Genomic DNA, 144,179 nt, shown 5'->3' on the forward strand with positions numbered 1-144,179 from the left:
TTCTGAAAATGTAGTGAACCCCTTTGTAAACCATGTCTGCGTGATAGCTACCACCATTCCCCCTTTTGAGACATGATCTTGACCATTTGTCAACTTAGCAAAATGTGGGAAGAAGTGTTTTGGGAGACATGGTTTAGCCCTAGCCAGATGCCAGTGTTAAAGGTGCACCCTACTGTTTTGTTGTTTTTCTTGTGGTGTAGCATGTATCTGCATAGCAGTTACAGACTCTGGGAGTGAGAAGTGATCCTCTGCAGTGTGAGCTAAGGTGTCAAGTGTGTCTACATACTGCAGCAGACTTGAACCTGGGTTCGGTGTGAAGCTCTCTAGGCTGTCGCGCAGTGCGTCATTGTAGATGGTCGGAGATTCAGTGTATCCCTGACAAAGGCGTGTGAAAGTGTATGGTTTTCCATCAAACAGGAAAGCGAACCAGAACTCACTGTCTTTGTCCACCGGGACACTGAAAAAAGCATTAGACAAATCAACAACAAAGAACCATTTAGCATTACTTTTAATTCCCTGTAGGATTGTGTATGGATTTGGCACATTTGGTGCTCGAGCATGAACAGCTGCATTGACAGCTTTCAAGTCCTGGACAAAACGCCATTCCGTCGGAATGCCTTTTGGCCATATTTTCGGTGTTCTTACAGGAGAATCTGGACACGGAATTATAACTCCTGTAGCCAATAAGGAGTTAAAAACTGGTCAGATTCCATCAATAGCTTCCTGATTTAACGGATATTGATGTTTCTGTGGTCTGTAGTCCGAACATGGTATTATGACGACAGGTTGACAGTTTTTAATCAACCCCACGTCGTATTTATGTGTCGCCCAAAGGTGTGTTGGCACTTTGGCTAAAAGTGGTGATACATCAGTAGGTAAAATGTCTTTTTTACCATGCAAAAATTTGTCAGTTGTAGGCACAGCTTCACTCAATATATAGATACTTCGGATACAAGGCACGCGCCATGATAAAAGTTTTCTATAATTTCCTGTTGAGGGAGAATATGAAATACAGTCATCAGCCGTGTCAGTCCAGTCAGTCAGTTCCTCACCGGTCATGACAAAGTGTCCTGGGTCTGTCCCTTGGTCTGTGGGAGACAAAGATAGAAGAATATGAGCTACAGAGTTAGGAATTCTGAAAAACTGTTTCTGTTTATCAGTCAAGGCTACCGTCACTGCGCATGTGTGCGTGTGCCAGTAGACGTAAGACAACTCAAGCTCGTCCTTGGACTGGTCAAGGAATGTTTCAACATATTCTTTCGTCTGGAGTTGGAGAGACAAGAGAGATACAATGCATTTGTTGTGGTGTTCTTAGCACTGCTAAAGGGGACACTAGTTGTTGTGCTTCTGTCAGGAGGTCGATAGCCTGACAAATGTTAATGTCCTATAGAAATGTGAAAGAGTGTGTGCTTTTCGATTTCAACAAACAACATGTCAAGAAAAAGATGATTTTTATCAAAATGCACAACCCTGAGGCCAGTGGGGGTAGGAATTAACCCTATACCAAAAACACACATCAAATCTCTGCCTAATAAATTTACAGGGCACACAGGTGAGAGCAAAAATGAGCATTTTGCTCTTCTATCTGGGTCTGGATCTGTAGGATCTGTGTGCACACAAGTCATTGGAGCAGTACATTTTTCTGGCAATACCATACCACTCACACTTCTAGAAAGAACTACTCTACCAGAAAGTTTTTGTTTAGGAAACAATGATTTTTTCAAAACCGAATTTGTAGCCCCTGAATCAACCAAGAATTCTATTTCCCTCCCCTGTATTGTCAACACTGTTGTAGGCAGTTTTTTATACACATCTGATGAATACATAGCATAAGTAGGCATTTTCTCTGCTAATTCCTTCTGTTCTAAATGCTGTATTGCATCTAATATGTTTTGCCTATTCTTTGGGGGAGGTGTAGGTGTTTGTGGTATGCAGGAAAGCATGTCTTCATTGCAAGCATGTGTATATGTGTGTGTGTGCATGTTACCCTCCTTAACAGACGCAATCGTGTCATCCTGTCTGCCCATTCCACACCCAGCTCCCCACCGCCTGTCAATCTTTAAACTGCTGAGGGTCGTTGCGCTGTCCCTTAGACGAGTCCTTCTTGGGGTGGGGACATTCGTAGGCCCAATGCCCTTTCTCGCCACAGTTGTAGCAAGTGTCTTTGTCCACTACTGGAATGTTGCCACGGCCTCTGCCTCTGTTTCCTCTGCCTTTTCCTCTGCCTCTGTCTTTGCCTTTTCCTCTGTCTGCACCCTTCCTTTCTTGAGACATTGCTGCCACAGTTTTTATGAGGGTTAACTGTGCAGCATCACTGTTCTGTTGTCTTTTCTTCTCCGTCTTGTCTCTTGTGCTGGTCAGGATTTTCTCAGCATGTCTAGCATGTCTAACAATCTCCATCAGAGCTGAATCGGGCAGTCCAATGCAGGTCTTGTCCACTTCAGCTCGAATGTCAGGGAGCAGCCCACTCAAAAACACGTTTTTGAAATGAGCTTCCCACAGTTCAACCACTGCTGTGTCTATCAAAAGTCTCAGACAGCCGGTGCTGGAAGTCCTCCACCGTCTCGTCTTTATTCCATTTGGTGTTTGCCACACGTGACATGTCGATTCTGTCTGGAAACACGGTCTCTATGCCGGAGGAGAGATCCTCCAGTAGGTCATTGTCATCATTTGCTCTATTTGCGAGATTTGGATGGTGGAGGACTGGATCATCGGTCGGGTCTTCGGGGAGAAGGTGTCGGATCTTTGCATACTCCATAGGCCCCAGGTTTACCATCAGAAGACGTCGTATTTCTGGAACAGTGGGCAGAAAAGTCTCAATGAATGCCTGAAGGGCCATGGTAAATTGTGCACCAGAGTTTTTGCACAGGGGAAGGTGGCTTGTGGCTTTTCTGATGTCTAATTCAGTCCAGGCCCTATACACCAGGCCTATTCCCCCTGCTTGTGTAGGGACTTGAATCATCGGGAATGCATCAGCTTCATCTTCGTCCTCCTCAGTTTCCTCTGTGAGGCCTTGGAATACTGGCAATCCAACGGTCGCGGTTGCATCAGTGCGGCGGAGGAGTGAGATGAGCTGTTCCCGTGCCCGATCGCCTCTCGTCTGTCGTGTCATCGGTACCGTGGCACCTGGTACCTTTCGTGCGGCGGGGGTAGGGTACGGGGGTGGAATGTCCAGAATTGAATCCACGGTTTTCAAACTCGGATGGAGAGGAGAAAGTGTGTCAGTGACATTGTTCATCTCTTTCTCTTTTTTGTTAGTATCAGTCATGCTCAGCAGTGTCATCTGTTTCTGCAACTGCTTTCTCTCTCTGTTATCAGCTTCTCTCATCCACACATTAAAACATGCCTTATTATCTTCAATTTGTTCTAAAACATCTGTTTTAATTGTTTTCTTCCCCTTTCTTCAATTTTTTCTCTTCTTGCTCTTAATCTAATTTTAGTATTCTCAGCTTCGCTACACTCAGGGAACCATTTGGCGGAAAGCCAAATCTTTTTATGACACACATCGCAAACAATCCGGTCCATATTTATGAGTCATTTCACCCACTATGGGTCCAGTTGCATCACTGGAACGGGAAATTTCATTTCCCATAATTGATTCTTGGACCTTATAGTATACTATGTCTTAGTCGATGTGATCGTCACCACACCGCGAGGTTTATTATTCGGGAAACTTACGTGAAAACCCGCGTACAGCCTTGCGGACGAAATCAACTTAATAGTCAAATAACTCGACCTATTTAGTATGTTTTGCCTTGTTGCAGTCCGTCTCTAAATAATCAAGAGGCTCTCTTTAGAGTATCGTTACAACCCGGACCGTCCTGCAGGTTGTCCTTAAAGGGTCCAGAACTTGTTTAGAGTATCGTTACAACCCAGACCGTCCTGCAGGTTGTCCTTAAAGGGTCCAGAACTTGTTTAGAGTATCGTTACAACCCAGACCGTCCTGCAGGTTGTCCTTAAAGGGTCCAGAACTCGTTTAGAGTATAGACTATTTGTTTTTGTTTGGAAAACTTATACTGAAATTATAAATATACAATATACCGTTTACTTGTGAATTTCCTATTCGTTTTACGGGGTGGAAAAACAGCTTGGAGTCCTTGGCGGTCCTGGCCTCCTTCTCTCTGAAAAATGTTTTTATTTCGAGGTATAGAGGCAGGCTGATCGTTGATCTCCTGGTTTGCAAGACTCCAGGCCCACGGAGTCCTCCGTGTTGCTGTTCGCAACCGTCCTGCTCGCACAACGCCAAAATGTCTTGGAAGTTTTCTAAGAAGCAGCAGAGTTTAGTAAATATCAATGATAAAAATGAAAACGAATAAAAACTGTTTGAGAATTAAACCAAAGTCTGGTCTTTGAGCATTTATTATATTTTGCAAAATAGAGAAAGTACAGATTCACAGGTACAACTGAATGAGCATTTCTAACCTAAAATCTAAATATCAAAACATCATATAGTCAAAACCTCTGTTAAGCCTCCCCTCTAACTTTATCTTTTAGCCTAGCCTTAGTTGAAAAGAGGACATCACCAAAAGTCAAACCATCCTCACCTTCCCCTCTGCTCCCTGTTCCCAACATTAGCCTAAACAATAGTTTATCTCAGGAGACAGAAGGAGACATGGTTTGTGGCCTTCTCGACTTTGTCTGCTAAAAGTTAAACAAATGAGAAGCTAGAGTTTCTTAAAAAGAAACCACTAGGCTAAGAGTTCATGGCTGCAGCTTTCCCTCTCTGGTCTTTAAGAGTCTAAGAGGAAGGAACAGCATTTTGCGGAGGTTTAAAACAATCTAAAAGACAAATGATTAAAATCATTAATCAATAATGGTTAAAATAAAATGTTGCCACCACAAAGTCTCATATAATCCAAGAAGGTCTTTTTCAGTCATCGGTACCTGACATTAATATATACTGGTGTTGTCCGGCAAACAGAAACTGGATTCTGGACCTGTTTGACTTCTTGGAAAGTTTTTTATCAGATTGTTTCAACCTCCATGGATCTCATTAAACCCTCCAGTGAAAAAAGCTGCTACCGTGTAAACAACTTGATCAAACTCTGGAGGCCTTTAGTGGCATAGTCTATGAGGTATGTTGTGAATCGAGAAATAAGACACGTCTCCATCCTTCAGCTCTCTGTCTACCATGCCAAATTCACCAGCCCTGAATAGATGTTGTTAAACTTTGATTGCTTAGGCGTTATGAGTCTGTTATATTTTTCTGTGCCCTGTAAACAATAAAAGACAAAATAAAACATGAAAACAGACTTTTGAATGAGGAAGGGAATTTGGACCAGAAACGGGAAGACAGGAGCCTGAGATCTAAATTTCAGTAGCGAGGCTATGACAGAAGTACACATATGAATGATGAGGTGTATGAAGCACTTGAGACAATAACATTTGAGACATTGACCTATTGACTCAATATAGTTTACCCAATTTAAAACAAAATAATAAGTTGTGCACGCAAAAGCTCCAAAAAAAGGTCAAAATGTGGACCCCATGTGTGTATGATAGTTCGTCCTACCACAACGGGAAGCGAGGAAGGGACTTCAGTTGGTATGGTCCCCAGTACAAGGTTTTGTAGCTGGGCTTGCCATCCAGATGGTTTGAATGTCTTCACTCTTCAGCAGATGCTCTCCTTGGCATTGGAATTGGATTTTCCATAATCAAAAACAGACTACACCCTTTTATTAAAGAAATAGACATAAATTGAAACATTTTCATTGTGCCCCTAAAATTCTTTAAATGCTCTTAAATGCTTTTACTAAGGACCACACATGTTCCTTAGGAAAGAAACCTACCGTCAAGCATATACATTATAAATTAAGTTTGTGTTGATGTTAAATTGAGCCTATACTTACTGTCATAATTACCAAACAAACATTTTATCTCTGTTGTAGATGTAGAGATGGATACTTTATTCATCCCGAGGGAAATTTTAGGCATCCAGTAGCTTAGACAACCAGAACACAACAAACACACATACACACATATGTCTCACATACATAAAAAAATCACTCACAGAACTGTAAAGAGTTAACAATTTATGAAGTGATTACAAAGGCCTAGTATGGACTGACCATGTGATGCAATGACCATAATAATGTGCTATGGTAGAGTGTGTGCAATGGTGATAGGGCAAAAGTGAACAAGGCAGGGGTTGAACAATGCAATTGGTTATTATTAAATATTAACTATGACTATGAAAAGACAAGAATGTAAACATAATAGAATTGTGAAATGCCATTGTTTGATGTGTATGAAGTCAAACAAGAATACAGGAACTAATGAGTATGTATGCAAAACAAACACATCAGAACAAGAATCTTCTGCTCTGTGACATCAAGACAATTATTTCCCAACTTTTATTATATATCCCTCCGGACTACCATGATCTCATGGTCATGGAGGGAACCCCGAAAAAACACATTTGGTGATGGAAAATTTAGCTCCAACAAAAGTAAATGCACACGCAAATAAAGTTTAATCTTGTTGCAATTTTCTATTTAAATGTTGCAGAAAAATATGACAGAGTCAAATAACCTGAGCATAAAAGTCTAACAACAACCATGAGGTCAGAGGTCTCAGGATCTCAGGAGTTTAAAGTTGTTTACATGTTAGTAGCTTTTTCTTTGGAGAGGTTAATGAGATCCATGGAGGTTGAAGCAGTCTGTTAAAAACTTCCCACGAACTCAAACAGGTCACAGATCCAATTCTGTGTTTGCCAGACCACACCAGTATCAAGGCCAGGTACTGATGACTGAATAAGAGAACCTCAGGTGATATGATACTACTTCTAATTGTATTGTAAGGGCACAATATTGATATCTTCCTTTGTATTTTTGTAGTATGTATGTGTGCGTGGATGTCATATGTCTGTGTGCCTTGTGTATGTATGATGTGTATGAGTCACTGACACCTTAATTTACTTCTGGATGAATAAAGTATCTCTATATAGCTATCTACATCTAATATACCTGTTTCATTTATTAACATTTTGTTTTAGACAATCGTAATGGATATTGAATTAAATGGAACATATATAACTTTTGATGGGCATGTGGAGGTGCAGAAATACAGATATCTTTATTTTATGATTATGTTTACAGCATATATTCTAATAATTTGCAGTAACTCCACTATTGTGGGCATCATAGTGATTAACAAAGCCCTCCATGAGCCTATGTACATTTTCATTGCAGCTTTGTTAATCAACTCTGTTCTTTTCAGCACTGCTATCTATCCAAAGCTTTTGATTGACTTTTTATCTGAAAAACAGATCATATCTTATTCAGCCTGTCTCTTTCAGTGGTTTATATATTACACTCTAGCCTCTTCAGAATTCTTCCTGTTGTCAGCCATGGCCTATGACAGATATGTGTCTATATGTAAACCTCTGCAATATCCAACTATAATGAGAAAAACAACTGTTAAAATGTTCCTGATTTTAGCTTGGATTCTGAATGCTTGTCAGTTTTCAGTTGGACCGTTGCTGATTGCTAACGAAAAACTCTGTTACTTTGTTCTAAAAGGAATAATTTGCAACAGCACAGTTCAAAAACTTCACTGTGTGACTTCAACAGTGCTGAATATATATGGCTTGATTCTTTTTGTAGGATCCGTACCTCTCACTGTACTCTTCATACTTTTTACATACACCAGAATATTTATAATAACCTATCGGAGTAGTAGAGAAGTCAGGAGAAAAGCTGCACAGACCTGTTTACCCCACCTGTTGGTTCTAATCAACTTTTCCTGTTTGAGTACATATGATGTACTTCTGGCTCGACTGGAAACAAATGTTCCCAAAACTGTACGTTTAATAATGTCTTTACAAATGATTTTGTATCATCCTCTCTTTAATCCGATCATATATGGATTGAAAATGAAAGAAATTCATAAACACCTCAAGAGATTGTTCTGTCCAGACAAATTAAACTAAGATTATTGAAAGGTATTTAATTTAATGATTTGTTTTTAATACACTTAATATACAATTTAAACATAATTAAAAAGCACTGTTAGCTTAAACAATTTGATGTAAAATATCTTCACTTTGCATTTTGTGATTACATTTTCAGATAAAACATACTGAATTTTTAAGTTTGTTTCTGTAATAAAATAGAACTTTGTTACCAGTATTGAACATTTTATCTATATCATTTTTTTTCTGTCTCCTGATAAAGTTCCAAGACATTTAAATCAACAGCTTTAAATGGAAGATTGCATACCTTTGTGAGTTTTCTGTTTAACTTTTGTGTAGTGTTTAAGTTGGCTATATATTGTATGTAAAGAGTTAGTAGTATAAAATGTTTTTTAGTTTAATTGTGGAAAAATTAAGACATAAAAAATAAACCATATTATTGTTGCTGTCATGTTTTGTTATTAGCACTATGTGTCTATGCCTCAGGACAAACAAGAAAACTAGCACTGTGAGGTTTCCAACAGCCTTAGTTGGGTAGATCATGGACTGCAGAACTGATTTTGGATTAGAAAAGATAACTATAAGATAAATGAGATTTCTTACGGTGGTGTTGGGGACCAGGGCAACGCCATCCAGAGTAGCTATAACATTAGATAACAGGATGGAGGTGATTGGGGCCAAGCACAATAACTTCAGTTTAAATTAATTGTACACACCATGGTACACACCATGACTAACTTTAACATGCATGGAGGATTCCTTGTTAACAAGAGAAACTGAGATAATAAACAACAAAGTCAGAAGAACAACTTCCCAACTCAGGAAGGAGTACCATCAGAGGAGCATGTGAATTAGGACTTTGACTCTGAACTTCGTTTTTTCGAATATCATTAGAATATTTAAAAAAATATTGATATTCGAACCTGTTATGGGCATTGTTTTTTGTAAATGTGTTTGCTTGTAAACGTTTTCAATTCAGATTCCGAGGCTTTTTCACACATTTCAAAATGTAACTCTCGCTCGGTCGTAGCGTGGTAGCGTTACATCTCCCCCCCCCCGACTCATTTCCTGGTTCTTCTTCTCCATAAACAACGTGAAATCAAGGAGAGGGTTAACTTCTCCTGCTACAGATGTCTCACCATGGTCAGAAAGAACAGGGGAGACACTTGGTTCCTCTCACTAGGACTCTAGAGTCGCTACTCGCTCTGAAGCTACCGGTAATCACCGTCACTCTCTCACTCTACACACACTCCCCCCCCCACACACACACACACACACACACATCCCCCATCTCTCTCCCATCTTTCCTGTTTATCGACTGTCACTCTGAAATAAAGGGAAAAAAGCCCCCCAAAAATAATGTTCTTAAAAAAAAGAAAGTATAAAAATCAGACCACTTAAGTTGGCTACGGTGAAAGCATACTGTTTGTGTTTAATCCAGGGTCTGACTTTTAATAAAAAAACAGTTGTGGCAGTGTGTTTTTGTTCTGAAAACATCATTGCCTGCCTGTTGACTGATACACTGCCCTCTGGTGGACAGAACATATACGAAGTTTGATGATGATGGTGTAGCTGCAACTCAGTTGGTCAAGTCTCCATAGGCTGGTTTTAGAATGTAACGGACGTCAATTCGCCCGTGAGCACAGTATACGGTAATGGTAGCTAGAGAGTGACTTAAGAGAGCCAGCGGCGTTAGAACACAGCAGTGAATTAGAGAAATAAAACGTTTTCTCCATTTTATCACTAGAAATGCAGCTGTAGTAAGGATCTCATTACCACTAACGTTATCCACATTCATATTAAGATGCAACAAATGATATATCCAACCAGAGATGGCAAAAGTACTCACTTCCTGTACTCAAGAAGAAGTACAGATATTTGTGTTAAAAAATACTCTGGTAAAAGTAGAAGTACTGATTTAACTTCTTTACTCAAGTAAAAGTAACAAAGTACAGGCTTGGAAATTTACTTCAAGTATAAAAGTAAAAGCAGACTTGCGAATGACAACCATTTTTTATGAAAAGCTGCCTGGACCACACAAATGTTACTAGAGTGGTAGCTGAGAAACTTCAGTGGACTCTTTTTATGTCATTGCCTACATTTTAAATTGATGTCTGCCAGTAGGCCTAAAACATGGCATACAGTATCTCACAAAAGTGAGTACACCCCTCACATTTTAGTAAATATTTCATTATATCTTTTAATGGGACAACACTGAAGAAATGACACTTTGCTACAATGTAAAGTATTAAGTGTCCAGCTTGTATAAAAGTGTAAATGTGCAGTCCCCTCAAAATAACTCAACACACAGCCATTAATGTCTAAACCGCTGGCAACTAAAGTCAGTCCACCCCTATGTTAGATTCCCATAGAGGCAGGCAGATGTTTATTTTGAAAGGCCAGTTATTTCATGGATCCAGGATACTATGCATCCTGATAAAGTTCCCTTGGCCCCCCCCACATCATCACATACCCTTCACCATACCCCCACATCATCACATACCCTTCACCATACCCCCCCATCATCACATACCCTTCACCATACCCCCATCATCACATACCCTTCACCATACCCCCCATCATCACATACCCTTCACCATACCCCCACATCATCACATACCCTTCACCATACCCCCACATCATCACATACCCTTCACCATACCCCCCCCATCATCACATACCCTTCACCATACCCCCACATCATCACATACCCTTCACCATACCCCCACATCATCACATACCCTTCACCATACCCCCCATCATCACATACCCTTCACCATACCCCCACATCATCACATACCCTTCACCATACCCCCACATCATCACATACCCTTCACCATACCCCCACATCATCACATACCCTTCACCATACCCCACATCATCACATACCCTTCACCATACCCCCACATCATCACATACCCTTCACCATACCCCCCATCATCACATACCCTTCACCATACCCCCCATCATCACATACCCTTCACCATACCCCCACATCATCACATACCCTTCACCATACCCCCACATCATCACATACCCTTCACCATACCCCCACATCATCACATACCCTTCACCATACCCCACATCATCACATACCCTTCACCATACCCCCACATGATCACATACCCTTCACCATACCCCCATCATCACATACCCTTCACCATACCCCCACATCATCACATACCCTTCACCATACCCCCACATCATCACATACCCTTCACCATACCTAGAGATTGGCATGGGGTACTTTCCATAAAATCATCTCTCAATGCAAATCAAACTAGCTATTAGGCTAACTGACATAAAACCATGCCAATCTCTTGGTATGGTGAAGGGTATGTGATGATGTGGGGGTATGGTGAAGGGTATGTGATCATGTGGGGCTATTTTAATTCCAAAGACCAAGGGAACTTTATCAGGATGCATAGTATCCTGGACTATGCATCCTGATAAAGGATAAAGGATTCTATCTGCTTGTCAGATGTCAGTTGGACCGTTGCTGATTGCTAATGAAAAACTCTGTTTCTTTATCTTGAAAGGAATAATTTGCAACAGCACAATTAACACACTTCAGTGTGTGAGTTCAGCAGTGGTGAATATATATGGCTTGATTCTTTTTGTAGGATCCGTACCTCTCCCTGTACTCTTCATACTTTTTACATACACCAGGATACTTATAATAACCTATCGAAGTAGTAGAGAAGTCAGGAGAAAAGCTGCACAGACCTGTTTACCCCACCTGTTGGTTCTAATCAACTTTTCCAGTTTGGGTACATATGATGTACTTCTGGCTCGACTGGAAACAAATGTTCCCAAAACTGTACGTTTAATAATGTCTTTACAAATGATTTTGTATCATCCTCTCTTTAATCCGATCATTTATGGATTGAAAATGAAAGAAATTTATAAACACCTCAAGAGATTGTTCTGTCCAGACAAATTAAACTAAGATTATTGAAAGGTATTTAATTTAATGATTTGTTTTTAATAGACTTAATATACATTTTAAACATAATTAAAAAACATTTTTAGCTTAAACAATTTGATGTCAAATATTTTCACTTTGCATTTTGTGATTACATTTTCAGATAAAAACATACTGAATTTTTAAGTTTGTTTCCGTAGTAAAATAGAACTTTGCTATCAGTATTGAACATTTTATCTATATCATTTTTTTCTGTCTCCTGATAAAGTTCCAAGACATTTAAATCAACAGCTTTAAATGGAAGATTGAATACCTTTGTGAGTTTTCTGTTTAACTTTTGTGTAGTGTCGTAGTAAGTTGGCATTATATTGTATGTAAAGAGTTAGTAGTATAAAATGTTTTTTAGTTTAATTGTGGAAAAATGAAGACATAAAAAATAAACCATATTATTGTTGCTGTCATGTTTTTTGTTATTAGCACTATGTGTAGACTATGCCTCAGGACAAACAAGAAAACAAGCACTGTGAGGTTTCCAACAGCCTTAGTTGGGTAGATCATAGACTGCAGAACTGATTTTGGATTAGAAAATATAACTGAGATTTCTTACGGTGGTGTTGGGGACCAGGGCAACGCCATCCAGAGTAGCTATAACATTAGATAACAGGAAGGAAGTGATTGACCAACTTTAACATGCTATCCATTCTATACCAACATATATGAGTGACTTGAATATGAATCTGTTTGAATAGATATTATTAAAGGCTTCTTCCTTAAAGAAAAAAGTTTTAAGTTATATTTACTCTAAAATGTTTGTCAACATCCCTATGATTAATAGTCAAACTTCCTGGGGTGAAGATTTTGGATCCCAACTGGATGAAGGGATGTGGAAAAGGATCTTGTTGAATGCAAAGAAAATTCCATGTTCTAATAAATCCTATGAGACTCAATATAAGATTATCCACAGACTGCATGTTACCCCTGCTATTCAATGTAAATATGACCGTATGTGTTAGGCTGGGCTGCCTGGATTCAAGCGCAGACACGGAAAAGGTCAGAACAGGTATTGAGGTTTATTGAACAAAAAACAAATGAGTGATGCAGGTGCTGGATATCCCCTGGGGATGAGAGCGGGCAGACAGGTGAGAGGCAGGATCGGGAAAAGAACAAGGCTCAGATAGGCAGACTGGGCTTCCAGGGCGGTAGTGGAAATCTGGACACAAAAACACAAAAAAAGTCAAAACTAGGCTTGCAACAGGTATACAAAAAAAGCAGTCTTTCAAAAACAGTGAGGCTGGCCGCAGCGAGTGTTACCACTTGGGTGAACGGACGATCTGGCAGAGACTGGTTGGAAGGCTGGGGTTTTATAACAGGAGTGGTGATTGCTGGATGTGAATCAGGTGAACAGGAAGCCACAGGTGTCTTGACGAGGAGGGAGAGAGAGCCAGGAGCACCACACCCACTCAGCATATGACAGAAAGCAAAAAAAAAGGGAGAGGGGAGAGGGAAACAGACAGCACCATGACAGTATGTCCTCATCATTATGTGTGAAGTGTAAAAATAGCTGTGGCACTTATAGACATCTAATGTGGTCATGTCCAAAAATCTCAAGTTTCTGGCTATCTGTTCATAACGAGATTCAGAACATTTTTTAGGTTTTTTATTCCACTAAATCCATACCATTTTGTACTGGGACTGGATGCCAGTTGTGATCGTAGGTACAGATACATTCTCCGAGTTGCTTTGTATGCTGCACGCCTCACAATACTACATAAATGGTTAGATGAAGATCCTCCTAATATTACAATGTGGTATGAAAAATGTATGTCCATCTTGCCATTGGAGAGATTATCACATGTACTAAGAAATAAGCTTGATGTTTTTGTAAGGGAATGGTCCCCATTAGAATTATACCTGAAAGAAAAATGGTCTAGAGTAATATGTATAGGGGTAGGAATTTGAATTTGAAAAGTGACTGAATAAGCACATGAAATATTTAATTTTGCACTGCAACTGCTAGTTTTTTTTTACTTTACTCTTTTTATTTTATCTTTCTTTTCTTTATGTGACTGTCTGTTTATGTGTTGTATCAATTGTGATTCCTTGTATTGTCTCACATTAAATAAAATCTGAATAAAAAGAAAAACATCAGGAAAAGTACACATTATGGTACACACCATGACTAACTTTAACATGCATGGGGGATTCCTTGTTAACAAGAATAAACTGAGATCATGAAAACACCAAAGTCAGAAGAACGACTTCCCAACTCAGGAAAGGGCAAGGGCGTAAATCCCAGGGGGGTCGGGGTGGTCAGGACCCCCCCCCCATCTAAGGTTTGTTCCCGCCCCCCCTAGAAATACCATTAAAGCAATGCTGTGTATTGTTAATAACATAATGATGTATACTTAAAATATATGTGTAAGTAGTAAAAGAATACAAACCCCAAAAAATGCTTTTTAAGTTTAGAAACATGAGTTCCACCTCCCTTGCCTCACAGTGGTTTGGTCCACTGCCTGCTGTACGTTAGGATCTGCACTAGACTCACAGTCTCATCAGGTAGTAACAGGAATGTAGTAAGTAGGCGGTTCAATGCTGTTTTATTCACATTAAACATTAGATGAAGTTTTTCTTTTCTCAAAGAGAAATGTTGCTGAGTAATTAATGAATTAGTCATGACAAAAAAGTTCGCTATGTTAGTGTAATATAATGTAACGTTACCTAGCTTGTTTAATAACTTGTTGGATAAAAATGCACCCACTACAACTAACGTTACCACGGCGATAAGCCTAACGTTATGTGTGTGTACTGATATTAGGGTTAATATGGAAGATCTACAGTTGTGTTTTGCTCAATATGAAGTTAAGTGGCTGATCAGTTAAATATATATCCTCTGTCCCAGACGAAACCTAATATTTATGTGGAGGATGCAAGATCATTTTAGAATTATAATATGACCGCGTGGTGAACCTATGAACCTAACTTATATTTAGACATCTGACGTTAAAGATTTGTTGTTGTTGCCCAGATAAAATGACAGAGAAAAGAAAACAGCCATAAGATCCTTTTTCAGTAGCCTACACCAGAACGCCATGAAAGTACAATAAGTCCTCATATCAAGACAATTTGGTAACATCTTTATAAGAATGGGTGCTTATGGAAATACTAAGGTCACTATGTCACAGGCAAAGGAGACAGAAAGAACTGAGGAACAGGGAGACCAGGGACAGTCAGGTGTAGAGTCTCAGGGAGACCAGGGACAGTCAGGTGGAGAGTCTCAGGGAGACCAGGGACAGTCAGGTGGAGAGTCTCAGGGAGACCAGGGACAGTCAGGTGGAGAGTCTCAGGGAGACCAGGGACAGTCAGGTGGAGAGTCTCAGGGAGACCAGGGACAGTCAGGTGGAGAGTCTCAGGAGACCAGGGACAGTCAGGTGGAGAGTCTCAGGGAGACCAGGGACAGTCAGGTGGAGAGTCTCAGGGAGACCAGGGACAGTCAGGTGGAGAGTCTCAGGTAAGTGTGTTGAGCTTAGTTCATATTTTTGGAGGTGTGTGGCTGTCAGGGTTAGCAGATGAGCTTTACTAGTGGCTCACTAATTTACATTATGATCAGCTAATTTAACAAGTGTACAAAAGCATTGTATTTCATTTATGTGGGGACACTTTTTCAAAATAAGTCATCATGTTTTAAGGTATTTTTGTGGCTTGATTGTAAACAACTTAAAAATAAATACATGGTTTTAAAGAAGAATATTTTGGTCAATTTAGTCAGCTTTTTATTGAATCAAGAGAAACACTGAAAAGAAGGATAATGGTACAGTCTCCATGCTACACTAATGATAGTAATAAGGCTTTCCTCTGTGTACACATGTCCTCTACGAGTATAATTGTGGCTGTATTATTTGGGTCCCCTTAAAAATTGCTCTTCAGAAATGTTATGTTTATTGTCCCCCTACTGTTAGATCAGATTTATGCCCATGGGAAAGGGTTCCATCAGAGGTGCATGTGAATGCACCATTGGCCTTGCCAGAGGTCTTTGCTTTAAAACCCAGTTCAGACCAAAGATTCGTGACAAGACAAAACCATATTGGAACATTGCAGTGGTCTGAACTGGCCCGTCTCAGCTCAACTCAAGCCAGCTGATGGTGTCGCTGCAACTCAGCTGATCAAGTCTCCAGAGGCTGGTTTTAGAAAGTAAGGGATGTCAATTGTTTCAACGAGCGCCTGCGAGCACAGTATTTCAATCAGGAGAGTCTTTGTTGCAGATATGCAAAATGTATTTGTACATATGCAAAATATGAAATGTACAGAGTCTTTGGAGATTAGACTCCATCATTATGAAATGATTTTAAAGGGGTAGAAAGACAAAAATTATTGTATTATGTTTAGACACTAGTGGTGGTGTGAGGGAGACCGAAGACCGGACGAGGAGCTGGAGGAGGACCCAGGGAGCTGTGTGTGATGAAGACTGGAGGTGGAAGGGGAGGACGAGGGTTGTGCTCTGTGCCTGAAATGACAACTGAGCAGCAGAGAGAAGACAGGTTTAAAACAGGGATGTCATGCTAGATTGGCTCGTGAAATTCATGGCCGCTTCTGATTGGTTAAAAGAAAAGTGAACGCCTCTAACAGCTGTTTAAGTTTAAGAAGAGAGAGAAAAGTGATACATTTAGAAGTCTTCCTGAAGGAATTTACGCTGTGCTTGATTTCAATCAGGAGGGACATTGTTGCTGATATGCAAAATGTATTTGTACATATGCAAAATATGAAATGTATAGAGTCTTTGGAGATTAGACTCCATTGTTATGAAATGATTTTTAAAGGGGTTGAAAGACAAAAGATATTCCCCCAAAAAGTGACGAGAACTGGTGAAAAGAACATATGTAGTGTAACCCCCCCCCCAAAACAAAAGGCAAAATAAAATCTCAGCAATTGAGGCCAGTATTGGCAATGCTGGCCAAAAATAAAATCCTAACCATTTTTATTACCCTCGGCACAGCGTCCGGGTTTGCTATTCTGGCCAGCAAATGAAAGGCAAAATAAAATATATGTATATAAGATGATAACATGTCATTGAGCAAAATCAACTCATTAGAATGTGAGAGTATAATATCAGTGATATTGCCAAATGCACCACCACTAGTTATATGCATGCTTACCAGAAAATTATGGCTTTAGAGATCTCTGGTTTACCAAGTTGTTGTAGAGACATACATGAGATACCTTGATTTGCCGCAATATTAGCAGCCTCTATCTGAATGTATGACCCGATAATGCTAAGGGGAAATGTTAGCTTTGATGAGAACTAGCGTTAATGATAGCTAACCAAAATTTAGACAAGGAAAACTCCCAGGAGTAAGTAATACAGTGTGAGGAAGCTACTATGAGCCTAAGCAATGAGTAGACAACCTTAGATTTAAAAGAGCAGAAGAGTGCGTCTGCGCACAAATGAAAAGAAGCAGCGCCTCCGCGTTTAGAATGTTAGTGGTTTAGAATGTTAGTGTTAAAAGCAGTACGACTTGGTTGAAGGCCAGACGTCATGAGTTAGCTGCGTTTCAAATGTCAGTGATAACATCACTTTAATAATGCTGCAATAGATGAAGAGTTACCAATAAGAGGTCATTTAACCATGCTGCAAGAAAAGGACAGGTTAAACATGCTGCAAAGAAGAGGACAAGTTGAACGTGGTGAATAATGAGGTCTAGTTGACCATGCTGCAATGACATCATGTAGAACATGCTCATGATGAGGATGTGGAACATGATGAGTGCAGCAAATATGAGAATCCCTGCTGCAAAGATGAAATACTATTAAACGTAATGCAGAGATAAAACCTGTTTGACCTGCTGCAAAAGAAAAGAGTTTGCATTGGCATTTTATTATAACAATTATCGACCACCGATTTCCCCGCTACGATGGATCTACCGCCACCATACTTAGGATAGGGATTCCCCCAAAAACTAAAATTAAGCCAGAGAAAAACAAGTGCACGCGTGTCAAGTATTTATCAAATATAGCACCTTAGTAGTACTCAGGTACCAGCTTACGCTAGCACGTTAAGACAGAAAGCAATCCGCACCTAACAAGCATGCAAAGCAAGTGAATACCAACCACAATCAACAGAAGATGAATTGTGCTAATACAGGCTGAATGTGTCTGGGTAAATACAACAAAATACTCACCTTTGGCGGGCATCGGCAGAATCAAGGTAAAAGTTAAATAAAAATCAGACATAGATACTGCAAGTAAGATCGAAAGTGATGGAGTAAGAGGTCGCTACGACCATGATATAGGTAAGAGGTCACACGACCCAGATGCGCCATGCTGAGGCGGGCGCGCCTATGAGTGAGTCTAGACACGGTTAATGATGCATGACCAGCTGCCGAGGTCAGCCATGACCAAAAATGAATAAACGGCGTAGTGATTAGAAACCCGGGCCCACCACTGGTTCCATGCGACTCTACTGCCGGGATTAGCCAAATATGTGATTTGTGGAACGCACCAATATAATGCACCGTAGGAGGCTTTTTAGCGGAAAATGAACAACACTGCAGTGTTGAGCACAGTGTTGAGTGTTGAGTGAGCGGCAGCCAACGGGGGGTGCATTATGTTGGCAGGATAATTTAAAAGGCAACCGCAACTACATTTTTTGTACAGCCCTATTTTTGATACTGTGGTGGCAGAAATTTTGCCATGGTGGGCCGCCACTACGAAATCAACATAGAGGAAACACTGCCCCATGAATAACGTGACGAGGATGAAGTAGTTAGCAATTCAAATTGTCAATAAGCCGGCAACGATGATGTGTCATTGTATAAAATAAACAAATATTGCGGCTGAGAATGCTGTGCTGTGATAGACCACCTGTAAATACAATGAATATGGCACTACCCGCCAATGAAGTGAGCACAAGGCACGAAACAATAGTATGCAGGCAGCAAATGACGATGAACTATATATAATGTAATGTAAACAGAAGCAGGATAAAAAATGCCTCATGCATGCTGCTTGACGTTGGCAATGAACTATCCCTATCTTGCACTCAGCGCACAACGGACTTTTCCCTCCACAGACGCACGTCGTAAATTAGCAACCTGATCTCACAGAATTCCGTGAAATGAACACGGGCCTTTAACTCAAAATCCGTGGCAGTTTCACGGAATTGCAACAAAATCTGTTAAATTGCCACGGAATAATTCCTTTAAATGAACACGGATCGCCAACGGATCGCCAAATTCCGTGATGGGCCCACGGAAGAATTCCGTGAAATGAACACGGATCGCCGAAAAAGAAACAGGCTTACGTTACACGCGAGAAGAACGGAGCGGTTGGGTTCAGGAAAAGGTCGTGGGTGGGCTTACGGTTCAGTGACATGCGACTAGAACGGAGGGGGCGGTTGGGTTCAGGGAAAGGTCGTGGGTGGGCTTATGGTTCCGTGCCATACGCGGGACATGCTTAAAAAAAAATAAAAAAAAAATAACACAACTCACAAACGCACGCCACACGCGGGACACGAACTCCGCTCTCTTGGGTGAAAGTCCTGTGTTTTACCCATCCACCACCTCAACCAACCTCCTTACGCGGAATTACGGCTTTACATACTGCTCACTACCGTGCTACGTCATCTTCTCATTGACTTTACATTGGTATTGTTTTCCGTGGTGGCCACACGGAATTTTCACACATTCCGTAACACCACCACGGAATGAGCTGTTACCAGTCCGTGCCCATTTTACGGAATTCAGTGAGACCAGGCTGTAAATTAGGGAATGAATTTGCGCTCCTGGGGGCGGTTCAGCGAAAAGAGGAGGCGTGTTCATGCGCAAATGTTCCCTGGTGCTATTTTGCAGTTTCAGAAAACAATTCCGCCACTCACCAGGAAAAAAAAAGTGACGCTAGTCTAAAGTCAGTGGCGCGTTATTCAGATGCTATTTTAGGTGCGCATGCTTGGCCATAATGTAGCATGTGCACAACGCGCATACACTTTGCTTCTCTCATCTACACGGACGCAGCAGCTCCCATTTTTGCAAACCATACATAATTACGGAGGAAAAATTGGATAGGTCAGGAGGCACTTTACAGTAGAGTCCTCAAAAAGTCGCAGCATTCTTTGTGGCTTTTTGTGTTTTACACAACATTTCCATGAATCATGGATGTGTTGATGACATAAATGAGGAAATATTAGAGGACTGAAGGAGCCGTGATGTTGAACTACAGCGGGATTGGACACTCCGGCGGGATCTGGTCTGGGTGTGGCAATGCATGATGCGTTCCTGGTGGAGCGCTGCAGCAATCCTCTCCAGAATTGAGGAAATGCGCCCGAGAGGCCGCAGCAACATCGCCACCCGGTCAAGACAGGCATTTATTACTTTGCTGCATCCTGGACAGCTCCCACTGGCGTGCGCCAGGCAAATCCGCCGTCATAATAGCAATCCGCCATGGAACAAGCGCGCCTGCTCTTAAAGGGAATGTGAGATGACGTTCTGATTGGTTTATTGCACGTTATGCCCAAACCACACCTAGCTACTTCAGACCAACCCATTTTAGATTTGCATCGGGCGCAAGAGTCATTTATCCCGCCGGTATAGTAGCAACAGTGCCCGAGATCCGCCCACAAAGCGTTTCACGTTTGATACTTGCGTTGCAGATCGTTAAAATAGGGCCCTGCGTGTCTTTTCCCTATCGAGAAAATAATCTTTACCTGCCCCAAGTATTAGAGCAGTGATTTAACCCAGAACATGTCACAAGTAAGTGACAACATGCATGGAAGCCACTCCAGCACATATCAACATATAATATAATATAAAACTTAGCATGGTTGAAGAGACTGAAATTTATACCAGTACTGGATAACACAGTATTTGTGCATGATAAAAGAGCTGCTTCCTAGCAAGTCCCCCAAAGCATAGATGGAGTGAACTGCTAGAGCGCTTTAGTACAGAAACAGCAAGAATCATATACCACTGCAAATGCACAGGTGAATTTCAAGACGTCAGCTGAAATGTTTGGGAGAATTCTAAATATAGCAAATGTCAGAAAAGATAGAACCAGCTTGCCTAAAATGCCTCTAAAGAAAATAAATGTGATACATTTATTAAAAGAATAGAATTTACGTTAATAAAACCCAGCGACACAGAAAGCCGCGACTTAAAACCAGAGTTTAGACAGCGCCTGGAACACATTTCACGGCAATCCGATCCACATCAACGGTGGTCGAAACATGAATTACCAAAACACAGCCCGATGAGACAACTAAACTTTGAAAGGGAGGGATGTTCCAGCTGATTTGAACACGGGGGTTCCCCCGCCGTGATGGAACCGACTGAAGGCACGTTCAGCGCTGGCAGCTCGAGTGTCGGGCGGCCAGAGGCCCGAGCCTGCAGGTCAGAGCAGGCCATGCGTCGATTCAGGCAGGCAACATCCTCAGGAACTGCAGTGAGTAACTTGCTGAAAGAAAATAGCGCAGCCAGGTTGCTAACTTTGTACTAACGTGTATTGGCCTGTGCAACAAGCTTGACAGGAATAAGTGTGAGAGAGAGTTTGTCCTCCAAAGAGAGATATCAGATGCTACCACCACAAGACAAGGCCGAGAAAAGGTGAAGTGGACGTGTGCCAGTTGTGCTCTCTGCCTGAAATGAAAACTGAGCAGCAGAGAGAAGACAGGTTTAAAACAGGGATGTCATGCTAGATTGGCTTGTGAAATTCATGGCTGCTTCTGATTGGTCAAAAGAAAAGTGAACGCCTCAAACAGCTGTTCAGTTTTAGAAGAGAGAGAAAAGTGATGAATTTAGAAGTCTTCCTGAAGGAATTCACGCTGTGCTTCATATGGTGATGCTAGCTAGAGAGTGACTTAAGAGAGCCAGCGGCATTAGAACACAGCAGTGAGTTAGAGAAATAAAAACTTTTCTCCATTTTATCACTGGAAATGCAGTTGTAGTTAGCATCTCACTATTACTAACGTTATGCCCATTCATAATAAGATGCAACAAATAATATCCAGCTACATAAAAGCCTAAAAGTTGGAAGTTAAAACAAACGTACGAAGAGTCATTGCTATGAAGATGATACACTGTCTCGTCATGTAGTATTGGTGTAAACTGGCAGGTTTGAGAACATTGCAGACCGGTGCATTGCAAGTAGTTTCAGGTTTCAACTCATCACGTTGAAAATCTTTGATCCGAACAGGGCTTAGGAGTGCAATTCTTAATATGACAGAGTCATGTAATCTGAGCAAACAAAGTTTAACAACACGAGTTCAGGCCTCCAGAGTTTGATCAAGTTGTTTACATGTTAGTAGCTTTCCCTTTGGAGTGGTTAATGAGATCTGTGGAGGTTGAAGCAGTCTGACAAAAAACTCAAACAGGTCACAGATCCAATTCTTTGTTTGCCGGGCCAAACCAGTGCGTATCAAGGTCAGGTACTGATTCCTAAATAAGACAATCTCAGATTATGTGAGACTTCTAGTAATTTACCTGTTTTATTCATTAACATTTTATTTTAGAAAATCGTAATGGAGAGTGAATTAAATGTAACATATATAACTTTTGATGGGCATGTGGAAGTGCACAAATACAGATATCTTTATTTTGTTATCATGTGTACAGCATATATTCTAATAATATGCAGTAATTCCACTATTGTGGGCATCATAGTGATTAACAAAGCCCTCCATGAGCCTATGTACATTTTCATTGCAGCTTTGTTAATCAACTCTGTTCTTTTCAGCACTGCTATCTATCCAAAGCTTTTGATTGACTTTTTATCTGAAAAACAGATCATATCTTATTCAGCCTGTCTCTTTCAATGGTATATATATTACACTCTAGCCATTTCAGAATTCTTCCTGTTGTCAGTCATGTCTTATGACAGATATGTGTCTATATGTAAACCTCTGCAATATCCAACTATCATGAGAAAAACAACTGTTCAAATGTTCCTGATTTTAGCTTGGATTCTGCCTGCTTGTCAGTTTTCAGTTGCACCGTTACTAATTGCAAATAAAAAGCTCTGTTACTTTATTTTAAAAGGAATAATTTGCAACAGCACTATTCAGAAACTTCAATGTGTGAGTTCAACAGTGCTGAATATATACGGCTTGATTGTGTTTGCAAGTGCTGTACCTCTCCCTCTTCTCTTTATACTTTTTACATACACCAGGATACTTATAATAACCTATCGAAGTAGTAGAGAAGTCAGGAGAAAAGCTGCACAGACCTGTTTACCCCACCTGTTGGTTCTAATCAACTTTTCCTGTTTGGGTACATATGATGTACTTCTAGGTCGACTGGAAACAAATGTTTCCAAAACTGTACGTTTAATAATGTTTTTACAAATGATTTTGTATCATCCTCTCTTTAATCCGATCATATATGGATTGAAAATGAAAGAAATTTATAAACACCTCAAGAGATTTTTCCGTCAAGACAAATTAAGCTAATATATTCAAAGATTTACCTGTGTACACTAATTACAATTTAATAATAATGCAAAGATTATTGAAAGGTATTTAATTCAATGATTTAGTTTTAATAGACTTAATATACATTTGAAACATAATTAAAAAGTAGGGGTGTGCAAAAAAATCGATTCACAGAAGAATCTAGATTCTCATTTGCAACGATTCAGAATCGATCTGAAATGTCCAAGAATCGATTTAATAAATAAATAAAATCAGCTGGCTGTTCGCCTCCATTTTTGTAACTAGCCTATACGGGACGTCCGGACGTCACCACGCAGACAGTTTTTGAACGTGAGCGGCAAATCACTAAAACAAAGAGGAAGCAAATATGGATGAGAGGGAGATCCAACCAGCCCATATGTCAATGAACCAGCCCTGTCTTCACTTAAAGCTAAAGTTTGGCGTCATTTCGGTTTTTACCGAATGCCTGGAAGCACTGCGCTGGACATGACACACACAGTGTGCAAGCTTTGCAAAACGAAGACCAAGTACTTCGGCAGCACAACAAATGCGCGGGCTCATGTTACTAGGCATCACCCGGAGCTCAGCGACACGGAGCAGAGTCAGCCGCCAGCTGCAGACCAACGCACACTGCACTGCTTCACGAAACTTCCTGCCAACTCCGAAAGGGGAAAAAAAATAACTCGGTCTATCGCCTGCTTCATCGCCAAAGACCTAAGGCCTTACAGTGTGGTGGAGAACGAGGGGTTCGTCTGCATGTTACAGACAGCGGAGCCGAGGTACGCGATACCGTCCCGCAAGTTTTTCACTGAGACAGCTGTGCCACAGCTTTACAATGAGACTAAAAGAAAGGTCGCCAGTGCCCTAACCGAAACGACCAAAGTGGCACTAACATGTGATGCATGGACATCAAGAGCAACCTTTTGTGACATTCACCGCTCACTACATAACTGATACGTGGGTGCTCGAATCCTGTGTTTTGCAAACTCGTGTGATGCACGAGAGTCATAACTGTTAATTGTAAAATTGTTATTCTTTAAGTTACTGAGTCTGACTGAGAAATATAGATGTTTTTTTGTCTTCACCGGTTGTGTTCTACATGATATTTGTGGTAAACTGCAACCTTCCTGGGAAATGCATCTATTTAACCAGACAATGTTTTTGATAAAAGTCACTTCCCTGAGAATTGAACTTAAAATGTGAAAAAGACACTTTAATGTCTCCGTTTGTCATTCTGTATAGCAAAGCAGATGAGAGTAGATCATGATCGGAAACCCGATTAGAAATCATTATGGATAAAATCAAATCGTTTTGAATCGAAAATCTTTTTGAATCGAAAATCGATTTTGAATCGAATCGTGGCCTCATGAATCGGAATCGAATTGAATCGTGAGATGGTAAAAGATTCCCACCCCTAATAAAAAGCATTGTTAGCTTTAACAATGTGATATGAAATATTTTCACTTTGCATTTTGTGATTACATTTTCAGATAAAAACATACTGAATTTTTAAGTTTGTTTCCATGGTAAAATAGAACTTTGTTACCAGTATTGAAAATTGTATCTATATCATTTATCCTCCTGATAAAGTTCCAAGACATTTAAATCCAGAGCTTTAAATGCGAGAGTGCATACCTTTGTGAGTTTTCTGTTTAACGTTTGTTTAGCGTCTAAGTTGGCAATATATTGTATGTAAAGGGTTAGTAGTATAAAAAGATTTTTAGTTTTATTGTGGAAAAATAAAAACATGAAAAAGAAACCATATTATTTTTGCTGTAATTTTTTTCATTATTATTAGCATTATGTAGACTATGCCTCATGACAAACAAGAACACTAGCACTGCAAGGTTTCTAACAGCCTTAGTTGGGTAGATCATGAACTGCAGAACTGATGTTGGATTTATGGAACTGTTTATATTCTACACCAGCTGCATTTGTGACAAAGATATAAATGCTATATTTATATATAAGTCTTTGTTAGCATTCTGCCTGTACATTTTGGTAATGTGTTTGGATTGTAAGAATGTTCTGAGGATGTTTAGCAATGCAGAGTAGAGAATATTTTAAACCTGCAGTCATGATCAAGGTGCGACCACAATCAAAGACAATCTGCAAGGTGAGAAAGGACAAAGACTTTGGAGAAGAAGCTAAGTTATTAACATGTGTTAATGGGACATGAATGCACACAGATGGAGTAAGAGAGGAGCACAGTGTGTCATAGGAAGTCCCCTTGCAGTCAAAACCTATAGCAGCATAAATAAGGGCTGGTCCAAGGCAAACCTGAGCCAGCACTAACTACTGATACGCTTTATCAAAGAAGAGAATTTACAATAGACCTTTTTCACAGCAGACATGTTGACATGTCATAGTAAGAAAAGCACAGGTGTATTCAAAACCATGAATGATGGCTGCATTCCACTTAGGAGAGGTCCTGGTATTGTTCATGCTGACTCACTGAAATATCTCACTGGGACACTTGATGGAATTGAGACATAGTTAAGGTTATCCATTTCAGCTGTGCTTTTCCTACTATGACAGATCAAAGGTCTGCTGTGAGAAAAGGTCCATTAAATGTGGAGACAGTGTCTGCCTCACGAACCAAATCTGGGAGCAGGTTCCACTGAAGAGGAGCTTGGTAGCTGAAGGCTCTGGCTTGCATAATACTTTTTGAGACTTTAAGAACCAAAAGTAACTCTGCATTCTGGGAGTGAAGTCTTCTAGTAGGGAAATAGTGAGCTCTTTAAGACATGATGGTGACTGACCATTAAGAGCTTTGTCGGTGAGGAAAAAGATTTGAAATTGAATTGTGGATTTTACAGGGAGCCAGCCAACTGGAGAGTCCTACGGGACTTATTGGAGCAACCTGATAATAAGGAATTACAATAGTCCAGCCTCAAACTAACAAATACATGGACTAGTTTTCTGCATCTTTTTGAGACAGGATGAGTCTTTTTGCAATGTTACGCAGGTGAAAAAGGTGTTTGTCAGCTTCAACAATCTGTTTGTTTTAAATAAATGTTGGTAAAATATAGAAATACATTAGCAGAAATGCAATTCATTTTACTTTTATTTTGTCTTTGTGCATAGAGGAAGTGTGTTATTGTTCCTTGAAGATCACTTTTCAACCCCCCTGGCCAACAGTAAAACCATCCATCTGAGGGCATCCCTGTTCATTACAACAAATTATCTTTCAGATATAATAATAATTTAATAATTCATACTTTTATTACAATTAATTACAAATTTGTTTCCCCTGTTGTTAGATCACACTAATATACACAGGCCTTAAATACACACACAGGCTCAGGTCCGATACATGCACAAATGGAGAGATGTCAGAGTGGGGGGGTTGCAACTGCTGGACAGGCATCCTGAGCAGCTGGGGATTCAGTGCCTTGCTCAAGAGCACATTGGCAGTGCCCAGAAGGTGATAGATAGTTAGATAGATAGCTTTTATTTCCATTCAACTGTACATACAGAGTGCACATATGAACTAAATGTAATTCCATTGACTCATAAATACTGTATTTTCACTAAAAAAGTTTAAAAATGAATAAATACAAATGATAAAGAGTGTTATATTTAAAAATGACATTAAAAAGAATAAAAAAGGAGTTTGAAAGCAGCATTAATGTTGTGAACTGGCACCTGTCCAGCTACCAGTCCACACTCCGCACTTTGGTCCATATAGGCATTGGAACCAGCAACACTCCTGTTCCCAACCCAACTCCCCACGCACTGAGCTATTACCCCCCAACTATATGAAGATATGCACTTTGTTATATAACTGTGAAGTCAAATATAGGTCTAATTTGTAAGTATTTTATCAGAGATTTGAAAAGGGCAAAAGGGCAATCAGTGCGAGTACCTCCAATTCACCAGAGAACAATCGAAATAGCACCACTTACAGAATGGTGATGAATATGACATTATTTAGCAGAATACGATGGATATGAGCAAATGGAAGAATCAATGAAAATGTTGTAATTAGCCAAAAACTATGACTATGAAGCAATTATCACAACACAAAGAATAAATAGCAAGTAGTGGATAAGGATGAAAATGACAGCATATTAAAATTCTATTGATATTAACAACTTATCTGAATGAAATGAATATGAGCAATTGTCACAAATCAGCTATTGAACTGTTACTTTGTCCAGTTTATTTTTGCGAGGCGAATAGAATGGGCAGCTACGTGCGGGGTCTGACCATGCTGTATTTGTAAAATGCTTTTAAAAATGAACTAGTTCTGTTATATCTGTTGACCATGCACACAGCCATCTTGGAAATATTGTCATGGAAACACAAATTGACAAACTGTCACATGACCGCTACCAGTATGTTCCATCAGTGTCACTTAGGGGCTTCACGAGTCAAAATCAAGGATAAAGCTGAATGAGGAACTTCTCAGAACATTTAAGCCATGCAGTTGGAGCAGAGAGAGGGAGGTCTATTACCGTCTCTATATTCAATTTCAGGGTACAGGATATTCATTTATTATTGTTAGTTTATTCTGTAAAGTGTAGGTATGTAGAGATCTTTTAAAAGACATGTTATTGTTGAAATAAATAAACCAACACATGTAGTTATGTGTATTTTGTCTGTTTGTCATCTTATGGACAAATTGTAATTTCCCCACTGGGGCTCAAAAAACAGTATAAATTATATTAATTATAAATGAATGTGCAAAAATACTTATTCCAATCTTTCGAAACTGTTATTTAGAAGGAGCATTCACATGTCTTTTGGCCAGTTTTGACAGCTATGTGTTTGTTGGATTGATCAGATGAGATGAAAAATGTGAAGAGCCTTCTGTGTGCGCTCACAGTCATTTGTTTTGCTCACTACCGTTTTCAAGCTGAAAGCCAATCCGATGGATTGCCGGTTCAGCGGTGGCTGACGCCAATGTTGAATCAGCCAAAAGAAAGCCCACGAAAGCCGACGCATGGCGACAGTCCGGACACACCGCACAAACTAAGGTGGGCGGCTGCTCACCGTTGGACCAACGTTGACAGACGGACGACGGTCGCCTGGGTGTGTCAGGGCCTTAGGGCTGTTGATTTGAAATGTTGACACGTTCACTTTATGAACATTGTGTTATGACCCCGTTGATGGATTCGGGATCAACAACAAGACAATCAAGAAATTGTGACAGAGTCAATGTAAAAGTGAAAATTATGGTGTTTATTCATAACAAGGAAATAGGTCAGAAAAGGGTGGTGGAAGATGGGACCTAGAGTGCCAAACAAATGAAATGTATCCAACAAAACTAGGCCAAGCTCACTTCTAGCTCTTTAAACAAAACAAGTTTAAACAAAATACCTAGCCTGCTTCTCTAAAAAGGTGCTTAATACAACATTACACGGGTGGCAACAACCACTAAATCTGGTGTATATGTACAAAGTTCAACTGCATGTAAAATGTATAGGGTACCCCAACTTACCTACGGTCCTCAACGCTGTGGAGATAGGTCTGCCAACATGAGAATAGGTCCGGATCGGGACCTGTGTTGCACAATGACAATGAATGAACCTTAAACCATATGCAGTTTAAATTAGTTTAATGTAAAAACAATTACATAATTGATATATAAATATAGTTTGAATCAGAAATACTTAAAAATCTACAATACTTTTTGTATTAAAACAAATTAAATTGCTTTGCTTGTAAATGTCTCCTCGCACCCTTTTATTAAAGAAATAGACATAAATTGAAACATTTTCATTGTGCCCCTAAAATTCTTCATGTGCTCTTAAATGGTTTTACTAAGGACCACACATGTTCCTTGAGAAAGAAACCTACCGTTAAGCATGTACATTGTAAATTAAGTTTGTGTTGATGTTAAATTGAGCCTATACTTTCTGTCGTAATTACCAAACAAACATTTTATCTCTGTTGTAGATGTAGAGATAGATACTTTATTCATCCCAAGGGAACTTTTAGGCATCCAGTAGCTTAGACAACCATAACACAACAAACACACATACACACATATGTCTCACATACATAAAAAAATCACTCACAGAACTGTAAAGAGTTAACAATTTATGAAGTGATTACAAAGGCCTAGTATGGACTGACCATGTGATGCAATGACCATAATAATGTGCTATGGTAGAGTGTGTGCAATGGTGATAGGGCAAAAGTGAACAGTGCAGGGATTGAACAGTGCAATAGCTTATTATTAAATATTAACTATGACTATGAAAAGACAAGAATGTAAACATAATAGAATTGTGAAATGCCATTGTTTGATGTGTATGAAGTCAAACAAGAATACAGGAACTAATGAGTATGTATGCAAAACAAACACATCAGAACAAGAATCTTCTGCTGTGTGACATCTAGACAATTATTTTACACACAACTTTTATTATATATCCCTCTGGACTACCATGACCTCATGATAGGCACGGTCATGGAGGTAACCCCGAAGAAACACAACAAAACTAAATGCACACGCAAATACAGTTTAATCATGTTGCAATTTTCTATTTAAATGTTGCAGAAAAATATGACCGATTCAAATAACCTGAGCATAAAAAGTCTAACAACATCAATGAGGTCGGAGGTCTCAGGGTCTCAGGAGTTTAAAGTTGTTTACATGTTAGAAGGTTTTCCTTTGGACAGGTTAATGAGATCCATGGAGGTTGAAGCAGTCTGTTAAAAACTTCCCACGAACTCAAACAGGTCACAGATCCAATTTCTGTGTTTGCCAGACCACACCAGTGTGTATCAAGTCCAGGTACTGATGACTGAATAAGAGAATCTCAGGTGATATGATACTACTTCTAATTGTATTGTAAGGACACAATATTGATATCTTCCTTTGTATTTTTGTAGTATGTATGTGTGCGTGGATGTCATATGTCTGTGTGCCTATGTGTATGTATGATGTGTATGAGCCATTGGACAGCTTAATTTACTTCTGGATATAAAAGTATCTATCTATCAACTTCTAACATACCTGTTTCATTCATTAACATTTTGTTTTACACAATCTTAATGGATAATGAATTAAATGTAACATATATAACTTTTGATGGGCATGTGGAGGTGCAGAAATACAGATATCTTTATTTTATGATCATGTTTACAGCATATATTCTAATAATTTGTAGTAATTGCACTATTGTGGGCATCATAGTGATTAACAAATCCCTCCATGAGCCTATGTACATTTTCATTGCAGCTTTGTTAATCAACTCTGTTCTTTTCAGCACTGCTATCTATCCAAAGCTTTTGATTGACTTTTTATCTGAAAAACAGATCATATCTTATTCAGCCTGTCTCTTTCAGTGGTTTATATATTACACTCTAGCCTCTTCAGAATTCTTCCTGTTGGCAGTCATGGCCTATGACAGATATGTGTCTATATGTAAACCTCTGCAATATCCAACTATCATGAGAAAAAAAACTGTTAATATTTTCCTGGTTTTAGCTTGGATTCTTCCTGCTTCTCAGATGTCAGTTGGACCATTGCTGATTGCTAATGAAAAACTCTGTTACTTTATCTTGAAAGGAATAATTTGCAACAGCACAATTAACACACTTCACTGTGTGAGTTCAGCAGTGCTGAATATATTGGGCTTGATTGTGTTTGTAATTGCTGTACCTCTCCCTGTACTCTTCATACTTTTTACATACACCAGGATATTTATAATAACCTATCAAAGTAGTAGAGAAGTCAGGAGAAAAGCTGCACAGACCTGTTTACCCCACCTGTTGGTTCTGATTAACTTTTCCTGTTTGCTTGCATATGATGTACTTCTTTTTCGACTGAAAATTGATTTTCACAAAACTGTACGTTTGATAATGTCTTTACAACTAGTAATATATCATCCTCTCTTTAATCCGATCATGTATGGACTGAAAATGAAAGAAATTTATAAACACCTGAAGAGGTTGCTGTGCAAAATGGTCTGATGTATTAACACTTTTGTACAGTCATTGTTTTGTAATACTGCAGAGATTTGATTACTCTGAACATTTAAAGACTTTAAAGACATGATCAATGTCCTTAAAATATACATAGGATAATAAATGTTAAGCACTTATTGATCCCCAGGGGGTTTCAGGAGTTGCAGCAGCACAAAGACAGAAATAAGTATAGATAGGCTAAATAGAGAAATAAAAATGTATATCTATAGTACAGTAGTGTGTGTATACAGTATATAGAATGGGATAGTGTAGTAGTAGTAGTAGTAGTAGTAGTAGTAGTAGTAGTAGAAGAAGATAAGATTTGTTTTAAGTTTCTCGAGTCACTGTTGTCCCCTAGACCACTCCAAAACATTTCCAACTGACCACATTGGGCTGAATGCAGTTACTCACGTCTTTGAGTCTGTAAAAAAACACATACTTTACTGAAGCACTTAGATGATTATAAAACTTTTTAGATTAATTTTGTGATGGCCCTGAGCCATTTGACTATGTTTTGGCCTGTATCTGTCTCTTGTCAGTTGGTACATGATTGTCTGTCTCCCCCCACCTCGTTGGGGATTGGCCTCACCTGCTGGGAGTCTATACAGCTGGGTGATTTCATGAGGTCTGGTCTCACTCTCCCTGCAGGCAGTCTGTTGCCATGCTGGCACCCAATTTGGTTTTTTGTTTGGTTTAATTGTGTCTAGTTGAACCGTTGTTTATGTTAAAGGTTAGTTGAGCATTTACCCTTCCATAGCATCCAACACCCATCTTACACTACTGATTACTAACATCCCACACAATAGTTTACTTTAGTTTTGTTCTCTTTAATAAAGGTACTTGTTTATTTAACTCGTTGTGCAGGCCTCCCTAATTTGTTAGTCTCCTAATCCCAATTTAAATGTTAAATGTCAAACCATTTTTCACTTTCATTCATTTGATAGCTGGCTCAGCTTTGTTTCACACTCATCTCCCATGCAACACAACCCATGCTTTATGTCAGAAACATGGAAGGTGGCAGGCGTGTCGTTATGTAACAAATATATTGTCAATATTTGAAAATAACAGCCTTGAAAACAAAAGCATGTGCACATTTCCGGTATGTGAAATTGTAGTTGTGTGCCCCAAGAGACAAAGCAGTTATTTTCATTGTATCATTGTATTGTAATAATAAACAACTTGACTAACTTATTTCTGTCAAATAATTTTGTCATAATTATTACATCAAGTTACCTGCCCTTTATGGTCTTTAACAGCCATTTCAAAGCTGCATGATCAGTGTGGATGAGAAAATGAACCCCACGCAAGTGGTGTTGTAATTGATGGGTGGCGCCCACTACTGCTAATTTGGTTAACATTTTTTATTAGGATAAACCCCTTGAGATGTATCATCTCGTTTTCGAAGGGGTCCAAACATAAAATACAATAATTATATTAAGTGAAAAATCTAAACAAAACAAAAAACAAAAACAAACATCACCAATACCTATTATTATAACACCGACACACTAATATCTCTCCAGTAGCTCTTTGTATCAAATACTAGTAAAGTGCCCATTCACAATGTGTCCGTACGGAATGAGTGGATTGCTAAGCTTCTGGTATTTCTGCTTGAAGCTTTCTGCTTGAAGCTTTTTAAGACGCGCTTATCCAAACAACTTCACATTAGACACACATTGGACACAACCTCGGGTTCTGAATAAATGTTAGTTTACAGTACATGCACCATTTGCTTAAAACTAGTTATTTGGGACCAGGTATTTCCGAGAACAAAAGCATTAATTCCAAAAGTTACATTGCTGATGCTTGAAATGTTTGAGTTTACAACAATATAACATCTCCAGTCTCTCTTTAATAATTTGTTCTTCAATGTACTGTAGCGAGCGACAGAGTGAGCTGTACCCAGAATGCTGTTAGACTAACTGACCCAGATAGAGCCCATGCCATTGCTAAGATGTGGCCTCAATTGGTTTTGTATCAAGTTCTGATTGCCAGTTTGTTGAGTCAGTGGAATCCTGACTGTCATTACATGCTTTATGTGGGTCAAAGAACTGGGAGATATGGGTGACAACTTGGCCACACTGTAAAAAAAAAAAGTTATTTCACTTTTTTTACAGTTAAACCTTACATTTAATGTAAAGAAACGTTAAAAAACAATCATTAAAAAACGGTAAAAAGTCTGGCAGCAAAAGTTGCCAAACATTTACCGTGAAATGACAGTAAAAAACCTTATGTTATTCTACAAAGAATTTCATTTTAAAATACAGATATTTACTGTACATTTTCTGTATTTTCACAGTCCAACTACTGTAGAATTAAAACGAATTTTAATCAAAAAACATATTTAGAATGTCAAACAAATGTATAAGTCTGTACAAACTACAAAATACCTTAAAATTACATAATTTAAATGAAAACTTTTCATACGGTTTTCTTTGGTAAATTCACAAGATTATCCAATCCATCCACAAGAACTCCCTGTTAAAGTACAGATTTCTGGATGTAAAACACACACAAATCATGTCAAATTAATGTAAAATTACCCTATTTGACAGCCCATTAATAGTATCTTAAAAGCTTTAGGCATTTATTTTACATGATTATCCAATCAATTTACAGTAAATTCCTGTGTAATACTGGTTTTCTACTGTACAAAAAACAATATGTGATAATAACTTGCAGAAACATTATTTTATAGTCATTACTTTATATAAATTATTTATCAGTAATTACAATCAACTCTTCAATATGTCTACAGGCTTTCCCCCGTAAATGTATAAGGGTTTACTTTATATAAACAATATTGTATAGTGTTAAAAAGAAACTATCTAATATACTGTACTTTAATCATTAATATATTAGGTTTACTTTATACAAACAATACTTTATAGTGATTAAAAGTAACTATTCAATATATCTACAGACTTATCCCATTAATTTACTGTATGTATATATATATATATATATATATATATATATATATATATATATATATATATATATATATATATATAATATTTACGATTAACTATCCAATATATGCATCAGAGACTCTGCAGAGGGTAAATATTGGTATAATGTAGAGTCCATTTTAGCTTATTCAATGTGGTCTCATACATACTGTGTGTTAGTGTTTTAATCGCTGTCAAACATCATCATGTCCAGTATCTCTTAATGCAAGTCTACTAAATTCTAGCCATAGAAGAGGACTTGTATTTAGCTTTGCAGTTATTTGAAGAGTGGTTAACAGAGGTACTGAGACAGGTAGGACCAGCCATACCCGTTTAATGCATTGAATGAGACTGACATGAACCCTCACTGCATGGCCTCAACAACTCCACAGCAAAAACCTACAAGCAATTGTTTAATCTTGTTGCGATTTTCTATTTAAATGTTGCAGAAAAATATGACAGACGCAAATAACCTGAGCATAAAAAGTCTAACAACAACCATGGTCTCAGGGTCTCAGGAGTTTAAAGTTGTTTATATGTAAGAAGGTTTTCCTTTGGACAGGTTAATGAGATCCAGAGGTTGAAGCAGTCTGATAAAAACTTCCCATGGACTCAAACAGGTCACAGATCCAATATCTGTGATTCCAGGACCACACCAGTGTGTGTCAAGGCCAGGTACTGATGACTGAATAAGAGAATCTCAGGTGATATGATACTTCTAATATACCTGTTTCATTCATTAACATTTCGTTTCAGACAATTGTAATGGATAATGAATTAAATGTAACATATATAACTTTTGATGGGCATGTAGAACTGCACAAATACAGATGTCTTTATTTTGTGATCATGTTTACAGCATACATTCTAATAATTTGCAGTAATTCCACTATTGTGGGCATCATAGTGATTAACAAATCCCTCCATGAACCTATGTACATTTTCATTGCAGCTTTGTTAATCAACTCTGTTCTTTTCAGCACTGCGATCTATCCAAAGCTTTTGATTGACTTTTTATCTGAAAAACAGATCATATCTTATGCAGCCTGCATTTTTCAGTGGTTTATATATTACACTCTAGGCTCTTCAGAATTCTTCCTGTTGTCCGTCATGTCTTATGACAGATATGTGTCTATATGTAAACCTCTGCAATATCCAACTATAATGAGAAAAACAACTGTTAATATGTTCCTTATTTTAGCTTGGATTCTGAATGCTTGTCAGATGTCAGTGGGCCCATTGCTGATTGCTAATGAAAAACTCTGTTACTTTGTTCTAAAAGGAATAATTTGCAACAGCACAATTCAGAAACTTCACTGTGTGATTTCAACAGTCCAGAATATATATAGCTTGATTCTTTTTGTAATTGCTGTACCTCTCCTGTACTCTTCATACTTTTTACATACACCAGGATACTTATAATAACCTATCAAAGTAGTAGAGAAGTCAGGAGAAAAGCTGCACAGACCTGTTTACCCCATCTGTTGGTTCTAATCAACTTTTCCTGTTTGAGTGCATATGATGTACTTCTATCTCGACTGGAAACAAATGTTCCCAAAACTGTACGTTTAATAATGTCCTTACAAATAATTTTGTATCATCCTCTTTTTAATCCGATCATATATGGACTGAAAATGAAAGAAATTTATAAACACATAAAGAAATTGTTTCGTCCAAGAAATTAAACTAATACATTCACTTTTTAACAATGTATTAATAATGCAAATTTGTGATTTATCTCATTCATGGAAGGCATTTAATTCAAGGATTTGTTTCTAATTGATGTAACCATAATGAAAAATATTGTTAGCTTCATATTTTTCCTGCTGATCTTTAAAAATGCTTTTATCTTATCATGTAATCAAAAAATGCTTTCTGAAGTTTCAAGTTTGTTTTTGTAGTAAAGTTAAACTTCATTACCAGTATTGAAATGTATATGAATACCATGTTTTCTCTGTCTTCTGATTGAAAATTGAAAATTCCAAGATGTTTAAATGAACAGTCTTGATTGCAAGAGTGCATACCTGTGTGAGGTTTCTGTTAAACTTAGATTTTTCAGTGTCTGATTTTGCAAATACTGCATGCAAAAAGTGGTTTTTAATTTCATTCTGGAAAAATAAAGAGTATCAGGGACCGTATTTTGGTTCCTGTTATATATTTTTTGTTATTAACACTGTTTGTGGACTATACCTTATTTGCAATTAGCAGCTGTTACACACGCGCACATATCCATGAAACCCCCATAAGAAACAAGAAAACCTGCCCTGTGCAGGGAACTCACAGCCTCAGTTTGGTAAATCATGAACTACAGAACTGAGTCTGTATTTGTATTCATGAAAAGAGCAACATTTCAAAGTGGCTTGTTTGGTGCATATTTTTCCATGTAGCTCTCAGTCTCTGCCCCCCATCAGCACCATAGCAGATGGGTCTGATCGCATACGTGGAGCAGGGGGAGCACTGCCCTACTGAGGTGGCTGAAACGGGTAATTGCGTTGTTTAAAAAATTAGTGGAATAATGACGTTTGGCATGACCAGATATTTTATAAATATTTTAAATAACACAAAACAACTAAATGGTGGTAGGTAATACATCTGATTTCATATACTGCTTTAGTAAAAAAAAATATTACCTGGATGACGATGGGAGCAGCAGGACACAAAAAAATGAAAATTACTGTTGCACTATCTGGACATGTTGCCGTGCCAACGTTGCAATAAAGGTTGCCTAAATGCCATGTATTTAAATTTGATGTCAGCTTGATTGCACGTTTTGTGTAGATTTGGACTTTTATACGTTTATTCCACTTTGTTAAACGGCGAAGTGGAGAGGCCTCGTTCACCTGTTTGGACCTGGCTGGTGAATGTGACACGCGTAGGCCTTGCTGGATACACCGTGACCCTTTTTGTGGATCTACTGATCGCTGTGGATTACTTTTTTTTGTGTCATTGGATTACGTCGAAATACAAATCTTTTTCTTAACGTGTCTTAACGTTTTATGGTTTTTTGATTGTGCTGCGAACTAAATATCTACATTTCTTCAAAAAAAAGTCCAGACGCTTTTGCCCTCATGACATTATGCCAATACTTAAAATAATAATGTCATATTTATTGATATCACACACACAGCAACTCTTATTTTTTTAAGATTCTTTTTGGGGCTTTTTTAGGCCTTTATTGACAGAACAGCTGAAGAAATGAAAGGGGGGAGAGAGGGGGGAATGACATGCAGCAAAGAGCCGCAGGTCGGAGTCTAAACCGGGCCCGCCATGTCGAGGAGTAAACCTCTACACATGGGCGCTAACTATACCAACTGAGCTATCCGGGCACCCCACACAGCAACTCTACAAAAGCATATGTGTTGTCTAAAACAGATCTATGTATTTGGAGAAAAAAATAAACATAATGAACATTATAACTCATGCAATTCAATTCAATTTTATTTATAGTATCAAATCATAACAAGAGTTATCTCAGGACACTTTACAGATAGAGTAGGTCTAGACCACACGCTATAATTTACAAAGACCCAATAATTTCAGTGATTCCCCCAAGAGCATGCATAAATGCGTAAATGCGACAGTGGCAAGGAAAAACTCCCTTTTAGGAAGAAACCTCGGACAGACCCAGACTCTTGGTAGGCGGTGTCTGATGGTGCCTGTTGGGGGTGTGATGAACAATGGCAATAATAGTCACAATAAAGATAATGACTAGAAATAGTAGTTGGATTTTAAATTCAATCCTGGATTTTAAAGGAAGCCAATGCAGAGAAGCTAATACAGGAGCAATATGATCTCTTTTCGTAGTTCTGTCAGGTCCATTAAGTCAAGAACACACATGACAATAAAAATGATTTAGGAAATCTTTATTGAATAAATTGCAATTCAAGTTGATAAATTCTGAATTAAATTTTGGTGGTATGGCTCTGTTCAGGGAGTCCTCTGACCTTTCATGAGCACCATGAAATAGCAGAGAGTCAGAGGACAGCAGCAGCATTAGGGAATGCTCACAAAAGCAAATGCCACGTTATACACGACAAGGAGGAGCTGGGGAGGAGGCGGGTTGCAGAGAAGCGAGCAGCAAGCAGTTAGGAGCAAACTGAATCTGCTTTAAATAGGGCACCCTGTTTTGAGCGTAGCCATTAAGCAGCGAGGGGAGTTGACCAGCTGATGCGCTGATGCAGATCAGTTGATGCAGCTCAGCCGGAATAGATCAGCTGATGAGACAGTGTTGTTGGCTAATAGCGTTAGCAGCGTCTTGACTACTTGGCCTGCCAGAACTGACGATGACGCTCAATTTCTTGTCAGAACACGCGCTGCATCATTCTGGATCAGCTGAAGAGTCTTAACAGTTTTATTTGAGCATCCTGATAATAAGGAATTACAATAGTCCAGCCTGGAAGTAACACATGCATGGACTAGTTTTTCAGCGTTGTTTTGAGACAGGATGTTCCTAATTTTGGCAATGTTACAAAGGTGAAAAAAAGCTGTTCTTGAGGTTTGTTTTAAGTGGGCGTTAAAGGATATATCCTGATCAAAAATAACTCCTAGATTTCTCACAGTAGTGCTAGAGGCCAGGGCAGTGCCATCCAGAGTAATTATATCTTCGATAATGAGGTTCGGAGGTGTTTAGGGCCTAGCACAATAACTTCAGAGTAAACTTGAGCTTAACATCAGAAAATGGTAGGTCATCCAGGATTTTATATCTTTAATGCATACTTGAAGTTTATTTAACTGACTGGTTTCATATGGCTTGATTGATGAGTATAATTGGGTGTCATCCGCATAACAGTGAAAGTTAATTGAGTGTTTCCTAATAATATTGCCTAGAGGAAGCATATATAAGGAGAATAGAATTGGTCCAAGCACTGAGCCTTGTGGAACGCCATGGCTAACTTTAGCGTACTTGGAGATTTATCATTAACATTAACAAATTGAGGTCAATCAGAGAAATAGGACTTAAACCAGCTTAGTGCGATTCTTTTAATGCCAACTAAATATTACAATCTCTGTAGCAGGGTGGTATGGTCAATAGTGTCGAATGCAGCACTAAGATCTAGTAAGACAAGTACGGAGACAGGTCCTTTGTCAGCAGCAGTTAGAAGGTCGTTAGTAATTTTCACCAGTGCCGTCTCTGTGCTATGATGCATTCTAAATCCTGACTGAAAGTCCTCAAATAAACTATTGATGTGTAGAAAATCACATAACTGATCAGCGACTACTTTCTCAAGGATCTTGGAGAGAAGGGGAAGGTTAGATATAGGTCTATAGTTGGCTAAGACCTCAGGATTGAGGGTGGGTTTTATACGAAGAGGTTTTATCGCAGCTGCTTTAAATGACTGTGGTACATAACCTATTAATAAAGACATACTGATCATATCTAGTAATGAAGTATTAATCATGGGTTTTTTAAGTAGCTGCATTAGGATCGGGTCTAACAGACAGGTAGATGGCTTTGCTGAAGAGACCTTTAACATTAATTGTTGAAGGTCTATATGATAAAAGCAGTCTAAGTATATGTCAGGTCTTATTGTTCTTTCTAGCAGTCCTGAATTTAAAGGTGAACTGTTAGGAGTTGGGTGCAAGAGGTGTTGAATTGTATCTCTAATCGTTATAATTTTATCATTAAAGGAGAACTCCGGGCACTTTTTACGTTAATCTTGATCGCTATACCTATGTGAGTACTCACGATAGCAAAAAAAACGAACAGAAGCAGTCTTAAAAACTGGAGTTGCTGCAGCTAATGCCCATGGCGCCCAGTTAGCTAAAACAGTAGTTTTGGGGGAAAACATAAAGAGTGCATTTGTGTCTCTTAACAGACAGAAAATGCAATTAAAATGTTTGTGCAACATGGACAAGGCTCTTACGTGACAACGTTTTCAACTCATACCTTCTGCCGGTTGCTAGCTCGCCGTGCTAGCTGGTAGCTGCCGTCCGGGAGGGAGTGTGTTCAGCCAGGCAGGCTTCTGTGATAATCCTCACGCAGCAGTTACGTGTGTATTTGTAGCATATATATCCATTTTGTGTGTGATCCATTTGGCATTGGAGAGTAGGAGCAGTGACAATCGGTGTGTTAGATCCTTAGCCGGGCTAGCAGGCCCGGACGGCGTCCCTGCTTGTGCTTCCTCCCCGCCCTCCTCGCTTGTAGGCTTGAATTGATTTATTTAATTTGAAAGTATGCTAGATTAATTACTGTGTATGTCATTAGCAATGACCAACATTACAGTCCTAGTGGCATGACTACAGGGACCTTTCTTTGGTCTTTTTCATCCAAAATTGTCTGGTGGAATGGAGACAGAGGCACCACTGTACAGTTTTCTAAGAGAAGTCTTTCTGCTGACACCAAAACACTGTGCTTCACATAAAGCGTAGTCAGCTGAGCTATAGTTGTTATCTTTACATCTATGCTTGCGTACTGTAGGTGAAAATAGCTTGTGTCGCTAACATTGTGCTTACTGTTTCGTAGACAATATCGCCTAACAGCCTACCGTCACTTCGTGGAATGGGCCCTGCAAGGCGAGAGACTGGGGAAAGGCTGTTGTCTTGTTTTGCCTGCCTGTGTTGTTTAGATAGAGATATCCAGCTCCTGACGGGCAATACAAACATGAAATATTAAAAAAATACTGCAGCTATAAAGAAATTGCTGAAGCTCTGGATGAGCTATGAGTTTGAAATTGTTCATATTATGTTTTTTAATTAAAAGTTCAAACTCACATTGGTTGTGGTTTGTGTTATAGTCCTTAGTGTTGCTCCATTAGAGTATTAGCATATATTATTAATTTCCCTCCGATACCTCTGTAACTGGTAGGCCTTGGGAGTGGCCTGTAGGGAAGCGAAGCAAGTGCACTTTGAGAGTTGTTGTCTTTCATCCACATGAGCCAAAAATACATTTTCTGGCACCAACTTCTAAAATGATTTCACATTTAAATACATAGTCACCTTTCCAGCGGTGAAATATCCCTTTAAGCCAGGTCTCAGAGAAGGCTAGGACACAGGCTTCCCTGTATTCATGCAGGTAACAAGTGTTTGCTCGCAACTTGTCTGCTTTCCTTTTTATCGATTGGACGTTTGAAAGAATAGTTGGGAGCGCTTTTGTTTTCTTCTTCCTGTGTCTTTGGCACACTCCTCCCCTCTTCGTTTTCTATTGTATTCCTTGTCATTGAAAGTTCTTGTTATCTCCGTGGGTATGTTTATAATCGGTATGATTCCAATCGCCTGCGTAGGCGCTCAGTTGTAGAAGAAAGTCTCTGTTGTAGCGTACATGTGAGCAGACTCCACGTTGCTGGCCAGTTCACTTACCACGCTGATGAGCAATATCGACCCGACTATTAAATCCAGCTCCCATACACAACTCATAGTGGCTTATGGTAACGGTCCGTAAGACAGTGCATCTAATGATGGTTTGAACCGAAAATTATCGTAACAAACAACTAATTTAAACAAACCAAAAGACAAGACAGACAGCCTGTACTGTTCGTCACCACTGTGCAGCGCCCCTTCTCTGCACAGCCCAATAAGGACCAAACTCATGCCAAAACTCAAACAGTAATGCTATTCTTCTCTGTAGGTATACAACAGTTTAGAACAGTTATAGATGGTCTTGGGTCACATCTAACTATTCTGTTCTATATGCTCGGGTGAGCTCTCTTCACAATAAACAATCTTTGGTTAGTCTCACCCAGGTGCAACCACAATCCAAGGAAATCATTTCAAACCTATATATTTGTGTTTAAAACAAAACATAAAAAAGATTTCCCTTTTGGCTTTTAGATATTATTTAATTTTTTACAATTTACATTTCTATAATTATTTATTTACTAATTATATATTATACAATGAGACAGACTGAGAATGTTCATCTTCCTTTGTACAAAAGTTCCCGCGGGCAGTTCTCTTATCAAATTTCATGAAGTATATGTGGAATGAAACTTTACATTGAATGGATTCCTCTTTGTCATTATCTAGGTATAAAAATAGAATTAGAAATGCCTTGCTTTGGGGAAAAAGATTAATCTTAGGGAACTGTTTTTATTGTAAACATGGCAATTACTTCTGTTTGTCTACATGTTTTCTATTTTTATTACATCTTTATGATTTTTTTGCACACTAACACTTAAATTGTATTTTTGATTGTGTACGTCTACATTTGCATATGTACTACTGGTTGTGGTTTTTAAGCCGCTATATATATATGTATATTTGTATTTCTTCAGTGTAATGTGTTTCTTATGCTGTGTGAAAGAAATAAACTAAACTAAACATCTATTTTTCACATCTTTCATGTATATACCTCAGAAAAAATATAAAAGTCTGGAATACCGCAACCTCAATGGTAGGCAAGTCCTGGAGGTAACTCTGAAAAACACATTTAGTTAATTCAGCACCACAGGTGCTCCAACAAAACTAAATGCACAAGCAGATACAGTTTAATCTTGTTGTGATTTTTTAATTTAGAAGTTGTTATACATGGTGCAATAAAATGTGACTGACTCAAATTACCTAAGCAAACAAAGCCCAACAATATCTATGGGTTTAGGTCTCAAGGTCTCAGCAGTTTGATCACATAACTTGAGCAAACAAAGTCGAACAATAACTATGAGGTCAGCCCTCCAGAGTTTGATCAAGTTGTTTAAATGTTGGTAGCTTTTCCTTTGCAGAGGTTAATGAGATCCATGGAGGTTGAAGCAGTCTGATAAAAACTTCCCACTGACTCAAACAGATCTCAGATCCAATTTCTGTGTTTGCCGGACCACATCAGTGTGTATCAAGGTCAGGTACTGATAACTGAATAAGAGAATCTCAGGTGCTATGATACTTCTAGTAATATACCAGTTTCATTCCTTAACATTTCGTTTCAGACAATCTTAATGGATAATGAATTAAATGTAACATATATAACTTTTGATGGGCATGAGGAAGTGCAAAAATACAGATCTTTATTTTGTGATCATATTTACAGCATATATTCTAATAATTTGTAGTAATTCCACTATTGTATGCATCATAGTGATTAACAAATCCCTCCATGAGCCTATGTACATTTTCATTGCAGCTTTGTTAATCAAAGCTGTTCTTTTCAGCACTGCTATCTATCCAAAGCTTTTGATTGACTTTTTATCTGAAAAACAGATCATATCTTATTCAGCCTGTCTCTTTCAGTGGTTTATCTATTACACTCTAGCCTCTTCAGAATTTTTCCTGTTGTCAGTCATGGCCTATGACAGATATGTGTCTATATGTAAACCTCTGCAATATCCAACTATCATGAGAAAAACAACTGTTTATATTTTCCTGATTTTATCTTGGATTCTGCCTGCTTGTCAGGTTTCAGTGGTAATATTACTGAGTGTTAATGAAAAGCTCTGTTACTTTATCTTGAAAGGAATAATTTGCAACAGCACAGTTCAGAAACTTCACTGTGTGAGTTCAAGAGTGGTTAATATATATGGCTGGATTGTTTTAGTAATTGCTGTACCTCTCCCTGTACTCTTCATACTTTTTACATACACCAGGATACTTATAATAACCTATCAAAGTAGTAGAGAAGTCAGGAGAAAAGCTGCACAGACCTGCTTACCCCACCTGTTGGTTCTAATCAACTTTTCTTGTTTGAGTACATATGATGTACTTCTGGCTCGACTGGAAACAAATGTTCCCAAAACTGTACGTTTAATAATGTCTTTACAAATGATTTTGTAAAGACATTAACAGGAATAGATTAATCTGCTGCAACAATAGCTAAATAGAGTACAAACTTACATCGTCTCTGACTTCTGAACAGGCAACCACCGTAATGAAAAGAAACACAAGGCGATCTTAGGGATTTCTTATGTAACTTACTTAATTAACGTACGTAACGTAGCCGTAACTTGACACACTGTAACCTACCCAGTCTCCGTAGCGTGAGGAATTCACAACAGTAAAGAGTAATGATGCAGCACATAAAAGTTTTATCGGAGTAAAAGTATTAAACTCATCGAAAATATGTACTCAAGTAAAAGTGGAAGTAGGAGAAGAAAATAATACTCCAATAGAGTACAGATACAGCCTTTTAGTACTTAAGTACAGTAGTGAACTAGTTCTACTTCGTTACTATACATCTCTGGATTTTGCAAATGCTGCTTTTTTGTTCTTAACACTGTGGACTATACCTTATTTGCAATAAGCAGCGGTTACACACATGCACATATCCATGAAATCCCCATGAGAAACAAGAAAACCAGCCCTGTGCAAGGAACTCACAGCCTATCCTGAACAAAATTATATACGGAACACTTTTGTTTTTGCTCCTATTTTCATGAGCTTAATTCAAAGATCTATCTTTTCTATCTTTTTCTCTCAAATATTGTTCAGAAATCTGTCTAAATCTGTGTTAGTGAGCACTTCTCCTTTGCTGGGATAATCCATCCACCTCACAGGTGTGGCATATCAAGATGCTCATTAGACAGCATGATTACTGCACAGGTGTACCCATTTCCGCCTAGACTTTTATGCGTGAAAAACCGCAATTTATCGAAAACCTACTTTACCGAACTCCTCCTAGACCGTGCGACCGATCTGCACGAAACTTGGCACATACCATCTCCAGACCAACCTGACAAAAAGTTATTAAAAGAATGTTTCTAGGATAAAAATGGCGCAAATTACGCACAAACAAATTTGTGTAGCTAACTATGAAAACACCAACTTTGTCATATCTCAACCAAAATAAATGCTATCAACGCGAAACTTTAGATTCACCACTTACACTAATGTGAGCAACTTTAAATTTACAGGGTAAATGTACAATGGGTCATGGACCTCACCTACCAAAAAGTACACATGTGAACCACTAGGTGGCTTTGCCTTTAACTCCCACATTACACATCGCACATTAGAAAACCTTACATCACATGATGTAGGCCTTGCCCATTTCCGCTAAGAAGTTTTTTCGCAATATTGCGCAATGTGCAAAACCAACTTTTTGATCTAGTCCTAGGCTGTGCGACCGATCTACACAAAACCTGGTAGGTAGCATCTCCAGATGGACCTGACCAAAGTTATTCAAAGAATTTTGCTACATTAAAGTATGTGAATTTGACGACCAAACAAATTTTCCTAGCTAGCTACTAAACACAAACTTTATCATATCTCGGCCAAATTAACCTTCATATTGTCTTCCCATCGACCATGCACTTGTATTTTCCCTCCGGTTTGGATTGCCTGTTTATAAAGCATAAAGTAGCTTAGGTAATTCTGTGTTACATCTTTTTAGCCAACTCCATAACTTGTTACCACTAGTTTCACACTTTTTTATGGAATTGATGGTGGATAAACCACATTTACATGAAATTATGCCTAATTTCTTGTAAAATAAGCAGAAATTAGGAATTAACTTGACTAATAGTTAAGGTCAGAGAAACATATGTTTATGAATGATCACAGATTTTCACCCAGGTAGACCATGAAGGTAGTGATCATTGTGGAACCATCCATGTAATTTTTGGGAAATAGGGTTGAAAATAAAGCCATAGTAACTGATACAGGAACTTTGACCCCGAGGACAACAGCAGGGTTAAATGCTATCAGCAAAATTCTTGAGGATATTGTTCAACATCCCACAACGATGCTCTCTACCAAATTTAGCAAAGATCGGCAATTAGAGGGCGCTATAATCAACGTTTGTGTTTTGGCCAATAACTTAATGCATGCAAATGGGACATTTACGATTGCAATTGAAACTTGTGATGCTTGTTTTTGCATTCCGCTCTGAGTCTCTGTACCAAATTTGGTAAAGATTGGCCATTAGGTGGCACTATGGTCAATGTAGATGAGTTTTGACCCGTTTTAGTCAATCAATGTTAAAGGTGCTCTAAGTAATGTTGGGTGATGTCACTTCTTGTTGATGTTATGTTTGTGGGGACAGCACAGCAGAGAGACATCAGAGAGTGACTGAGAGGGTGAAGGGGGGGAGGCAGATGTAGTGGTTGAAAGAGCAGTGGAGGTGGTCAAGTTGTTGTAAATGGCATTGATATTGGATTGAAAAAACAAGAGAAAAGAGGTCCACTGTGAAGGTTGTAGAAATGTTGTCAGGGGGGTTAAGAAGTTTGTTTATTGTAGAGAATTGTTGAAGGTAGTCTGTATATGTGCATGGAGGTGAACTGTTAAACCAGTACATTTGCAATGGCAATGTACCACAGACCTTGCATCTCACAACTCTCGAAATTTCCTGACGTTTGCCTCCCCACCATTACGCTTTGGGTCCTGCTTTCGCACACTCCCCGGGTCATCGGGGGCGACTGGCACCGGGAGGCTTGGACCCCATCATAACTGCTTGCAGTTCTAGTTTTTATTGTTTTCTTGAGCAGGGCTGTGAACTTGTTACAAGTCTGGGCCTGAAACACCTATGGAGACAATAACCCTAACAGAAACAAAACGTGTAAGATCAATTTAAACAATTATAGGCTATAACATACTAAAAGAGCAACCAAAAGCCATGGGAAACATGTAAGAAATGAGTTGTGTCTTAAAAGTGTCAATGCAGGGGGAACACTTCATTGAAAGCGGAAGGCTATTATAAAGCTTAGGAACCACAAAGGCCTCTTCTCCCTTACCGACTAGCCTCAATCATGGAACAGTTAAAGCAATTTCTGCAATCAAAGTAAAGTTTTAAAAGTTCTGAAATGTACAGGGGGTCCAGCCCGTGTATGGCTTTAAAAACAAACAAAAGAATCCTGTATTTGACAGGTAGCCGTTGCAGGGATGCTAGTACTGATGTAAACAGATATATACACTAGATGTCGCCTTGTCTACGGCAGTTCATTGGAACGAATGCGTCAACAGAGCCGCCATCTTGGAACAGGGGATTCACGCCTCTTTAATGCATCAGCGTCAATGTAGGCAAAGGGCTAACGGAAAAAAAAATCACCATAAATCGTCATGAATGCGATTTTCTAGTTTTTGTGGTTCGTTCCAAAGGTCAGACATGTATTTATGATCGAGTCCAGAGAAAAATTAAGCTTTTGATATATGTATGTATATATACATATATATGTATATATGTAAGTCTAGGTTTATAGTCCCATTCTTCCACTTGATACTGCTTCCACTTAAGTAAACTTAAGATGAACTATCGACTACAAAACAAAGAGACTAATTCATGTGTTAATACAAAGAATATTTATTATGATCGGTTCACAGATCTGAGTCCAAATGGAAACTTCACCCTTCTGAACTAAGAGGTTCTGCTTCAAAGTGAAGTTTAAACAGACTGAAATGTCCAGGCTCACTCCTCCACTCTTTATTTCTGTATGTATTTATGCGTTAAATATAATTTTAACGGGCACTGAGCTCCAGATCCTGCAGACGGTCTCTGTTGCCCCGCTGTAGCTTCTCTCCATCCGTCTGCCGCCGGCAAACTTAGTGGAACTTACCGCCGATTTCGACATACCGGTCGTCCTGGACTACGTGTAACATCCTCCCGGACTATGTTTAAGATCCTCCCGATCACCATTCTGTCTTTGGCCAGTCCGATCTGGATCACCGGGGACCGGCGCAGCAGCGAGGCGAAGCTGTGTTTCTGCCCGGGGGAAGAGACGCTGCGGCCGGCCACGGAGCTCTCCGCCTTCCGCTGCCGCCGGAGCTCAGATTGCTGGTCGAAGGTGGCATATATATCATAAAACACATTGTCAACTGTTAAATGTTCTCCGTTGCTGTTTGTTCTTTTCATTTCCTCTATCGAACATCAATAAGCAGCACAAAAGTCCGACATCTCTAGCGTTGATCTGAATGCGGGAAAATGTCGGACCCCTGTTCCAAGATGGCGGCGGTTTTGACGTATGTTTAGAACCTCAAGGCGACATCTAGTGTATATATCTATGTGATGTAAAGCTGTCTCTTCTTCAGCTGCCAGTTAGATGTCTAGCTGCAGACTTCTACACCAGCTGCAGGTGTGACAAAGACAATGGATAAATGTTATGCCCTCAGGTATTTTTTACAACTTATGGTCCATCTGGTTTTACTTTCTAAAAAAAGCTTGTAAAACATCAACCCTGTTGTCAATCTACAAACACCATTTTCTTTCAGGACAAACTTCTTTCAGGACAAACTGGGCTATTAGAATATGTGTGCTGCAGTTATGTCACTTGAATGAAAATGAAAAAGGTTGTGGAACCATAAAGACAAATAAAAAAATAAAACGGAAATTGAATCTCACAGATATATATTGCTATCACACACAAAGCAATAAAAGCTAAGCCAATCTCCTGTCTAAAACAGTTCTCATATGTATTAGGAGTCAAACTGTGAAGAAAAAAAAATTATAACTTATACAGTGGACAAAATATCTACATTTCTTAAAAAAAAGTCCAGAGACTTTTACCCTCATGACATTCACTTATGCCAGTACTCAAAATAATAATGTCATATTTATTGATATCACACACACAGCAACTCTACACAAGAATATGTGTTGTCTACAACAGAAGAACATTATAACTCATATAAAGGACAAACTATTTACATTTCTTCAAATAAGGCCCAATGTATGCCAAAACTCAAAACAGAAATGCTATTATTCTCTGTAGAACGGTTTAGAACAGTTATAGACGATCTTTGGTCATATCTAACTATTCTGTTCTATATCCTCGGGTGATCTCTCTTCACAATAAACAATCTTTGCTTGGTGTCTTGGATGACGTATTGCCGGCCTTATATGGGCCTAATGTGTTGATGGACCAGCCTTCCATTGGTTGGCAAGACATCAACAAGCGTCTCCCAGAGCATCATGGGAAACAAAATGGATGGTTAGCATCAGCGACATTGGCGATCGCCGACAATTGCTGTGGAACTCACTGCCTCCTTCCGTACGCTGCTTGGATTCAGTGACAAATTTTAAAACTCAGTTGAAAATTCTTCTTTTTAAAGAGGCGTTTCAATAGACCATAGGGTGATTAGGCCGGTTTTATTGTATCCTAAGTGTCTTTTCTGATTATGTACTGCAATGTATAAATGTTGTGTATCCACCCATTTGTTGTGAAGCACTTTGTGATTTTTATCTGTGAAATGTGCTATACAAATATATTTTACTTACTTACCTACTTACAATTAACGGACGAAAAATCATAAATTATGGACATAAAGTGTATCAATCTTGGATGTAACAGTTGGGATTTATTGTTCAAAGACCCCGAAAAACTCTGGACTTCCAGGCTGGATACAAAACCTTCTGTAAGGGCTATGAAGACACTAAAGACATCCACAGAACAAGGCGGCTGTTAGCTTTTAGCTTCAACAGACGAGAGGTTTTCTTCTAATTATGGTTATAAAGGTATTAAATTATGAATCAGAGATGCTGTTTTGTCGTATACGAGAAGGTCGGGTGTACACATTTACAGCATCTGCACATGCAAAATATAAAGCATGCATTGCATTACATAGGCTACATGTACTACTTCAATATCCCATTTTACGCTATCAGTGGTTGCTAGCAAGCAAGGCACGCCAGACAGAATGTTAACACACATGGAACGACAACGAATTAACATTCGGGAATATTCATACATATACCAAAACTATACTGAGATTAAAAATACACACATGATACACACAGAGTAGTACTACTTCCAATGTATGGACGTGACTAGCGGAGTTTACGGCTAGCCACGTTAGCCACGTTAGCTTCAGTATGCAGAAACTCACAGTCAAAAGGAAACATTAACAAACTTTCTGTCAAAACATGCAAAATGTAGTACGATCGTTACAGTGCATGGGAATAATATAACACATTAGATACATCAGAGTTGTCAACCTAAACATCAATTTACATTTAGAAAACTGATATACTGGGTGAAGTACTTTGTACACTGAACCTACCGATTAAAAGTATACAGTAGACTACAAGACTACACGAAGCAGATCTGCAGTACACCAGATCTGCAGATCTGCAGTACACCATATGGCCAAGGGTGGCGCCATTCACAACTATTAAACAACGCTGTTCATTTTTGGCAAAAATCATATATAAAAATACACTACATTTTTGACTCTGTTACATATATCATGTTAAAACCACACCATTTAAATTTCAGAGAAATTGAATGTTTGTCACATACGACTGATTCCTGTTGCCAGCAGATGGCACTATGACCATGACTTAATATGGGCATCTAATTTAGATGTTTCCAGGTCGGGACTCTTTTCCAGTATGTGACGTTTTAGGTAGATCGGACAATGTAAAGTGCAGTTACAACAGCTTCCTGTGTTATGGTGAAACATTGCAGCCACGCTCACATTCCACAAAAACACAAAAGCTTTTAAATTTGGCTAGACATGCTGTTGACCCAATTTGGGAAGGATCTGTTAAATCCTCTAGGAGTATAAAAAAGTCCCATACCTGTAAAGGGCCTAAATGGTTTGTTGGAATATATTGGAATGCCATGATGAACAGTGACAAAAAAGGTAATAGAACTATGATTAATAATAATAAAAGTAGTAGCAGTGGCCATTGAGCAGGAAGACAGCAGCAGCTGCAGCCACGACTCAGGTGCAACAACAATCCAAGGAAATCCTTTGTCTGTGCTGGCCGGCAGCTGATTTTGCAGGGTGAAGCGTGGGTACCCGGTTGATTTTACTCCTTTTCCTTAAAAGGAGGGTGGTAATCCTGGAGGTAACCCTGAAAAACACATTTAGTAAATTCAGCACCACAGGTGCTCCAAAAAAAACTAAATGCATAAGCAGATACAGTTTAATCTTGTTGTGATTATTTAATGTAGACATTTTTTTTACATGGTGCAATACAACTTGACTGACGCACATTAATGATCTAATCAACAATAGCCCAACAATATCTATTGGTTTAGGTCTCAAGGTCTCAGGAGTTTGGTCACACAGAATCACACAACCAGAGCAAACAAAGTCTAACAACAACTATGAGGCCAGTCCTCCAGAGTTTGACCAAGTTGTTTACATGTTAGTAGCTTTTCCTTTGGAGAGGTTAATGAGATCCATGGAGGTTGATGCAGTCTGATAAAAACTTCCCACTGACTCAAACAGATCACAGATCCAACTTCTGTGATTCCTGGATCACACCAGTGCGTATCAAGATCAGGTACTGTTGAATGAAAAGACAATCTCAGGTTCTATGAGACTTCTAGTAATATACCTGTTTTATTCATTAATATTTAATTTAAGACAATCTTAATGGATAATGAATTAAATGTAACATATATAACTTTTGATGGGCATGTGGAAGTACACACATACAGATATCTTTATTTTGTGATCATGTTTACAGCATATATTCTAATAATTTGCAGTAATTCCACTATTGTGGGCATCATAGTGATTAACAAAGCCCTCCATGAGCCTATGTACATTTTCATTGCAGCTTTGTTAATCAACTCTGTTCTTTTCAGCACTGCAATCTATCCAAAGCTTTTGATTGACTTTTTATCTGAAAAACAGATCATATCTTATTCAGGCTGTCTCTTTCAGTGGTTTATATATTACACTCTAGCCTCTTCAGAATTCTTCCTGTTGTCAGCAATGGCCTATGACAGATATGTGTCTATATGTAAACCTCTGCAATATTCAACTATCATGAGAAAAACAACTGTTTATATTTTCCTGATTTTAGCTTGGGTTCTACCTGCTTGTCAGATGTCAGTGGGACCATTGCTGATTGCTAATGAAAAACTCTGTTACTTTATCTTGAAAGGAATAATTTGCAACAGCACAGTTAACACACTTCACTGTGTGACTTCAAAAGGCCAGAATATATATGGATTGATTGTGTTTGTAAGTGCTGTACCTCTCCCTCTTCTCTTCATACTTTTTACATACACCAGGATACTTATAATAACCTATCAAAGTAGTAGAGAAGTCAGGAGAAAAGCTGCACAGACCTGTTTACCCCATCTGTTGGTTCTAATCAACTTTTCCTGTTTGAGTGCATATGATGTACTTGTAGGTCGACTGGAAACAAATGTTCCCAAAACTGTACGTTTAATAATGTCTTTACAAATGATTTTGTATCATCCTCTTTTTAATCCGATCATTTATGGACTGAAAATGAAAGACATTTTTAAACACCTAAAGAGATTGTTCAGTGAAGACAAATTAAACTAATACATTCACTTTTTTAACAATGTAATAATAATGCAAATTTGTGATTTATCTCATTCATGGAAGGCATTTAATTCAAGGATTTGTTTCTAATTGATCTAACCATAATGAAAAACATTGTTAGCTTCATATTTTTTCTGCTGATCTTTAAAAATGCTTTTATCTCATCACGTAATCTAAAAAAAAACCGTTTGTTTCTGTAGTAAAGTTAAACTTCATTACCAGTATTGAAATTTATATGAATACCATGTTTTTCTCATTCTTCTGATTGAAAATTCCAAGATGTTTAAATGAACAGCCTTGATTGCAAATGCGCATACCTGTGTCTGATTTTGCAAATACTGCATGCAAAAAGTGTTTTTTAATTTAATTCTGGAAAAATAAAGAGAGTAACAGGACCGTACTTTGGTTTCTGTCATATATTTTTTGTTTTTAACACTGTTTGTGAACTGAACCTTATTTGCAGCGGTTACACACATGCACATATCCATGAAATCCCCATGAGAAACAAGAAAACCAGCCCTGTGCAGGGAACTCACAGCCTCACTTGGGTAAATCATGAACTGCAGAACTGAGTCTGTATTTATGGATCTATTTACATTCTTGTACTTTCTGAAATATTTATTAGCTTCTTTTGTACACACTGCCGTCATAGAGGTAAGGATATTTCCTTGAATGTCCTCTGCCAGGCGTTTCTCATTATTATTTGTAACTAAAATTGTTTTTAATTGTCTTGAGCTTGGGCTGTGAATTTGTTACAAGTCTGGGCCTGAAACACCTATGGAGACACTAACCTTAACAGAAACAAACAAAAAACGTGTAAGATCAATTTAAACAATGATAGATTATAACATACTAAAATACTTAAATCACTAAGAAATGCAAAATAATCACCTGCATATATTTTACATTAATATTATTCACACCGGCAGCGATGCAAATTTGCAACAAGTTTCGGATATTCTCGCCAGCTTGTCAACCAGGGACATGACACCGCTGCTGAAGCGAGAGAGAAAGTGATCAAGTGTGAGTGGGCAAGAGAGAGTGATCAGAGCAGAGGAGAGTTAAAGTTTAGCCGTGAAGCTATCAAGTAAATATACATTAGCTAATCTGCAGTTTGAGCACATATAAATGCTGCAGCTCATCAAAACCACCGGAGCTGTCTGGTGTTGTTTCGCCAGCTCCTGAGTGGAGTGACGGGGGTTTGCTCTGGAGAGTCCGGCCCTGTCTCCCCTGAAGCAGGAAAAGCTGTTCATTAATTTTACTTGTGAATAACGTAATTGGGAACCACCCATGTTATTTTTGGTGAATTTGGTTGAAAGAAATCCATATTTCTGATAAAGAAAATTTTAAAATTGGTAAAAACTGACTTAATTTTAGTTTTAGTCTAGTCTTTGTGTCAAGCTGTCATTTTAGTTTGTATTAGTTTTAGTCACGTTCATACTCTTTTCAGTCTAGTCAAGTTTCAGTCGACTAAAAGTCTGAGCATTTTTGTCTTATTTTAGTCAGAATTATCCATGTCTATTTTAGTATAGTTTTAGTCAATGAAAACTGATGACATTTTAGTCTAGTTTTAGTCAACGAAAATGTATGACATTTAGTCTAGTTTTACTAAATTGTATTTTAGTCTCTTTTTAGTAATGCAATTTTATTTAATCCAGTAAATATAGTATAAGTACCTAGTAGTATAGACAAAACCAAAATTTTGGCCAACAAGGGATGCTTAGTACACATGGAGTCAGTCAGAAACCCTCGCCCTAGTCACACACGTTTGTCTCAGTTGTTTTCAGCTCCAGTGGATAACGTCTAAAGCTGTCGTTAAAATGAGACATTAACCACAGCCTCATGAGTTGGCAAGAGCTTTTGTTGAAGTTAAAAAGTTTAAACACAATGTACTTGGTAGATCTAATCAAATAACTACACTAATCAGCATTTGACTGCCTCACCCAAAACCTAGCTTCTAAAGAATTAATCAGGTCATGTCTGACATTTAGCATATGAAGAAGACTCATTGTCCCCACAGGAAAGATAACTATTGTTTCTGCTTTTGGGGAGCCACTCCCTGCTAGGGCCAGACGTGATTAGAACAAAGGAAATGTAAACTTGAACCGAATCGGCACTACCATGTGAAACGACCTTTGTCTGTGACCTGGAGTAAACCTAAATTCAGGTGTGTCTTTATCCTGAGGGACAGGATAAATGGGGGCTCCTGAGACGATCTCAGGACTGTTCTTCTGTGACTCCACAAGAGAAGCATGAGAGCAGTCCGCTGTCAGCTGCAGTGTAATATTTGTGTTTTCTGTTGACTGTCATTTTTCATGTTGTTTTATTAAACCATCTTGCTTAATCTTTCAAATTCGACCCTAGCCTCTCCTTCGTCCTCAGAAATCGAAGAACACGTCATTTTGTAAATATTCTTAACACTTTCTAAAATAGAAAGTAACGGTATGTTAATGTCTTGACTTACCTCAATTTCATTATTGGCTTGAGATGTCTCTTAAGGTTCGTGGTGTTTTCCTGTGATTTTGTGGCCGCATTTCTCCCCATCTTTTTCCACAACACATTCCGTTTTCTTTTCCACTTCTATGTAATAAAAGTTTTTCCAAATGTTTATTCTTTTTCTCCCAAAGATGAACTACGGCTGGCCGTTTTTTGTTGTCGTTGACGCTCGTCTCACTCTCTAACTCACCGCTGCATCTTCTAAATTAAATAACGCCGCAACAGGGCTTGAGGAAGTAACGTCGCATGCGTCTGTGCAGTCCGACCCGAGTGCGACCTGATGTAGCCCCTGAAGTGAGACACAGGGAGCAGAAATACTACAAAATAATAATAATGCGACTTAACGAGACAAAATAACGTTATAACATTTCGTCTCGTCTCGATTTGGTCAACGAAAATGAAGAGACATTTTAGCATAGTTTTTATTTTGTAAACCACATTTAGTCTTGTGTTTATTTGTCAACAATATTGCATTATAGGCATCGTCGCATGACCAGCATTTACGTTGTGTCTCGTCTCATTTTCCTCATGTGATAAAGGTTCCTTGACGACGATATTTAGTCATAATTTTCATTGACGAAAACAACACTAGTAATAACACAATATAATAATAGACAGACTATATAAATGCTGAAATGTAGTAAAGAGTTAATATACAGTTAGTGCAGATTGTGGTCTAGATAGTGATGTAGATCATTTAGACAACAAAGGTGGGAAGAATAACCGATGCCAGGGCAGATGAATAGTGCGAAAGAGTGTAAACAGATATGATAGCAGTGCAGGTGGAGATGTGCATCTGTGCAACTATGCAATGGGGCATGACAGAGAATGGAATAAGGGTGTGCAAAACAGTGCAATGGATGACAATGAATGATGGAAAACAGTTAGCACGTACAGTGATAGTGATTGGATAGGAGCTCAGACAGACGTACTTTAAAGGGATACGCCACCGTTTGTTGAAATAGGGCTTATCACGGTCTCCCCTAGCTGTAGATAGGTGGGCCAACGCATTTTTTGTGCATGCATTGTTTTAGTCCAGTGCAACACTGGTAGCGCCGCCGCTAGTTAGGTTAGCGTAGTGAATGGAATCCTATGTTGTCAGTTAGCATGTTGTGAGTAAAAGTGAGCCAAAAAAGACAAAAAACAACCTAATTACTTGCATTGAGACAAAAAATGCATTGGCCCAACTATCTAGAGCCAGGATAGACCGTGATAAGCCCTATTTCAACAAACAGTGGCGTATTCCTTTAAAGGCAGTTAGTGGGATAACGGTTTTGAGTTTCAGGGTTTTTTGTAGTTCATTCCAGTCATTTGCAGCTGAGAACTGGAAGGAGTGGCAGCCAAAAGAGGTGTGGGCTTTTGGGGTGACCAAGGAGATGTAATTGCTTGAGCAAAGGCTGCGGGTGGGTAAACCTATTGTGACCAGTGAGTTAAGGTACAGCAGGGCTTTGCCTAGCAAGCACTTGTAAATGAGTTGGTACCAGTGAGTTAAGCATTGAGTGTGTAACGAGGGCCAGCCAACTAATGCATAACCAGTATCTCACAAAAGTGAGTACACCCATCACATTTTAGTAAATATTTCATTATATTGTTTAATGGGTTTTATGTCAGTTAGCCTAATAGCTGGTTTGATTTGGATTGAGAGATGATTTTATGGAAAGTACCCGATGCCAATCTCTAGGTATGGTGAAGGGTATGTGATGATGTGGGGCTATTTTAATTCCAAAGGCCAAGGGAACTTTATCAGGATGCATAGTATCCTGGATCCATGAAATAACTGGGAATTTAACATAGGGGTGTACTCACTTTTGTTGCCAGCGGTTTGGACATTAATGGCTGTGTGTTGAGTTATTTTGAGGATATAATGAAATATTTACTAAAATGTGAGGGGTGTACTCACTTTTGTGAGATAATGTAGGTTGCAATGGTGGGTTTTATAAGGGGGCTCTGGACACAAAATGTATGGCACTATGGTAGACAACATCCAGTTTTTTCAGGAGAGAGTTTGAGGCAGTTCTGTAAATGACATCACCTAAATCGAGAATTGGTAAAATTGTAATTTTCACCAAAGCGAGTTTGCAGCATGAATGAAGGAGGCCCTGTTGCAGAATAGGAAACCGATCCTAGACTTAACTTTAGATTGAAGATGGTTTATGTGTTGCTGGAAGGAGAGGGAACTGTCTAACCAGACACCTAAGTATTTGTACACCGCCACATTTTCTAATTCCAAGCCATCGAGCGTGGTAATGCTAATTGGATGAGCATGGGTGGGCAGCAATTGATTGAAAAGCATGAACTTGGTTTTGCCAGAGTTTAGTAGTAATTTGATGTTTTAGAAGGAGTGCTGAATGGCATTGAAGCTCTCCTGGAGGTTTGGTAGCACAGTATCCAATAAGGGGCCGGATGTGTACAGGATGGTGTTGTGTGCATAGAGGTGGATTTGAGAGTTCCCAAGAGCAAGAGCCACATCATTGCTGTATAAGGAGAAAAGAGTCTGCACGAGAATCTAACCTTGTGGCACCCCCGTAGAGACGCCCATGGGTCCAGACAACAGTCCCTCAGGTTTAACGCACTGGACCCAATCAGAAAAAGTTATTGAACCATGCGAAGCAGTCATGAGAGAACCCAAGGTTGTTGAGTCTGTCGATAAGAATATGATGGTTAACAGAGTCAAAGGCCTTGGACAGATCAATGTAGAAGGCTGCACAGTAATGTTTTTTGTCAATGTTTTGTGATGTTGTTTATGACCTTGAGGGTGGCTGTTCGCGATAGTTGGTAATCTGTTTGTTGACCAAGCTTTCGAGGACTTTCGAAAGACAGGGTAAGATAGATATGGGTCTATAGCAGTATTAATCAGGATTAATCACCTTAGAAACAGGAAACAGTCCCACGAACCGAGGGGCCAACTTCCGGCTCTCGGTACGCAGAGGAAGGTCCTTTGTGGCCAGCCACACCCTCTGGCCCACCTGGTAATGGGGCGGCGCAGACCTCCGACGATCAGCTTGTCTCTTGTAGCGGTCCTTGTTGCTCAGTAGAACCTGTCGAGCCCTTGTCCAGGTCCGTCGACAGCATCTGACCAAGGCCATAGCCGAGAGCACCCCAACCTCCGAGAGCGGAAAACAGCGGCGATTGGTAACCCTAGGCGCACTGAAAGGGCGACAAGCCAATGGATGAGCAGGGCAGTGTGTTGTGGGCGTATTCCACCCACAGAAGCATCTTAGACCAAGATGCAGGACTCTGAGAAACCAGGCAGCAAAGGCCCTTCTCCATCTCTTGGTTAAGCCGCTCAGTCTGTCCATTGGATTCCGGATGGTAACCCAAAGATAAGCTGACCGTGGCCCCAATCAACGTGCGGAAGGCCTTCCAGAACTGGGAGATGAATTGAGGACTACGATCAGAAACCACATCAGTAGGCAAGCCATGGATCCTGAACACATGGGCGAGCAGAACCTCCGCCGTTTCTTTTGCGGTAGGCAACTTGGGCAGGGGAATAAAATTTACCATTTTGGAAAACCTGTCCACAGGCAATCAAGTAACAAAGTCAATAGAAATGTCCGACCAAGGCCACTTGGGAATAGGCAGAGGCTGCAAGACTCCAACAGAAGCTTGACGTGAAGTCTTGTTTTGGGCACAGACTGGACACGCAGCCACATACTCCCCAACACTTTTCTCCACCACCAGAACCGTTGCCGTATCACAAAAACGGTTCTCTTGACCCCCGGATGACAAGACAGAAGTGAAGTGTGAGCCCAATGGATGACCTGAGCCCGAAGGTCAGCAGGAACAAACAGGCGGTTGGGAGGGCAACCTGCAGGAACCATTAATCCATCTTGAGCCCTCTTAAACCTTTCCTCCACTTCCCAGGTTATGGCCCCAATCACACAGGACTCAGGCAAAAATGTTCACGGGTTCTTCGGAAGAGGGGTCAGGATCAAACAGACGGGACAGGGCATCAGGCTTCACATTCTTGGACCCAGGACAGTACGACAAAGTGAAGTTAAATCTGTTGAAAAACAGGGCCCATCTGGCCTGGCGAGAGTTCAGTCTTTTAGCAGAACGCAGGTATTCCAGATTCTTGTGATCCATCCAGACGAGAAATGGCTGTTCCGCCCCCTACAGCCAATGCCGCCATTCCTCCAAAACTACTTTGACTGCCAACAACTCCCTGTTGCCAACATCATAGTTTCTCTCAGCTCCAGACAGCTTACGGGACAAGAAAGCACAAGGATGGAGTCTCTCATCTTGCGAGGAACGTTGAGACAGGACGGCTCCAACACCCACATCAGACGCGTCCACCTCCACCACAAACTGGCGTTGTAGATCAGGCAGCACCAACACAGGTGTGGTGGAGAAGCTTTGTTTCAAGCGGGAGAACGACCGCTCGGCTGCAGGAGACCACTGGAATGGCGTCTTGATTGAAGTGAGGTCGTGAAGAGGAGCCGCCACCGTACTGTAATTCCTGATGAATTTCTGGTAGAAATTAGCAAAGCCCAGAAACCGCTGGACTTGCTTGCGGTTAGTGGGTGCAGGCCAGTCAGCAACCGCTCTTACTTTTTCTGGATCCATCTGGATCACTCCTTCCGACACCACAAAGCCCAGAAAGGACACAGTGGACACATGAAACTCGCATTTCTCTGCTTTAACATAAAGCCGATTGTCCATAAGTCTCTGAAGCACCAGGCGAACATGTTGCACATGAGAGTCTAGATCGGATGAAAAGATGAGGATATCGTCCAAGTAAACGAACAGAAAGCTATTTAACATGTCTCTGAGAATGTCATTAACTAATGCTTGAAACACAGCTGGAGCGTTAGTAAGTCCAAACGGCATTACAAGATACTCGTAATGACCTGTGGAGGTGTTAAAGGCTGTCTTCCACTTGTCTCCACTCCTCATTCTCACCAAGTGGTAGCCGTTACGAAGATCCAACTTGGTGAAGATTGTGGCCCCCTGAAGCAGTTCAAAGGCTGTGGAAATCAAAGGTAAAGGATAACGGTTCTTTACCGTAATGTCATTGAGTCCCCTGTAATCAATACAGGGCCATTGTCAAGTGTTTTGTAGCTGTGAGGTGCCCACACTTGAAACGGACCAGACTTGGGATTTCACTCAGAAGAATGTTTATTCTTTTCCTTTTATCAGTTGATACAATGATGCAATAGGATCAGGAAACAGGTGAAAACCGCTAGCCCGTCACGATCAAAAGTCCCAGTTCCTCACAGTAAAAGAGTTTGTACCTCTGCCGTCCTCTTTGTCCGTCTTCCCCTCACAGTGAACTAATACCTATTTGAGCCACTGACTAAGCAAGAGCTCCTAATTACCTTAATTCAGTTCACCTGGTTGAGCCTGCACCAGAGTGCGCGCACAGCCACTAGAGGGCTGTTATGCAGAGCACGCTCAGGGGAGGCGGCATGCAGCAGACAGAAATGACAGGTACACAGAAGACAGCCACACCTCCGCATGATTAGCACGACAGCCATAAAGACTTGTCTTTCTTTCCCATGAAGAAGAAACCGGCCCCTGCCGGGGATGAGGAAGGACAAATAATCCCCGTAGCCAACGATGCCTCCACATAATCCTTCATAGCCGCAATCTCAGGAGGAGACAGAGAAAACAGTCGCCCCTTAGGCGGTGATGTACCAGGCAACAAGTCTATGGCACAGTCATAAGGTCTATGGGGTGGCAATGATGTAGCCTTTGTCTTGTTAAAGACTTCCTTTAAGTCCAGATCATCCTTGGGTACACCCGAAAGATCAGGAAAGTCAACAGAATCCCTCTCCTGCTGAACGGTAGGGATTAACAATGTCGTTTCCATCCACCTCAATCTTAGCCAGAAAACAGGTCTGCTGACAATCTCCTCCCGAAACCCAGTCCATGTGAGGGTTGTGTCATGTAAGCCATGGAAACCCAAGCTGCTTGGGTCGAGAGGGACAAACAGGAACATGAGTACGGCGCATGAGTACCAGCGCCCTCTCTCCTACTGGTGAGCCCTTTCTTTTGCTGGACAGGAAGCAATGAAATGTCCCAGCTGAGCACAATAGATGCAGCGGTCCTCTCTCCTGCGACGGTGATGCTCCTCCGGCGACAGACGAGTCCGTCCCAGTTGCATCGGCTCATCAGAAGGCGAACCCACAGGACTGCGAGGATCAGATGCCGTAGTTTGAGCATGATGAAACTCTCTTGATGACTCAAACGGTGAAGAAGGGACTTTCTCCCTGACAGAATCACCTCCCGAAACTGCGGGGCTGGAGACGGCTGTGGAACTGCTCCCGGTGCTGGGTACAGCAGTTGAATCCCTCGCTGTCAACCGCTGAACATGTGTGACCAGCTGGCTGATTTCGACCACTTGGCTCTCCTGACGACTACCCATAGCCAGAAGCTCATTCCGCAGAATGGCAATCTGTTCCTCTTGCTGATGCAGACGCTAACCCTGCGCCCGCAGGGCTGCGCTCACCGCCTCTGAGTCCATCTTGGCCAGATTGTACTGTCAGGATACAATGGCGGACCCAAATGCACGACTCAGGAATCAAGGATAAAGGTAATTGGTTTATTGCTCAAAGAACAATGCAGGCAACGGTACAGGTCCAACAGGCAGGCAAACGTGGTCGATAATACAGGCAAAAGGTCTGGTTACACGGGGAAACTAAACAAGGGAACGCTGGAAAATGAGTCAACAATCTGGCAGGGGACAAGTGAACACAGGATGGGAAGACAACTAGACACATGTGAATAACATTAGGGCGGAGAAAAGTAATCAAAAACGGCGGGAAACAAACAAAGGCAGGAAGACAAGTGAAGTGAATGAAGACAAACGGTGGATTACAAAATAAAACAGGAAGTCCATGAAAACAAACATAAAACACAATAAGAGCGGAGGCAGACGTGACACTCCCAGTTAATGAAAGATTAACCATAATAATAAATAATTGGTCATAAGTATAGGAGAGAAGAGTAGAAAGGAGGAGAAGAGGAGTATAGCAGCAGAGGAGAGGAAGAAAGGAGAAGAGGAGAGGAAGAAAGGAGGAGCAGAGGAGAAGAGGAGACCAGGAGAGAAGAGGAAGAAAGGAGAAGAGCTGTAATTTGTCAGCTGACATGATGACATGATGGACTGACTGTCATGACCTGGCTCATGTGGTCATAACAAAGAGGGAAACAACACCATTTTAATTGTTTAAACAACACGTTATTAAACCAAATTAGACCAACTTAACTATATACAGAATGGGATATGGAAATCAAAAGAGTCAGTGGTGTAGGGTGTGCATAAATGAAAAAGGTGAGTGTGTGTGTGTGTGTGTTGGTGTTGTAGTGTAAACTCAGCAAGGGGCAAACCTAGGATAACATAACCAAACATAACCAAAACTTGGTCTCAGACATACCAGGTCCAGGTGAATTCCAGGTAATTTCAGACCCCCAAGTTTCATCCATTATTATTTACAGTCCATGGTTCAAATAAACACTGTCTTTTAGGGACAATTACCCAATTAGTGCAATCTAATGGTTGCGGTTCTGATTTAGGCACACATAAATCAAACAGGACATCTTGAGAAGACTCAGATATGCTCAGACTCAATCCGAACGACAGAGGCAGCTGCTGACATTAAAAATCCCAGAAAGGAACTGGCTTGTACAGTAACCCAGATGTTACCCACATCTCCCAGGAGCATGTTTGCAGATAACGTTAGGATAATTTTACACTTGCCGTTTTATTATAATATTGCAGCAAGCATTGTAGGGAGTTTTAATAAGTATAGTTGCAACCACTTTATTGGCATATACCTAACTCACTGTAACTTGAACAAGCTGCAGAGGCTATGTAGTACACTCTGATGGTTGGACTTTGCAATTCATCTAATCTATAGGTTTAGGTCTCAAGGTCTCAGGAGTTTGATCACACAGACTCACATAACCAGAGCAAACAAAGTCTAACAACAACTATAAGGTCAGGCCTCCAGAGTTTGATCAAGTTGTTTACATGTTAGTAGCTTTTCCTTTGGAGAGGTTAATGAGATCCATGGAGGTTGAAGCAGTCTGATAAAAACTTTCTAAGAAATCCAACAGATCTTAGATCCAATATCTGTGATTCCTGGATCACACCAGTGTGTTTCAAGGTCAGGTACTGTTGACTGAAAAGACAATCTCAGGTTATAGGAGACTTCTAGTAATTTACCTGTTTTATTCATTAACATTTTGTTTCAGACAACCATAATGGATAAATTAAATGTAACATATATAACTTTTGATGGGCATGTGGAAGTGCAGAAATACAGATATCTTTATTTTGTGATCATGTTTACAGCATATATTCTAATAATTTGCAGTAATTCCACTATTGTGGGCATCATAGTGATTAACAAAGCCCTCCATGAGCCTATGTACATTTTCATTGCAGCTTTGTTAATCAACTCTGTTCTTTACAGCACTGCTATTTATCCAAAGCTTTTGATTGACTTTTTATCTGAAAAACAGATCATATCTTATTCAGGTTGTCTCTTTCAGGGGTTCATATATTACACTCTAGCCTCTTCAGAATTCTTCCTGTTGTCAGTCATGGCCTATGACAGATATGTGTCTATATGTAAACCTCTGCAATATCCAACTATCATGAGAAAAACAACTGTTTATATTTTCCTGATTTTAGCTTGGATTCTACCTGCTTGTCAGGTTTCAGTGGGAACGTTGCTGAATGCTAATAGAAAACTGTGTACCTTTATTTTGAAAGGAATAATCTGTAACAGCACAGTTCAGAATCTTCACTGTGTAAATTCAGCCGTGCTGAATATATATGGCTTGATTGTTTTAGTAAGTACTGTACCTCTCCCTGTACTCTTCATACTTTTTACATACACCAGGATACTTATAATAACCTATGGAAGTAGTAGAGAAGTCAGGAGAAAAGCTGCACAGACCTGTTTACCCCACCTGTTGGTTCTAATCAACTTCTCCTGTTTGACTACATATGATGTACTTCTGGCTCGACTGGAAACAAATGTTCCCAAAACTGTACGTTTAATAATGTCTTTACAAATGATTTTGTATCATCCTCTCTTTAATCCGATCATATATGGACTGAAAATGAAAGAAATTTATAAACACCTAAAGAGATTTTTTAGTGAAGACAAATTAAACTAATATATTCACTTTTTAACAATGTAATAATAATGCAAATTGGTGATTTATCTCATTCATGGAAGGCATTTGTTTCTAATTGACCTAACCATAATGAAAAACATTGTTAGCTTCATATTTTTTCTGCTGATCTTTAAAGATGCTTTTATCTTATCATGTAATCAAAAAATGCTTTCTGAAGTTTCAAGGTTGTTTCTGTAGTAAAGTTAAGCTTCATTAGCAGTATTGAAATGTATATGAATACGATGTTTTCTCTGTCTTCTGACGGAAAGACAACACAAGGGGTTTAATCTTTGCTTTTTCCAGTGTCTGATTTTCTAAATACTGCATGCAAAAAGTGTTTTTTCATTTAATTCTGGAAAAATAAAGAGAGTAACCCTTATATTGTCCTTCGTGTCATGGGGACTTGTTTAGTTTACATTTTGTATTAGCCTGTTCAAACGCATTCGAGTGTAGCACAGGTCTCTGCCCCCCCCCGTGCCAGTTCACGTGAAATGACATCATATAATACGCAAGGGTCACCGGGGGACCCAAAGCTCAACGCCAGACCAATGCAAAAACGTCAAATAAAATGAACGGGCCCAGCGACACGAAGGACAACACAAGGGGTAACAGGGACCGTATTTTGGTTCCTGTCATATATATTTTGTTATTACGAGGCTACATAGTACACTATGATGGTTGGACTTTGCAATTAATCCGTGGTTCGGCCTAACTGTGGGGCAGGGGATGATCCGTAAGTGTCACAGATTTACTTCGGTCCATTACACCTACACCTACCTCTGCTACTGTATATTGGAAGTCACTGACAATTTATTGATCGATAGAAAATTGATTTCAAAATAGAAAACATTACACTTCATAACGTTTTGTATTCATAACACGAGGTGTGGGCCAGGTCTGGGTTAGTCTGGGTATACGGAAGTACATTTTTTGCCACACTCTTTGTGTGTTGCCGTTTCCAAAATCCCTGTGCTATTACCAGGTAGCAAGCTACATGCTGAAAATGACAAGTGTTAAAGGAAATTTGAATCGTGCAATAAGGCAGGCCTGCTTGGTTCTTTAGGGGTATTATTGTAAATATTTAGATAAAAAATATTAAGCATTTATTATCTCAACTGGAACATTTTGGGAACAATTGGTGGGATTGGAAATAAACAAATGAACAGCGAAAAAGTTAAACTCCATATTAATAACAAAGAAATAAGCAAAGTTTCATCAACTTGATTTCTAGGTCTTCTGATTGATGATAAACTCTCTTGGAGAGAACAGATTGTTTTTTTCTTCAATAAGGTCAAGTACATTTCATATGTATCTGTCCCAACTATTGTTGCAAAAAAACAAAGCTCAACAATATCTATGGGTTTAGGTCTCGTCTCAGGAGTTTGGTCACACAGACTCACATAACCAGAGTAAACAAAGTCTAACAACAACTATGAAGTCAGTCCTCCAGAGTTTGATCAAGTTGTTTACATGTTGGTAGCTTTTCCTTTGGAGAGGTTAATGAGATCCATGGAGGTTGATGCAGTCTGATAAAAACTTCCCACTGACTCAAACAGATCTCAGATCGAATTTCTGTGATTCCTGGATCACACCAGTGTCTATCAAGGTCAGGTACTGTTGACTGAAAAGACAATCTCAGGTTATATGACACTTTTAGAAATATACCTGTTTTATTTATTAACATTTAGTTTCACACAACCTTAATGGATAATGAATTAAATGGAACATATTTAACTTTTGATGGGCATGTGGAAGTGCAGAAATACAGATATCTTTATTTTGTGATCATGTTTGCAGCATATATTCTAATAATTTGCAGTAATTCCACTATTGTATGCATCATAGTGATTAACAAATCCCTCCATGAGCCTATGTACATTTTCATTGCAGCTTTGTTAATTAACTCTGTTCTTTTTAGCACTGCTATCTATCCAAAGCTTTTGATTGACTTTTTATCTGAAAAACAGATCATATCTTATTCAGCCTGTCTCTTTCAGTGGTTTATATATTACACTCTAGCCTCTTCAGAATTCTACCTCTTAGCAGCCATGGCCTATGACAGATATGTGTCTATATGTAAACCTCTGCAATATCCAACTATCATGACAAAAAAAACTGTTAATATTTTCCTGGTTTTAGCTTGGATTCTACCTGCTTCTCAGATGTCAGTTGGACCGTTGCTGATTGCTAATGAAAAACTCTGTTACTTTATATTGAAAGGAATAATTTGCAACAGCACAGTTAACACACTTCAGTGTGTGAGTTCAGCAGTGCAGAATATATATGGATTGCTTGTGTTTGTAAGTGCTGTACCTCTCCCTCTTCTCTTTATACTTTTTACATACAACAGAATATTTATAATAACCTATCGAAGTAGTAGAGAAGTCAGGAGAAAAGCTGCACAGACCTGTTTACCCCACCTGTTGGTTCTGATTAACTTTTCCTGTTTGATTGCATATGATGTACTTCTTTTTCGACTGAAAATTGATTTTCACAAAACTGTACGTTTGATAATGTCTTTACAACTAGTAATATATCATCCTCTCTTTAATCCGATCATGTATGGACTGAAAATGAAAGAAATTTATAAACACCTGAAGAGGTTGCTGTGCAAAATGGTCTGATGTATTAACACTTTTGTACAGTCATTGTTTTGTAATACTGTAAATCTGAACATTTAAAGACTTTAAAGACATGATCAATGTCCTTAAAATATACATAGGATAATAAATGTTAAGCACTTATTGATCCCCAGGGGGTTTCAGGAGTTGCAGCAGCACAAAGACAGAAATAAGTATAGATAGGCTAAATAGAGAAATAAAAATGTATATCTATAGTACAGTAGTGTTTGTATACAGTATATAGAATGGGGTAGTGTAGTAGTAGTAGAAGATACAATTTGTTTTTAATTTTCACCTGTTTACCATACCCAAATTGAAAAAAACAAAGAACTATAAGGCCAAAATGCATTTATGAGGCTCCATTTGAAACCTGAATTATTTGTTTGTTATTAAATATTTTAGTTTGTTTAAAACATCTGGTTAAAACAAAAACCTAACCTACTACAGTTCCAACATAACTCAGAACATGTTTTTGATCTTTGTCCATATTAAGTCATATTTTAATGTAATAAGACATGCTTTATGCCACAGCACCTGTACACAGTTTAAATCCTCTAGTCTAACATTAAGCTAGAGAGTTTTAAGTTTCTGGAGTCACTGTCTCACAGACCTCTCCTCAAAACATTTCCAACTGACCACATTGGGCTGAATGCAGTTACTCACGTCTTTCAGTCTGTAAAAAAAACACATACTGTATTGAAGCACTTGCTTATATGATTATAAAACTTTTTATATTAATATTAACCATTTGACTATCTGTATTGGCCTGTATCTGTCTCTTGTCAGTTGGTACATGATTGACTGTCTCCCCTCACCTCGTTGGGGATTGGCCTCACCTGCTGGGAGTCTATACAGCAGGCTGATTTCATGAGGTCTGGTCTCACTCTCCCTGCAGGCAGTCTGTTGCCATGCTGGCACCCAAATTATTTTTTGTTTGGTTTAATTGTGTCTAGTTGAACTGTTGTTTATGTTAAAGGTTAGTTGAGCATTTACCCTTCCATAGCATCCAACACCCATCTTACACTACTGAATACTAACATCCCACACAATAGTTTGTTCTCTTTAAGAAAGGTACTTTTTTATTTAACTCGTTGTGCGGGCCTCCCTACTTTGTTAGTCTCCTAATAGAGCTGGGCATAACAATTTAAATGTTAAATGTTAAACCATTTTTCACTTCATTCATTTGATAGCTGGCTCGGCTTTGTTTCACACTCATCTCCCATGCAACTCACAGCCCATGCTTTATATCAGAGGCATGGAAGGTGGCAGGTGTGTCGTTATGTAACGAATATATTGTCAATATTTGAAAATAACAGCCTTGAAAACAAGAGCATGTGCTTATTTCCAATTTAGCTTTGTATGTGAAATTGTAGTTGTGTGCCCCGAGAGACAAAGCAGTTTTTTTCATTGTATCATTGTATTGTAATAATAAACAACTTAAATAACTTATTTCTGTCAAATTTTGTCATAATTATGACATCAAGCTACATGCCCTTTAGGGTCTTTAAAGGATAACAGCCATTTCAAAGCTGCATGATCAGTGTGGATGAGAAAATGAACCCCACACAAGTAGTGTTGTAATTGATGGGTGGCGCCAGCTACTGCTAATATCTCTCCAGTAGCTTTTTGTATGAAGTACTAGTGCAGTGCCCATTCAAAATGTGTCCGTACGGAATGTGTGGATTGCTTAGCCTCTGGTATTGATGCATGAATCTTTCTTAAGACACACTTACCCAAACAACTTCACATTGGACACTGCGCTTCCTCTGGTTCTTAATAAATGTTAGTATACAGTTTATGCATCATTTGCTAAAACCTAGTTATTTGGGACCAGAATGCTGTTAGACTAACTGACCGAGATAAAGCCCATGCCATTGCTAAGATGTGACCTCAATTGGTTTTGTATCAAGTTCTTGATAAATTTGGCTTTCACAAGAAATTTATTAATTTTATGATGGGAATGTATAATGACTCAGCAGCTAGAGTGAAATCCATTGGTTTGTTATCGAAACCCGTTCAGGTAAAAAGAGGGGTAAAACAGGGCGATCTGCTCTCCCCACACATTTTTGCCCTGTGCATTGAGCCATTGGCGGAATGCATACGGACAAATATGGGTATAAAGGGCATTAAGATACAAGATGAAGAGCATAAACTTGCGTTATATTCGGACAATGTTATAATATTCTTAACTGATATATATAAATCATTACCGGCGCTTTTGGAGGAAACTGGAAAATATGGGGCCATCTCAGGGTATAAATTAAACTCAGCTAAAACTGAAGCCATGGAAATAGGATGAAATCTCCAAATAGAATTTAAGAAAAGGTTTAAGTTGAAATGGGATCAGAATAAAATAAAATATTTAGGAATTACAATCCCCAGAGAAATTGATAAATTGTATTTATGTAACTATAAAGTTCTGGAAAACTCCTTAAGGCAGGATCTTTTGCCACTTACAATACTTGAAAAAATAGAAATTATAAAAATGAACGTAGTCCCACGCTTTCTTTTTTTCCCAGAACCTTCCTTTATATCTAACAAGGTCATGCTTTAAGGAGTGGGAAAGAATGCTAGGATGGTTTATTTGGGATGAAAAGTAACCAAGGGTAAAACTTCAATCTTTACAACAAAATAGGGAACAAGGTGAGTTGGGTCTACCAAATTTGAGCTTTTATTACCATGCAGCCCAAGTTAAAAGCATTTTAGTTTTGATAAATAATTAAATGAATCCTAAATGGAAATCTATTAAGAACAAATTGGTAGACTCACCCACCTCCCTAATTTTCTCAGGGCAAACTGCAGAAAGGGTTAAGCATTTGAATCACTCTATTTACCATACATGGAAGAGCTGAAAAAGATTAGGTAAAATTATGAAAATAAAATCAACTGATACGGTTTGCCTGAGGGAAATTAGTCAGGACCCAGACTTCGCTCCAAATCGTATGGATGAGACTTTCAGGATATGGGAAACTAAAGGACTTATAAGATTCCATAAAATGTTCAAAGACCATGTACTTGATACATTCGAAAATTTATCTAAGGATTATAACCTTCCAAGTAATCATTTTTTTTAGATATCTCCAAGTAAGGAGCTATATAACAACAAACATACAGTCTTTTCAAGGTTTTAGTCCCATTGTGGAGCATATCTTGAAAGTCTATGAAAAGTCGAGCTTAAAAATGTAACGGGACAAATTTATAATATTTTAAACAATAACAATGATAATCAAATTATTTGATTATTATTTTGATTAAAAATTTTGAACTCTTGGGATGAAGATATTGGAATAACAGTGACTGAAGAAGAGTCGAGTCATACATGTAAAAATGTTTTCTGTTATGTAGAGTCCCCCTATTGGCAGGAATATGCGTGGGAATTATTGGTTAGATTTTTTATAACACCCCTGAAAATTAGTAAATATACAAACCAAATACAATATTGTTGGAGAGAGTGTGGTGAATGTAAAGTTGACTTGGTTCACGTCCTCTATACATGTTAAAAAATTCAGTCATATTGGGTTAATGTGTTGGAATTAATGAAGCAAATCTTTGGTCAAAATACTAATTTCGAACAACTACGTTATGCTTGGTATACAGCCGAAAGGTTTAAACAAAGAAAATTATTATATCATCTGGGTGTTGAGAATTACTGCCATTAAACAAATAACTCGAGGTTGGAAAAAAGCTGGTCCACCCAGGTTAGATAAATGGATTGAGGTTGTAGAACCTCATTTCATGAAAATGAAATGATAACGCATAGGTTATGCGTTATCAATCAGGTTATGAATAGGTAATTGAGCACTGTAGTGGTTATGATCATATCAGTCACTAGGTAACTATATGGAAACGGGCCAAATTATGTCTTTGCCTTGTACAGTAGCATTACAGAAGGCTAGCTGTAGTCTCGCACTGAGGTTCCGTGTGAATTCAGTTGTAGTAAAATAACCACTACAGTGCTCAATTACCTACTTTTGAGGGAGGAATAAACTTCAAAATTTCGCCGCAATGGCATGACTTGTCCTCCGGAGGACATCCACCAGACCAGTGGATGCTCAGTGGATTGTTGTCGGCCGCGGCAGGCGAGGAAGAAGGATGCCGGCCGGGCCTGCTAGCCCGGTTAAGGAAACTACCACACACATCGCCACTGCCATGACTCCTACTCACCAACTCCAGATCGATGTCACACACAATAGAGGATATGAATATGAGCTGTGAGGTTCTTTCTCACCTCAGATTTCTTTGGACTGTGGTCACACCAGGATCCTGGCTGCAGCTGTTTCCCTGTTCCAAGATACAGCTACACTGGTTGCCCTGTCCTCCAGCTCCATCATAAGAAATCTTAGAGTTATCTTTGATCAGGATATATTCTTTAATGCCCACATAAAACAAGAACTTCCTTTTTCACATGCGTAACATTGCAAAAAATTAGGCACATCCTGTCTCAAACAAATCAAAACAAACTTTATTCCTTAATTGTCAAATACACAGAGTACAATGTAGTAAAATGCTATTACTGTATTTAACCCATAGTATTAGGAGCAGTGGACAGCTATACATGCAGCATCTAGGGAGGAACTTGGGGTACAATCTCTTGCTCAGGGACACTTTGACATGTTGCTGGAGGAACCTGGGATTGATCCGCCAACCTAGTTGTTATTCTACCTCCTAGCCACAAGCCACCCACAAAAAAAGGTACAAAAAAAAAACCGTTCCATGCATGTCTAACTTTAAAGCTGGACTGTTGTAATTCCTTATTATCAGGTTTGCTTCAATACGTTTTCAATTCATAATTTACCCAGCTAAGTCTCCTTAGAAGTTTCTTCACCATACTGGTTTTCTTGTTTGTCATGACTATAGGCTACATTCAGGGCTTTAAAATAACACCAAAAGCGGATAAAAAGTAACTCTGGCGGGTAACATTTTAAAGTTACTAGCCAATTTGGCCGGCGATAAATAAAGCAAATAACTCTGCATCTGTTTGAATCAGCCAGCTGCAGAAATGTTGCCGAATTGGTCTGTTTTCCGCCAAGACCTTTGGGTAGTGTTGTGTGTTTGGCTTGGAAACATCATCTTTCTCCAGCCAACACTGCTTGTAGAACTAAGCCTACATTTCCCATGAACACCATGTTGTGACGTGTCATACAACCGTTGGCAAACAGAATGGTGCAAATTAAATCACAGAAGCTGAATTTAACGTAAAGTTAGTTAGGGAAAACAAAAACCAAATGTGGTTAATGGAGAATCTGATTGGCTGGTAACTTTAAAAATCTATAAGCCGGGGCGGCCCCTCTCTTTCCCCCTTCTAATAAAGGGAAAGGCCCCCAAAAAGAATCTACAAGCCATGTTGGTTGGTGATTAAAAAAGTTCATTTAAAGTCCTGGCTACAATATACATTGCTAATATAAAAAACATAACAGCAACAATATATACATGATTTTTTTTTTTTTTTTCCACAATGATATTAAAAAAAATACTTTATATACAACACACATATATATATATATATACAAATGAGAAGCAAAAAAAACACAAATTAAATATAGAATCACACTGCACACATCTTATACTCAAGGCTGTTGATTTAAATATCTTTGAATTCATCAGAAGACAAAAAAAAATGTTACTGATACAAATTTTCAATACTGGTAACAAATTAGTTTCTTTGCTACACAAACAAATGTAAACTTCAGTATGGATTTTGTGACTACGTGATGAGTAAAAAATAAGTCAAATTATTTGACTTGACATTGAAGCAAACAATGATTTTTACTATCTGTAAGCCCGAAGCAAATCCTTAAATTAAATACCTTCAAAGAATGAGATAAATCACATCTTGCACTATTTTTACATAATTAAAAAAAGTGATTAGTTTTATTTGTCTTGACTGAACAATCTCTTTAGATGTTTGTAAATGTCTTTCATTTTCAGTCCATATATGATCGGATTAAAAAGAGGATGATACAAAATTATTTGTAAAGACATTATTAAATAAACAGTTTTGGGAAAATTTGTTTCCAGTCGAGCTAGAAGTACATCATATGCACTCAAACAGGAAAAGTTAATCAGGACCAATAGGTGGGGTAAACAGGTCTGTGCAGCTTTTCTCCTGACTTCTCTACTACTTCGATAGGTTATTATAAGTATCCTGGTGTATGTAAAAAGTATGAAGAGTACAGGGAGAGGTACAACAATTACAAAAACAATCAAGCCATATATATTCTGCATTATTGAACTCCCACAGTGAAGTTTTTGAACTGTGCTGTTGCAAATTATTCCTTTCAAAACAAAGTAACAGAGCTTTTTATTAACACTCATTAATGGTCCCCCTGAAACCTGACAAGCAGGTAGAGCCCAAGCTAAAATCAGGAAAATACAAACAGTTTTTTTTCTCATGATAGTTGGATATTGCAGAGGTTTACATATAGACACATATCTGTCATAGGCCATGACTGCCAACAGGAAGAATTCTGAAGAGGCTAGAGTGTAATATATAAACCACTGAAAGAGACAGGTTGAATAAGATATGATCTGTTTTTCAGATAAAAAGTCAATCAAAAGCTTTGGATAGATAGCAGTGCTGAAAAGAACAGAGTTGATTAACAAAGCTGCAATGAAAATGTACATAGGCTCATGGAGGGATTTGTTAATCACTATGATGCCCACAATAGTGGAATTACTGCACATTATTAGAATATATGCTGTAAATATGATCATAAAATAAAGATATCTGTATTTTTGCACCTCCACATGCCCATCTAAAGTTATATATGTTACATTTAATTCAGTATCCATTAAGATTGTCTGAAACGAAATGTTAATGAATGAAACAGGTATATCACTAGAAGTATCATAGCACCTGACATTATCTTATTCAGTCATCAGTACCTGACCTTGATACACACTGATGTGGTCCAGCAAACACAGATATTGGATCTGAGATCTGTTTGAGTCAGTGGGAAGTTTTTATCAGACTGCTTCAACCTCCATGGATCTCATTAATCTCTCCAAAGGAAAAGCTACTAACATCTAAATAACTTGATCAAACTCTGGAGGGCTGACTTCATAGTTTTGTTAGACTTTGTTTGCTCAGGTTATGTGACTCTTGTCATATTTAGAAAGACAATCTGGGGAGCTTGGGTAGCTCACCTGGTAGAGCAAGCACCCATATAGACCCTTAGCAAACACGTGACCACAACCATGTGACGAAGCCATGACGGACGGCAGAATCACCGGAAGCACAAGCTAAATAGTGTATTAGATGAGTGGAAAGTTTCATTAGTTTCAAATAAATAACACTAATTAAAATGGAATAATAATAATAATACTATCTTCTTCTTTATGGCTTCTTCAGACATTGTTTAAATTCACCTACCCTGGTCCCTGTCTCGATCCTGCCGGTAGCTAACATGCCCCGCTAGCCGTTAGCTGTTAGCTGCCGTCCGGTGAGTGTAGTCAGCCAGGCTTCTGTGATAATCATCCCAATAACAATCCATGGAGCGGTGGAGGTGTGGCTATGTCTTCCAGTTACTGAAGGCTAGCTTTAGCTTGCGTTAGGAGCAGCAAGTTCATCTGCCTGTTGCCCCTCTGTCTCGTTCTTTCCAACTCTTGTGAGGCTAGTTCTTCGACTATATACACGGATTAAAATAAATAAGGATGACCATATAACTCAAAAGGCTCTTCCCTGTGTTGTATATCTGCTATATTCTTCATAGTTACGTTACTCCAAGCTTCTTCCCTTGTAAACAAATCTGCTCTTCACACACCAGGCTCCGATCAGCACACTACTGTTTACCTTTCTTGCTACAACTAGCAGCTACTACTGCACTACTGTTTTTTTTTTACATACACATGCTTGTGTTGGTGAGGATTACTCTGCAGATTGCGTATGTGTCTCGTGAGAACAAGAACAGCGAAACATACACAGTATTTAAGCAGCGAACACGTTCTCGTTTGACTTTCCGTCCGTCTACAGAATAGCTCTTCCGCCGTCCGTCATGGCATTCATAATTCGCGGGAGTAGAGTGTGACGTCACGTGCAAAGGGTCTATATAGAAGTTCATTCCTTGATGCAGCGGCCCAAGTTTCAACTCCCTTTGCTGCATGTCATTACCAAGGTTTCCTTCTTTCATGTCTTCAGCTGTCCTATGAAAATAAAGGCCTTAAATCCCAAAAAAATAATCTTAACAAAAGAACAAAGAATGATACTCTGAGAGCAAAGACCTCCAGAAAGGCCAAATGTGCATTCACATGGTCCTCCAATTGTCCCATATCGTGAGTTTGGAAGAAGTTTATCTGAAACTTAGTTTGCTCAGGTTATGTGAGATCAGGCCAGCTGACAGTCTTGCCTGGGCCTGGGACGGAATAATCTTAGATAGGCCCCCCGCACCCAGATCTGTCCTTTTCCCTTGCTCTTACTGTCCTCTGCTCTTCCTCTCCTGTCCCTGTCTTCTGCTCTACTATTCCTCTCCTATAAATAAGGCCTTTTTTGAGCTGCTATATACTATCCAGTCCCTATCGATTTTTTTTTCCCCTTCCATTGTGGGATGTGGAATATGTCAAATAGTTTGGGAATTCCCTGACCTCTGCATCTGCTGGCAATTCCTTTGCCCTCTCTGAGTAAGGCGTTTGTTTTGCCATTACACATACGAGGTTCACTCTATCAGAGCCGTTCATTCTAGTTGGCCATAATGCAGGATCGCTGAAATTAAGTGTGTGATCAATCTCAGATCCATCCTGCTTAGACTCTCCGACGGGGCAGCGCTACCCTGGGCCGGGACAACAGACTCGTTTGTCACCCCCCTATCGGCAGGCGTGTGAAATCTTCGTCAAGGCCAATGATCCCATTTCCTAAGTTGGGAAGTTGTTCTTCTTACTTTTGTTTGTTTATGAGCTTTAAGTTGTAATGTGGAAACAACATGGGCACTACAAAGAAGATGTATTGTATTCTATTGCTCAAAATGTATGAACAAGTGATTTTCCCAATGTGACAACGAAGAGCAAAGGATCTTGTGAGCCATGAAATATTATCAGTAACTAATCTTTCCAATTATACTCACAATGTTAGCGAAAGTGGAAAATAATGTGTGTATATGGCCTGTGATTCATATCCACTCCAAAATATAAAGGTTTTTTTCTTGGTCCATGGTAAACCCTTCTAAGTTTTAATTGAATTCAATTTTAGCAGGAGGATGCATATGGTGCGGCAGCGACGAGGAATACATTTTCATTTTAACAAGCACAATGGAATTATGACTAATAATATTAATAGTAGAAGCAGTGTGCATCAAGCAGGACCAGAGCAGCAGTTATACCCACTATCTAGGTGCTACCACAATCCAAGGAAATCTGTGTGTCAAGAAAGCACAAGGACAAGCACAAGGGAGGAAGAGTTTTAAGCTTACTCTTAAATGTGGAGACAATGTCTGCCTCCCGAACCAAAACTGGGAGCTGGTTCCACCGGAAAGGAGCTTGGTAGCTGAAGACTCTGGCTCCAATTCTACTTTTGGAGACTCTTGGGAACCTCTGCAACTGCAACCCTGCAGTGGGGCAGTAGAGTATTATGAACTCTTAAGACAAGTTCAGACCAAAGATTCGCGATGAGATGAGTTGAAACTTGCAACAGACGCCGGTCTGCAGCGTTTTAAAACCTGCCAGTTTACACCAGTGTGTCGAGACATGACGGTGTATCATCTCCATAGGATGGACTCTTGATAGTTCCGTTCTAACTTCTGACTTTTAAGGTAAGGTAAAGGTACTTTATTGTCACATACACATACATGTAGCGAAATTCATTCTCTGCATTTAACCCATCCCTTAAGGGAGCAGTGAGCAGCCAATCACAGCACCCAGGGACCAACTCCAGATCTGAGCCAGTGCCTTGATCAAGGGCACTGACTGGAGAACCTAGTACATGTTTTTGATGGTGAGGGAAACCGGAGCACCCGGAGGAAACCCACACAAACATGGGGAGAACATGCAAACTCCACACAGAAAGGCCCGGAACGACCTGTATTCAAACCAAGAACCTTCTTGCTGTGAAGCCACAGTGCTAACCATTTGGCCACCATTTAGCTTTTAGGCTTTTTTTGTACCTGGATATAACATTTGTTTCGTCTAAATATGAACGTGGATAATGTTGGAACCTAACAGTTATGATCAAGACTATTCTGTGAGGCCTGAAGCTTCCCCTGAGGCCAAAGAGCGGCCTGTAGGGGAGTCACCAGCCTGTGACCACTCACTCCTAACAAAGGAGCCTCCAAAATGGAGATTGTCCCTCCAAGACATGAGGAAAATGACAGACTGGTGGAGGGCTTGAGAACGGCAACGACGAATTCTCACACCTTCGTTGAGTTCGGGATTTCTGATTGGCTGCGGCTCCTTGAACGCACCACTCGCCGCCAGCAGGCGGCGGAGGGGATATAAAGGTCGCCGTAGGTCACAGCCCGGGTGTAACGGACGACCAGGAGACAGACTGCAGTAGAGAAGCTGAGCTTTATTAACAACGATCCAACAACGAGCAGGAAGCAACAGGCAGGAAATCTGGTAGCTGGGTAGGCAGGTTTCAGAGCAGCAGCAGACAACAGGATCCGAAGTACAGGGTAGGCAAACTTGGAATGACTAGGCTTAACGCGGCGTGGTCAAAGCGGGCGTGGGAAACGAGACTTGAACAAAGTGTGTGTGGTTGTGCTGCTTATGTAGGTGGTGGCTGATTAGTTGCAGGTGGTGGACTGAGGATGAGGCTTGATGAGGTGCAGGTGTGTGTAATTAGGACTGAGGGGACTGGGAGAGTCTGATCTGCGTGAGTGACGAGGAGTATGAATCAGTGGGAGGAGTGTGTGCTGGAAAATGAGAGAGAGTGAGTGCTGGTAACAGTGAATGGGGAAACAAACAGTCAATGAACACTGACTAACAGTCCAAGACACCCTGACATTACCCCCACCACAGGCCACCACCCGAAAGGCAAACACGGGAGGGGGCGGCAGCGGACACAGGAGGGGGACAGGGCGGGCGCGCGGGGCCAACTCGCGCTGACAACAAGGTCCGCAGACCCCCGGGCGCTTACCGGCACCCACCGGCCGACCCGGCCCGAGGGCGGCACGCGTGGGGGGGCGGCGCCCCTCTGGAGGCCATGGCGGGGCTGATCCGCTCTGGAGGCCATGGCGGGGCTGGATCCTCTGGAGGCGCGGCGGGGCTGATCCCTCTGGAGGCCATGGCGGGGCTGATCCCTCTGGAGGCCATGGCGGAGCTGATCCCTCCGGAGGCCATGGCGGAGCTGATCCCTCCGGAGGCCATGGCGGAGCAGAACCCTCCGGAGGCCATGGCGGAGCAGAACCCTCCGGAGGCCATGGCGGAGCTGATCCCTCCGGAGGCCATGGCAGGGCTGATCCCTCTGGAGGCCATGGCGGGGCTGATCCCTCCGGAGGCCATGGCGGGGCTGATCCCTCTGGAGGCCATGGCGGAGCTGATCCCTCTGGAGGCCATGGCGGAGCTGATCCCTCTGGAGGCCATGGCGGAGCAGAACCCTCTGGAGGCCAAGGCGGAGCTGATCCCTCTGGAGGCCATGGCGGAGCAGAACCCTCTGGAGGCCATGGCGGTCCTGGGAACCGTGTCGGCGGGACCTCCACAGTCCCCTTAGAGGGCGTATTGCCCCCCCCCAAAAGTTTCCTGGGGAGGCTCCCCGGGATGATGTCCAGGACAGGCAATGAGGGCTTAGAACTGGGCTGTACCGGCGATGAGGGCTTTGAACCGGGCTGTACCGGCGACGAGGGCGTCGAGCCGGGCTGAACCGGCGACGAGGACGTAGAACCGGGCTGTACCGGCGACGAGGACGTAGAACCGGGCTGAACCGGCGACGAGGGCGTCGAGCCGGGCTGAACCGGCGAAGAGGGCATCGAGCCGGGCTGAACCGGCGAAGAGGACGTAGAACCGGGCTTAGGAAGGGTGCTAGCTAGGTGGGGTTCAGGAAGGATGCTAGCTAGCCTGGGCTCAGGGGAAATGCCAGCTAGGCTAGACTCTGGGGAGCCGCAACACGGCCAGGACTCTAGGAACCCTGGGGGGCCGCTACACGGCCGGGACTCTAGGAACTCTGGGGGGCCGCTACATGGCCGGGACTCTAGGAACTCTAGGAGACCAGAGGACTCTGGGACACTAGAGAGCTCGGGGAGCTCGGGGACACTAGGAAGCTCTGGGACACTAGAGGACTCTGGGAACCTAGGGACACTAGAGAACTCTGGGACACTAGAGGACTCTGGGAACCTGGGGACACTAGAGAGCTCGGGGAACCTGGGGACACTAGAGGACTCGGGGACACTAGAGGACTCGGGGACACTAGAGGACTCGGGGACACTAGAGGACTCGGGGACACTAGAGACACTAGAGGACTCTGGGAACCTAGGGACAATAGAGAACTCTGGGACACTAGAGAGCTCGGGGAACCTAGGGACACTAGAGAACTCAAGGAACCTAGGGACACTAGAGGACTCGGGGACACTAGAGGACTCGGGGACACTAGAGGACTCGGGGACACTAGAGGACTCGGAGACACTAGAGGACTCGGAGACAATAGAGGACTCGGGGACACTAGGGACAATAGAGGACTCTGGGAACCTAGGGACAATAGAGAACTCTGGGACACTAGAGAGCTCGGGGAACCTAGGGACACTAGAGACCTCAAGGAACCTAGGGACACTAGAGGACTCGGGGAACCTAGGGACACTAGAGGACTCGGGGACACTAGAGGACTCGGGGACACTAGGGACAATAGAGGACTCGGGAACACTAGGGACAATAGAGGATTCGGGGACACTAGGGACAAGGGAACCGCTACCTAGCCTAGAGTCAGGGGGAATCCAAACCAACCGGGACTCAGGAAAGCCACTAGCTAGCTGGGACTCAGGGAAGCCACCAGCCAGCTGGGACTCAGGGAAGCCACCAGCCAGCTGGGACTCAGGGAAGCCACCAGCCAGCTGGGACTCAGGGAAGCCACCAGCCAGCTGGGACTCAGGGAAGCTACTAGCTAGCTGGGACTCTGGAGAGAGGCCGCTAGCAGGCCGCGTGTCTGTGGAGGCATGGAAAGAGCTGTACATCGGCTCAGAGGCAGGAGGACTGCACGTCAGCTCAGGGTCAGGAGAGATGCACGCCAGCTCGGGGTCAGGAGAACCGCACGCCAGCTCGGGGTCAGGAGAGCTGCACGCCAGCTCGGGGTCAGACACCGGCTCGGGAACAGAAGGGTTGCTAGTCTCTGCAGGGCAGTTGCTGCGAGCAGTCTCAGCTGGGCAGTCGCGGTGAGCCGTCTCGTCTGGCCAGTCGCGGTGAGCAGTCTCTGGCTTCTGGTCGACTGGGCAGACGCTTGCTGGCTCTTGTCCGACTGGGAAGTCAAATGGCTCCCTGCTGAAGTGGGCCTGTGGTGAGGACTTTGGCACCGGATCGGCTGGCTCTGGATCGGCAAGCGCTACCGTAAGGGAGGAACCACAAACCCAAAGGGCTCGGTCCAGAAACTCACTAAACGGCAGGTTGAGGTCCTCGAGCAGCAGCATCTGAGTAAGTGGGTCATCTAACCCGCTCCAGAACTGATACTTTAAGAAGTCCTCCTCCCAGCCCGCACTGTGATAATAACAGAGGTAAACTGCAACAAAATCTTCCAGAGTGTCTCCGTTTTGATTGAACAGATGATCTTCCATGGCGTCCTCATCCATGTTCATTTAGTTGTGGTCAAGTCTTCTGTAACGGACGACCAGGAGACAGACTGCAGTAGAGAAGCTGAGCTTTATTAACAACGATCCAACAACGAGCAGGAAGCAACAGGCAGGAAATCTGGTAGCTGGGTAGGCAGGTTTCAGAGCAGCAGCAGACAACAGGATCCGAAGTACAGGGTAGGCAAACTTGGAATGACTAGGCATAACGTGCGTGGTCAAAGCGTCGTGTGGAAACAAGACTTGACAAGGAGTGTGTGTGGTTGTGCTGCTTATGTAGGTGGTGGCTGATTAGTTGCAGGTGGTGGACTGAGGATGAGGCTTGATGAGGTGCAGGTGTGTGTAATTAGGACTGAGGGGACTGGGAGAGTCTGATCTGCGTGAGTGACGAGGAGTATGAATCAGTGGGAGGAGTGTGTGCTGGAAAATGAGAGAGAGTGAGTGCTGGTAACAGTGAATGGGGAAACAAACAGTCAATGAACACTGACTAACAGTCCAAGACACCCTGACACCGGGGTTCTTCGAGGTAATCCATTTGCCGCAAGGAGACGCATCGTTCAGCGCTGTTCGAGAATCAACGAGTATCATTCGCTGGTCGAGTGAGGCGTTTAAATCGTTCGTGATACAACAGGGTCCTGGTGGATACGAAGCCCGTATCACACCAAATCTGCAGGCAACGGACTGTGCACCAAAAATAAGAGGCTTTTATAGTTCTGGGCAGATTTGAGAACTAGGGTGTTTATTAATGTGTAAAAGGTATAGCTATTTTTGTTTACCATTAATGTGTGATCGGACCGCTGCGTCCTATGTGCTGTTGTGAAGAATATCACTGATCCAGATATTGTTGAAATTTGTGTTGAACTGTAGCTGATACTCCCGCCGAGGAGAAATTACTGAAGCTGAGTCAGCTGCACGCTCATAGAGTGCACCGGGGAATAAACGCTCTCTACCGTTAAATAAACCTCAGATTCTGCTATAACGCCACGTTAAGTGACAAATCTCGAGTAAAACGAAGAGAGTGGTTAGTCCCGTTACCCCAGAGATCAAGGTTTTAAGTGTTTGTTTCCATAAATCGTGTTTTCCTTCCTTTTCCCTCTCTCTTTTCACACACACACAGACACACACATACACACCCAGACATCCAAGCTAGCTACGTAGCCCCGAGCTAAAGCTGCTAGCTTAACCACGTGTAGCTCGTATAAAGCTAACACTTGACTTAGCATAAACGCGTCGCCTAGCAACCCCCCCCCCCTTTTGGCTTCTTCAGCTACTACTCGTGCACACAGCACCACTATCGCCCTCTTGAGGCTAAATAGTTAGGTATAGCTCACCGGAGTAGCCATTTTAGTAGTTCGTGTTAGACTACACTTCGACCCCGCCCCCCTTTACTACCACTCACTCTCATACACACAAACACACACACACACCCACACACACGCCGCACAGACACAGAGGTGTCTCTGCGGTTTTTGGTTTCTTGCTTTGTTTTGATTGTGATATTGTAAAAGGGTATATAAGTTTATTATTGAAGGATTGCTGATTGGCTACCGATAATTGTGACGTTTTAATAAATCTTATTATACTTTAAATAGCAGTTGCTTGCGATTATTTGTGTACTTATTGTGATAACTGCTGGCTGGACGGGTCTGTGCTCGAAATCACCCCTTCCTTTAAATCCTTTTAAAGGATTTTAACAGAAATGAGACTGTTCCACAGTTTGATTATTGGCCCCTGACTTACAGGGTGGTGCTCCGTTTATTGTTTGTCGATTTGATAAAGTTATTAATAACCATATTCATAACTTTATTAATATTGATAAAACATATTTTGATAATTTGCTAATAACCAAATCTGTACCCTACAAGAGAATCCTACAATAACATTAGTGATATTGAGATTCTTGCTACAGTTGCATTTCTAGAGATGAATCGGAGAAAACATGTTTTATTTCTCCGATTCACTGCTTTGTTCTATTTCCGCTGGGCGCTCCCTCTCTTCAGTCACTCTCGCTTGACCATATAACGTTACTGTGCTTTCGGGCGGTCGATGAGGCTCCGTCTAAAACTTTGCCATTTCGCCTAGCTGTTTGTAACGTAGAAATGAAATGGATAAAGGCTCATTTTATTTCTATAGTTAATAGCTGAATGTACCAGCTGACTTCTCTATTGGCTATTAAAACAGGAGCCATCACTTACGTTCTAAAACCAGTCTCTGCGACTTAAACAGCTGAGTCGCAGGCGCCACCATCAGCTGGTTTGAATCAAGCTGAGACGGGCCAGTTCAGACCGCCGCAACTTTTCTCTAAAACGGTTCTGTCTCGTCTCAAATCCTTGGTCTGAACTGGGATTTAAAGACTTGATGGGGACTGACCATTTAGAGCCTTGTTGGTGAGGAGCAGGATGTTAAATTCAATTTTGGATTTAACAGGGAGCTAGCCAACTGGAGAGATTTAAGGGATTTTAAAACCAGTCAAAGCTTGAATTAACAAATGCATTGACTAGTTTTTCTGGACCCTTTTTTCTGGACAGGATGTGTCAGTCCTTGAAATTAATGTTATGTGAATGTTAAAGGATATATCCTGATTAAAGATAACTGCAAGATTTTTTTAGGGGGCTTTCACACCTACTTTCAGACTTTTCAGTTTGATCCAAACCAAAATTACAGGTGGGAGACCTTCCTCTTACCACAGTCCAGACCAAACCCCGAAATTTGGTCCGAATTTCAAATACAGGAAGCTCTGGCAGGCTATCTTTGTGTTATAAGACTGGGGAAGCTTGCTTGCCATATATCTTTAGATCATCAGCTATGGTGTTGTTTGGGGCCAAGTACAATCACTTCACTTTCTGTCTGAGTTAAACATCGGTAAATCGTAGGTCATCCAGTTGTTTGTCCTTATTGCATTCGTGAAGTTTGGTGAATAGTTTCTTCTGGCTGGATCGATAGATATAATTGGGCATCATCTGCATAACGGTGAAAGTTTATGGTTTTTTTTCCTAATAATATTGCCAAGAGGAAGCATATATAAAGGTGAATAGAATTGGTCCAAGCATAGAGCCTTGTGGAACACCATAACTAACTTTAGTGTGCATGGAGGATTCATTGTTAAGCTGAGATCATGAACAGAACAAAATCAGAAGAACGACTTTCCAACTCAGGAAATGGGGCCATCAGAAGAGGAAATGGCACCATCAGAAGAGCATATGAGTGCACCTCACCCTTGGTAGAGACCTTTGCTCTTAGAGTGCCATTCTAAACATGATAGCATCACATAAGCTGAGCAACCTAATTTTAACAACATCTATGAGTTCAGGCCTTCAGAGTTTGATCAATTTGTTTACATGTTGGTATATTTTCCTTTTGGAGAGCAATCTGTTAAAACTTGCCAGAGACTCAAACAGATCACAGATGAAATGCCTGTGTTTGTCTCTCTCTCTCTCTCTCTCTCTCTCTCTCTCTCTCCACCACACCCCCCCCCCCACACACACACACACACACACACACACACAATTTCATGAACTCCCATGTCAAACAACCAGCCCTATGCAGTGAATCAGTTTACAACAGCCTCAGATGGATAAATCATGAACTGGACTTCCTAATATTATTATTTCCCACTGAAAGCTACTGTTGTACACACAGCCATCCATAGACATTGGGAATTGTCCCTTGAATTCTCTCTCCCACGGTTGTCTTCTTTGTTTTCTTGAGCAAGGAATTTGTTACAAGTGTGGGCCTGTAAAACAGTGCTGAATATATGGCTTGAAAAGTTGTACAGACCTGTTTACCACAACTGTTGGTTATAATCAACTTTTCCTGTTTGAGTGCTTATGATGTACTTCTAGCTCGACTGGAAATGCAATATCCCACACCTGTACGTTTAATAATGTCTTGACAAATTATTTTGTATCATCGTCTTTTTATCAGATCATATATGGGTCGAAAATTAAATAAATTTATAAAAACCTCTATAGAATGTTCAGTCTAGACAAATTAAAAGTCTTCCTCGGTCCACGGAAGTCATTCTCTCATGTAGAGCTGAGCTTGGTCCAATCACAGAGACTTGTGGAACACCATGGCTAACTTTACCGTGCATTTTTAACATGAAAAAACTGAGATCATGAACACACGAAGTCGGATAAACGTCTTCCAGACTTGGGAAATGGGACCATCAGAAGATCATCTGAATGCACCATTGTCCACAGGTTTTTGCTCATAGAGTGCCATTCTTAAAGGTGCAATATGTAATATTGTATGTAATACTGGCAGCTAGCGGTTAAAATAGTTACTGCACTACCAATTCAAAATACTAGAGAGTCGTTTCCCCTGCCCCCTCCTGCCCAGACTCGAAGTTCACGGGGGTTGCCAGGCTGAGACCGCAGCATTCACAACAATGTTGCTAGACGCTTTTCTCACATAGCCAGACATTACAGTACTTCACAGCACAGCAGAGTAGCTAACGTTAGATGCTAGTCTCACATAGCCAGACATTACTCCACAGCACAGCGGAGTCTTTTATATGTGTCAATGAGCGGAGTAGCTAACGTTAGATGCTAGCTATATTGACAGTCATAAAAGCCCGTGCTCACGCGGAGCTCTGTATCCAACTGACAGACACACTTTTTCGGCTTAAAATTACAGTATGAACCGCTAAAAACACAACAACCTCACCGTCCTCTCCACACGCCAGTCAGGCACACTTCCTCGGCTTAGAATTACAATACGAAACAAAAAAATACGACTACCTTGCCGACGGAACACACTTCATTGGCTTAGAATTACGGCAACAATCGCTAAACACACTGCAAACTCACAGTCCTCTCTTCCCGATTTACAGCCCCCCTCTCGTGGCTTAAAATAACTCACCGTTGTCGGCTCCAGCCACTGAACTACACGTTGTAAACAGCCATGGGCTGCTTGCCTGGTCCTCCCAGTAAAGTTAGCAGTTAACAGGGTTAGCATGGCAGCGTTAGCCAGGACCAGTCGGGATCACTTTACTGGCTGTGTCTCAATTGTTTTTGCGAGTAACCAACTCGGGTACTCTAGCTATATAATTCAATGTGAGTACACAAATGTTGAAATGACATAAAATGCCCGTCCCTAGTGGCTGTGATAAATTAGCCTGAAGCTAATGTTTACCTGTTCAGGAGGAAATAAGCCAATTCTGCGTCCTTTTGGGATCTAAGCTGTCTCCATCTTTCAAATACATCTCCAATATTTACCAGGGGGTTGTTACGTCTCTGGTCACGCAACTGTTAGAAACAAGCTGTTTTCTTTTTTTTTAGGTCGGGTAGAATCTATCTCCGTTGATCCTGTTCGTTTGTGTGCTGCTTTCATGGCTGTACTACCGTTACAGCTGTAGCGTGCTGGGTTTACGTTTTTACAGGTATATCCGGCAATCTGGCCTGGCTGTCAAACTGGGCAGTTGATAACAACACACAGATCAAAACATAAACATAAATTCCGTCACGGAATGTAAATTTCAAAAAGAAAAAAATACTGACATTAGCATTGTTGTCAGAAAAGATAGTATTTCAGTTTAACATGTTTCCTTAATATCTGATGAGGCATTGGTGTCATTTTTTGATTCATTACAGTACAAATATTATTGGACGTTTAATATGACAGAGTCATGTAATCTGAGCAAACAAAGTTAAACACCATCTATGAGTTAAGGCCTCAAGAGTTTGATCAAGTTGTTTACATGTTAGCAGCTTTTTCTTTGGAGAGATTAATTAGATCCATGGAGGTTGAAGCAGTCTGATAAAAACTTCCCAGAGACGGAAACAGGTGACAGATCCAATTTCTTTGTTTGCAGGACCACACCAGTGTGTATCAAGCTCAGGTACTATTGACTTAATGAGAAAATCTCAGGTTATATGAGACTTCTTGTAATATAACTGTTTTATTCATTAACATTTTGTTTTAGACAACCTTAATGGATAATGAATTAAATGTAACATATATAACTTTTGATGGGCATGTGGAAGTGCAGAAATACAGATATCTTTATTTTGTGATCATGTTTACAGCATATATTCTAATAATTTGCAGTAACTCCACTATTGTGGGCATCATAGTGATTCAAAAAGCCCTCCATGAGCCTATGTACATTTTCATTGCAGCTTTGTTAATCAACTCTGTTCTTTTCAGCACTGCAATCTATCCAAAGCTTTTGATTGACTTTTTATCTGAAAAACAGATCATATCTTATTCAGCCTGTCTCTTTCAGTGGTTTATATATTACACTCTAGCCTCTTCAGAATTCTTCCTGTTGGCAGCCATGGCCTATGACAGATATGTGTCTATATGTAAACCTCTGCAATATCCAACTATCATGAGAACAAAAACTGTTTATGTTTTCCTGATTTTAGCTTGGATTCTACCTGCTTGTCAGTTTTCAGTGGGACCATTACTAATTGCAAATAAAAAGCTCTGTTACTTTATTTTAAAAGGGATCATTTGCAATAGCACTATTCAAAAACTTCACTGTGTGAGTTCAACAGTGCTGAATGCATATGGCTTGATTGTGTTTGTAATTGCTGTACCTCTCCCTGTACTCTTCATACTTTTTACATACACCAGGATACTTATAATAACCTATGGAAGTAGTAGAGAAGTCAGGAGAAAAGCTGCACAGACCTGTTTACCCCACCTGTTGGTTCTAATCAACTTTTCCTGTTTGACTACATATGATGTACTTGTAGGTCGACTGGAAACAAATGTTCCCAAAACTGTACGTTTAATAATGTCTTTACAAATGATTTTTTATCATCCTCTCTTTAATCCGATCATATACGGATTTAAAATGAAAGAAATTTATAAACACCTCAAGAGATTGTTCCGTCCTGACAAATTAAACTAATATTTTCAACTGTGTGCACTCATTACAACTTAATAATAAGGCAAATATACTCGGAAGGTATTTCATTCAAGGATTTGTTTCTAATAGACTTAAACACAAGCAAATGTGTTTTTAGCTTAAACAAAAAACAATTTTTTTTTTTTTTAAATCCAACATATTGTTTTTATCTTACCATGGAATCACAAAATGCATGCTGAAGTTCCAAGTTTGTTTTTGTAGTAAAATAGAACCGTGTTACTAGGATTGGAATTTCTATCAGTACCATATTTTCTCTGTCTTTTGATAAAATCCCAAGATGTTAAAATCACCAGCCTTGAATGCAAGACTGCATACCTTTTGTGGGTTTTCTGTTTAACTTTTGTTTTGTGTAGGGTTGGCAATATATTGTATGTAAAGGGTTAGTAGTATAACATTTTTTTTTTCATTGTGGAAAAATAAACAAATAAAAAAGAAACCATATTATTGTTGCTATCACATTTTTTTCATTATTATTAGCAATATTTGTAGACTATGCCTTCTCATGACAAACAAGAAAACAAGCACTGTGAGGTTTTTTACAGGTTTAGTCGGGCAAATCATGAACTGCAGAACTGATGTTGGCTTTATGCAACTGTATATTATATTATATTATATATCTTGCAATCAAGATGGAGGAAGGTAACAGCAGAGGGGCAGCTGCTCCTTCTGCTGATCATGGTGTCAGTCGGCCTCGAATAAAACCGTTGATCTATGAGACTATTGATGGGAAAACTATCGTAGAGGATGAGTTTCTTAACTTCCTTGCGGGTTAAAATAAAGACTGAGTCAGGATGAACTAGTCCTTCTAGCGTCAAACAACTTCGAATCTGAGTGGATTGAGTCATCAAAGAAAGTGTTGTTTGAACTTTGTCTAAACACGAAGCAACGCAATGTGACTTTTAAAGGTAACCAGAAGGATGTAAACAACATCAAAAGTTGCCTTAAAGTATTAAACGAGTGTGGGGAAAACATCCCACGGTTTGTTTCCCATTACCTGGATGAATTGCCGCCTGTGACGTTTAACAACATGGATGTTTCCAATCTACTCTGCCAGATGGAGCGTCTGCACAGTGAGATCTGCGCGCTGAGGCATTCAGTAAGACTTGATGTTGGCGAGGATCTCAGGTCTGTCACCTCCATTATTGATCGCAGAGTAGCTAAAATGGAGCGGCATCTGGTGCCGTGTGTTGGTGAGAAGCATACCCAGGATATGTCGAGTGCAGATGGAATTTCCAGCGCCAATGTAGGCCTAATGGTTGGGGCTTCTTCTGTGGACTTCTCAGGCGGGGAGTTGTCTGCGGATGTAAGCACCCTTGGGTCTCCTGATACAGGACATTCCACGTCCGATGTCTCGGCCCCAGCAGTCTCTATGGAGGCAGCTGGGGTAGTCGGCGCTGGGATGTGTGCGGAGGCGAATGGAAGCAAAGAGACTGGTGCTTCTTCAAACTCACCTAAATGGAGCCTTGTGGTGAAGCAAGCCCGAAAACAGAGGGTTGAGAGCCGGTCTGCCCCGGTAAAGCAGCGCATTGACAAACCTGCGCGCAAGAGGCCAAAGCCTGTTATTGGCACGAGTGCGCAAAGTAACATAAAAGTGGTGCGAACAAAACAGGTTAGCGTGTTTGCTACAAAATTATCACCGGATCTTCATGCAGAGGTGCTGTGTTCATATCTTAAAGGGGTGATAGAATGATTATATAGGGTATTTCACACTGTTCCTTATGGTCTCCTAATGGGGTATGTAACATTGGTTGAGCTGAAAATGGCCTGGTTGATATTTTATTGGCCCTTATGCATCCCTGTGTTTTGGACCTATTTGTAACAAGAGCTTTTCTTCCAAATATGGTATGGTCATGAATATTTAGATGAGCTGCGCGCTGATTGGTTGAGCGACTTGCCATACGCACACATTAGAGACACCCGCTGATTGGTTGAGCGAATCCCCATACACATACATTAGAGAAGCGACAGAATCTCATATTCCAGACACTGCAATGTTTCATTACCAAATTCACTTCTGAGACTTTTATAAGCGAGAAATCAACTATATAAAGCTGAAATATGGGCCGTTTTAAAAAATTGATTGCTAATTGCAAATTTGGTAAGACGTGTCGGACTTTAGGAGCTCCACACAGTCTGACGAGAAAGCGGCAGCCTGCTGGGCTCCATACCCAGGGCAAAGTCACCCTTTGTGGATACTGCACTACGGGGCTCCACGGCCAGCTGCCGGCATAACTATAATATATTTACGGTTTGAATTTCGTCACGCCACTTATATAACATAATTCCCCAATGTCTTATAAAGCTAACCGTTGTGTCCGATTTGATTTTAAGGCATTTTTATGAACGCGAGGCGTCTTTGTAGGACGAGCAGCTGCTTGCTATATGTCCCATTCATTACAATGGGGAAATACCGCAGCTAGCTAGCTACACTTTCGCCATAACTAAATTATATTTACAGTTTGAATTTCGTCACGCCACTTATATAACATCATTCCCCCATGTCTTATAAAGCTAACCGTTGTGTCCGATTGGATTTTAAGGCATTTTTATGAACGTGAGGCGTCTTTGTAGGACGAGCAGCTGCTTGCTATATGTCCCATTCATTACAATGGGGAAATACTGCAGCTTGCTCACTTTTGCATAACTAAACTATATTTACAGTTTGAATTTCGTCACGGCATGAATATTACAGGTTCCTCAAGGTCTTACAAAGCTTAGCTAACACTTGTCCGATTTCGGATTTCAATTGAATGTATTTTTGTGAATGTCAGAGTTAGGAGGAGGCTAGCTAGCTCTCATTGATGGACTCCATTTCACCACGGCTCTATCAATGAGACTCGCGGACAAGAGGCGTTTATTTCCCCGATTGTTTGTTTAAATAACTCAACACAACCTGCGGGCTGCGGTAAAAGATTGCGGGCGTAACAAGCTCGCTGACACTGCGGTCAGGGCGGCGATGTAGCAACCCAGGCAGCACCAACACCGGCACTAAACTCCGAGAAAATTTGCAATTAGCCATCCATTTTCGTAAAGCGGCCCATATTTGAGCTTTATATGAGTAAAAGAGGAGCACAGTGTGTCATAGGAAGTCCCCTTGCTGTCTAAACCTATAGCAGCATAACTAAGGGCTGGTCCAAGGCAAAGCTGAGCCAGCCCTAACTACTGATATGCTTTATCAAAGAAGAGAATTTTAAGATTACTCTTAAATGTGGAGACAGTGTCTGCCTCCTGAACCAAAACTGGGAGCAGGTTCCACTGAAGAGGAGCTTGGTTGCTGAAAGCTCTGGCTCCCATAATACTTTTGGAGACTTTAGGAACCAAAAGTAACTCTGCATTCTGGGAGTGAAGTCTTCTAGTAGGGCAATAAGGTACTATGAGCTCTTTAAGAAATGATGGCGACCGACCAATCAATTGTGGATTTTACAGTGAGCCAGCCAACTGGAGAGTCCTAAGGGACTTATTGGAGCAACCTGATAATAAGGAATTACAATAGTCCAGCCTCAAACTTACAAATACATCGACTAGTTTTCTGCATCTTTTTGAGACAGGATGAGTCTTTTTCTTTCTTTTTTGCAATGTTACGCAGGTGAAAAAGGCAGTCCTTGAAGTTTGTTTTACGTGGGAGTTAAAGTATATATCTTGATAAAAGAGAACTTAGATTTCTTACGGTGGTGTTGGGGGCCAGGGCAACGCCATCCAGAGTAGCTATAACATTAGATAACAGGATGGAGGTGATTGAGGCCAAGTACAGTAACTTTAGTTTTGTCTGAGTTTAACATGAGTAAATTGTACACACCATGGTACACACCATGACTAACTTTAACATGCATGGGGGATTCCTTGTTAACAAGAATACACTGAGATCATGAACACACCAAAGTCAGAAAAACGACTTCCCAACTCAGGAAAGGGTACCATCAGAGGAGCATGTGAATGCACCATTGGCCTTGCCAGAGGTCTTTGCTCTAAAGCCCAGTTCAGACCAAAGATTTGTGACAAGACAAAACCATATCAGAATGTTGCAGTGGTCTGAACCGGCTCTTCTCAGCTCAACTCAAGCCAGCTGATGTTTTCGCTGCAACTCCGATGTTGTCGCTGCTATTATTGGTATTTATAGGACAATAACCGCTGTTTTAATCATAATTTATTAACGAGATCTTATCATGGTTTATATGTATTTCTTTTAATGTTATTATGTCGGTCTTTTTTCCAGGGAAGCTGGATTGCTTTGTTGTTTATTAATAATTTTAAAACTATAACGCTACATCTATCAACATTTATTTAGATGTTATGGAATTAATTTCTTTATTGTAATAATATTATTTCGGTCTAATAACCGGTGAAATATTACAGTATGCTGTACAGTAGACTACGATATGAGCCGAGCTGGACGCATTCGAAGCCAATATCCCACAATGCAATGCAGGCATTCATATCAGAGAATCGGACAGCGATCTGCCACGGGTCTTTAACACCAGTATCGCTTCAATCCATCCATCCATCCATCTTCGTCCGCTTATCCGGTGTCGGGTCGCGGGGGGAGCAGCTCCAGCAGGGGACCCCAAACTTCCCTTTCCCGAGCAACATTAACCAGCTCCGACTGGGGGATCCCGAGGCGTTCCCAGGCCAGGTTGGAGATATAATCCCTCCACCTAGTCCTGGTTCTTCCCCGAGGCCTCCGCCCAGCTGGACGTGCCTGGAACACCTCCCTAGGGAGGCGCCTCGGGGGCATCCTTACCAGATGCCCGAACCACCTCAACTGGCTCCTTTCGACGCAAAGTAGCAGCGGCTCTACTCCGAGCTCCTCATGGATGACTGAGCTTCTCACCCTATCTCTAAGGGAGACGCCAGCCACCCTCCTGAGGAAACCCATTTCGGCCGCTTGTACCCTGGATCTCGTTCTTTCGGTCATGACCCCGCCTTCATGACCATAGGTGAGGGTAGGAACGAAAACTGACCGGTATATCGAGAGCTTTGCCTTCTGGCTCAGCTCTCTTTTCGTCACAACGGTGCGATAGATGGAATGTAATACCGCACCCGCTGCGTCGATTCTCCGACCAATCTCCCGCTCCATTGTCCCCTCACTCGCGAACAAAACCCCAAGGTACTTGAACTCCTTCACTTGGGGTAAGGACTCATTCCCTACCTGGAGAAGGCATTCCATCGGTTTCCTGCTGAGAACCATGGCCTCCGATTTAGAGGTGCTGATCCTCATCCCAACCGCTTCACACTCGGCTGCGAACCGATTCAGTGACTGCTGAAGGTCACAGGCCGATGATGCCATCAGGACCACATCATCTGCAAAGAGCAGCGATGAGATCCCCAGCCCACCGAACTGCAACCCCTCCCAACCCCGACTACGCCTCGATATCCTGTCCATAAATATTACAAACAGGATTGGTGACAAAGCGCAGCCCTGGCGGAGGCCAACCCTCACCTGAAACGAGTCCGACTTACTGCCGAGAACCCGGACACAGCTCTCACTTTGGTCATACAGAGATTGGATGGCCCTGAGTAGAGACTCCCTCACACCATACTCCCGCAGCACCTCCCACAGTATCTCCCGGGGGACCCGGTCATACGCCTTCTCCAAATCCACAAAACACATGTAGACCAGTTGGGCATACTCCCAGGCTCCCTCCAGGATCCTTGCGAGAGTGAAGAGCTGGTCCGTTGTTCCACGACCAGGACAGAATCCGCATTGTTCCTCTTCAACCCGAGGTTCGACTATCGGCCGAACCCTCCTTTCCAGCACCTTGGAGTAGACTTTACCAGGGAGGCTGAGACGTGTGATACCCCTGTAATTGGCACACACCCTTTTTAAAAAGGGGAACCACCACCCCAGTCTGCCACTCCTTTGGCACTGTTCCAGACTTCCACGCAATGTTGAAGAGACGTGTCAACCAGGACAGCCCCTCCACACCCAGAGCCTTGAGTATTTCTGGACGGATCTCATCAATCCCCGGGGCTTTGCCACTGTGGAGTTGTTTGACTACATCAGTGACTTCCGCCCGGGAAATCGACGACAATCCCCCGTCATCCTCCAGCTCTGCCTCTAACATAGAGGGCGTATGTCGGATTCAGGAGTTCCTCAAAGTGCTCCTTCCACCGCCCTATTACCTCCTCAGTTGAGGTCAAAAGTGTCCCATCCTTACTGTACACAGCTTGGAGGGTTCCCCGCTTCCCCGTCCTGAGGTGGCGAACAGATTTCCAGAAGCACCTTGGTGCCGACCGAAAGTCCTTCTCCATGTCTTCTCCAAACTTCTCCCACACCCGCTGCTTTGCCTCTTTCACGGCAGAGGCTGCAGCCCTTCGGGCCCTTCGGTACCCTGCAACTGCCTCCGGAGTCCTCTGGGATAACATATCCCGGAAAGACTCCTTCTTCAGTCGGACGGCTTCCCTGACCACCGGTGTCCACCACGGTGTTCGTGGGTTCCCGCCCCTTGAGGCACCTAAGACCCTGAGACCACAGCTCCTCGCCGCAGCTTCAGCAATGGAAACTTTGAACATTGTCCACTCGGGTTCAATGCCCCCAGCCTCCACAGGGATGCACGAAAAGCTCCGCCGGAGGTGCGAGTTGAAAGTCTGTTGGACAGGGGCCTCCTCAAGACGTTCCCAATTTACCCGCACTACACGTTTGGGCTTACCAGGTCTGTCCAGAGTCTTCCCCCACCCCCTGACCCAACTCACCACCAGATGGTGATCGGTTGACAGCTCTGCCCCTCTCTTCACCCGAGTGTCCAAAACAAACGGCCTCAGATCAGATGAAACGATTATAAAATCGATCATCGACCTTCGGCCTAGGGTGCTCTGGTACCAGGTACACTTATGAGCATCCCTATGTTCGAACATGGTGTTCGTTATAGACAATCCATGACTAGCACAGAAGTCCAACAACAAACAACCACTCTGGTTTAGATCAGGGAGGCCGTTCCTCCCAATCACGCCTCTCCAGGTGTCTCCATCATTGCCCACGTGTGCATTGAAGTCCCCCAGCAGAACAATGGGGTCCCCCACTGGCGCCCCATGCAGGACTCTATCGCTTCAATGTACATACTTAATCAGTGGAACTACACGTTGCTCAACTTTGTTCCAGTAAGTACTGCAACGTAATGGAAGGGACGTAGTAATTACCGCTCTGCGGATAGGAAAGATGCAAATACATAATATTCGTAATATTAATGTTTTTGTCTAACGTATTTGAAAGTTTAAACAACAAAGATAACTAATAATAAAATACAGTTTCATGTAATTGTCTCATGTTCTATTTGCTTGGTCGGATGGCAGGCAGCGGCAATCTCAAATTGAGCGTCAGCATCAGTTCTGGCAGGCCAGGTAGTCAAGACGCTGCTAACGCTATTGGCCAACAACACAGTCTCATCAGCTGATCTGCATCAGCGACTTAGCTGGTCAACTCCCCTCGCTGCTTAATGGCTACACTCATAACAGGGCGCCCTATTTAAAGTGGATTCAGCTTGCTCCTAACTGCTTGCTGCTCGCTTCTCTGCTGCCCGCCACCTCCCCAGCTCCTCCTTGTCGTGTATAACGTGGCATTTGCTTTTATGTCATCGTTGCTGCCCTGTTCATATGGGGGAATGCCTCAGCTCTCACAGTCCTAAACTGTGTGAGCGTTCCCTAATGCTGCTGCTGTCCTCTCTCGCTATTTCATGGTGCTCATGAAAGGTCAGAGGACTTCCTGAACAGAGCCATACCGCCAAAATTTAATTTGGAATGTATCAACTTGAATTGCAATTTATTCAATAAAACTTTCCTAAATCATTTTATTGTCATGTGTGTTCTTGACATAATGGACCTGACAGAATTGGAATGAAGCCCATTCCCGGCGGACAGCAGAAACACATGACCCGAACAAGTCCATCCACCTGAATGACTAGTACACTAGCTTTGTAACAAGTTCTGGGGCGTGTCTCTAGTGGGAGTTGTAGTTTTTAAATATATTGGTATATTTCTCATAACTAGAAGTTGGCAGTGTAGAATTTTGGATACACCCTGAGGTTTTTTGGGATGGGGAACACACTGGTATCATCAGATTTTAAAAATCTAATTGTTGAATAGGTGAAAATAGCTTATTACCATATTTGACAGTGCTTAGAGTGGCTAAACTTTGGAGACCATATCTACATGACAGCTGAGGTCCAGAGCTTTCTAGAACAGCTGGTCATATGTGTGTAGCACCTTCTGTTGCTAAATGACAAGCCTTCAACCATGTGCTGGGTTCAAGGTTCAGAGGTCAATATTTCAAAGCAGGAGTAATGTATCCTGTTCAGACTGAAATATGTTACTGTCGAGGTTGAGACCTTTCCAACGATGTGTTTGCTATAGTCCTACGACAAGGTTTTAATTTTTACATATACTTTGCAGGTATACACTATTGTCCTCAGAGGGATACAGTATAACTTGAGTACAAATGCTTCACACATAACACTTGACATATTGTTTTATCATACAGCTATACTTAACAATAAAAAAACAACATTGACAAAGTGATATGTAGCCACACTGAAGTGAATCATACCAGCCACAATCTATTGCTCATCTTTCACAAACAGTGACAAGAGCAACACACAACCCTATATGTATCATATCATGAAGCTATTGCAAAACCCCTGCAGCCTCAAGCAACATTATTTAAAGTTTTAATTGAGGTAGGTCCAAATTAGGGCTATAGTTTAGAAATATTTAGTTTACATTGGGGTACCCATTTCTTCTGCCAGAGGATAAAAGCTACTTGGCATGGAGAATAAAGACAGATCAGACCATATTCTCTGTGCTCCCCTGACAAGCTTTACATGAGATGTTTTTAGATATTGCCATGCTGACATTAACATGCTCTGTAATGCAGCCTTGTATAAAATAAAACCCTCTGATTCACCATGCGTGTCTGCTCTAAATGATAACACACACTTTGAACACGGGCCTTCCAGCCAAAGGTGTTGTCCATATGAACACCAAGGTGCCTATAGGAGCAGAGCCGATAGATTGGTTCATCATTTATGACCTCTGATACCCTCTGACCAATGTCACGACCTTTTCCTCAGTTTGTAAAATGGCGGAATGAAATTGTTGGCATGGCAACACAGGTCTCTATTTTAGCAGAATATGAAAAAGTACTTGTGTCTGTATGCAGTATAGGCTGAGGTAGAAGTGTGCCAAAAATGCCAAAACACATGTTGTGTACACATAACCAAAGATTCTTGCTGTGATCATGTAAGATGCTTCCCATTGAAATACTTTAGTTGTGACCCCAACACATAAATCTTCACAATATCGTGATGGTATCACAATCTAATAGATTTATTTTCGTGATGCCTTCACGAACTGACATGAGACTGGGTTGCCCTACACCACTGACTGTATTGATTTCCGTATCCCATTCTGTATATAGTTAATTTGGTTTAACAAAGTATTGTTTAATATACTTTGAGTGGGAAATAACTAATATTTCAGAAAGTCCAAGAATGTAAATAGTTCCATAAATACAGAATTAGTTCTGCAGTTCTGGATTTACCCAACTGAGGCTGTGAGTACTCTGCACAGGGCTGGTTTTCTTGTTTCTTATGGGGGTTTCATGGATATGTGCATGTGTGTAACAGCTGCTTATTGCAAATAAGGTATGGTCCACAAAGAGTGTTAATAACAAAAAAATATATGACAGTAACCAAAATACATAATATTACTCTCTTTATTTTTCTTTTTAAAAAACACTTTGCACATTTGCAAAATCAGACACAGACAAGTTTAACAGAAAAAACCCAACGGTATGCACTCTTGCAATGAAGGCTGTTCATTTAAACATCTTGGAATTTTCAGTCAGAAGACAGAGAAAACATGGTATTCATATGCATTTCAATACTGGTAATGAAGTTTAACTTTACTACAGAAACAAACTTAAAACTTCAGAAAGCATTTTTTGATTTCATGATAAGATAAAAGCATTTTTAAAGATCAGCAGAAAAAAATGTGAAGCTCACAATGCTTTTCATTATGGTTACGTCAATTAGAAACAAATCCTTGAATTAAATGCCTTCCATGAATGAGATAAATCACAAATTTCCATTATTATTACATTGTTAAAAAGTGAATATTTGAGTTTAATTTGTCTTCACTAAACAATTTCTTTAGGTGTTTAAAAATTTCTTTCATTTTCAGTCCATATATGATCGGATTAAAGAGAGGATGATACAAAATAATTTGTAAAGACATTATTAAACGTACAGTTTTGGGAACATTTGTTTCCAGTCGACCTACAAGTCATGACATTGAATGACATTGTTGGCATGGCACCACTGCACATAGGTATCTATTTCAGCAGAACATGCAAAAGTATGTCTGTCTGTGTGGAGTAGGCTTAGGTAGAAGTGTGCCAAAAATGCCAAAAGACGTTGTGTATGCCACCATACCCATACAAAGATATATACATCTTACACTGTTTACAAACACCTTGGCAACAATCTGCTTATCCTTTTAATTTCCTGAAAATGCTTCCTAAAACTATTCCTGTCCCTCATAAATTTTGTAATGGTAGTCTCTCAGTAAAGGCTACAAAGGTTAGGATGGCTAAAAGCTGTAACCATGGTGATTGATATGAGTATCATCTTCTGAATATAATTATTAATATGTAAGGCCTACCATAGAAAGTAATTTGTTTAAAACAACTAATAATGCTGTGTGATGTTAAATCAAACTAAGTCCCACACATAAATATCCTCATGTTTTATTCCCTTTAGTCTTTGCTATTAACATGCATCAACCGCAAAATTAGAAAATTGTGTTTTTAATAACATGTACTTGGATCAACATATTAAATCTCTGACCCGCACATGTTTCTTTCAGTTAAGATACATTGCCAAAATTAGAGGAGCTGTTTCACATTCTGGGCTTGAGATGATTATTCATGCTTTTATTTCATCTCGGCTTGATTACTGCAACTCTATTTTCACCTGTCTCAGCAAATCGTCCCAGGACCGTCTACAACTAGTCCAGAATTCTGCTGCAAGGCTGCTGACCAGGTCTAGCAGGATGTCGCACATCACTACAATTTTATACTCATTACATTACAACTTCAGGATCAAATTTAAAGTTTTGGATCTTACTTATAAAGCTTTGCATGATCAGGCTCCGGCGTATAGTACAGGCCAAAAGTTTGGACACACCTTCTCATTCAATGTGTTTCTTTATTTTCATGACTATTTACATTGCAGATTCTCACTGAAGGCATCAAAACTATGAATGAACACATATGGAATTATGTACTTAACAAAAATGTGTGAAATAACTGAAAACATGTCTTATATTTTAGATTCCTCAAAGTAGCCACCCTTTGCTTTTTTTGATAACTCTGCAAACCCTTGGTGTTCTCTCAATGAGCTTCATGAGGTAGTCACCTGAAATGGTTTTACCTTCACAGGTGTGCTCTGTCAGGGTTAATTAGTGGAATTCTTTCCCTTATTAATGGGGTTGGGACCATCAGTTGCGTTGTGCTGAAATCAGGTTGATAAACAGCTGACAGCCCTATTGGACAACTGTTAGAATTCATATTAGGACAAGAACCAATCAGCTAAGTAAAGAGAAACGAGTGGCCATCATTACTTTACCAAATGAAGGTCAGTCAGTCCGGAATATTTGAAAACTTTGAATGTGTCCCCAAGTACAGTCGCAAAAAACATCAAGCGCTACAACGAAACTGGCTCACATGAGGACCGTCCCAGGAAAGGAAGACCAAGAGTCACCTCTGCTGCTGAGGATAAGTTCATCCGAGTCAAATTCCAAGTTAACAGCAGCTCAGATTAGAGACCAGATGAATGCCACACAGAGTTCTAGCAGCAGACACATCTCTAGAACAACTGTTAAGAGGAGACTGCGTGAATCAGGCCTTCATGGTCAAGTAGCTGCAAGGAAACCACTGCTAAGGAGAGGCAACAAGCAGAAGAGATTTGTTTGGGCCAAGAAACACAAGGAATGGACATTACACCAGTGGAAATCTGTGCTTTGGTCTGATGAGTCAAAATTTGAGCTCTGTGGTTCAAAACTGCCGTGTCTTTGTGCGACGCAGAAAAGGTGAACGGATGGATTCTACAAGCCTGGTTCCCACCGTGAAGCATGGAGGAGGAGGTGTGATGGTGTGGGGGTGCTTTGCTGGTTACACTGTTGGGGATTTATTCAAAATTGAAGGCATACTGAACCAGCATGGCTACCACAGCATCCTGCAGTGACATGCCATCCCATCCCATCTTACCCGACTCCCACAGACACCTGTTGATTGTTGACTCGGACTGGGCCCTGTTTTCAAGGCTGACTCCATGGCAACTGACTGTGTATCGCAATGACAATCGTGCGGACTGAGACAGCCAGATTACGGGGGCCAGACGCAGTTTGACTACTCAGGCCTACACACACAAAAACTCTTCCATATATACAGATATGCATTCACACCCAGCCCCCATCCAGCGCCTTCTCCGCTTTGTACTCCCAGTCAGGCGGGCGGGTCTGTGACCAGCGCCGTTATGGCTGCAGGACCAGATGGCTGCTTGCCTGTGCTGGTTTACCTCAACCCCAACACCCCATTCCCCATTGCATGTCTCGTGTGCTCTTGTACTGGTTATGTGCTTATGTTGCTGAGGTGTTTATTTAACTGTTCCCAGACTGTATAGGGGCACAGTCTGGGAGTTGCCTTTTTTTTCTCCTCACCTATCCTGATGTCATGCTGTATTCTTTTCCTTAAATACCCTGTCTTCCTGTCCTGTCTACCCCATTGTATATTGTATGTTTGTATATGTATGGTCAGGTTGATTGATAATTTCGCTAGTACTTGTGACTATGTGACAAACAATAAAGGTGACGATTACTACTGGAGTGCTGCACCAGATGGCCTCCACAGTCACCGGACCTGATCCCAATCAAGATGATTTGGGGTGAGCTGGACCGCAGAGTGAAAGCAAAAGGGCCAACAAGTGCTAAGCTTCTCTGGGAACTCCTTCAAGACTGTTGGAAAACCATTTCAGTTGACTACCTCTTGAAGCTCATCAAGAGAATGCCAAGAGTGTGCAAAGCAGTAATCAGAGGTGTATACTTTGAGGAATCTAAAATATAAGACATGTTTTCAGTTATTTCACACTTTTTTGTTAAGTACATAATTCCATATGTGTTCATTCATAGTTTTGATGCCTTCAGTGAGAATCTACAATTTAATTAGTCATGAAAATAAATGAAAAACGCATTGAATGAGAAGGTGTGTCCAAACTTTTGGCCTGTACTGTTTATGGCACCTGCTCTACCAGGTGAGCTATCCAGGTGCCATGACTAACTTTAACATGCATGGAGGATTCCTTGTTAACAAGAATAAACTGAGATCATGAACACACCAAAGTCAGAAGAACTACTTCCAAACTCAGGAAAGGGTACCATCAGAGGAGAATGTGAATGCAGCATTGGCCTTTCCAGAGGTCTTTCCTCTAAAGCTCAGTTCAGACCAAAGATTCGTGACAAGACAGAACCACAATAGAATATTGCAGTGGTCTGAACCGGCCCTTCCCAGCTCAACTCAAGCCAGCTGATGGTGTCGCTGCAACTCATTTGGGCAAGTCTCCAGAGGCTGGTTTTAGAACGTAAGGGACGTCAATTGTTTTAACAGCAAATAGTGAAATCAGCTTGTAAAGTAAACAGTTTTCTCCATTTCATCACTAGAAATTCAGCTGTAGTAAGGATCTCACTATCACTAACGTTATCCCCATTCATATTAAGATGCAACAAATAATATATCCAGCTACAAAAAAGCCTTAAAGTCAGAAGTTGGAACAAAAGTACAAAGAGTTGTTGCTATGAAGATGATACACTGGGCTTAAGAGCCGGGCTTAAGAATACAATTCTTAATGTGACAAAGTCATGTAATCTGAGCAAACAAAGTTTAGTAACATGAGTTCAGGCCTCCAGAGTTTGATCGAGTTGTTTACATGTTAGTAGCTTTCCCTTTGGAGAGATTAATGAGATCCATGGAGGTTGAAGCAGTCTGATAAAAACCTCAAACAGGTCACAGATCCAATTCTGTGTTTGCCGGGCCAAACCAGTGCGTATCAAGGTCAGGTACTGATCGCTAAATAAGACAATCTCAGGTTATATGAGACTTCTAGTAATTTACATGTTTCATTCATTAACATTTTGCTTTAGACAATCTTAATGGATAATGAATTAAATGGAACATATATAACTTTTGATGTGCATGTGGAAGTGCAGAAATACAGATATCTTTATTTTGTGAGCATGTTTACAGCATATATTCTAATTATTTGCAGTAATTCCACTATTGTGGGCATCATAGTGATTAACAAATCCCTCCATGAGCCTATGTACATTTTCAATGCAGCTTTGTTAATCAATTCTGTTCTTTTCAGCACTGCTATCTATCCAAAGCTTTTGATTGACTTTTTATCTAAAAAACAGATCATATCTCATTCAGCCTGTCTCTTTCAGTGGTTTATATATTACACTCTAGCCTCTTCAGAATTCTTCCTGTTGTCAGTCATGGCGTATGATAGATATGTGTCTATATGTAAACCTCTGCAATATCCAACTATCATGAGAAAAAAAACTGTTTATATTTTCCTGATTTTAGCTTGGATTCTACCTGCTTGTCAGCTTTCAATTCAATTCAATTCAATTTTATTTATAGTATCAAATCATAACAAAAGTTATCTCGAGACACTTTACAGATAGAGTAGGTCTAGACCACACTCTGTAATTTCCAAAACCCCAACAATTACAGTAATTCCATCAAGAGCAAGCATTAGCAGTGGCTATCGCGACAGTGGCAAGGAAAAACTCCCTTTTAGGAAGAAACCCGGCAGACCCAGACTCTTGGTGAGCGTTGTCTGACGGGCCGGTTGGGGTGTGATGAACAGTGCGTAATAGTCACATTAAAGGTCACAGTGACGTCGAAGGTTATCGTGGAAGTTCATGTCATAGCAGGGCAACATGTATCATACTGAGTAGTGCTGTCCCCTATACCAGATCCAGACTACTCTGTGCATAGGAACATCACAGCAGGGCGTTGCGGGATGTAGCGTGGCGCTGCAGAGCATGGGTGACGCGGTGGATGCAGCAGGCGGATGCAGCAGGATGCAGCAGGATGCAGCAGGATGCGCCGGATTTGCAGAGAATCACAGAGCATAGCTCTGCGAAGAAGAAACATAAGGACTCCGGGGAGTAAACTCCCCAGAGCTAGATTAGTAACAAGCAATTCTGGGACAGGATGCATACAGAAGTAACAAGTAGAGATGAGAGAGCAGCTCAGTGTGTCATAGGAAGGAAACAGCAACCCCTGCAGTCTAGAATTGTAATAGCATAACTAACTACGAGGAGAAGGAGGTGGGCCGGGTTAGGTGGACGCTGCAACTCCTCACTCCCTAACTATAAGCTTTGTCAAAGAGGAGGGTTTTCAGTTTACTCTTGAATGTTGCGACGGTGTCTGCCCCTCGAACCCAGACTGGAAGCTGGGTTCAGTGGGGAACGTTGCTGAATGCTAATAGAAAACTGTGTAACTTTATCTTGAAAGGAATAATCTGTAATAGTACAGTTCAGAATCTTCACTGTATAAGTTCAGCAGTGGTGAATATATATGGCTTGATTGTTTTAGTAAGTACCGTACCTCTCCCTGTACACTTCATACTTTTTACATACACCAGGATACTTATAATAACCTATGAAAGTAGTAGAGAAGTCAGGAGAAAAGCTGCACAGACCTGTTTACCTTCTCCTGTTTGGGTACATATGATGCGCTTCTAGCTCGATTGGAAACAAATGTAAACTGTACGTTTAATAATGTCTTTACAAATGATTTTGTATCATCCTCTCTTTAATCCGATCATATAGGGACTGAAAATAAAAAAATTTTAAACACCTATAGAGATTTTTTAGTGAAGACAAATTAAACTAATATATTCACTTTTTAACAATGTAATAATAATGCAAATTTGTGATTTATCTCATTCATGGAAGGCATTTAATTCAAGGATTTGTTTCTAATTGACCTAACCATAATGAAAAGCATTGTTAGCTTCATATTGTTTCTGCTGATCTTTAAAAATGCTTTTATCTTATCATGTAATCAAAAAATACTTTCTGAAGTTTCAAGTTTGTTTCTGTAGTAAAGCTAAACTTCATTACCAGTATTGAAATGTATATGAATACCATGTTTTCTCTGTCTTCTGATTGAAAATTGAAAATTTTGTTTTATATCAGAAAATATGGGACGTAGAAATAAGCACTGAAAATTTGTAGAAGAAAATTTTTACAATTTAAAATGTTGGAAAAAGCAAAAACAAACTGTGGGAAAAAAGGCATCAAAAACGTAGAAAAAATAAGTGTTTTTTTCAAGGTTGATGGGAAGACAACACAAGGGGTTTAATCTTTGCTTTTGCCAGTGTCTGATTTTCTAAATACTGCATGCAAAAAGTGTTTTTTCATTTAATTCTGGAAAAATAAAGAAAGTAACCCTTATATTGTCCTTCGTGTCATGGGGACTTGTTTAGTTTATTTACATTTTGTATTAGCCTGTCCAAACTCTTTCGAGTGTAGCACAGGTCTCTGCCCCCCCCCCCGTGCCAGTTTGCGTGAAATGACATCCTATAGTACACGAGGGTCACCGGGGGACCCAAAGCTCAACGCCAGACCAATGCAAAAATGTCAAATAAAATGAACGGGCCCAGCGACACGAAGGACAACACAAGGGGTAACAGGGACCGTATTTTGGTTCCTGTGTTATTACCAGGCTACATAGTACACTATGATGATTGGACGTTGCAATTAATCTGTGGTTTGGCCTAACTGTGGGGGAGGGGATGATCCGTAAGTGTCACAGATTTACTTCGGTCCATTACACCTACACCTACCTCTGCTACTGTATATTGGAAGTCACTGACAATTTATTGATCAATAGAAAATTGATTTCAAAATAGAAAACATTACACTTCGTAACGTTTTGTATTCATAACACGAGGTGTGGGCCGGGTCTGGGTTAGTCTGGGTACACGGAAGTACATTTTTTGTCACACTCTTTGTGTGTTGCCTTTTCCAAAATCCCTGTGCTATTACCAGGTAGCAAGCTACATGCTGAAAATGACAAGTGTTAAAGGAAATTTGAATCATGCAATAAGGCAGGCCTGCTTGGTTCTTTAGGGGTATTATTGTAAATATTTAGATAGAAAATGTTAACCATTTATTATCTTAACTGGGACATTTTGGGAACAATTGGTGGGATTGGAAATAAACGAATGAACAGCGAAAAAGTTAAACTCCATATTAATAATAAAGAAATAAGCGAAGTTTCATCAACTTGATTTCTAGGCTTTGGATCCTGAGAAAAATAAGAGACTTTGTACACAATCAATGTTTCTTAACATTATATCATAGCTAAATTTATCCTTATTTAACATACTACAATATTGTGTGGGCAAGTAAGTTTCATACGTATCTGTCCAAACTATTGTTGCTACAAAGCAAACAAAGCTCAACAATATCTATGGGTTTAGGTCTCAAGGTCTCAGCAGTTTGATCATACAAACTCACATAACCAGAGTAAACAAAGTCTAACAACAACTATGAAGTCAGCCCTCCAGAGTTTGATCAAGTTGTTGTAGTAGTATGTTAGTAGTTTTTCCTTTGGAGAGGTTAATGAGATCCATGGAGGTTGAAGCAGTCTGATAAAAACTTCCCACGGACTCAAACAGATCTCAGATCGAAGTTCTGTGATTCCTGGATCACACCAGTGTGTATCAAGGTCAGGTACTGATGACTGAAAAGACAATCTCAGGTTCTATGAGACTTCTTGTAATATACCTGTTTTTTTCATTAACATTTTGTTTCAGACACTCTTAATGGATAATGAATTAAATGTAACATATATAACTTTTGATGGGCATGTGGAAGTGCAGAAATACAGATATCTTTATTTTGTGATCATGTTTACAGCATATATTCTAATACTTTGCAGTAATTCCACTATTGTGGGCATCATAGTGATTAACAAAGCCCTCCATGAGCCTATGTACATTTTCATTGCAGCTTTGTTAATCAACTCTGTTCTTTTCAGCACTGCTATCTATCCAAAGCTTTTGATTGACTTTTTATCAGAAAAACAGATCATATCTTATTCAGCCTGTCTCTTTCAGTGGTTTATATATTACACTCTAGTCTGTTCAGAATTCTTTCTGTTGTCAGCCATGGCCTATGACAGATATGTGTCTATATGTAAACCTCTGCAATATCCAACTATCATGACAAAAAAAACTGTTTATAATTTCCTGGTTTTAGCTTGGATGCTACCTGCTTCTCAGATGTCAGTTGGACCGTTGCTGATTGTTAATGAAAAACTCTGTTTCTTTATCTTGAAAGGAATAATTTGCAACAGCACAGTTAACACACTTCACTGTGTGAGTTCAGCAGTGCTGAATATATATGGCTTGATTGTGTTTGTAATTGCTGTACCTCTCCCTGTACTCTTCATACTTTTTACATACACCAGAATATTTATAATAACCTATCGAAGTAGTAGAGAAGTCAGGAGAAAAGCTGCACACACCTGTTTACCCCACCTGTTGGTTCTGATTAACTTTTCCTGTTTGCTTGCATATGATGTACTTCTTTTTCGACTGAAAATTGATTTTCACAAAACTGTACGTTTGATAATGTCTTTACAACTAGTAATATATCATCCTCTCTTTAATCCGATCATGTATGGACTGAAAATGAAAGAAATTTATAAACACCTGAAGAGGTTGCTGTGCAAAATGGTCTGATGTATTAACACTTTTGTACAGTCATTGTTTTGTAATACTGCAGAGATTTGATTACTCTGAACATTTTAAGACTTTAAAGACATGATCAATGTCCTTAAAATATACATAGGATAACAAATGTTAAGCACTTATTGATCCCCAGGGGGTTTCAGGAGTTGCAGCAGCAAAACGACAGAAATAAGTAGAGATAGGCTAAATAGAGAAATAAAAATGTATATCTATAGTACAGTAGTGTGTGTATACAGTATATAGAATGGGGTAGTGTAGTAGTAGTAGTAGTAAGTAGTAGAAGATACAATTTTTTTTAATTTTCACCTGTTTACCATACCCAAATTGGAAAAAACAAAGAACTATAAGGCCAAAATGCATGTATGAGGCTCCATTTGAAACCTGAATTATTTATTGTTTGTTATTAATTATTGTTTGTTTAAAAAATCTGGTTAAAACAAAAACCTAACCTACTACAGTTCCAACATAACTCAAAACGTGTTTTTGATCTTCGTCCATATTAAGTCATATTTGAATGTGTATATGCATCATTTGCTAAAATCTAGTTATTTGGGACCAGCTATTTTCGAGAACAAAAGCATTCATTCCAAAAGTTACATTGCTGATGCTTGAAATGTTTGAGTTTATGACAATATAACTTCTCACGTCTCTCTTTCTTAATTTGTTCTTCAATGTACTGTAGCGAGCAACAGAGTGAGCTGTACCCAGAATGCTGTTAGAATAACTGACCGAGATAAAGCCCATGCCATTGCTAAGATGTGACCTCAATTGGGTTTGTATCAAGTTCTTGATAAATTTGGCTTTCACAAGAAATTTATTAATTTAATGATGGGAATGTATAATGACTCAGCAGCTAGAGTGAAATCCATTGGTTTGTTATCGAAACCCGTTCAGGTAAAAAGAGGGGTAAAACAGGGCGATCTGCTCTCCCCACACATTTTTGCCCTGTGCATTGAGCCATTTGCGGAATGCATACGGACAAATATGGGTATAAAGGGCGTTAAGATACAAGATGAAGAGCATAAACTTGCGTTATATGCGGACGATGTTATAATATTCTTAACTGATATATATAAATCATTACCGGCGCTTTTGGAGGAAATTGGAAAATATGGGGCCATCTCACGCTATAAATTAAACTCAGCTAAAACTGAAGCCATGGAAATAGGATGTAATCTCCAAATAGAATTTAAGAAAAGGTTTAAGTTGAAATGGGATCAGAATAAAATAAAATATTTAGGCATTACAATCCCCAGAGAAATTGATAAATTGTATTTATGTAACTATAAAGTTCTGGAAAACTCCTTAAGGCAGGATCTTTTGCCACTTACAATATTTGAAACAATACAAATTATATAAAAATGAGCGTATTGCCACGCTTTCTTTTTTTTCCCAGATCCTTCCTTTATATCTAACAAGGTCATGCTTTAGGGAGTGGGAAAGAATGCTAGGAAGTTTTATTTGGGATGAAAAGAAACCAAGGGTAAAACTTAAATATTTACAACAAAATAGGGAACAAGGTGAGTTGGGTCTACCAAATTTGAGCTTTTATTACCATGCAGCCCAAGTTAAAAGCATTTTAGTTTTGATGAATAAGTAAATGAATCCTAAATGGAAATCTATTGAGAACAAATTGGTAGACTCACCCACCTCCCTAATTTTCTCAGGGCAAACTGCAGAAAGGGTTAAACATTTGAATCACTCTATTTACCATACATGGAAGAGCTGGAAAAAATTAGGTAAAATTATGAAAATAAAATCAACTGATACGGTTTGCCTGAGGGAAATTAGTCAGGACCCAGACTTCCCTCCAAATTGTATGGATGAGACTTTCAGGATATGGGAAACTAAAGGACTTATAAGATTCCATAAAATGTTCAAAGACCATGTACTTGATACATTTGAAAATGTATCTAATGTTATCTAATTATAACCTTCCAAGTAATCATTTTTTTTTAGATATCTCCAAGTAAGGAGCTATATAACAACAAACATACCGTCTTTTCAAGGTCTTAGTCCCATTGTGGAGCATATCTTGAAAGTCTATGAAAAGTCACGCTTTAAAAATGTAACGGGACAAATTTATAATATTTTAAACAATAACAATGATAATCAAATTTATAATATTTGGAACTCTTGGGATGAAGATATTGGAATAACAGTGACTGAAGAGGAGTGTAGTCAGGCATGTAAAAATGTTTTCTGTTATGTAGAGTCCCCCTATTGGCAGGAATATGCGTGGGAATTATTGGTTAGATTTTTTGTAACATTCCTGAAAATTAGTAAAAATACAAACCAAATACAATATTGTTGGAGAGAGTGTGGTGAATGTAAAGTTGACTTGGTTCACGTCCTATACACATGTTCAACAATTCAGTCATATTGGGTTAATGTGTCAAAATTACTTATTAAACTACTGGCCAGATTTTCATGGAAGTATAACAACTTAAAGATGCAGTTGGTAAGACTAAACTAACGTTCTGTCATATTTGCTGAAACTGACCCTATGTTCCAGTAGAACCTCGGGCAATTTTTACGTTAATCCTGATCGCTATACGTATGTCAGTACTGTCGCGGGCAAAAAAGTTGATCCGAATCGGTGCTAGCAGCATGGAGCTGCTGCAGCTGTGCCCAGAGCTCCTACTTTGCTAAAACGGCAGTTGGCTTGGTGCCTCTTAACAGACACAAAATGCATACATTAAAATGTCTGTATAACATGAATAGGGCTCTTACCTGACAACAAGATGTGTTTTCAACTCAGACATCCTGCCGCTAGCTCTAGCTACTAGCTGCTAGCTGCCGTCTGAGAATGTATTCAGCCAGGCTTCTGTGTAACTATCATGCAGCAGTTCCGTGTGTAGTGCATATTCATATCATCTATTGGCCAGCATCCTTCTGATTCCTCCCTGCCTTCCTCGCCTTCAAAATTTCGCCGCAAAGGCATGACTTGTCCTCCGGAGGACATCCACCAGACCAGTGGATGCTCAGTGGATTGTTGTCGGTCGTGGCAGGTGAGGAAGAAGGATGCCAGCCGGGCCTACTAGCCCGGTTAAGGAAACTACCACACACATCGCCACTGCCATGACTCCTACTCACCAACTCCAGATCGATGTCACACACAATAGAGGATATGAATATGAGCTGTGAGGTGCTTTCTCACCTCACAGATTTCTTTGGACCTGGATCCTGGCTGCAGCTGTTTCCCTGTTCCAAGATACAGCTACACTGGATGCCCTGTCCTCCAGCGCCATCATAAGAAATGTTGGAGGTATCTTTGATCAGGATATATTCTTTAATGCCCACATAAAACAAGAACTACCTTTTTCACATGCGTAACATTGCAAAACATTTGGCACATCCTGTCTCAAACAAATTAAAACAAACTTTATTCCTTAATTGTCAAATACACAGAGTACAATGTAGTAAAATGCTATTACTGTATTTAACCCATAGTATTAGGAGCAGTGGACAGCTATACATGCAGCATCTAGGAAGGAACTTGGGGTACAGTGTCTTGCTCAGGGACACTTTGAAAAGAAAAAAACATTCCATGCATGTCTAACTTTAAAGCTGTACTGTTGTAATTCCTTATTATCAGGTTTGCTTCAATACAATTCATAATTTATCCAGCTAAGTCTCCTAGAAACTGTTTCTTCACCATACTGGTTTTCTTGTTTGTCATGACTATAGGCTACATTCAGGGCTTTAAAATAACACCAAAAGCGGATAAAAAGTAACTGGTGGGTAACATTTTAAAGTTACTAGCCAATTTGGCCGGCAATAAATAAAGCAAATAACTCTGCATCTGTTTGAATCAGCCAGCTGCAGAAATGTTGCCGAATTGGTCTGTTTTCCGCCAAGACCTTTGGGTAGTGTTGTGTGTTTGGCTTGGAAACATCATCTTTCTCCAGCCAACACTGCTTGTAGAACTAAGCCTACATTTCCCATGAACACCATGTTGTGACGTGTCATACAACCGTTGGCAAACAGAATGGTGCAAATTAAATCACAGAAGCTGAATTTAACGTAAAGTTAGTTAGGGAAAACAAAAACCAAATGTGGTTAATGGAGAATCTGATTGGCTGGTAACTTTAAAAATCTATAAGCCGGGGCGGCTGGGGGTGCCGGGGCGGCCCCTCTCTTTCCCCCTTTCTAATAAAGGTAAAGGCCCCAAAAAAGAATCTACAAGCCATGTTGGTTGGTGATTAAAAAAGTTCATTTAAAGCCCTGGCTACAATATACATTGCTAATATAAAAAACATAACAGCAACAATATATATTTTTTTCTTTTTCCACAATGATATTAAAAATAATACTTTATATACAACACATATATATATATATATACACAAATGAGAAACAAAAAAAACACAAGCTAAACATAGAATCACACTGCACACATGGCTGTTGCTTTAAATATCTTTGAATTCATCAGAAGACAGAAAATGTTTTTTACTGATACAAATATTCAATACTGGTAACAAATTAGTGTATTTGCTACACCAACAAATGTAAACTTCAGTATGGATTTTGTGACTACGTAATGAGTAAAAAATAAGTCAAATTATTTGACTTGACATTGAAGCAAACAATGATTTTTACTATCTGTAAGCCCAAAACAAATCCTTAAATTAAATACCTTCAAAGAATGAGATAAATCACATCTTGCACTATTTTTACACAATTAAAAAAAGTGATTAGTTTTATTTGTCTTGACTGAACAATCTCTTTAGATGTTTGTAAATGTCTTTCATTTTCAATCCATATATGATCGGGTTAAAAAGAGGATGATACAAAATCATTTGTAAAGACATTATTAAATAAACAGTTTTGGGAAAATTTGTTTCCAGTCGAGCCAGAAGTACATCATATGCACTCAAACAGGAAAAGTTAATCAGGACCAATAGGTGGGGTAAACAGGTCTGTGCAGCTTTTCTCCTGACTTCTCTACTACTTCGATAGGTTATTATAAGTATCCTGGTGTATGTAAAAAGTATGAAGAGTACAGGGAGAGGTACAACAATTACAAAAACAATCAAGCCATATATATTCTGCATTATTGAACTCCCACAGTGAAGTTTTTGAACTGTGCTGTTGCAAATTATTCCTTTCAAAACAAAGTAACAGAGCTTTTTATTAAAACTCATTAATGGTCCCCCTGAAACCTGACAAGCAGGTAGAATCCAAGCTAAAATCAGGAAAATATAAACAGTTTTTTTTCTCATGATAGTTGGATATTGCAGAGGTTTACATATAGACACATATCTGTCATAGGCCATGACTGCCAACAGGAAGAATTCTGAAGAGGCTAGAGTGTAATATATAAACCACTGAAAGTGACAGGCTGAATAAGATATGATCTGTTTTTCAGATAAAAAGTCAATCAAAAGCTTTGGATAGATAGCAGTGCTGAAAAGAACAGAGTTGATTAACAAAGCTGCAATGAAAATGTACATAGGCTCATGGAGGGATTTGTTAATCACTATGATGCCCACAATAGTGGAATTACTGCAAATTATTAGAATATATGCTGTAAACATGATCACAAAATAAAGATATCTGTATTTGTGCAGTTCCACATGCCCATCAAAAGTTATATATGTTACATTTAATTCATTATCCATTAAGATTGTCTAAAACAAAATGTTAATAAATAAAACAGGTAAATTACTGGAAGTCTCATATAACCTGAGATTGTCTTATTTAGTGATCAATACCTGACCTTGATACGTACTGGTGTAGCCCCGCAAACACAGATATTGGATCTGTGACCTGTTTGAGTCTGTGAGAAGTTTTTATCAGACTGCATCAACCTCCATGGACCTCATTAACCTCTCCAAAGGAAAAGCTACTAACATGTAAACAACTTGATCAAACTCTGGAGATCTGAAGTCATAGTTGATGTTAAACTTTGTTTGCTCAGGTTATTAGGTCATATTTAGAAAGACAATGTGGGGAGCTTGGGTAGCTCACCTGGAAGAGCATGCGCCCATATATAGAAGTTCATTCCTTGATGCAGCGGCCCAAGTTTCGAGTCCCTTTGCTGCATGTCATTACCAAGGTTTCTGTCTTTCATGTCTTCAGCTGTCCTATAAAAATAAAGGCCTTAAATCCCCAAAAAATAATCTTAACAAAAGAACAAAGAATGACACTCTGAGAGCAAAAACGTCCGCAAAGGCCAAAGGTGCATTCACATGGTCCTCCAATTGTCCCATATCGTGAGTTTGGAAGAAGTTTATCTGAAACTTAGTTTGCTCAGGTTATGTGAGATCAGGCCAGCTGACAGTCTTGCCTGGGCCCGGGACGAGATAATCTTAGATAGGCCCCCCGCACCCAGATCTCTCCTTTTCCCTTGCTCTTCCTGTCCTCTGCTTCCATTGTGGGATGTGGAATATGTCAAATAGTTTGGGAATTCCCTGACCTCTGCATCTGCTGGCAATTCCTTTGCCCTCTCTGAGTAAGGCGTTCGTTTTGCCATCACACGTATGAGGTTCACTCTATCACAGCCGGTCATTCTAGTTGGCCATTATGCAGGATCGCTGAAATTAAGTGTGTGATCAATCTCTGATCCATCCTGCTTAGACTCTCTCGACGGTGCAGCGGGCCCCTCCTGCATCACTGTGACGCTCTCTCTCTTTCTTTCTTTCTTTCTCTCTCTCTTTCTCCCTCTCCTTCTCTCTCTTCTCTCTCACCGATAGCCTGACTCTGTCCCTCCCTCATCACTCTCTCTGTCACCTGACTGCAGCTGGATCTCTCTCCTCTGTCTCATCCTCTCTGACGGAGCTACCAAACTCAACTGTTTCTGTCAAAGAGAACGTGTTGCGTCAGGCTTTATACAAGCTAATGGACGTTAACATTAGAGCTGGCCTGTTAGCTTACGTTACAAGGCTCGTAAACGTTGGCTGCGCTGTTTCTTACCTTGCTCTACGTTGACTTTACTAGTTCCAGCTTCATCGTCACCACCTTTTTTAAAAATATTTGTTTAGAAAATCTCTAAGGCCTCTATTTTCTTCTTCTCTTCTCTTTTCTTTACTTTTCTGAGCACTGGACTTGTGCTGAGCGGACATTTTGAACATACTGAACTTCAAATCAAATGATAACATCAAACTTTAATCAGTGGCCAAACCACTTTTGTGTTGAGGGTGCGGGATTATTGACCACTATTTCAAGGACAATTAGGAAGAAAACAAATGAAAAGCTTTTATGTAACTCATATTACATATCTTTATGGTAGATGGGAGCTAAGTTATGTATAGATTTGAAGACAAAGAGAAGAATTTTGAAATCTATTCTCTGTCGAACGGGCAGCCAGTGCAGAGATTTGAGAATGGGGTGATGTGGTCATATTTGCGACTGTTAAGGATAAGTCTGGCCACAGCATTTTGGACTAAGTGAAGATGGGCAATTTGGGAACTAGATATACCACAATAAAGTGAATTGCAATAATCTAGCCGGCACGTGATGAATGCATGAACCGCCATTTCCAGAGTTATCGGGGTGAGAAAGCCTTTAATTTTAGACGATAGACGAAGTTGGAAAAAACCATAGCTGACTACAGATGAAATGTGTTCATCAAATTTTAAGGACTGGTCCACAAGAACACCCAGGTTCCGCACTCCTGCAGATCTAAAAACAGTAAGACTCCCCAAGTCTAGGCTTGTAGACTGGGACCTTTCACTCGGGCTAAAAACAATGACCTCGGTCTTATCGTCATTTAAATAGAGGAAATTTTGAGCCAGCCATGCCTTCACCTCCTCTAAGCATAGCAGGAGAGAGTTTAACGGTTATTTCTACTGATTGGCATGGCATTAGTATATTTTCTAAGTCTGTGTTAGCAGTGTGGCTGCAGAATTTTGGCCTTGTGTTTGGATTGTGTTGTGGAAAATCTCTTTGGTGTTCAGTGATGAAGCTGGAAAATAAGTTTGTCTGACACGCTGGAGTTCTCTAAGTTATTTTCTTTAATCTTTTGCAAAAGAAGGAGACAGTTTAACGGACTGACAAGCAATCTGAGAAAGTATGTCAGTGAACAAAGAAACTTCATGGTTTTTATAGCTAAGCATGAGATGGGAGGGACCATTTTCCTGCTGACACTGCTTTGTTTACTGCTGAGCTTTGAGCTTTTTGTGGAAGTCTTCCTCGGCCCGCAGAAGTCATTCTCTCATGTAGAGCTGAGCTTTGAGGCTTTTGCGGAAGTCTTCTTCAGGCTGCGGAAAACCTCCTCAGCCCGCTGCCTCATGTAGAGTGTGCATGAGGGAGACAGAGGGGGCCGCATAGGCTTGCATGTCGGATACAGGAGAAGCTATGATCACCTTTTTAGAATAATAGAGTACTATACTGAATCCCTATAACTGATATATTATATAGAAAACGAGAGAGAGTAAATATTGTATAGTATAAAGTTAACATATATAAAATGATGAGAATATAAAAAACATGGAGTAATGGATAAAATATGAAGGAAATATCACACATCAGTATGACAGATAAAAACTTTCCACTACAATTGTAAGAATGTTTTTAGGATGTTTAGCGATGCGGAGTAGAGAGTATCTTAAGCCTGCAGCCACAATCAAGGGGCGACCACAATCCAAGGAAATCTGCAAGGCGAGAAAGCCCAAGGACTTCGCGGAAGAAGGTAAGTTAGTAACATGCATTAACGGGACATGAATGCACACAGATGGAGAAAGAGAGGGGCACAGTGTGTCATAGGAAGTCCCCTGGCAGTCTAAGCCTATAGAAATAAGGGCTGTTTCAAGGCAAACCTAAGCCAGCCCTAATTATATGCTATATCATTCATCAGTCTGCCTACCGAATGGAAATTGGGAGCCGGTTTCACTGAAGAGGAGCTTGGTAGTAGGACCCAAACGTAACTGCATTGTGGAAGTGCAGTCTTCTAGTAGGGCAATGGGATACTATAAGCTCTTTAAGACATGATGATGCCTGACCATTTAGGTTTTTGTCGGGCAGGAGAATGATTTTAAATTCAATTCTGGATTTTACACAGAGCCAGTCAACTGGAAAGTCCTAAGGGTATTCTAAGAGTAACCTGATAAAAAAACTAATAAATGCATGGACTATTTTTTCTGCATTTTTGAGACGTGATTTTTTTTACAATGTAACACAGGTGAAAAAGGCATTAAAGGATATATCCTGATCAAAGATAATTTACCATCAGTAAATTGTAGGTCATCCAGGTGTGTATGTCCTTTATGCATGCTTGAAGTTAGTTTAACTGTTAGGTTTCTTTTGGCTTGACCGATTATAATTAGGTATCATCTTCATAAGAGTGTTTCCTAATTATATTGCCTAGAGATAATGCGAATAGAATTGGTCCAATCACAGAGACTTGTGGAACACCATGGCTAACTTTACCTTGCATTTTTAACATGAAAAAACTGAGATCATGAACACACGAAGTCGGATGAACGTCTTCCAGACTTGGGAAATGGGACCATCAGAAGATCATCTGAATGCACCATTGTCCAGAGGTTTTTGCTCATAGAATGTAATTCTTAATGTGACAGAGTCATTTCATCTGAGCAAACAAAGTTAAACACCATCTATGAGTTCATGCCTCCAGAGTTTGATCAAATTGTTTACATGTTAGCAGCCTTTTCTTTGGAGAGATTAATGAGATCCATTATTGAAGCAGTCTGATAAAAACTTCCCGGAGACGTAAACAGTGTGTATCAAATTCAGGTACTATTGACTAATCAGACAATCTTAGGTAATATGAGACTTCTAGTAATATACCAGTTTTATTCATTAACATTTTGTTTTAGACAACCTTAATGTAAAATGAATTAAATGTGACATATATGACATGGAAGTGCAGAAATACACATATCTTTATTTTGTGATCATGTTTGCAGCATATATTCTAATAATTTGCAATAATTCCACTATTGTGTGCATCATAGTGATTAACAAAGCCCTCCATGAACCTATGTACATTTTCATTGCAGCTTTGTTAACCAAAAAAAAGGTAATATCTTATTCAGCCTGTATTTTTCAGTGGTTTATATATTACACTCTAGCCATTTCAGAATTTTTCCTGTTGTCAGCCATGGCCTATGACAGATATGTGTATCTATGTAAACCTCTGCAATATCCAATTATCATGAAAAAAACAACTATTAATATCTTCCTGATTCTAGCTTGGATTCTGCCTGCTTGCCAAACCTCAGTCAGTCCTTTAATAAGTGCTAATAATAAGCTCTGTGACTTTATTTTATATATGATATAGCACCTTTCACAGACAGAGTCACAAAGTGCTTCACACTAAAGACATTTGATTAAAATACATTAAAACCCAAAGCAGAAAATAAACAAGCAACAAAAATTGCAGTTTGAATGAGGATTAAAAGAATAACACCCAAAATTACAAACATTAGACAAAAGCCAGTTGAAACAAGTATGTTTTCAGATGCTTTCTAAAAGCGTCAACCGAGACTGCAGAACGTAAGTTAACAGGAAGAGTGTTCCACAAGGTCGCTGCTACCACTTCAAAGGAACGATCACCTTTAGTCTTTAAACGAGTGTGTGGGACCACCAGTAGTCCCTGGTTAGAAGACCTGAGTGACCTGTTAGTGATGTACGGCTGGAGCAGGTCAGAGATATAAACATGCGCCTGTCCATGCAATGCTTTATATGTAAGAACTAGAACCTTAAATTGGATCCTGAACTTTATTGGAAGCCAATGTAACATGGATAACACAGGAGTAATGTGTGACATTCTGTTGGACCTGGTCAACAGCCTAGAAGCGGAATGTTGCACTAGTTGCAGACGGTCCTGGGAGGACTTGCTAAGACAAGTGAAAATGGAGTTGCAGTAATCAAGCTGTGATGAAACAAAACCATGAATTATCATCTCAAGTTCCCCTTGCGAAACCACCGTCCTTATTTTAGAAATGTTTCTCAGTTGGAAGAAACATGTACGAGTCAGAGACCTGATATGTTGTTCAAGAAACATATTCTGATCAAATATAACACCAAGGTTTCTAAGATTGGACTGTACCACTGAAGAAAGGGACCCCAGAAGATTAACAACTTTGGAGGCTGTAGTATCCGGAGCAACAATAAGAACTTTGGTCTTAGCCTCATTAAGCTGCAAGAAATTGTTTGCCAACCAATCCTTAATGGAGGACAAACAATTGAGCAATGCTGACACTTTGTTAATTTCCTCCGGCTTAAAAGAGACATACAGCTGGATGTCATCAGCGTAGAAATGGTAACTTATATCTCCAAATTGCCTAATTAAGTGGCCTAGGGGAAGCATATACAAAGTAAATAAAATTGGACCTAACACAGAGCCCTGCGGCACCCCACAGTAAAGAGCCGCGTTTTCAGAGTAGTAATAGGTAGTAGTAGAGAAGTCAGGAGACCTGTTTACCCCACCTGTTGGTTTTAATAAATGTTTCCTGTTACAGTACATATTATTCTAGCTCAACTGGAAACAAATGTTTCCAAAACTGTACGTTTAATAATGTCTCTACAAATAATGCTGTATCATCCTCTTTTTAATCCGATCATTTATGGACTGAAAATTAAAGAATTTTATAAACACCTCGAGATTGTTCCGTCCAGACAAATTAAACTAATATTTTCAACTGTGTACACTCATTACAACTTATGCAAAGATTCTCAGAAGGTATTTGATTTAAGGAGTTGTTTCTAATAGACTTAAACACAAGCAAATGTGTTTTTAGCTTCAACAATGTCATGTTAAATATTTATTTAGCTGATATTTAAAAATCCAACATTTTTTTTTATCTTATCATGGTATCACAACATATCATGAAGTTTCAAGTTTGTTTTTGTAGTGAAATAGAACTTTGTTACCAGTATTGAAATTTTTATCAGTACCATATTTTCTCTGTCTTTTGATAAAATTCCAAGATGTCTAAATCAACAGCCTTGAATGCAAGAGTGCATACCTTTTGTGAGTTTTAAGTTTTACTTTTGTTTTGTTTAGGGTTGGCAATATATTGTATGTAAAGGGTTAGTAGTATGAAATGCTTTTTTTATTTCATTGTGGAAAAATAAACAAATAAAAAAGAAACCATATTATTGTTGCTATCACATTTTTCTTTTCATTATTATTGGCACTATTTGTAGACTTTGCCTCATGACAAACAAGAAAACCAGCACTGCAAGCTTTCTAACAGCCTTAGTTGGGTAAATCATGAACTGCAGAACTGATTTTGGATTTATGGAACTGTATATATTCTGCACGAGCTGCATTTGTGACGAAGACTATAGGTAAAAAGCCTCTTTAGCGAAGATTAAAGAAGGCCAAAATGGGTTAACTGTTGGGCCAGAGTCTGCATTAAGACTCACACATTTGTCAGACAGAAATTAACTTAATTTGACAACAGTGGACCAAAACAAAAATGGATGTAAATGCTATATTTATATATGTCTTTGTTAGCATTCTGGCTTCAAATTTTTAGCCTGACTTCGTCATACTCAGATTCTAGACAGAATATGAGTGATACTGCTCCATTGGGCTGTGATTATGGGGCATGTTTCAACCAAACCAGAGAAGAAAATGCCTCTGCACTCAATTGGATAGATCTACAACAAATGAGAGCAACGGAGTATGTGATGTATGTTGTTGCTACAATGAGACTAACGTTATGATCGTACCAAGTTTGAGTTAGCAAACGCACATCGACACCTAGGTACAAGATATGTTTACAACATTTGATTCATATTACGACATTGTGAGTTATTTACTAAGTCAGACAGTCAGACTATCTCTTACCATTTGTAAGTGAAAAGAACTTCATCCACGACGATACCCATTACGTTGGTTTGAAAAACATCTGAGCCTAGCATGTCCCTCCACTTCTTGTTCAGAAGCCTGTTGATCATCTGTCCATTATTGTATAAAGCCCGTTCTGACAATTTGATTGGTCTGAACAGCTCTTGTTCGAGCATAGTTGCTCCACAATGGATCAAGTCCAGACTGAACTTCCCAAACTTAAATATTGTGGACTGGCTAAGTTCGGCTGGCATCCAGGCTAGAAAATTTTGGCCTTGCATTTGGATTGTAACTCCTAATTTCCACCGGTTGCAGAACGGCTGTGGAATGGCTCCATGGCCTGCCGTCCATCAATACCCATCAGGTCCGGATTTGTTGAGGAACGGTTGCGGCCATGACTGACAGCTGTAGTCACGAGAATAGAACAACAAAACCAACAACAGTTTCCATCCAGAGGAGTAGAGGGGAAACAATGCTGTGCTGTGTTTTCAAGGTGTAGTGCAGGGAAATATGATCCACCGTGAGCACGGTGTATTTTATTTTGAAAATAAACCAGATGTTTTATTTTGTCTCTGTGCTTGACTTCCTGTCCCGCAGAATCTGAATTGTGCTAAATTGCTGCGGCGCTCTCGGGTGTCCGGCAAAAATAGAAGCTCTGCGTATATTCTCCGTAGCTGGTTCCGGAGCCGTTCCACATCCGTTCCGCAACCAGTGGAAACTGTCGGTAAGAATGTTCTGAGGTTGTTTAGCGATGCAGAGTAGAGTAGAGATCTTAAACCTGCAGCCACGATCAAGGTGTGCCCACAATCCAAGAAAATCTGCAAGGTGAAAAAGCACAAAGACTTTGGGGAAGAAGCTAAGTTATTAACATGTGTTAATGGGACATGAATGCACACAGATGGTGTAATAGAGGAGCACAGTGTGTCATAGGAAGTATCCTTGCAGTCTGAACCTATAGCAGCATAAATAAGGGCTGTTTCAAGGCAAACCTGAGCCAGCCCTTACTACTGATACGCTTTATCAGAGAAGAGAATTTTAAGGTTACTCTTAAATGTGGAGACAGTGTCTGCCTCCCGAACCAAAACTGAGATCAGGTTCCACTGAAGAGGAGCTTGGTAGCGGAAGGCTGTGTCTCCCAGAATACTTCTGGAGACTTTTGGAACCAAAAGTAACTCTGCATTCTGGAAGTGAAGTCTTCTAGTAGGGCAATAGGGTACTATGAGCTCTTTAAGTCATGATGGTGACTGACCATTAAGTGCTTTGTTGGTGAGGAAAAGTCCAGCCTCGAACTAACAAATACATGGACTAGTTTTCGGCATCTTTTTGAGACAGGATGTGTCTTTTTGCAATGTTACGCAGGTGAAAAAGGCAGTGCTTGAAGTTTGTTTTACATGGGAGTTAAAGTATATATCCTGATAAAAGATAACTGAGATTTCTTACGGTGGTGTTGGGGGCCAGGGCAACGCCATCCAGAGTAGCTATAAAATAAGATAACAGGATGGATGTGATTGGGGCTAAGTACAATAACTTCATGTTATTTGAGTTTAACATCAGGAAATGGTACACACCATGACTAACTTTAACATGCAAGGAGGATTCCTTGTTAACAAGAATAAACTGAAATCATGAACACACCAAAGTCAGAGGAACAACTTCCCAACTCAGGAAAGGGTAACATCAGAGGATCATGTGAATGCACTATTGGCCTTTCCAGAGGTCTTTGCTCTAAAGCCCAGTTCAGACCAAAGACTCATGACAAGACAAAACTGTATTAGAACATTGCAGTGGTCTAAACCTGCTCATCACAGCTCAACTCAAGCCAGCAGATGGTGTTGCTGCAACTCAGCTGGTCAAGTCTCCAGAAGCTGGTTTTAGAAAGTGAGGGACTGTATGTGGTAATGCTAGCTAGAGAGTGAACATAAGAGAGCCAGCAGCGTTGGAACACAGCAGTGAGTTAGAGAAATTTAAACATTTTCTCCATTTTTTTATCACTAGAAATGCAGCTGTAGTAAGCATCTCATTATTACTAACTTTATCCACATTAATATTTAGATGCAACAAATAATATCCAGCTACATAAAAGCCTAAAAGTTGGAAGTTAGAAACTTCCGGCGTGGGAAAAGGCGGAGTGAGTAGCATCTCTTTCTCGCTCCCAACTTCTCCGTTTACAACCTTCTTACAGTGCAGCCAAAGAGCGACAACTGACCACCAATACTTAACTATATTTGGCAGCATCTCGCTATGTAGAGAGGATGGCCAGCAAGTTGAAAAGAGTGGACCAGAAAAGAGAAGTCGCCCTACCGAGCAAAGTGCTATACGCGCTAGCAGCTATGCTAGCTAACCACAAGGCTTCGCTTATGACTGAGTTCAAGGCTTCGCTTATGACTGAGTTCAAATCGGAATTCAACATGGCATTCTCCAAACTCGAGGTGAGGGTAGATAAATTCCACACTACGCTACTGGATCACCAACAGCGTCTTTCATCGCTGGAGACATTTGCCAATTTCACGAGTCCATCCATCCATCTTCATTCAATTCAATTCAATTCAATTTTATTTATAGTATCAAATCATAACAGAGTTATCTCGAGACACTTTACAGATAGAGTGGGTCTAGACCACACTCTATAAATTACAAAGCCCCAACAATTACATTAATTCCCTCAATTCCCTTCATCCGCTTATCCAGTGACGGGTCGCGGGGAGCAGCTCCAGCAGGGGACCCCAAACTTCCCTTTCCTGAGCCACATTAACCAGCTCCGATTGGGGGATGCCGAGGCGTTCCCAGGCCAGGTTGGAGATATAATCCCTCCACCTAGTCCTGGGTCTTCACCGAGGCCTCCTCCCAGCTGGACGTGCCTGGAACACTTCCCTACGGAGGCGCCCAGGTGGCATCCTTACCAGATGCCTGAACCACCTCAACTGGCTCCTTTCGACGCGAAGGAGCAGCAGCTCTACTCCGAGCTCCTCACGGATGACTGAGCTTCTCACCCTATCTCTAGAGAGACGCCAGCCACCCTCCTGAGGAAAACCATTTCGGCCGATTGTACCCTAGACTATGCCTCATGACAAACAAGAAAACTAGCACTGTGAGGTTTCTAACAGCCTTAGTTGGGTAAATCATGAACTGCAGAACTGATTTGGGATTTATGGAATTGTATATATTCTGCACCAGCTGCATTTGTGACAAAGACCATAGACACAAGAGAGAGGAGCGAGAGAGAACAGCAAAATAGTGCCTGTGTTTTCTTTGGCCGCTGCTGCATCGCATCTGTGTCAGCTTTCCATGTTTGTCCTCGTCCCATTTGTTGTCATATCAGCCTCAAGATTGTGTCTCAGCTACTCAGACTTATGATTGTTATTGGACATCAGAGTGTCTTTGAAAGGACTCTTTGAAAGATGGGAAAGTTTCTACAAACTTTTCCACTCCCCCTTGTGTGTCCTCCCTCTTCATCTGAGTATAGCTCCTGTTTACGTCCAGGGGGCCCCGGTATTCCCAAGAAGAGACAGAGAAGAAGGGGCTGCAGAGCTGGCGCTCAGGTCAAGATGAGGCGATTTTCCTGGATGTGGGTGCTCTGACCTTATCGCGGAGAACTGTCCCGGTGGTTGCGGCCGGTTTCCCTCCGGGATGCGGGTGGAATTACTCCCCAACTGCAGTGCCAGTGGATGTTTTGGCCTGAGTGCCTCTTCTGTCCCAGCGATGTGCTGTTGGCAGTGGACCTGCCGCTACCGATGGTTGCTGTGCTGTCTGACCAGCTACTGAACGCTCGCCACAGCTGGAGATCACGTGACCGCCTCAACTGTTGAGGATGCCGGTCTGCCATCATCATTGCAGTATGCCCTGCTCAAAGCTCATTCCATTTCTAACAAAACTTTTATTCTTAACTAGCTTTTTACCAGTGAGAATATAGATTTTATGTTCCTTATGGAAACCTGGCAAAGGGAAAATGAGTTTGTTCTATTAAATGAGCTTTGGCCTGTTGACTGCTCTGTTACTGGGAATTTCCACCGGTTGCGGAATGGCGGCGGACTCATTAGGTTGCCATTAAAGTCAATGTATAATAATAATAATTTATACTTTCTTAATCCCGCAAGGGGAAATTCCAATGTTTTCACTCTGTTGTTATTACACACAGGTCTGAATTACACACAAATGCTCAGAACCTATACATGCACTAATGGAGAGATGTCAGAGTTAGGGAGCTGCCCATGGAAAGGCGCTCTGAGCAAGCGGGGGTTCGGTGCCTTGCTCAAGGGCACCTTGGCAGTGCCCAGGAGGTGAACTGGCATCTCTCCAGCTACCAGTCCGATGGGGATTTGAACACCCAGACTCTTAACCTGGGGGTTGGGTGGAAACGGGGGGGTTATCAATAGTTAGAGAAAAACTGTTGGTTTTGGATAGAGTGGATTTGGTGCCAATGAGGAGAACCTCGGTTTTATTACTGTTTAATTTCAAGAAGGTTTGGGTAAACCAGGTTTTTATTTCAGAGATGCAATCAGTAAGGGAGGTGGGCGGGAGAGTGGACGAGGGTTTGGTGGAGAGGTAGAGGTGGGTGTCATCAGCATAACTGTGGAAGTGAATGTTAAATTTGCAGAAGATATTGCCGAGGGGAAGCAGGTAAATGATGAAGCGTTGGGGCCCCAGTACAGAGACCTGGGGCACACCTGAAGTGACGGAGGAGGGAATGGATTTAAAAAAAAAGAAAAAATTGAATGAACTGAGTGCGTCCAGAGAGTAAGATGTGAACCAGTCTAACGGAGTGTGGGTGATGCCGATGGAAGATAGCCTGTTGAGGAGGGTGGTGTGACAGATGGTATCAAAGGCTGCACTCAGGTCGAGGAGGATGAGGATGGTGAGGAGTCCAGAGTCAGCTGCCATAAGGAGGTTGTCGGTGATTTTGATAAGTGCTGTTTCAGTGCTATGGAGTGGGCGGAAACTGGACTGGAACTGTTCGTACAGGTTGTTGTGAGATAGGTGAGAATGGAGTTGAGAGGCAACTGTTTTTTCAAGGATTTTGGAGATGAATGGTAGATTGGATATAGGACGGAAGTTGTTGAAGTTGGTGGGGTCGGTTTTTTCAAGATTGGGGTAATGGCAGCAGTTTTAAAGGATGTAGGGACAGTTCCAGTGGTGAGAGAGAAGGCTTTAACAAGTTGTGTGGGGAGTGGGTCAAGTTGACAGGTCGATGGCTTGGATTTCCGGGTGAGTTCTCTGATTTCTGAAATAGGGGGGAGCTGGAAGGAGGAGAATGAGTGTGTAGATGGGTGAAAGTCGGCTGAGATGTTGAGGTGAGGGATTTTATATATTTAGAATAAAATTTAATTTCTAAAATTTAGAATATTTTAGAATATATTTATTTTTAGGCTGATAACAATTTTGTGTGAAACAATACTTTGTGTTTTTTTTTTTTTTTTTTTGGTGGGGGTTTTTTTTTAAGATTTTTTTTTTTTTTTTTTTTTTTTTTTTAAAAAAATTTTTTTTTTTTTTTTTTTTTTTTTTTTTTTTTTTAGGTGTGGTTGGGGGGGGTGAACAAATCCAACCATTACACCCCCACGCCAGTAGGGGGAAGAGTAGGTAGCTAGCTAGCTAGCTAACGTTAACGTAATATGTTATATGTCCCTAAGAGCCGATGTGGGTTTAGGGTTTAACACTTATCTTACGATACATCCGAGGGCTGTATGCTGTAAAGCCTGTAACGTGGATGAGAGATAAAGCCATGGATGTGTTAACAGAAGCCTAGCTACATTATTTACACAATTCAAATATTCTTTTTGCAATCAGTACAAATTGTATGGTCTTTTATTTCAGATGAATCCGTTCCACAAGAAAAAAAGCCTTCCAGGACGGAGCGTATGTCTGGAAGCCCTGTCCGTAAGTTAACATTTATGCATGCATTTAAGAAATCAGAGTCATATTTCCTACCATGGAACTACTGAAATTCAACCTGGTGCATATCACGTGACTGTTCTGATGAGTTTGTCTCCTCCTGCCCTTTTTCAGGTCAGCAGATGTCACTGTTGAGACCAAGCAGGGGGTTAAACATTGATTTTAACCAAAAATGGCTCAGATTGAGCTGACTGCAGAGACAAAGGACACAGGTAAGGCAAGACAAAGGATCTTGGCCTACATGTGAATCCCAAAGCCAGTTTCACCAAACTCGTACAGGCTGCCACTTGGAAGCAGAGTCACCAAAATGGAGATACTACCTCCCACACTTGGAGGGCAAGGCAGACTGGTGGTGAGACAAAGAACTGCTTCACACCTGTGACAAGGTTAAATTTTTCCCATTGGCTGTCGGGCCTTTGAATGCACCACCCCGCCACTAGGAGGTGGAGGAAGGATAAAAGCTGTCGGCGTTGGTGTCTCTTGGCTTTCCACGGTAACTGTCGCGCTAATCTGGCGGAGGTGTGGCTGTCTTCTGTGTACCTGTCATTTCTGTCTGCTGCATGCCGCCTCCCCTGAGCGTGCTCTGCATAACAGCCCTCTAGTGGCTGTGCGCGCACTCTGGTGCAGGCTCAACCAGGTGAACTGAATTAAGGTAATTAGGAGCTCTTGCTTAGTCAGTGGCTCAAATAGGCATTAGTTCACTGTGAGGGGAGAGGAAGCCGGACAAAGGGGGCGGCAGAGGTATAAACTCTTTTACTGTGAGGAACTGGGACTTTTGATCGTGACGGGCTAGCGGTAAGCTCATTTGGAATCTTGTTTCACAGACTCTCATTTTTGGATCATTTTGTCTGATTGGTCCGTTTGTTTATTTACTTGTTTGGTTGTCTGTTTGGTGTTAAATGAGGAAAATGTGTTAATGTTGGAGATAAAGTTGAGAGTAATTGATGACTGCATGGTTTAAAGGGAATGTTAAAACACTAAATGCTTAGATTAATAGTTTCTAGGGTAAAACCAAGCTGTGTTGCCTGTAGAGTGCATTTGATCTTTTATGTGATAAAATACCGGTTTGTCTAATGCTGCTGTTTCTTTTTCTTTATTTATTTAAAGGTTTTCACCTGTTTCCTGAACCTATTGCATCATTGTATCAACTGATAAAAGGAAAAGAATAAACATTCTTCTGAGTGAAATCCCAAGTCTGGTCCTTTTCAAGTGTGGGCACCTCACAGCTACAAAACACTTGACAGTAACCCAGTTACTGACAGGAGGTGCACTAGTCTGGAATAGCTAGCCAGCATCACCTCGCTGGTCGAGATTGAGCTGGGACATTTGTATATCTTTCTGATATACAAAGGGGATCTGAGGGGATACTGACCCAGTATCTCCTCACATCCGCAGCGGGTTTAATCACCCCAGATTCAAGAAAGGGTCTACGTCCGTTCTTCTTGTGTCGTCGACCTGGATCGCATGTTCGTTCACTGCTCTGGACAAAATGGATCGTTAAACTCTGACGAGAGATTAACTACAAACAACACATGTACAGTAAGGAGGCTTACACAGTTCTGGGCAGACAGAACTAGTGTGTTTGGTTTGTTTATTAATGAGCAAAGGGTTTGCTCCCGCTTGTTGCCATTAATGTGATCTGTGATTGTAATCATGTATTGGCCCATATCTGGTTATTAATCTGTTTCTGTGAATGTATAATTGATCACGATACCGTTGGTTATGTTGTGTTAAGTAGCTGGTTAAAACCGTAAGCGCTCCCTGCTAAATCACTCCTTTCACGGAGTTTAGTTACTGTCTACGAGATCATCGCGGAAATCAGCTGTTAGCCACTGGCTACTTTGAAGAATCTAAAATATAAGACATGTTTTCAGTTATTTCACACTTTTTTGTTAAGTACATAATTCCATATGTGTTCATTCATAGTTTTGATGCCTTCAGTGAGAATCTACAATGTAAATAGTCATGAAAATAAAGAACCACATTGAATGAGAAGGTGTGTCCAAACTTTTGGCCTGTACTGTATATATATTGTGTTAATGTGCCTATATGTATGTTGCCTCTATTGTACAGTATGTGTCTATATGGCCAATAACACTGATTCTGATTCTTATATAAATATATATTTATTTGTTGGTACCATGGTTGTTAAAAGTTTTTAAAGGTTAGGGGAATGTAAAAAATAATGTTAGGGGAACGTTCTCTAAAGGTTGCAATGGTAGGGGAATGTTAGGGGAACGTTCTCTACGAACGTTCGATGTAACCAAAAACTAACGTTCCCTAAACGCCAGGAAAACTTTCCATGGGAACCAAAAACTAACCTTCAGGGAACGTTCCCGCAACCAAAAACAAATCTTCGCAGAACGTTCTGGGAACCAAAAATTGTTACCTGGGATGGGTTTGACAGATGTTAACAAACCCACTAGGAGTGGATTCATTCAGCTAGGAAAAATTGTTGGGCTGTTGCCATGTCTCAAACAAAGAAAGTCTAGCTTAAGATCGGAGATGAAGTCCTGGATGAGATGTCCCTTGCCTGTAAGTGAGCGGATGTTGAGCAGAGCAAAGTTGAGTGATAAAGGGGTTGTAAAGGGGTACCACTCGCTAATCTCATGTGTAGGAAAATCAAACACATCCCCCAATGGAAACTAGACACTGGTGGTGGTGAGAAGAATCCGAAGACGGAACACGAGCCGCCATCCAGGAGAAGACCGAGAACACCGTCGAAAAGGCCCGGAGGTGAAAGGGGAGGAGGCGGGTCGCACTCGTCTGAAAATACAACTGACAGAAGCAGGAGAGAGAACCGATTTAAAACAAGGTAGACTGCTGTGATTGGTTAGAACATAAGTGCCCGATTCTAATTGGTATAGAGAAACGAAACACCCACTGCCCAGCTGATCAGTTAAAGAGAAGAGAGACAATGTAATAGAAGTCTACCCGACTGAATTTACACTGAGCTACATGAGTCTGGAAAAGTTTAAAAGATAAAAGGTTACCGGCGAGCAGCGGCAGCAAGTTGTGCCAGCGTTCACTCAACGTAACTATGTACTGTAGCGTACGACAGAGTGAGCTGTGCCCAGAATGCTGTTAGACTAACTGACCCAGATAGAGCCCATGCCATTCCTAAGATGTGGCCTCAATTGGTTTTGGATCAAGTTCTGATTGCCAGTTTGTTGAGTTAGGGGAATCCTCACTGTCATTACATGCTTTATGTGGGTCAAAGAACTGGGAGATATGGGTGACAACTTGGCCACATGCCAGTTCCTTTCTGGGATATTTTAGTCTGAGCATATCTGAGTCTTCTTAAGAAGTCCTGGCTGACTTCTGTATGCCCAAATCGGAACCGCGGGAAGCCACAGTTTGAGATTGCACTAATCTGGTAATTATCTCAAAAGGTCAGGGTTTATGTAACACAGAAAAACACATTAGGAAATGGGAAATACACCACAAATACCACAAAACCCAAACTATAATTGTGCACACAAATACATTCTATTATTATTTTATTACCTCTGCCAAGGAGGTCATGTTTACTGCTTGGTTTCTCTGTTTGTTGGTTTGTTTGTCAGCAAAATTACTTATAAAACTACTGGCCCGATATTCATGGAACTATAACAACTTAAAGATGCAGTAGGTAAGACTTATAAAACTAAACTAAACTGGCCCTATGTTCCAGTAGAACTACATAAAGCAGTTAAAGGAGAACTCCGGGCAATTTTTACATTAATCTTGATCGCTATATGTATGTGAGTACTGTCGATAGCAAAAAAGATGAGCCAAATCGGTGCTACCAACACAGAGCTGCTGCAGCTGTGCCCAGAGCTCCTACAGAATGCCTTGGTGCCTCAGACACAAAATGCATACATTAAAATGTTTGTGCAACATGAATGGGGCTCTTACCTGGCAACAAGATGTGTTTTCAACTCAGACATCCTGCCGCTAGCTCTAGCTACTAGCTGCCGTCTGGGAGTGTATTCAGCCAGGCTTCTGTGTAACTATCACACAGCAGTTCCATGTATTTGTACCTCATATTCATATCATCTATTGTGTGTGACATCGATCTGGAGTTGGTGAGTAGGAGTCATGGCAGTGGCGATGCGTATGGTAGTTTCCTTAGCCCGGCCAGCATCCTGTCGCGAAGGCATGACTTCGGTAGATGTCGTCCTCTGGAGGACATCCACCAGACCAGCGGGCAGCGGGCAATCATTGGATTGTTGTCGGCCGTGGAAGGCGAGGAAGGTGGGGAGGAATCAGAAGGATGCATGCTTTCTCACCTCAAAGATTTCTTTGGACTGTACTCGCACCAGGATCCTGGCTGCAGCTGTTTCACTGTTCCAAGGTACAGCTACACTGGATGCCCTGGCCTCCAGCTCCATCATAAGAAATCTTGGAGTTATCTTTGATCAGGATGTATTCTTTAATGCCCACATAAAACAAGAACTACCTTTACATGCGTAATTTTGCAAAAATTAGGCACATCCTGTCCCAAACAAATCAAAACAAACTTTATTCCTTAATTGTCAAATACACATATTATATCACTGTATTTAACCCATAGTATTAGGAGCAGTGAAGAGCTATACATGCAGCATCTAGGGAGCAACTTGGGGTACAATCTCTTGCTGAGGGACACTTTGACATGTTGCTGGAGGAACCTGGGATTGATCCGCCAACCTAGTGGTTATGGGGCAACCATTCTACCTCCTATTCACAACCCATCCACAAAAAAAGTTGCAAAAGAAAAATGCATGTCTAACTTTAAAGCTGGACTGTTGTAATTCCTTATTATCAGGTTTGCTTCAATACGTCTCCAATTCATAATTCACCCAGCCAAGTCTCCTAGAAACTGTTTCTTCACCATACTGGTTTTCTTGTTTCTAATGACTATAAGCTACAGTCAGGGTTTTAAAATAACACCCACCAACCCGACCAAAAGCAGATAAAAAGTAACTCTGGCGGGTAACATTTTAAAGTTACTAGCCAATTTGGCCGGCGATGAATAAAGCAAATAATTCTGCGTCTGTTTGAATCGTGAATACAGAAATGTTGCCGAATTGGTCTATTTTCCGCCAAGAACGTTGGGTAGTGTTGTGTGTTTGGCTTGGAAACATCATCTTTCTCAAGCCAACACTGCTTGTAGAACTAAGCCTACATTTCCCATGAACACCATGTTGTGAAGTGTCATACAACCGTTGGCTATGAGTGCCTAACGCGTGGTATCGATTACGAGCTACGCTGAAACAGAGAAGACAAACAGAACGGTGCAAATTAAATCACAGAAGCTGAATTGGTAGCACTTCATAATAACTATCCATAATTCATCATTTATTAAGCATTAGTTAACTATTAGTTAATGTTTGTTCATTAGTACTTATTAATTGTTCATACATAATTCATCATGAGTAAAGTATTTGTTCACACAGTTATAAATGGTTTGTTCATAGTAAACAAGCCTATTAGTTAATGGTTTGTTCATCATAATGAATTCATTGTTCTTACATAATTCATCATCAGTAAAGCATTTGTTCACATAGTTATAAATGGTTTGTTCATAGTAAATAAGCCTATCTTGAAAAATATGTTTGTAAGTACATGATTTATACTTAATAAATAATGAAACAACCATTTGTAAATGAAATAATTTTCCCATTATAAACCAGTTACTAACTATTGCTAAATGCTTTGTTCATCATTTCTAAAGCATTGCTCCTATGTTAATTCTCATAAATAAAGCATTTGTATACACACTCATAAGTGGTTTGTTCATAGTAAATAAGACTCTCGAAAATGATGTTCATAAATAGAAGTTTGACACTTTCTAAGTATTCCAAAAAACATTGGTAAATTAAAAAATGTCCCATTTTTACAAACAATCTACAAACTAGTAGTAATTTCTTTGTTAATCATTTGTAAATCATTGTTCCTACATTCATTCTAATTAGTACAGCATTTGTAAATGCAGTTAGTAAATGGTTGGTTCATAGTAAGTAAGCCCATGTAAAATGTTTATTTATTTAATTTATTTATTTAATTTATTTATTTTTTAATAATTCGCAAATGATGCATTAACCATTTGTAAATGAAGTAATTTTACCATTATTAACTAGGTACTCAGGAATGTATAAGGTCGGTTAAAACTAGGAAGTTAATGATTAACAGACTATCTAGAACTACATTTGTTCATGCCTTAAATAAAATGTTATGATTTAGAAAAAGGCCTAAACTAATACCTGGTTGGTGTTAATACAGCTGTTACAAACACTTACTAATAATGTAATCCATGACTAATTCAGGAGTTACTGCTGGTTAGTTGAGTATATTGTGTGAGCCCATCTAAAGTGAGTACTTTTTTATGCTTTACAAAGCATTTATAAATGAGTTGCAAAGGCTAACAGAACCTGGACACACACATGTATTGTTCTATTTGGACAACATGTGAGTTTAATTGTCTTCTCTTTGCTAATATAAAAAAACATAACAGCAACAATATTATGGTTTCTTTTTTTCTTTTTCCACAATATTAAGAAAATACTTTACACTGCTAACACTACTTTACATACAACATATATATACACAAATCAGAAACAAAAAAAACACAATTTAAACATTGAATGACACTGCACACATCTTGTGCTCAAGGCTGTTGATTTAAATGTCTTTGAATTCATCAGACGGAAAACATTTTTTACTGATATAAATTTCAATACTATACTTGTACTATATACAAATTAGTTTCTTTGCTACACAAACAAATGTAAACTTCAGTATGGATTTAGTGACTATGTGATGAGTAAATCAAGTCAATCAAATTATTTGACTTGAAATTGAAGCAAACAATGATTTTTACTATCTGTACGTCCGAAACAAATCCTTAAATTAAATACCTTCAAAGTATGATATAAATCACATCTTGCACTATTTTTACCTAATTAAAAAAAGTGATTAGTTTTATTTGTCTTAACTGAACAATCTCTTTAGATGTTTGTAAATTTCTTTCATTTTCAGTCCATATATGATCGGGTTAAAAAGAGGATGATACAAAATCATTTGTAAAGACATTATTAAATAAACAGTTTTGGGAAAATTTGTTTCCAGTCGAGCTAGAAGTACATCATATGCACTCAAACAGGAAAAGTTAATCAGGACCAACAGGTGGGGTAAACAGGTCTGTGCAGCTTTTCTCCTGACTTCTCTACTACTTCGATAGGTTATTATAAGTATGCTGGTGTATGTAGAAAGTATGAAGAGTACAGGGAGAGGTACAACAATTGCAAAAACAATCAAGCCATATATATTCTGCATTATTGAACTCACACAGTGAAGTTTTTGAACTGTGCTGTTGCAAATTATTCCTTTCAAAACAGAGTAACAGAGCTTTTTATTAACACTCATTAGTGGTACCCCTGAAACCTGACAAGCAGGTAGAGCCCAAGCTAAAATCAGAAAAATACAAACAGTTTTTTTTCTCATGATATTTGGATATTGCAGAGGTTTACATATAGACACATATCTGTCATAGGCCATGGCTGACAACAGGAAGAATTCTGAAGAGGCTAGAGTGTAATATATAAACCACTGAAAGAGACAGCCTGAATAAGATATGATCTGTTTTTCAGATAAAAAGTCAATCAAAAGCTTTGGATAGATAGCAGTGCTGTAAAGAACAGAGTTGATTAACAAAGCTGCAATGAAAATGTACATAGGCTCATGGAGGGATTTGTTAATCACTATGATGCCCACAATAGTGGAATTACTGCAAATGATTAGAATATATGCTGTAAACATGATCACAAAATAAAGATATCTGTATGTGTGCAGTTCCACATGCCCATCAAAAGTTATATATGTTACATTTAATTCATTATCCATTAAGACTTTCTAAAACAAAATGTTAATAAATAAAAAAAGAAATTACTAGAAGTCTCATATAACCTGAGATTGTCTTATTTAGTGATCAGTACCTGACCTTGATACGTACTGGTGTAGCCCCGCAAACACAGATATTGGATCTGTCATCTGTTTCAGTCCGTGAGAAGTTTTTATCAGACTGCATCAACCTCCATGGACCTCATTAACCTCTCCAAAGGAAAAGCTACTAACATGTAAACAACTTGATCAAACTCTTGAGGCCTGCACTCATAGTTGATGTTAAACTTTGTTAGCTCAGGTTATTAGGTCATATTTAGAAAGACAATCTGGGGAGCGTGGGGAGCTCACCTGGTAGAGCATGCGCCCATGTATAGAAGTTCATTCCTCGATGCAGTGGCCCTTATTTTGACTCCCTTTGCTGCATGTCATTCCCACTGTCTCTCTCTTTCATGTCTTCAGTTGTCCTATAAAAATAAAGTCTAAGTCTAAAGGCCTTAAATGCCCCAAAAAAATTATCTTAACAAAAAAAGAACAAGAATGACACTCTGAGAGCAAAGACCTTCGCAAAGGTGCATTCACATGGTCCTCCAATTGTCCCTTATTTTGAATTTGGAAGAAGTTTATCTGAAACTTAGTTTGCTCAGGTTATGTGAGATCAGGCCAGCTGACAGTCTTGCCTGGGCCCGAGACGAGATAATCAGGTCCCCCCCGCGCCCAGATCTCTCCTTTTCCCCCTCTGCTCTCTCTCCTGTTCCTCTCCTCTGCTCTCCTGTTCCTCTCCTATAAATAATGCCTTTTTTGAGCTGCTATATATTATCCAGTCCCTATCGATTTTTTTTCCCTTCCATTGTGGGATGTGGAATATGTCAAATAGTTTGGGAATTCCCTGACCTCTGCATCTGCTGGCAATTCCTTTGCCCTCTCTGAGTAAGGCGTTTGTTTTGCCATCACACGTATGAGGTTCACTCTATCAGAGTCGGTCAGTCTAGTTGGCCATAATGCAGGATCGCTGAAATTAAGTGTGTGATCAATCTCTGATCCATCCTGCTTAGACTCTCTCCTGCATCACTGTGACTCTCTCTCTCCCTCTCCTTCTCTCTCTCTCTCTCACACCGGTAGCCTGACTCTGTCCCTACCTCATCCCTCTCTCTGTCACCTGACCGCAGCTGGATCTCTCTCCTCTGTCTCATCCTCGCTGATGGAGCTACCAAACTCAACTGACATTTAACATTAGAGCTGGCCTGTTAGCTTACGTTACAAGGCTCGTAAACGTTGGCTGCGCTGTTTCTTACCTTGCTCTACGTTGACTTTACTAGTTCCAGCTTCAACGTCACCACCTATTTTTAAAAGATTTGTTAAGGCCTCTATTTTCTTCTTCTCTTCTCTTTTCTTTACTTTTCTGAGCACCGGACTTGCGCTGACCGTACATTTTGAGCATACTGAACTTCAGATCAAATGATAACATCAAATTTTGATCAGTGGCCAAACCATTTTTGTGTTAGGGGTGGGGGGTTCTGGACCACTATTTTAAGGACAATTAGGAAGAAAACAAATAAAAAGCTTTTATGTAACTCATATTACATAGGCTAGTTTTTCCACAAATAGGCCTATTTAAAAAAATGTTTAGCCCCCCCCCTACCCTGGAACAACAGACCCGTTTGTCCCCCCCTATCGGTGGGTGTGTGTGAGATCTTCGCCAAGGCCAATGGTCCCAAGTTGGGAAGTCGTTCTTCTTACATTTGTTTGTTCATGAGCTTTAGGTTGTAATGTGGAAACAAAATGGGCACTACAAAGAAGATGTGTTGTATTCTATTGCTCAAAACTTATAAACAGGTGATTTTCCCAGTGTGACAACCTAGGTTATAATCGTTAACGAAAACGAATGAAATAACGAAAACTAGGTGGGAAAAAACATTGTCGTTAATTGAAATAAAAATAAAATCTAGGCATTACAAAAAACGATAACTAAAATAAAACTGTAATTTCTGTTTGCAAAACTAATTAAAATAAAATAAAATTATCGAGTAAATGTCTTTGTCAATGTCTTTTACAGAGCAAATAACGTTATATCTTTCAGAGTTGACATTTCCGACCACAGACCTGTTTTATTCAGTCTATGCTGTAGACATAGTATCCGACTGGGAACCCAGAAATTCCGACATTCCATGTCAAATTGAACACAACATGTCCATGCCCCTTGCCTGGCATCATAGCAGTACCGAAAGCCGGAAGAAAGCAGCAGAGTCCTATATGATTATGACTGTGTCAGATAAAAGCAAGTACCTCTCAGTCGAAGGTGGTAAAATAAGTGGACAATTTATTAAAGGGAAAAATCCCACGAATTTGAAAGTACATTTGAGAAGCGCACACAAGGAGGCTAACCTAGCTTACCTTAACAAGCAGTGACAGGGAAAGGGGGACACAAAGCCCCCTTCCCCCAAAACAGAAGCTAACCCTGGGCCGGTACAGGGCATGGATGTATGGGGCCAGGGCCAGGCAGCATGATGGAGACAACAGCAGGACAGAGAACACTACAGGAGGGCTTTCACCGGAGACCCGATGCTGCTGGTTAGTAAATACGCATTAACACTAAAAGCGTGAGGAAGCGTGGGTTAATATGTGTATTAATACTGGGATGTCTACACAACTGTGTGAGTCGATTGACTTCAAAAAGGTCGCCACTTTACTCGAACCAAAGTTCAAAACACCTGTTGATGTATAGTCTGTTGGCTAGGTTTTTTCCTGGCACATCACTTACACATTTTGTACTTACTGTGGTAGCTTGTGTAGACTGTTTACATATTTGTGCTCATCATCATATGTACATTTTATGTACTGGTGTTATTGTTGAATACATTGTGAATACATATTTCTAAAATGGTATGATGTTTTTGTTGAGTTATTATTACTTTTTTTCTGACCTTTTTGAATCTTGCACCCGACAAATAACCCATATTACAAAAAACTAAAAACTAAACTAAATTAACAAACCCGCTTTAAAACTAAACTGAATTTGAAAACAAAATGTCAAAACGAAATAAAAATAAAAACTAATGAAAAATGCTAAACTATAATAACCTTGGTGACAACGAAGAGCATAGGATGTTGTGATCCAACATCCAATTATACTCACAATATTGGCGAAGGTGAAAAATAATTTGTGTATATGCCCTGTAATTGATATCAATTCCAAAATGTAAAGGGTTTTTCCTTGGTCCATGCTAAATCCTTCTAAGTTTCAATTGAATTCAATTTTAGCAGGAGGATGCATTTGGTGCGGCAGTGAAGAATACATTTTGATTTTAACAGGCAGAAACCTTGATCAGAACCTGGCTCTACGTGGGTGGCCATCTGTCTCGACAGGTTGGGAGGGAAACAGACAGACAGAGAAAGGGAGATAATATTACCTAACTACAATAAATACAGAAATATGACTCAGAAATATAGCAGTGGGTATAATGGAATGGCATGAACATTGGCAATTAAAGTAACTGTAAAGATAATGGAATTATTATTAGAGGAGTTTTTCCTCAGCCACTGTCGCACTGCTTGCTCTTGAGGGAATTACTGGAATTGTTGGAATTGTTGGGGCTTTGTAAATTATAGAGTGTGGTCTAGACCTACTCTATCTGTAAAGTGTCTCAGATAACTTATGTTATGATTTGATATATAAATAAAATTGAATTGAATTGAATTGAATGAGACTAATAATATTAATAGTAGAAGCAGTGTGCATCAAGCAGGACCACAGCAGCAGCTATAACCACTATCTAGGTGCTACCACAATTCAAGGAAATCTGTGAGTCAAGAAAGCACAAGGACAAGCACAAGGGAGGAAAAGTTTTAAGCTTACTCTTAAATGTGGAGAAAATGTCTGCCTCCCGAACCAAAACTGGGAGCTGGTTCCACCGGAAAGGAGCTTGGTAGCTGAAGACTCTGGCTCCAGTTCTACTTTTGGAGACTCTAGGAAACAAAAGTAACTCTGCAACTGCAACCCTGCACTGGGTCAGTAGAGTGTTATGAACTCTCAAGACCAGTTCAGACCAAAGATTCGCGATGAGACGAGTTGAAACTTGCAACAAGCCGGTCTGCAGCGTTTTAAAACCTGCCAGTTTACACCAATGCAACAAGACAAGACGGTGTATCATCTCCATAGCATTGACTCTTTATAGTTTTTATTTTTTTTAATTTTTTATTTAGTTTATTACAGAGACAGTGCATATTAATAAACATTTCTGTCAATATGCCAGAGTTAGCCAGAAGGCTATTTTTCATCTGCAGTCTCTAGACAGATGGTAAAAAAGTCACCCTAAAAGAATATAAAATTACGCATTTACATAACAGTATAACATTTAAGACATTTGATAAAAGGTACTATTAAGGCAAAAATGTACAATAGGAGCACAACAGACCACAATCAGACAAACATTAGACAAAGACACAAACACATATACATACACAGGGTCAAAAAGCCAACAGGGGGCAGCGTGAGTAGGTCAAGGAGTTAATGGTAATGTTGACAGTTCTGATTATCAATGAGCCATTTCTTTAGCTGGATCTTGAATGTACTGTAAGTGTTTAGATTTCTGATGGTTATGGGGGTGAGGTTCCACTCTGTAGCAGCTCGAACAGAGAAGGAAGTATGGCCAAATACACTTTTCCTGAATGGGATGATACAGTCTCCCCTCGCTGCACCTCTAGTTCTACTGTGATCGGCTGTTCTGATGTTGACAAACTGGTGTAAAGGAGGGGATGATAAACCGTTAATAATTTTATAGACAAGACATAGATTTGAATATTTAACCATATTTTCCCAGTTAAGAAATCTGTATTTTTGTAATATTGGACAAGAGTTAGTAATGTTTTGAACGAAATACCAACCGGGGGAAAACTTCTTGCTGTGAGCTGTAACGCCATGGTGAGAAATGTTTGTTTTTTTGTCCAGGATTTTAACAGTTTGTTTGTAAAGTGATTGCAGAGGTTTCAGAGATATTACACTAGCTTGTGACCAAATGGGTAAACAGTAAGTGATATGTGAGAAGATCATCGAGTGCATGTACATTTTTGCTGCCTGTGTAGACATTTGATGGCGAATGTATCTAAAATTACTGAGGTTGAATTTGATTCGATTACAGACAGTTCTGTTCTAACTTCTGACTTTTAGGCTTTTTTGTACCTGGATATAACATTTGTTTCGTCTAAATATGAATGTGGATAACATTAGTGACATTGAGATGCTTGCTACAGTTGCATTTCTAGAGATGAATCGCAAAAACGTTTTATTTCTTCGATTCACTGCTTTGTTCTAATGCCACTGGGCACTCCCTCTCTTTAATCACTCTCGCTTGACCATAAAACATAACTGTGCTTTTGGCGGTCATTGAGGCTCCATCTAAAACTGCCATTTCGCCTAGCTGTTTGTAACGTAGAAATAAAATGGATAAAGGCTCATTTTATTTCTATAGTTAATAGCTGAATGTACCAGCTGACTTCTGTATTGGCTATTAAAACAGGAGCTGTCGCTTACATTCTAAAAGCAGTCTCTGCGACTTGAACAGCTGAGTCGCAGGCGCCACCATCAGCTGGTTTGAATCGAGCTGAGACGGGCCGGTTCAGACCGCTGCAACTTTTCTCTAAAACGATTTCGTCTTGTCTCAAATCTTTGGTCTGAACTGGGATTTAAAGACATGATGGTGACTGACCATTTAGAGCCTTGTCGGTGAGAAGGATTTTAAATTCAATTTTGGATTCAACAGAGAGCTAGCCAACTGGAGAGTTTTAAGGGATTTTGTTTAACCAGTCAAAGCTTGAATTAACAAATGCATGGACTAGTTTTTCTGCATCTTTTTTTCTGGACAGGATGTAGCAGTCCTTGAAATTAATATTATGTGGATGTTAAAGGATATATCCTGATCAACCACTGTTTCCCAAAACCTTGGAGTTAGATTTGGTGGGGCGAACCCAAATTTTGCTGCGTACAAAGCAAATTTCTTTGAGTTTTGTGCAAAGAAATGGAGAAATTGATTACATGATATTTGCACAACTGCAAACTTTGCATTATTGTAGTATTAACAGTATTAGGGCATTTACCCCATACAATGTGCCAAACATAATGTTGGGTCTGTGGTGACCAGGTCCATCTCACACAAACTTCCTTCTCCCATTTGCTCTCTTTACTACTACTACTACAACACACACACACACACACACACACACTAGTGGTTCTCAGTGTAGAGACCAGGGACCCAAAGTTAAATTAACATTGGTCTACCAAAGGGATCTACTAGGACCACTGAAATTCTAAAGAATGAAAACCACTGATTTACATACATTCTAATCCTTTAAAACTAAATAAATAGAAATAACCATTTTTTGGACACCAGGGGGACTGGTGGCCAAATACCAAATCTCATTAGATTAGACACTGAGGTAAATTCATTCTTCAATCAAGGTCTTTCCAGAGTAGCTATAACATTACATAACAGGATGGAGGTGATTAGGGCCAAGTAAAGTAACTTTAGTTTTGTCTGAGTTTAACATCAGTAAATTGTACACACCATAGTACACACCATGACTAACTTTAACATGCATGGGGGATTCCTTGTTAACAAGAATACACTGTTCATGAACACACCAAAGTCAGAAAAACGACTTCCCAACTCAGGAAAGGGTACCATCAGAGGAGCATGTGAATGCACCATTGGCCTTGCCAGAGGTCTTTGCTCTAAAGCCCAGTTCAGACCAAAGATTCGTGACAAAACAAAACCATATCAGAATGTTGCAGTGGTCTGAACCGGCCCTTCTCAGCTCAACTCAAGCCAGCTGATGGTGTTGCTGCAACTCAGCTGGTCAAGTCTCCAGAAGCTGGTTTTAGAAAGTAAGGGACTGTTGTGACCCACAATATAGAGACATTCACTGGAAACTGTGGCTCCTTTAAGTAGGGCGCTTACTGGGAAGAGTGGGCGTTTTTTCGTGATGATCAGCACGTTTTTTAAACTAATGTATTTCAATGGGAAGCATCTTTCGTGATCACAGCACGATTCTTTCTGCCAGTCAGGCTGCAGCAGAGAAGCTGGATACAGCTTTGCTATTATTGGTATTTACAGCCCAATAACCGCTGTTTTAATCATAATTTATTCACGAGATCTTATCATGGTTTATATGTATTTCTTTTAATGTTATTATGTCGGTCTTTTTTCCAGGGAAGCTGGATTGCTTTGTTGTTTATTGATATTTTTAAAACGATAACGCTACATCTATCAAGATTTATTTAGATGTTATCATGGAATTAATTTCTTTATTGTAATAATATTATTTTGGTCTTATAACCGGTGAAATATTACAGTATGCTGTACAGTAGACTACGATATGAGCCGAGCTGGACGCATTCGAAGCCAATATCCCACAATGCAATGCAGGCATTCATATCAGAGAATCGGACAGCGATCCGCCGCGAGACTTTAACACCAGTATCGCTTCAATGTACATACTTAATCAGTGGAACTACATGTTGCTCAACTTTGTTCCAGTAAGTTCTGAACGGTAATGGAAGTGACGTAGTTATTACCGCTCGGCGGATAGGAAAGATGCAAATACATAATATTTGTAAAATTAATGTTTTTGTCTAACATATTTGAAAATTTAAACAAAGATAACTAATAATAAAATACATTTTCATGTAATTGTCTCATGTTCTATTTGCTCGGTCGGATGGCAGGCAGCGGCAATCTCAAATTGAGCGTCAGCATCAGTTCTGGCAGGCCAGGTAGTCAAGACGCTGCTAACAACACAGTCTCATCAGCTGATCTGCATCAGCGCATTAGCTGGTCAACTCCCCTCGCTGCTTAATGGCTACACTCAAAACAGGGCGCCCTATTTAAAGTGGATTCAGCTTGCTCCTAACTGCTTGCTGCTCGCTTCTCTGCTGCCCGCCACCTCCCCAGCTCCTCCTTGTCGTGTATAACGTGGCATTTGCTTTTATGTCATCGTTGCTGCCCTGTTCATATGGGGGAATGCCTCAGCTCTCACAGACCTAAACTGTGTGAGCGTTCCCTAATGCTGCTGCTGTCCTCTCTCGCTATTTCATGGTGCTCATGAAAGGTCAGAGGACTTCCTGAACAGAGCCATACCGCTAAAATTTTATTCGGAATGTATCAACTTGAATTGCAATTTATTCAATAAAACTTTCCTAAATCATTTTATTGTCATGTGTGTTCTTGACTTAATGGACCTGACAGAAATGGAATGAAGCCCATTCCCGGCAGACAGCAGAAACACATGACCCAAACAAGTCCACCCACCTGAATGACTAGTACACTAGCTTTGTCACAAGTTCTGGGGCACGTCTCTAGTGGGAGTTGTAGTTTTTAAATATATTGGTATATTTCTCATAAGTAGAAGTTGGCAGTGTAGAATTTTGGATACACCCTGAGGTTTTTTGGGATGGGGAACACACTGGTGTCATCAAGTTTTTAAAAATCTAATCGTTGAATAGGTGAAAATAGCTTATTACCATATTTGACAGTGCTTAGAGTGGCTAAACTTTGGAGACCATATCTACATGACAGCTGCAATCCAGAGCTTTCTAGAACAGCTGGTCATATGTGTGTAGCACCTTCTGTTGCTAAATGACAAGCCTACAAACATGTCCTGGATTCAAGATTCAGAAGTCAATATTTTAAAGCAGGAGTAATGTATCCTCTTCAGACTGAAATATGTTACTGTCGAGGTTGAGACCTTTCCAACGATGTGTTTGCTATAGTCCTACGACAAGGTTTTAAGTTTTGCATATACTTTGCAAGTATACGCTATTGTCCCCAGAGGGATACAGTATTTGACTTGAGTTCAAATGCTTCACACATAAAACTTGACATATTGTTTTATCATACAGCTATACTAAATAGACAAAGTCATATGTAGCCAGACTGAAGTGAATCACACCAGCCGCAATATATTGCTCATATTTCACAGATAGTGACAAGAGCAACACACAACCCTATATGCATCATATCATGAAGCTATTGCAAAACCCCTGCAGCCTCAAGCAACATTATTTAAAGTTTTAATTGAGGTATGTCCAAATTAGGGCTATAGTTTACAAATATTTAGTTTACATTGGGGTACCCATTTCTTCTGCCAGAGGATAAAAGCTACTTGGCATGGAGAATAAAGACAGATCAGACCATATTCTCTGTGCTCCCCTGACAAGCTTTACATGAGATGTTTTTAGATATTGCCATGCTGACATTAACATGCTCTGTAATGCAGCCTTGTATAAAATAAACCCTCTGATTCACCGTGCTTGTCTGCTCTAAATGATAACACACACTTTGAACACGGGCCTTCCAGCCAAAGGTGTTGTCCATATGAACACCAAGGGGCCTATAGGAGCAGAGCCGATAGATTGGTTCATCATTTATGACCTCTGATACCCTTTGACCCATGTCACGACCCTTTCCTCAGTTTGTAAAATGGTGGAATGAGATTGTTGGCATGGCACCACAGGTCTCTATTTTAGCAGAATATGCAAAAGTACTTGTGTCTGTATGCAGTATAGGCTGAGGTAGAAGTGTGCCAAAAATGCCAAAACACATGTTGTGTACACATACCCAAAGATTCTTGCTGTGATCATGTAAGATGCTTCCCATTGAAATACATTAGTTTAAAAAACGTGACCCCAACACATAAATCTTCACAATATCGTGATGGTATCACAATCTAATAGATTTATTTTCGTGATGCCATCACGAACTGACATGAGACTGGGTTGCCCTACACCACTGACTGTATTGATTTCCGTATCCCATTCTGTATATAGTTAATTTGGTTTAACAAAGTATTGTTTAATATACTTTGAGTGGGAAATAACAAATATTTCAGAAAGTCCAAGAATGTAAATAGTTCCATAAATACAGAATTAGTTCTGCAGTTCTGGATTTACCCAACTGAGGCTGTGAGTACTCTGCACTGGGCTGGTTTTCTTGTTTCTTATGGGGGTTTCATGGATATGTGCATGTGTGTAACAAATGCTTATTGCAAATAAGGTATAGTCCACAAACAGTGTTAACAACAAAAAAGATATGACAGGAACCAAAATACATAATGTTACTCTCTTTATTTTTCTTTTTAAAAAACACTTTTTGCATGCAATATTTGCAAAATCAGACACAGACAAGTTTAACAGAAAAAAACCACCGGTATGCACTCTTGCAATGAAGGCTGTTCATTTAAACATCTTGGAATTTTCAGTCAGAAGACAGAGAAAACATGGTATTCATATGCATTTCAATACTGGTAATGAAGTTTAACTTTACTAAACTTCAGAAAGCATTTTTTGATTTCATTATAAGATAAAAGCATTTTTAAAGATCCGCAGAAAAAATGTGAAGCTCACAATGCTTTTCATTATGGTTTCAGTCCATATATGATCGGATTAAAGAGAGGATGATACAAAATAATTTGTAAAGACATTATTAAACGTACAGTTTTGGGAACATTTGTTTCCAGTCGACCTAAAAGTCATGACATTGAATGACATTGTTGGCATGGCACCACTGAACATAGGTATCTATTTCAGCAGAACATGCAAAAGTATGTGTGTCTGTGTGCAGTAGGCTTAGGTAGAAGTGTGCCAAAAAGGCCAAAACACGTTGTGTATGCCACCATACCCATACAAAGATATATACATCTTACACTGTGAACAAACCCCTCGGCAAAAATCTGCTTATCCTTTTAATTTCCTGAAAATGCTTCCTAAAACTATTCCTGTCCCTTATAAATTTTGTAATGGTAGTTTCTCAGTAAAGGCTACAAAGGTTAGGATGGCTAAAAGCTGTAACCATGGTGATTGATATGAGTATCATCTTCTGAATATAATTATTAATATGAGAATCAGCAGGCATGATGGCGAAGGCCAAGATGGCGGCTGCCTGCTGAGACTCAGCGGAACACTCTCCCAAAACGCTCAAATAAACCTTGGTACGTGTGACAAGACTGTTATGTAAAGAAGGATAATTTCAGTTTAAACCTATATCTTGTCAATGCGAGAAACAAGACAGTCGTTTGCAGCCAAACAACACATTATGACGGAAGTAAACAAGCAGCTGGGTGAAACCAACGCGGCCTTCACTCAGGTTATTGATGATTTAATGGCCAAATACTTCAAAGAGGCCGACGTGAAAGCCGAATCACGCTTTAACAGGCTTGAGAAACGCATTGATAGTATGCATTCGACTTTATCCGAGCACACGGAGGAAATACGGATAATACGCTCAGATACAACAGTTAAAAGAGCGTGTGAGTGAGGCTGAACAAACTGTCTCGCAGTGTGTGGAAACAATGCACAAATATCAAGGAAAACTCACAGAAATGGAGGATCGCGCACGAAGAGACAATCTGCTTATATTTAATCTAAAAGAAGGAGTTGAAGGTGCAAATGCTCTGGATTACCTGCGAGAGCACCTTCCCAGGTGGTTTCCTGCTCTCGCTGACACCTGCCCAGAGCTGATGCGATGTCACCGGCTTGGACGCCTGCCTGAGCGAGGCACTGGGAGTGAGCTGCGGAGACCACGGCCGCTGATTGTTACATGTCTCCGGTATACTGACAGGGATCGTATTCTCAAAGAATCCAGGAAAAATCGCTCTGAAGTGGCTAATATTCAACTTCAGTTTGCAGCGGACTACAGCGAGGCCACTTCAAAGCGTCGTAAATTATGCTACAAGGTGATGCATGAAGCCCGTATAAAGGGGTTTCAGGCTTTCCTTTTGTACCCCGCGACAATAAAACTTACCAAAGGGAAAGACA

At 40.2% G+C, this 144,179-nt stretch overlaps 13 protein-coding genes across 13 annotated transcripts; 10 read left to right on the top strand and 3 right to left on the bottom strand.

The window, feature by feature from the left end:
• Positions 1 to 7,003: 7,003 nt before the first annotated feature.
• Positions 7,004 to 7,930, top strand: LOC120569429 (olfactory receptor 11A1-like). Its single transcript, XM_039817298.1, has one exon. The coding sequence runs from the start codon at positions 7,004 to 7,006 to the stop codon at positions 7,928 to 7,930; it is 927 nt and encodes a 308-aa protein (XP_039673232.1).
• A 14,408-nt stretch (positions 7,931 to 22,338) lies between these two features.
• LOC120569431 (olfactory receptor 6N2-like) lies at positions 22,339 to 23,265 on the top strand. The gene has a single exon (XM_039817299.1). The coding sequence runs from the start codon at positions 22,339 to 22,341 to the stop codon at positions 23,263 to 23,265; it is 927 nt and encodes a 308-aa protein (XP_039673233.1).
• A 6,990-nt stretch (positions 23,266 to 30,255) lies between these two features.
• On the top strand, positions 30,256 to 31,176 carry LOC120569432 (olfactory receptor 11A1-like). The gene has a single exon (XM_039817300.1). The coding sequence runs from the start codon at positions 30,256 to 30,258 to the stop codon at positions 31,174 to 31,176; it is 921 nt and encodes a 306-aa protein (XP_039673234.1).
• A 3,710-nt stretch (positions 31,177 to 34,886) lies between these two features.
• On the top strand, positions 34,887 to 35,806 carry LOC120569433 (olfactory receptor 13C2-like). The gene is given in 2 exon segments (XM_039817301.1): positions 34,887 to 35,493; positions 35,496 to 35,806. Coding segments are annotated over 2 exon segments (918 nt in total).
• Positions 35,807 to 43,151: 7,345 nt separating this feature from the next.
• Positions 43,152 to 44,602, top strand: LOC120569434 (olfactory receptor 2T27-like). The gene is made up of 2 exons (XM_039817303.1): positions 43,152 to 43,706; positions 44,537 to 44,602. Exons 1-2 carry the CDS (start codon positions 43,152 to 43,154, stop codon positions 44,600 to 44,602), a joined length of 621 nt encoding a protein of 206 aa, XP_039673237.1.
• Positions 44,603 to 51,296: 6,694 nt separating this feature from the next.
• Positions 51,297 to 52,223, top strand: LOC120569435 (olfactory receptor 6N2-like). Its single transcript, XM_039817304.1, has one exon. It carries the CDS (start codon positions 51,297 to 51,299, stop codon positions 52,221 to 52,223), a length of 927 nt encoding a protein of 308 aa, XP_039673238.1.
• A 10,701-nt stretch (positions 52,224 to 62,924) lies between these two features.
• Positions 62,925 to 63,848, top strand: LOC120569436 (olfactory receptor 6N2-like). Its single transcript, XM_039817305.1, has one exon. The coding sequence runs from the start codon at positions 62,925 to 62,927 to the stop codon at positions 63,846 to 63,848; it is 924 nt and encodes a 307-aa protein (XP_039673239.1).
• Positions 63,849 to 65,551: 1,703 nt separating this feature from the next.
• On the top strand, positions 65,552 to 66,472 carry LOC120569437 (olfactory receptor 11A1-like). The gene has a single exon (XM_039817306.1). It carries the CDS (start codon positions 65,552 to 65,554, stop codon positions 66,470 to 66,472), a length of 921 nt encoding a protein of 306 aa, XP_039673240.1.
• Positions 66,473 to 72,340: 5,868 nt separating this feature from the next.
• On the bottom strand, positions 72,341 to 73,261 carry LOC120569438 (olfactory receptor 2AT4-like). The gene has a single exon (XM_039817307.1). The coding sequence runs from the start codon at positions 73,259 to 73,261 to the stop codon at positions 72,341 to 72,343; it is 921 nt and encodes a 306-aa protein (XP_039673241.1).
• A 12,834-nt stretch (positions 73,262 to 86,095) lies between these two features.
• On the top strand, positions 86,096 to 87,022 carry LOC120569439 (olfactory receptor 51E1-like). Its single transcript, XM_039817308.1, has one exon. It carries the CDS (start codon positions 86,096 to 86,098, stop codon positions 87,020 to 87,022), a length of 927 nt encoding a protein of 308 aa, XP_039673242.1.
• A 17,906-nt stretch (positions 87,023 to 104,928) lies between these two features.
• LOC120569441 (olfactory receptor 11A1-like) lies at positions 104,929 to 105,849 on the top strand. The gene has a single exon (XM_039817309.1). It carries the CDS (start codon positions 104,929 to 104,931, stop codon positions 105,847 to 105,849), a length of 921 nt encoding a protein of 306 aa, XP_039673243.1.
• A 4,712-nt stretch (positions 105,850 to 110,561) lies between these two features.
• LOC120569442 (olfactory receptor 2AT4-like) lies at positions 110,562 to 111,482 on the bottom strand. The gene has a single exon (XM_039817310.1). It carries the CDS (start codon positions 111,480 to 111,482, stop codon positions 110,562 to 110,564), a length of 921 nt encoding a protein of 306 aa, XP_039673244.1.
• Positions 111,483 to 131,464: 19,982 nt separating this feature from the next.
• On the bottom strand, positions 131,465 to 132,376 carry LOC120569443 (olfactory receptor 6N2-like). The gene has a single exon (XM_039817311.1). The coding sequence runs from the start codon at positions 132,374 to 132,376 to the stop codon at positions 131,465 to 131,467; it is 912 nt and encodes a 303-aa protein (XP_039673245.1).
• Positions 132,377 to 144,179: the final 11,803 nt, after the last annotated feature.

Source organism: Perca fluviatilis, chromosome 12 (genome assembly GCF_010015445.1).
Source record: "Perca fluviatilis chromosome 12, GENO_Pfluv_1.0, whole genome shotgun sequence".
NCBI lineage: Eukaryota > Metazoa > Chordata > Actinopteri > Perciformes > Percidae > Perca > Perca fluviatilis.

What these genes read in the sequence shown, in the direction of transcription:
- LOC120569443 (XM_039817311.1), bottom strand. Translation starts at nt 132,376, where the DNA reads ATGGATAATGAATTAAATGTAACATATATAACTTTTGATGGGCATGTG.
- LOC120569442 (XM_039817310.1), bottom strand. Translation starts at nt 111,482, where the DNA reads ATGGATAATGAATTAAATGTAACATATATAACTTTTGATGGGCATGTG.
- LOC120569429 (XM_039817298.1), top strand. Translation starts at nt 7,004, where the DNA reads ATGGATATTGAATTAAATGGAACATATATAACTTTTGATGGGCATGTG.
- LOC120569434 (XM_039817303.1), top strand. Translation starts at nt 43,152, where the DNA reads ATGTACATTTTCATTGCAGCTTTGTTAATCAAAGCTGTTCTTTTCAGC. An exon ending in CCTGCTTACCCCACCTGTTG is followed by an intron (nt 43,707 to 44,536) that starts GTTCTAATCAAC and finishes TCCACCTCACAG; the next exon opens with GTGTGGCATATCAAGATGCT.
- LOC120569436 (XM_039817305.1), top strand. Translation starts at nt 62,925, where the DNA reads ATGGATAAATTAAATGTAACATATATAACTTTTGATGGGCATGTGGAA.
- LOC120569432 (XM_039817300.1), top strand. Translation starts at nt 30,256, where the DNA reads ATGGATAATGAATTAAATGTAACATATATAACTTTTGATGGGCATGTG.
- LOC120569439 (XM_039817308.1), top strand. Translation starts at nt 86,096, where the DNA reads ATGGATAATGAATTAAATGTAACATATATAACTTTTGATGGGCATGTG.
- LOC120569438 (XM_039817307.1), bottom strand. Translation starts at nt 73,261, where the DNA reads ATGGATACTGAATTAAATGTAACATATATAACTTTAGATGGGCATGTG.
- LOC120569441 (XM_039817309.1), top strand. Translation starts at nt 104,929, where the DNA reads ATGGATAATGAATTAAATGTAACATATATAACTTTTGATGGGCATGTG.
- LOC120569435 (XM_039817304.1), top strand. Translation starts at nt 51,297, where the DNA reads ATGGATAATGAATTAAATGTAACATATATAACTTTTGATGGGCATGTG.
- LOC120569437 (XM_039817306.1), top strand. Translation starts at nt 65,552, where the DNA reads ATGGATAATGAATTAAATGGAACATATTTAACTTTTGATGGGCATGTG.
- LOC120569431 (XM_039817299.1), top strand. Translation starts at nt 22,339, where the DNA reads ATGGAGAGTGAATTAAATGTAACATATATAACTTTTGATGGGCATGTG.